The sequence below is a fragment of the Adiantum capillus-veneris genome, chromosome 17 (assembly GCF_014529385.1).
Source record: "Adiantum capillus-veneris isolate H3 chromosome 17, ASM1452938v2, whole genome shotgun sequence".
Taxonomy (NCBI): domain Eukaryota; kingdom Viridiplantae; phylum Streptophyta; class Polypodiopsida; order Polypodiales; family Pteridaceae; genus Adiantum; species Adiantum capillus-veneris.
This window is the reverse complement of record NC_140947.1, coordinates 156,317,163-156,461,341: the sequence shown is the minus strand read 5'-3', so window position 1 is coordinate 156,461,341 and position 144,179 is coordinate 156,317,163. Positions and strand designations below refer to the sequence as shown.

The window sequence follows — 144,179 nt, the reverse complement described above, 5'->3', positions numbered from 1 at the left end:
GCGAGAGCGTAGAAAGTCTTTCCTTCGACTCTGGCGCCCTAGGCCTTTCTTCACCATGGTCCAAGATGTGCTCAGATGGCACTATCATCCACCTGTGTGGCTTTTCCCTCCTCCCATCACTTGACCTAGCCTCATTGTACATATGCGGTTTTTTCATTCGGAGAGTCTCCCCTTATGATTTTTGTAGCCCTCTCGTTGTAGCCATATGGGCAGTTTCATTAACTAATAGAAGGATCTTTTTCTCGGAATTTTTTTTTGGAGCTAGTAATGTTATTTTGCTCAAAGAGTTAAAGTTTAATAAAAAACTACTTAGCAAAAGCATGAAATTTTTCATCAAGGACAAAAGGGACATATAGAATCAGATTAATTGCAGTAGGATTTGAAGGATAAGTAGAGATAGAAGTGTTTTTCAGTATCCAAGCATTAGAATCACAAAGACCAACGCCTATTCACTACAGGAATGCATCAAAGTGAGATCCAAAAAAACAAATGTGGTCTAAGTCGAGAAAACACCGCCATAAGCTAGGAAATTGGGTAAAGTTGGTGAAACTAAATCTGAACTTGAAAAGATTCCACTAATGTGCTAGGATAGGCTATAAGAACATACTCCTAGCCCAAAATGTGACCCAACATGGATTGCAATCCATGTACCTTTTCCACATTTTTGGACCAAAACCCAATTCTCATGACCCACATGCCATTTGAAGTCCAATCTTAAGTTTCAAGCCATTTGAACATCAAAAAGCTTGTGAGAATCCCAAAATTCTCTAAGTTTGCAAAAAAATCACAAAAATTGAATTGATGATCAAACCATAGATCTAGACCATAAAAGCTTGCACCCATAGCATCCCTTGATCATGTTGAATCAAATGGTGCAAACCTCACTCAAAAATGTGGTCCAACATGGATCGCAATCCATGTACCTCTAGCCCAAAAATTAACTTGAACCAATTTGCCCTAATGCCTATAATTGCCTTAGACACCCTGGTGAAGTTTTGTCAAATTTGGATCTCTTTTGCTTAAGTTATGCTCATTTTTCAATTTATGGTGAACTTTACGCTAAAGCGACTTTTTCAAAAACTTTTTGACCAATTTTTGGACACTAAACAACTAAAATTTGGGTAGCTCGATGCCTTGTTGATGTGCACAAAAGGAGTGAAAAGCAGCTTCCTACAAGATAGTTGACATCTCATCCAATGAGAAAGCACATGTCATTGATGAAGAACTGGAGCATATCCTTGCCGTTTTAACATGACTCAGAGGCTTAAAATAGCTGATGAAAAGACTGTCCAGTGAAAAAGTTCAAAAAAGTGTTATTTTGGGCCTAAAGTAAATAATCACGATTATTTACTTTCAGCTCAAAACTGACCAAGCTTGGTACCAAAGACTCTATGCATGTGTACAAACAACTTTTGTAAAGGCACATAGAATTTGGATCACCAAACTGACAAAAAACTGGGTAAAAACTTAAGTCTGTACTGACTTTCGGGAACTTGAGTGTAAATTGGGAAAATTTTTGTTCAAACTCAATGAAACTTGATTCATAGGCTTATATTGATATGATAGACATGTGTACATATTCAGTTGACCAAAAAGATGCAAAAATTTTCCAGAAGTAAATAATCACGATTATTTACATCTGCCTCATTTTTGAAATTCTTTGACCAAGTTAGCATACCACTAGCTTTACCATGTTGTAATAAGCCCACAAACCAAATTTGGTAATATTTGGATCATTGGGGCACATTTGAGTATACCACAAGGTCAAGCATATCAAGTAGACCACACAAATCAATTTTGTGAAATTTGGATCACAAAAGTGAGACTTAAGCTAGATTCTTGAAAACTGAGTCCGCGGACACGAAACAGTTGCTAAACTTAAACAGATTTTGTCCAAACTTAGTGAAACTTGTCCAAGGATCTTAACAATTGTATACTTGGCAAACCAAGCCAAAAAGTGCAAAAAACTGAGAAAAGTAAATAATCGTGATTATTTACTACTATTACATAGGGACACCAATTTTGACTTTTGAACTTATATAGTATTAGACCAACATAATACAAGGCCACCGGGTAATTCTGGGTTCAATCGGATCCAACTTGGTACATGTTCACTCAGTTTTCCAAGTTGCAGATTAATCCTTTGATTTTTGCAAAAGTAGAATCTGAAAGTCTCAACTGCTGACTTAATTAGCTCGCATTGAAGTGATACACATAGACCAGTCTCAATAATTAGCAAAAACTATACAGCGTTTGTGAAAGAATAGCTAACTTGATCAAAATTGATACAGGAACCAGGTTGCAGACAAGGAATTGGCAGCTTTGACAGAAGTTGCAATCAAGTCAAGTGGAAGAAATTGACAAGTCAATCTGATGTGGTAAGTACTCTATCTAGGGATTCACAAGTCTATATGAACCTTATATATGGTCGTATACTAGGGAACCAAGGCATATTTGGAGAAACCTCCAGTAGCGTATCCACCAAAGAAAGTGTGAATCAAGGCAATCCCTTGCACACTATCCTTGAAGAAGTCTCATACACTTTTTCAGATTCAACATCTGAAATGTCTTCCTACTCGACTCACTCAGAAACCGGAACGACAGTGCACTATAAGCATATACTCTCTTTTTATAAAACTAATCGCCATGGTGCTCAGGTTTACCTGGATCCTAATGAAGAGTATGCTATTTGGATCGATGACCAAGGTATTGAGTTCGAAGAGGAAATCAAGGCAAACAAACAAGGAAAAATATACATGGATAGAAACGGAAATCAATATTTACAAGTCAAAAACCCTGACGTGATAGACAAATGGGGATTAGAAGTAGCACCATAATTTGAGATATGGCAGCTAAAGAAGGACCATCAAATTTGGAATTCGAGGGATATGATCAAGTTGATTTGAAGCCTTTGAAACAGCTTAGCATAGATAATCCTAGAATCAGAGTCTATTGTTGGGAGGATAGCAATGTAAAAGATCTCCTATGGACTTCGCATGCCAAATCAAGACAACTAGTACCCATGAAGATCATCTATATCTTCAAGATCAAAGATAAGGGTTCAACAGATCTACCAACCTACCTATTTAGGGATTGTTATAACAACAACTTTGTTATGATGACTCATGAGGAGGTGGAACAAACCAAATACCAAGGGTACTCCATAAGGGATTGGATATTGGGCCAAGTACCAGAAACTATTCCAAGAGAAGAACACCGTGACAGATCTTCTGAGAGTAATGTTAAAAAACCAAAAACCACCTCATCACAAAGAAAACCGGGTGACACTAAAGCCAGTCCATGGCTACATGAGTCACTATATCCAACAAACTGGTTTGAAGGACTCGAAACGGGAACAACTACCTGGAGACCAAGAGTTGAACCAAATAGACCAGCTAATTTTCAAAAATGGGTCAGAAAATACAGTGGATTTGGGGATCGCATATTTGATTTCCATACTCAATTCGAGGGGTTTGGAATGACATTAATAGGAAAAGCATTGAAATGGTTCCAAAACATTCCACCAAGGTCAATCATGGACTTAAATACATTAGCTTAACGATTTGTAGCTGCTTATATTAAAACAAGGATCAAACACAATACGGTAGCTCAAATCTACAGCTTTAAACAAAAACAAGGTCAGTCTGTTAGGGATTGTGCAACTCGGATGAAACAATACATTGCAAGATGCCCAAAGCTAGAGATACCTGCAAAAGAAGACTAGTATCATTGTTCCTAGAGGGACTGTTAAACAAAGAACTTCATGCTATACTGTATAGCAAGAAGCATACAACCCTAGAAGAGTGTGTGTTAGATGCTATTGACTTAGAAGACAATTGTGATATTTTCAATGAAGAAGATGTCTCTAAGGATAACCAAAGCGAGAAAACAACATCCACCAAACCGGCACAAGTGGGAACAGCTGCTACAGCACCGCTTTCAGCCATAAAAGACATGCTCAAAAGGATGAATGACATGATGAATAATATGCAAAAAGCACCTACGAGAGGACCAGGACAAGGGATACCTCAACAGGGACAACCAATTCGGCCGCAAAAATGGTGTGCAATCGAGGTTAAATGGACCAACCATGAGACCAATGAGTGCTACTACCGACCAAAGTATGATGGGAATATTCAATACGTGCCTATGAGACCACAAGGACAACCCATGTACAAATATCAACCTAATATGGCCCCAGCTCAAAGACCACCGATGGGTATGGAAAGACCTCAACCCGTGTTGGATCAACAACCTCCATATCCGAGACATAATGTAGTGCCTGTAAAGTACATGCATTCAGAAGGAGTCATAGATGAACAAGCACTAGTGCCTGTTACACCCTATGTTGAGTCTAGTCCATCTACAGTAATGGTAGAAGGAGATTGGTATAATTCACATCCACCACCAATGGAAGAACCTATGACTTATACTACACCAGAGCTTGCACCAATGTATTATGTGGCTAATCAAGGTGTTAGATCTCCTTGGTAAGACCCATGATTAAGCCAAGAATTGGAAACTATCATAACTGTGGTGCAGATGATCATTGGAAAAATGAATGCCCAGAGCCTGACAAAAACCTCAAGCCAGTTGAAGCTTATTGCATACAATGTTGCAAAAAGGGAGTACACTTCTCAGAGGATTGTCCTAAACATCCTTTAAACAAGGGTAAAACAATAGTGAACGTAGTCCAAGTGATACCTAGTAGCTCATCTGAGCGTGAACCGATTGTTCCAATCAAGGTAATCACTAGAGCCCAGGCTAAGAAAAAAAAACATAACTCCTCTGATGAATTGGAGAATACAAAAATTTCCTCTCAAAAGACCAAAAGAAGTAAAAACAATAGGTATGAGATGAGAAAACAGAAACAAAGGGCTGAAATCGAGGAGAAAGCAAAGAAGCTATTCGAGGAAAAGGTGAAAGAAACTGGAAGTGAAATCAATGAAACCATTGTGAAATCTGGAGCATCAATTTTGGTTGACAAAATTTTTGAGCCTATTAATGCAGCCTTGGAAGCTCACCAAACAGAACTTAAAGCAGGCCAATACATGGAAAACAAATAGAAAAACTATCCTTCTCCAGACATGGAAGCAGCTTAGCTTGAAGCTTATCAAAATTTGGTAAGAATCACGCAAGAGATGCTGGAAAAACAAAAACCCAAGCTTGAAAGTATGGCAAAACCTGAAGAGCTTGTGGTAGGAACCAATAAAGAAAAATCTGAAGTGGTGGTAGAACCCCACCAAGAAACAAAAGAGCCAGAACTTATAGTGCCAGACAACGAAGATGCCTTAGACAGAATTCCATTCATAGAAGAAGACTGGCCAGGACACTTATGGAAAAAAGTTAGAGAGATTAATGAGGGGAGCCTAACTCTGAAGTCACCTCCTGTAGAGGAAGTTTGGTTAGACAATCTACCTACTGATATGGACATGGATGTACAATTCTTGTATGGGGATTGCGGATCTGAATCTTCGGGAATGTCTAAACCATTGACCTTGAAAACAATATCCTCTTACTTGGGAGATAACGAAGATGAATCCATAGTGTGTAAAACCACAACAACATCCATTCAATCATGTCTACACCCATTCAATGCACTCTTACTTTAGGGGAACTGTTAAAAATCAGACCATATTTATGGAATGATCTACACAAAACTCTAGAGAAGGTGGAAATAACATGGCTAATCTCAAAAAAATTGGAAAAATTGAAACACGAAATGGATATCAAAGAGATTAGATCTATTCCAACGAACAAAGTCGGAGAATACTACAAAGGGGAAGAAGGAAACACGACCCTTCCAGTGAGGTATAATGATATAGAAACCACGGCAATACGGGTTAGTGGGGCAGGCATAGCCATAGCCACGAAAATAGTATGGGAATCCTAAGGACAACCAGCCATTAGACAAACTAGAATGAAGTTGCAATTGGCTGATGGACACATCAAAAGACCCTTAGGACTGCTTGAAAAAGTGATAGTTAATTCTTGTGGGATTGAATATCAACACACTTTTGCCATAGTGGACTTTGGGAAGAAAATCAATTACAAAATCATATTGGGAAGACCTTTCATGCGACAAGTATAACTCATCCAAGATTGGGGAAACAATTATCTGTACTTGAAGCAAGTGGGATCAATAACAAGGGTTAATCTAAAAGATCACACTTATAGAGATGTCATGAAAACACCCATACAAGAGTTCGATTCTGTCTCTTCGGCTGAAACTAAGCTTCCATCTTGGTTGAACAAAGAAACTCCTATTTGGATGTGTGGAGCTTCAGAAATGGGAGCTTAAAACAAGAAGAATATATCTTAGAAAGGGATTGCACAAATGAAGCCTATGTACCTGAACCCTTTCCCGAGCATTTGTTTGAGCCATTTGAGTGGACTCAAATCTTAGCAACAATGGATGTATGTGTGAATACGTCTATAACTCATGAGCCCAAAGACTTGATGAAAGCTCAACAAGTCTTTTCAGACCTCTACTATGATGCAACAGATGAGTTAGAAGAACATTCAACAACCTAAGATAATTCGGAGTCAGAAAAAGAACATGTGAGAGCTAAATTGCTCATGAAAGTAAGGGAGGAAAAGTTTTTTGACTTTTCAAACCAAAAACCGAGAAGACAGAAATGGTACAGACAAAAAAGAGACACCAGAAGCGTGAAAGCTAGACCTATGCCATCAGTCTCTACTAGAACACAGTTCGTGATGCAATTAGATACACATGATTCTGTTAAGGACAAAATCACTGGTAGATATCCTTTAAACAAAAAAACATGAAATGAAAAAACATTGAGAAAAACAAGAAAGAAAACTCAAGAAAAACCTAAAAGCAGTACAAGGTTTCAATTATGACACGAGTTGAGCGGAAAAAGAAGTATCAAGAGTTGAAAAAAGCTCTAAAGGAGATATATATGATAGAAATAGATACCACAAAAGAGGATGGTACAGATGTAATGAGCATTCCATCTCATTACAAGAAATGTATTCTCCAAGATCGAAAAATTATAGTTGAACAACCTGTCAGGAACTACGAAAATAGGGTGAGTCTTATGAAGGACCTGAAAACACAAAATAGATAGATCTGGCCGAACCAGGAGAAGAGCCTAGATCTACCTACATTGCAAATGACCTGATAGAAGAAGAAGAAGAGCTTTTGTTAAGCTTACTAAAAGAATACCGAGATATCTTGCTTGGTCTTATAAGGATCTCAAGGATGTTGATCGAGAAATCTGTTAACATACCATACCCATGAGAGACGAGGCGAAACCAAGTAGACAGAGGCCATACACGTATAATGAAACATTTACCAGAAAGATCAAAGAAGAGATTGAAAAGCTAAAGGAGGCCTAATTCATTTATGAAATTGAACACACAGATTGGGTGTCTCCAATTGTGGTAGTACCCAAGAAAAATGGATAACCTCAAGAAAGTGAATGCAGCTACCATCAGAGACAAATTTCCTCTAACAATCACTGAGCATGTTTTAGAACGAGTTACAGGTAAAGCAGCTTAATGCTTTTTAGATGGCTTTTCAGGATACAATCATCTTTTGGTTGACACAAAAGATCAGCATAAAACTGCCTTTGTAACAAAATGGGGTATTTTTGCCTATCGGGTTATGCGTTTTGGGTTAACTAATTCTTTTGCCACCTTTCAAAGATTGATGAGCCATGCTTTTAAAGAAAATATTAGGAAATTCTTAGAAGTATATATGGGATGATCTATGTGTACATTCATCAATCCGGGCTTATCATTTTGAACACCTCAAAAAGGTATTCAAAAAATGTAGAATTTATAGGATTTGCTTAAATCCTGAAAAGTACACATTTATGGGTAGACAAGGAAAAATTCTTGGACATATAGTGTCTAAAAATGGTAGCTACTGATATGGACAAAATTCATGTTATTGTTGATTTGCCTAGACCAACATTAGTCAAAGGGATTCAGGCCTTCATGGGACATTGTGGACATTATAGACGGTTCATTTACATGTACGCTATAATTGCAAAATCCATGTATAGCTTGACTACACACTTTGAATGGACTGATGAGTATGAAGAATCCTTCATGAAGCTTAAGCAAGCTCTCACTTCAGCTCCAATATTAAAAGTACCACATAGGAATAAGATATTCCACATACATGTAGATGCTTCCAATTTTGCCATCAGGTGTATACTAGCTCAACCAGGAGACAAATTTTTTTTCCTATTTCTTATGCTAGCCGACATTTGAACATGGCGGAAAAGAATTATACCACCATCAAAAGGAAAGGATTAGGAATGATCTATGTCGTAAAAAAGTATAAACATTACCTTTTAGCAAACAAATCTATATTCTTTGTGGACCACCAAGCCTTATTGTACTTGGTCAACAAGCCATGTAACACAGGAAGAATAGTGAGATGGTTCATCATTCTTCTAGAATTTGATTTCACTGTAGTTGTGAAAAAGGGCACCACTCATCAAAGAGCAGATCATTTGTCTAGGATTGTTTCAGGGGAACCACCCAAAGGAGTGGACGATGATCTACCAGATGCATATCTGTTCTCCGTTGAAATGATACCTCGATGGTCGGAAAATATGGTATCATTGATGACCATAGCTCAAGTGGATTCGCAAATACCACTTCCTATTACAATCGGATTAATTGAGAAATAGGCTATGTATCAATTATTAGCTGGAAGGCTATACAAAAGAAATCGGGATGAAATATTGCTTTTATGCATTAATCCTGAGGAGAAAACCCAATACCTAAGTCAAGCACATATTACCATAGTAGGACTTCACTTTGCTGAAAACCAAACTATGCGACGGATCTTGAGACTTGGAGTATTTTGGCCAACTATGAAGAGTGATGTTCATTTTTTTGTGAAAGATTGTCCTCAATGTCAAAAACAAACACCCATACCTCATGTAACATTGTTCCAAATGTCACCTATTTCTAAGTGGAGTGACTAACTTATCGAGCCGAACATTTCCTGAGGATGTGAGTAAACGCCATCAAAGAGCAATTAAAACAGAAGCAAGAGATTATGCTCTTAATGGAAACCAATTGTATCGGAGAGGTAAGGATCAACATTTGCGTCTTTGTGCAACTGAAGACGAATATATTCCCATTATAGAACAAGCACATGCTGGATTTAGCCGGAGGTCACTTCTCTAGTGAGATCACCGCAAGAACAATCTTAATGGCAAGCATATGGTGGCCAACACTTTTTGCAGATGCCAAAGAATATGCTTGAAGGTGTGATGCTTGTCAACGAGCAAAAATGCCAACCCATGTAGATAGCATGCCCTTAAAACCAATGATGGGGGCTAGAGATTTCGCAAAATGGGATATATATTTTGTTGGTCCAATACAACCACCTGCTTATAGAACCCAAGCTCAATATATCATTGTAGATACGGACTATTTGACCAAGTGGGCAGAGGCTAAAGCAACTCAAAAGAATGATGCCAGAACCACTGCCGCATTCTTATATGAGTATGTGTTCACAAGATATGGACTGCCAATAGAAATAGTCAGTGATAGGGGAACTCATCTTCTCAATGAGGTAATCGAGTTCCCCTATCAGCTCCCTATCACCCACAAGAAAATGGACAAGCTGAGCATACAAATAAAATTCTTAGCTCGGTTTTGACTAAAGTGGTTAGTTCAAGAAGGACAGACTGGGAAATGAATCTCCATGCTACTCTGTGGGCTTATCGAGCTTCATTCAAAATAGCTTTAAATGCTACATCCTTTAACCTTGTTTATGGTCTTGTTGCCATATTGCCAATAGAATTTCTATTGCCGACACTAAGGGTAGCTAAGATCTTGAGTGGATTGGACATGAATTTTCAGAGAGACTTGAAGATTTGGAAAAGCTAGATGAGCAGAGACTAACTGTTGTAGCTCACATCTATGCACACAAGCGAAAACAAAAACAGCTTTTTGATCCCCATCTAATTACAAAAATATTCAAAAAAGGAGACTTAGTTTTAGTCTATTCCCTTAAGCAACACATTCCCAAGTTTAAGAAAAAGAGAAACGGACCATTTATCATTGAAGATTTATTTTCCACCCTAGATGGGGAACCAATGGCTAATTGGATTAGCGGATGTGGATTAAAGAAGTACAATTTGCCACTAATCAGTGAATTGCTAGAAAGGCTGCATGCAGCTAAGCCAAGAAAGATAAAACGACAGCAGGGTATTGATGAAGCCCAAGAAGAAGATCGACTTCGAGTACTCAAAAGAAAAGCTGCTCTCAAGAATCAACAAATACCTATTCCCATCAACACTCTGGAAATAGATGACCGACAATGGGAATTGTAGAAAGATGTCGTGTCAACAGATGATGAATGGTTAGATGGAATGGACCTTCGCATCAAAGTACACCTGAACAATCATAGCATGAATGCATTGGTCGACATAGGAGCTCGAGTAAATGCAGTCAGTTATCCCATGTATAAGAAAGCAACAAATCAGTCTTTGATAGCAGGAATAGCGACTATCAAAGGATGCAACAAGAACCCAACACCAACATTGGGAATAGTCAATTTAAATGTGATAGTACATGGATGTTCATGTCCTCATTAGTTTGTATGCTTACCAGATGAACAGATGAATGAGACAATGATACTTGGAATCTCATGGATGCGGACGTACAAGGCAGTACCAGATTGGGATACCAATCAGCTGAAGCTATCAACTAAAGGCGGACAACTCATTGTTCCAATTGCACCAAGCAAGGAGGAATGGAAAGGGAGTTACCAACAAAGCAAACCACAAAGCAATCAATATTCTCCATCCTATCAAGGACAAGCAAATGCTACAAGTAGCATGCAAGGAGTCATGAAAATTTGGGTACCAAAAGCACAGCTTAAGGACAAGCCGATTCAAATCTGGGTGCCCAAAACATCATCGACAATACTGAAGATGGCTCCAAGGTTCAAAACACAAAGAGGAGCATCTCTGAGCAAGGAACCTAACACGAAATGGATTTGGAAGAAAAAGGAGCACTTATTCTCCGCAAACTGTAAAACGGATCGAGCCATGGAGAGTTAAGCCTCAGAAAACTCAACCACACCATTTTGACCAAGACAAACCAAGATATCAATGGCGGCTAAAAGCTCGACAACAGCCACTAGTGATACCAACAGCTCAGAAAATCACCGTGCTAAAGCATCCTGATGGTACAATCAAGCAAACAGCACACAAGCTATAAGATTTGCTCTTTGGAAGACAGCATCAGAAAACCTCAACATTAGAAACCCTTGAGTTAATTACTCAAGGCCCAACTCTTGCACATCATAATAATTTTAATTGCATTGATCTTCAACACATGGTAGAGCCAACCAAGGTTATGCATAGACACGATTGTTCAACCCATGCACACAGTCGTCCCGAAGCACGCCATCTAGGAGGGGTGGAAGGGCACTAAGTAATTAAGGGCAATGTTTGAAGAGGGAGGAAAAAGTCTGATGTTAATGTGTGAGTTTTTGCAAAATGACCTAATAATGCCATTATAAATCATCAACAGGGAAAATTTAACTGATAACGCCCTGATGAGTGTAAATAGTGTATATAATATCACAAAATTATCAAAAAATAGTCCTTTTTGGTTATTATTTATCATTTTTCTTGATATTGAGAGTTAAAAAGGAGAAATCCAACAAAAAACAATAAAGATGTATGGATTTTCTTAATTATTGGATTTCCACTTTGCCTTTTTAGCGCATTTCATTATTTTCTTTGATTTTTTCAATAAACGGGTCAATAATTGATAATAAATAGCAAATGAGCTTAGATGAAAAAACTCAAGACATGCTAATGATCAGAAGGACAAGACAGATATACACAAAATATTTCAATCAAATCGGCAGATAGAAGTGGAAAGCCTAAATTAATCGGTTAGACCTACTTTTGCAAAATTCTTACAGAATGAGCTACAGGAATCTGATCGGGAAAATTTTTGACTCTAACATAGATTTCATGGCCTAGTAGGACCAACCGGGGAGTTTGGGGAAAAATGGTTCGAGAAGTCCGAGTATAGATACCCATGGTAGGCTAAAATCACCTCATTTCCACTTGTTGCCTTTGGAGAGAGAGCTTTTCGACCTTCTTCGCGCGCATTTTTTGGAGTCCACAGTTGCCTGTTTACAGTGCCTTCTCACATGATACATGAGGAGTAAGTTCTATACTTATCAATGATCCATTCTGTAATGCCGGTAGCTAGTCTAAATCCTTGGAAAAAACCCTAGAATCCGAGCAATGCACGAAGACCTACGACCAAAAATTGACCATAATGGTGTGTCAGCTCAACCAAATCAGACGAGACTTGAACTATAGCATGCCCTTAGATGATAGAGCACTTCTATATTAACAGTTGACCATTCGGCAAGGGTCGAGGGGGGTCCCAAGTAGAAAAGCTAGGTTTTTGGCAGATGCCAGAATTGTATTCTGACTCCACAGACAGCTTATAGACTGGGTCTATACACAATTTATATGGTTGCTTTCATAAAATCAATCAAGGCAAAAAGCCCTCGGAAAGCAGAAAATAGCTTGAAGCCTACAAAGCATCAAATTTGACATACGAGGTCAAACTGACTCCAAATGGGCCAAAATTGGATGAGTTGCTTCAGGACTATGTAGCGGACAAGTCCATAGCCTCAAAAGTGACTTACCAAGGCCATGTAGTCACAAAAATCAGTGATTTCAAAGTCGACAAAGCACGAAGTGACACCGACAGCACAAAACTTTAGTAAATTCAATTTAGGACTTGTTTTTAGGTGTATAGAATATGTTTAGGAGATTTTCAAGTTTTGCAAAAAAATATTGACTATTGTAAATAATCGCGATTATTTACTTTTGCAATTTTTTGACTTGAAAATGATACCATCACCTCACCTATCACTTGTGCACATCTATTACATGCCACATTTCAAGTATGAGCCAAAATGATCAATGATAACTTGGAAAACTGTCAAAAAACACAAAGAAGTCCTTTCAAACCAATTTCTGAGTTATGAGTCACATTTTTTGATCCAAATCACCTCATATTACATACACAGGGTCAACATCATGCCTAGAACCAAGTTGCACCAAAAAATGTGATGAAAAAGTTAATAATCGATTATTTAATTTTTTGCCAAGATGGGGGAAATTTGCAACGTTGCCCTCATGGGACCAAAGTACATGATGTCCTAAGTCCACTAACCAAGTTTGAACAAATATGGAGCTCAAAATCTCAAAATTCCTTTATATCTACTATTTCAGAGACCGAAAGTCTAAATCTGGCACCATTTTCCCTCTGTGCACTCAATTGAGTCCACACTTCACTCAGAGTATCTAATTGATGTCTATTTCAAGCCCATGATGCCAAAATTGCAAAAAGTTGAAAATTTTCATCAGATGTAAATAATCGTGATTATTTACTTTTGTTGCAAAATTTTGCTTGGACTTCATGATTTTGATCTTTACATGTTTTTATGCATTTATGCATGTTCAAAAATTGATTTGAAGCAAATTGGACTCAATTTGTCAGCAATTCAGACTACTAAAGGACATTTCAGAGTGGAATCTGCCAAATTTTTTAACTTTCGCACTCTATGCACTTAATAGGAGCAATGCAAGCTGCGGAGAAGGCCAAGAAGAGGGTATCCCAAAAAGAGAAGCTGCAAGAGCTGCCACCATACCAACTGGACCCTAGTTCAGTAAAGACAACCAAAGCAACCTATCTGTCGAAAGAACTACTTGAGGAGAACAACACAATGGTTTTTATAGGTAGATTTAAAAGTGAAGAAGGACATCAGGTATAACTACAGATTTTGCCAAAAGAGGTCTACTATGTCGTAGCAAAGCCCAAAACAAAAGAAGCTAACAGAAGGCTTCAACTCAGAGAGTTCTACAACTAAGAGCTATGTGGTGTAGATTTTTTAAAATCATATGAGCTCCTGTCCACAATCAAGGAAGATGGAACAACCTAGATTACTGACCAGCAAGGGCACAAGGTAGAAGTGGTAATTATGAGAGAAATAGTGGCCGAGGCTCTCATATTGCCAACAAAAGGGATGACCATGAGGTCTAGAGACATAAAAACAGCAGGCACTTTTGCCAAAGAGACTGTTGTGGAAACATTTGTTGATCTTATCTAGAAGCATGTGGAAGAACTAGCACGGTTATATCACCAACACTTCCACTTTCTAGCAAAGAGACCGCCAAGGTACACAACACCCAATCATGCAGTTGCAACTACATTTATACGTGTTAAAGTTGACAACCAGGCAACCCATTGACCACGCACGGTATGTGTTATCCACGTTGAAGGGTACCAAGAAAGAGGGCAAGATAACCTATCTAATAGCACCTGAGGTACTTACAAGAATAGCATACCATGATATTGGCATGGTAGACAATTTTCCACCTGCCCCAGATCAAAACACATTGATAGTGTCAGCACAGCCATCTCCAAGAACCACAAGGTCGACAAAACGAGTTTACAAATATGATGAGTAGTTTTAAGAAAGCTCTCATGAAGCACATAGCAGCGAAATCTCGGACAATGAAGAGAAAAGAGCTAGATGAGAGGAGATGAAGAAGAAGACAATGACTGCACATCAGGAAGAATCTCAGCAAAAGAAAGCCAGGGTTGAATGGGAAAAAGAGACCTATGAAAGAAGCCGTCAAGCTGCGGGTGAGGACCAAGCACGGTGGGTTCCAAGGGATATGAAAGACCCCCGCACCAAGAATCTTGCCAGGAAGGAACCAGAAGATCCCAAGTGCTCTCTTGAATGCATGTACCAGGAGGTAGAAGCCTTGAAGCAAAAATAAGCTCAAGAAGCAAAAAGAAAAGCAAGGGAAGATACGGCGGAGCGGTATAGACAAGCAGAAGAGGCAACAGCACAAGGAGAGACCCATCACGAACAAAGTGATATGTCTCCCAAACCATTGTCACCTCCTACAGAACAACATGACCACCCCATGCCAAGCCCTCCACCATCACCGATAGATAGACTCACAGAGGGCGAGCCAACCAAGGAAAAAGAGCCTGAACCACAAGAGGTAGAAGGATATTAAAAAGAGGCAGCAACTACTTCCGATCAAGGCAAAGCAAAAGAGCCATAACCAAACAAGCAGCGAGTCCTGAACTAAAGGAGGCAACAAGTTTTGAGCATCCAAAGGCACAAGAAACACAGGCCACACCGTCTACCACAACGTAGCAGGAAACGACCAAAGCAACCACACAACCGCAAAGAGAGGTAGAAGCCCCGCTGCAACCAGTAACTGCCACAATCCCACCCAAGGAGCCACACAAAGAGACTATTGAATCATCTAGGTAGCTCACAAAAACCGAAGACTGGCAGACAAATGATGAGGTAATTCTCCAAGTTAATGCATACGCAAAGCAAATGCAGGAGATGATAGAAAAAATGCGAACAACAGCACTTAGCTGCAGTGCTAAGGCTAGAGAGTTGGAAATGGTGATAGATGCTCTTCAAGGAGAGCTAGAGAATAGATTTAATGTCATCACCGATCTGCAGAAACAAGTCCAAGAGTTGAAAGCTGAAGCTGCACAACACCAACTAGCCATAGAAAAGCAGCAAAAGGAAATGGAGGAGCTAGGTGAACTTCTCACGAGGTTGTCAGACGCCTACAAGACCGAACAGCTGACAGAGGTTACCAATGAACTCTTAACTACAACTCTATCAGTTCAAAAGATCCGCGTACAGTTAGACGTGGCAAACACCTCACTACAATACTTAGAGCAGAGGATCAACGATCAGGCAACCTTCTTGCGACAGATAAGAGAAAATTCCGTAGTTGCCTCGATCAAAGGTACAGACGAAGTGTATAAATCACTGGAGATAAAGAATAAAGATCTCGAGCTAGAGCTAAAGCTAGAGCAGCCACAACACAGATACCTTGCATTAATGCGGGTACAAAGAGAAAAAGAGCTGCTCAAGGAGATAGCAGAGCTGAAGAGAGCTAATTAGCTACTGCAGGATGGACAGCAAGAGATGCACAAAGAAGCATGTACATCAGAACAACCCCACATTGATATTCCCTTAGTCTCTTTCATTGAGATGGAAACACTGACGGTAGAAGGGCTAAGTGGAGAAGAAGAATTTCAAGTACCAATAACAAACACCGATCAAATGCCAATGGTCTAGTTGTCAAAACCTGAAGAAGATGCACTTAAAAAAAAAGGTTTCTCAGGAGACAGATGAGCACTGAAAAGCAGCAATGGATTGAGAGTTGAGAACTCTTCATTCTGTCAATGTTACTCAACTCACTCCCAACCAAATCAATCCACAATGGCATCAGCAATCACTGCCATATCCGTTGATCAAGGTAGAGCTGCTACAGGTCAAGGAACGACTATATAAAGACATGCAAGCAGAAGGCACAGATGAAGTCCACCCCAAGTGGAGAAAGAGCTGGCTAAACAAGAATCCTAGATACTTGATTCTGTTCACAAGATAACATGCAACACTTCAAAAAGACCCAACTTTTTGTCCTGTACCAAGAGTAAGGACGTGGCAAGCACATGAGGCAATGACAAAGAAGCGGCCTACATGGTTGAATTATCCGAGATTTCCAGCTCAAGAGAAGGGAACGCCGACAGAGGAATACATGGTGAAAACCCTAACGGGCACCATGGCATTCTTCAAAAGCCTCCCTAATCTCTTATGTGCTATGCTCTACAAAATTTGCCGAATGCTGCTTACATGCATTGAAGCTTTTCATGAGCCAGAGCAAGTAAGAGCACCCTGGATGTCCTTCATCGAGGGCAATAAGGGTTTATGCTACGACCCTAGTGGCCAACCTTTTGAAGAAGTCCTTTATGGCTTCTACGCCCGCTGTATGTTCTTGCCATCTCATAATATGTTGGCGTTTGAGGAAGCGTTCTGCAAAGGGTTTTTCACTTGGCAAACGAAGATTTTTGGGCCACTGATCAACAACCTAACTTCCAGATTCGTAGGCTACTCCGCCATCGAGCTAAAGAACAAAGTCACTATGCAATTTTTGCAAGTTCCAAACAAAGAACGAAAGATCAGATATGAAAAAGCTTTACATGCATAAGGACCGCCTCGCCAGCCGTCAACTCGAAGATTATTTCAGCCCATAAAGCTGTGTCAAGGGACAATACAGGCGAGCAAGGGGTGAATGTTAGGAGTAAGCTAACTCGGATACCATTGTAACTCCTATTTTCCAGATAAACTTTGTTATTAATGAGCCGGGGCTACAAGCTTCCAGATTGTATCAACATATATCAACCTGTCTTTAGTTAGAGCTCCCAGGTTATTCGTTTTGACCACCAAAAGACCTTGGCTAAGGTATAAAAGCCAGTTTTGTAAGTTATTTTCAAGTTTTGGATAATGAAATACACATCGTGAGCTAATGGCGCTCACTTCTCTCCTTCTCGCACTTCCTACTCCCTCCCCGGTTGTCACATTGCAGTCGCGTCTATGGCATTGCAACCGCAGGTAAGAGCTCTACGCATTGACGTAAGCACTTCACAGTATTTTGTAGCTTTTGGCGTTGCCAACGTGCGGCCTAATTTCCTCGTAAGTAGGAATTTACACGTCAAAATAAAAAACTAAGCATAGGTGGGGTATTGGGGCATCATTGCTAAGCATTTAGATGCATTCTGTGTTGAAAACAACCAAGTCAAAAATTCATTGCTGTTAATAATTGCGATTTTTTCACTTGACCTAAAGTGGGATTTGAGACCATAAGCATGTGTGCTTTAGGTCTTATAATCATGTCCTAGAAGTTTCATTATGTTTGGATGCCATTTGATGCTGTAACGAATGTGATTTGTTTGTCGATGAACGATTGGCTTTTGGTGATTTCAGTCACTTGAGTGTAGCTTGACTTAGATGCTAGTTTTTTGTTGTTTTCCAAGATAATGACAACCTCTTGTAGCCTCTATGCACTAGTCAAGTCAGCTTCGTCCCATGGATTGACAATTTAATTGTGGTTCTCGTTACGTCTGCAATAAGATAGAAGTGAGCTTAGACACCCGTCCCACAAGGATTGAGTGGGAGAAAAGAGAGAAAGAACATCACCATGCAGCGTGTAGGTGCACATATCTCATGTTGCAGTGAGGTCGTGAGGTAGACATTGTAAGCGACAAGCATGAACTACTCGATATGCATAAAGTCATTTAACTCAGTATCCAGAAGTGCTCGCCCCTTACTATTATTTTGGGGTAGTGTCCCATACTTCAAGCGCCTTTAAGAGCCTAAAAAATTATCAAAGTGATGCTAAGGGGCTAGTCCCAAAAGGGGGGAAAGGGGGGGGGGGGGGGGGGGGGATTTTGTATTGTGGGGTTGTGGGGGTTTATTTAAAAGAAATTATCCTAAACCAAACCTGGTAAAGAGTCGGCTTTTGTACTAGGTTAAATACTAGTTGTATAAGTACTTAGGGGTGTGTGTGTGTGCGCGTGCGTGTTTGTTTGTTTGTTCAGTATAATTATATTACTTATCCACAAAAGAATGTTTTTACATGTTCAAAGGACATGTGACTCCCGACCTCAAGACAATGAGTACAAAACTTCTTTTGTATTTCAAAGTTTTTTACTTCAAAATAAGAATAGGACATGCATTTTAGTTCTCCTATATATCAAGAACCTAAATTTACAAAACAAAATTTTGTTCTCTTCATCTTCAATGTCAAACAACAGTTACTCTAAGTGCATTTAAGAAGGATAGAACACTTGCATCCATATAAACAAAACAATTAAGCAATTAGTTTTGATTACGTATAACAGGTGTCATTGAGCTATCACTTGTTATCCATATCAAGCTTAAAAACATCTAGACTAACTGCTATTCTAAGCAGTACAAATCTTTGTGATCTAAAGTGCTAGATATGAAACTTACTTTATTTACGATAAACCATCAAGAGGCAATGACTCCCTCCTTATGGATGTTGAGGTTCCAACATTTCTTAAGTGTTCTTTGCATTTGATTTTTTAAGTGTCCGTTGCATTTTATTTGTTTGGGTCAAATAAACCCCTAAAAATATATTGCAACAGTAAGAAAGCTGAACATATTCACTTACCAAGACCTAGAACACTCATTCTTGTCCTAGAAAGACATATTTCTTTTGTCCAAAAACTTAGAATGCTTCAAATGATACACATGTATGTATGACATTATGTTTGCGTGTGTGTTTGTGTGTGCATACCATTATTGCATAGATGTCACACAAACGTTAAATATTTGTATTTGTGTGTGTGTGCGCACGTGTGTGAGCACGCGTCCATCCTTCGCCAGGCACAATACTCAATGAGGTAGTAGACCCATTGAGTATGAGCCCATTAACTCATCAATATGATGAGATCTAAGTAAAGACTAATGTAAGGCTATTTGTTATCTCTAATAATAACCTTAGTGCTGCTTAGTTTCTCCCAAAGCCTGTATAAGAACAAACAATGTTTCTCTGAATATTTTACTCCTACAAAAGTTTTAAGGCTTTCTGAACCATTTACCTTGCAGGATGGTTATCTTATCCATGCAAATAGGCTATGCGTTACCCACTCTTTTCGTGAGAAAGTCATGTATGAATCCCATGCTCCTCCCTGTGCGGGACATAGAGGTATTCAACCTACTCTTCGAGGAATAGAGACGTCTTCTATTGGCCTACCATGAAAGTAGACATACAAGAGTATGTTCCAAAATGTGTGGTATGCCAAAAGACCAAATATGATAGAGGGAAGCAACCTGGATTACATCGTCCCTTTCTTCCCCATCATCTACTCCCCTTTGAGCTATGAAGAAATCCTGAGAGAGATAGAGAACAAGAAAGAACTTATTTTCCTCGAGCACCCTCCACGTTAGCTTTGCCCCTTCTTCGTCCAAGCTTCTCCCTTTGCTAATTGAATCGTACAGAGTGAGAGAAAGAGTCCATTCCCTTCACCCCCAAAGAGCACCTTTGATCTTCTTCCGCTTCTTCTTCGTAGAGAGAGAGAGAGAGAGAGAGAGAGAGAGAGATCTTCCCCTTTTCCCCAAGCTTCTCCCCTCTTCTTCTTCCCCCCAAATGCACACCCAAAAACCTTCCCGAGAATGGCCTTTAATAATTTCCCTTAACTCCTTTGCCGAGAGAAAGAAAGAGAGCTAGGGAGAGAAAAATAGAAGCGTGTCCATGTGTGTGCCGGCCCTCTTCTTCTTGCCTTCGTTTCTTGCTCCAACAGACATTATTGGACAATGTTTTTGTGAACGTTGTACTTCAGTAGGACTTTTAGGTGAGCCAGTAATATTCTAGTACATATCTTGTCAATTGTTTTCAAATAGTTCTTAAGTGAAAGTCAATTGGTAACTCCTACATCCTAAAAACATTCATGTCAACATTAGTAGGACTTTTAGGTGAGCCAGTAATATTCTAGTACATATCTTGTCAATTGTTTTCAATTAGAAGCAATCCTTCTTAAGTGAAAGTCAATCGGTAACTCCTACATCCTAAAGACATTCATGTCAAAAGAAAATAATGATTATGAAATCCCATTACAAAAAAAATCCACACCACCTTACACTTACCTACCTCAAAGGATTTACTGGGAGTGGGTATATTCATCTCCCTGTGATAAAGTGTACTCAGAAGTCATTGTCCCGGCTTAACTTAAGAAACTTAAAACTTAAGTTACACATGTGTGTGTGCGTGCGCGCGTGCGCGCGTGTGTGTGTGTGTTTGTTTTTTCTAGTAACAATATAACATAAACACTAAAGAATCCTTTCAAATTACAAAAAACACTAGAAAATATGTCATTGAAAATGTGGTATAATTCCCATTCATAGTACAGAACAGTCTTTATACACAAGTACAAGAGAGTCAAGAGCCTGAAGATATATAAATCCTCCATCTTCAAGCCAAGGAACTTTCAAAACCATAGTTGAGAAGGTAACCGTCACCTGCACCCATGGAAACAACACAACTTTCAGTTAGCATTGGCACCGTATGCAGGTGATGCATGGGTATCCCACATGTTATAGATGTCACCCAACTAGATTGCATTCAAAGATACTTAATAAGAAAGGAAGAGTAAAACATATATTCAGAGATGGTTTTATTTACAAGGGGAAAGACCATTTGGAGCCCTATTTTCTTTGCAAGCCCTCATGAGATAAGGCTGGAGAAGAGTTTTAAGAGGTAGTTTAGTCCCAAAGTGGGCCACATATACTTGTTTTTTGACTTTACAAAGTTTGGCATTAATTGCCGCTATTTTTTTAGGGTCAGTGGTGACAATGCTCATATGTGCAGTCAATCTATACTTTGGAGTCACCTGTAACATAAACAGATGTTAGTAAGTAAGTCCTACACTTCCTTATGGAGTCAAAAACCACATGTAAGTATGAGTGTTAATCCGCTAAATCATAATACATATAGATGGGATATTCCATTAGTTCAAAATGCCAAGGGAGAGTGCCTCCAAGGCCCCTAACATTGATGCAATAAGACACCATTTACAGGCTCATGAGCATCCCCTTTACAACCATATTTACCATATTCCACAACCCTTCATAACCATATTCGGCCACAATCAATCTTAACCATGTTCACAACCAACCATACATGGCCAATTTGAGCAATATTGCCAAAGCACTATATCCACAACACTAAAGCGGCATAGAAAATATCCGAGCACAACTGGTAAGCTCGATAACAAACTCAGAGGCACATCATCAGCCGCGGAAGCCTTAACAGAGTATACCAGCCCGAATGTCTTACACCCCACAAATAGGACAAGCCTATCATATAGGGTCATTTACCAAGAACTTCTATCATTACATTTTGGCTAAAAAAGAAATTCAAGGCAACCATTAACCACTGTTTAAAAGAGGACACCACCTTTTGATGTTTTTTTTTTCAAAACATGCCTATGAAAGGACCGTAGATATGTATTGCTAGGTATCCCTAAACTCAAAAGGGAATTCCAAAAACCAAAGCCGCAGACAAAAGGGTGCTCATATACATGCCAATGATTAGTTAATCACAAATTGAAAGCCTTTCCTAAACCCGTAAGGCAAAAAAAACCAGTGTCGTAAAAAGTTCAGTAGAAGTCGCCATTCATGTACATATTCTGGCCTATGCATGAGGAAAACAACCATAACAACAAGTGAATCTCAACACATCCAAACAGTTCGAACAATACCATATCAGTCCCATAAGTCACCTGAGATTGAGTCGAAACAGCCAACTCCACAATAGCTTGTTTATCCTTGCCTTTTTCTATATAGCCGACAACTTAACACCACACCCTTTGTGGGTAAAACCCTCACAATTCCAATGTACAGACAACTACTCACAAGTACACACACACACACACCATAGAAGCACATAGTACCAATGCTAAGTGAGCATGGAAGCTCACCATTTATAGAGTTTGGAGCCAGTGGATACATTCCTCCAGAGCCGTATGACGGGCCCAGCATCAAGGGGTAGAGGATTTAGCAGTGTCGTCTTGTACACACACACACACACACACACACACACAGAGGGAGGGAGGGAGCACGCGCGATGTAGTGCAGACCCGTCAGGGGGGGAGCCATTGTGATATTAAGCAGTAGCGGCCAGGGTTTACAGAACTAGAAACCCGCCGAATGCTCATAACCCCTTCTAACTACAAGGGTTAGGTACCACCCTATATCCATTTAGAATTTTTCAGTGAATTCAAGCCAATATTCACCCCAAGGTTCTCCAGTCCTAGCTACTTATACCAAAGAAATAGCAACACACCACTCCTATAAACTGGAGGAATTTGTAATTTGTATAACTAGCCGTGTGTGTGTGTGTGTGTGTGTGTGTGTGTGTGTGTGTGTGTGTGTGTGTGTGTGTGTGTGTGTGTGTGTGTGTGTGTGTGTGTGTGTGTGTGTGTGTGTGTGTAGTTATTTTACTTAAATAATACAACATAAATGAACATTTCAGCTCAATGGACAATTGGCTTTAGAAAAGTGACAATGATTAGTACAAAAATAACTCGGTCTTAGAAGTATTTTTGTACATTGCTATAAGTATGAGGTCTCATCCTAGTGTAAAAGTACACTCTATGTTCCATGAGATGACAAGAGCCTGGTATGTCAAGGGCAGACATTTGCTTTAAGCCAAAAAAAATCCAAGAAAGGATAGAGTCCTTACCTGCATCCATCCAAACAAGATAGCAAGCATGTTAGCTTTGAATGTGTTTTATAGGTTTCAATGGACTATATCAGTTGTTATGCATGTCCAACTTACAACCCAAAAAGGAATTATACACATCGGGTCCAGCTTAGTACTATAATTCAAGCTAGCTTCTAAAGCCGACGTCCTGGTTTTCCCAAATGGTTGGGTGAGCCTTATGTATAGGATATGCATGTAGCTGTTTCACTTATATGATAAAACATAAATGACCTTTTAAGCTCAAAAGACAACTGGCTTTAGACAAGTGACAATGATTAGTACAAAAACAACTCAGACTTAGAATTTATTTTTCTACATTTCTATAAGAATGAGGTCTCATTCTAATGTAAAAGTACAATAGCTGATCTTAAAAATATGTTCCGAGAAGTGGTAAGAGCCTGTGATGTCAAGGACATACATTTTCTTCAAGCCAAAAAAATTACAAGAAAGGATAGAGTCATTACCTGCATCCATTCAAACAAAACAACAGATATGTTAGTCTAAAGTGTGCTTTACAGGTGTCAATGGACTATATCAATTGTTATCCATGTCCAACTTACAACTTTTTTAACTTTAAAACAATTGTCCAAAGTGCTTCATGTAATCCAGATTTATTTTATAAGTGTTTTTTTCCTTTAAGGAGATAATTTAAAATACGGTTTCTATATAGTCCCAATTTTTAATAGACCTTAATAGATATTATTATACATATCATTTTGATTAGAAAGCCACTACTGCTTCTGATCAAAGTGTCCTAATCTCCATATCGGCACAGAAGAATCAGCCCTACAGTGTCCAATTTTTTACTCAGTCAAGGGATTTAAAAAACACCCTTTACAAGTGTCCTTATTCTTGGTATTGGATACCTATTTGATATATCTTTGCATAGATTAGTCATTAGACTTAGCCTGATTAAATCAAGTAAAAATTTGGACTGATAAACGTCCCTCAATTTGGGTCAGAGACATCCTCATCATACCTTGGCTTTCATCTATAAGTGTTATAAAAGAATGAGGAGATTTTACCCTTGCTATTCTACTCAGTCATAGGAAAAAAGGCTAACTTCAAGCGAGTCAAAGAGAAAAGTCGATATCTTTATCTCATAAGCATCCTGGCAATTAATGTTATCAATAGAACAAGGTCAATCCACGTGGCATAATCCAACAACCCTAAACCAAAGGTGTGTCAGAAAGGTGGCAACCTTATTTTACAAGCGGATGGATTGTTTTAGTCCAATAGAAGAGGGTCTCAACAGAACGTAGACAGTATAGCGTCATAAGCTATTAAACATAAACCTTATTTTACAAGCGGACGGATTGTTTTAGTCCAATAGAAGAGGGTCTCAACAGAACGTAGACAGTAGAGCGTCATAAGCTATAAAACATAAACCAAGGGCCAAAAATCCAGACAACCTTTGAGGCAAGTAACACCACCATATAATACTGCAATTGTCAAACAATAACAACCTCTGACCACACAACCTCCCCCCATTTTTTACATTAATCAATCAGCGCAGTAGATGACAAATAAAATTTACGCAGTATCATGTCAGAGGATTAAAAATGGTGCAGGAGTTCTTTGAACAAAAAAAAACACATCATAAATCCAAACCCTATGAACATATCTTCCAGTCACCAATCGCAATCAATGCCAAGGATTAACAACACCTTAACAACCTTGAAGCGGTGCAAAGTACTATAGAGAATGCAGTTAGATAAGGCAAATTTTTCAGCCTTAGTACCAACCTGTGATGCCTCTTTGTGTTCAACCATCTCCATAGCCACACAGTAAGCAAGTGTTTAGGCCTTCAAAAAATCTCTTTCACATACACAAACAGAAAATGCAAGAGACAAGGCTAAATGAGGGGCATAGAGCAACCCTCACCTAGTTTTAAATACCCACTTTGGTACACATTGTGAGGAGCCACAATAAGGGAAAATCGTCTTTGATGTATCATCATCACAAGGAGAATACTATCCAGCGGTAGCCACCATGGTAAATCAAAGGGGGGGGGGGGGGGGGGGGGGGGGGGGGGGCTAGGTGTGTCTGAAGTGAATGAAAACAAAGAGCGGAAACACGGAGGAGTGGGGAGTAATGTTAGTGTAAACGCAGCACAGAGTAGGAAATGATGCACGGCATACTTCCCAAGTTAGAGAAAGACTCATGCTCTACTAAGAAGGGGTTTGTATGAGGAATAAGCCCCAAGGGCAACCACCAACTAAGGGAGAGTATCCCACGAAGGGTGGAGAAGTTCTATGTCATTAATGTTTTTGGGAAAAAAATTTGAGCAATAACAGGCTGTGTGTGTGTGTGTGTGTGTGTGTGTGTGTGTGTGTGGTTGTTTTACTTAAATAATACAACATAAATGAACATTTTCAATTCATAGGACATCTCTCTTTAGACAAGTGACAATTATTAGTGCAAAAATAACTCAGTCTTAGGACTGTTTTTGTACATTGCTATAAGAATGAGGTCTCATCCTAGTGTAGAAGTACACGTATGTTCCATGAGATGACAAGAGCCTGGTATGCCAAGGGTAGAAGACATTTTCTTTAAACCAAAAAATTTCCAAGAAAGGATAGAGTCCTCACATGCATCCATAACAAGACAACAAGCATGTTAGCCTTGAATGCATTTTACAGGTGTCAACGGACTATATCAGTTGTTATCCATGTCCAACTTACGACTTTTTTAACTTAAAACAAATGTTCAAATTGGTATATGTAATCCAGTTTCTCAAAGTACAAGGTGTGTAAGTTCATTTCAATGTTTGTAAAAAAGTCATTATCCTTTTAAATTATGGCAGTAGTTATATGTAAGGTTTTTATATATCCCTATTTTTATTAGACCTTAAATAGATATTAATATACATATCATTCTGATCGAAAGGCCACCACCCCTTCCGATCCAAGTGTCCTAATACCATTTAAAAGCCCAAAGATATTTTGTACTTATGTCTCAGCCATATAACACCATAAACTTTTTTCAAGGTTGTCCTGCTCTTTCTTGATGTAGCAATTTAAACACCACTTCTAGCTCAACCAAGTGTACATGGTTTCAAAAGGCCATCGGGCAGACCATAGTAGCCTATACTTCATCATTAGATACAACTCTAAGACGAACCATACATGTCTTTTGTTTTGGTTTAGGTATCAACCTCAGCTAAGCCTGTCAAGCCAACATAACTCCATAGATTGAATTACAAAAAGAGATTGCACCAAAAAATATATACCCGCTAGTCTAATCATTAAAAAAAAACATAAGCACTTGTATTATGATCGAAACCCTAGTGAGCAGTACAATATCCTAAAGGCGGCAACATCATTACGTTAGCAGTGCATCCCGGTATCAGATGCAACAACCACCACCCATAGCAAGAAATGACACATATAGTGCGCCAATTCCCTACATTCACAAATCTAAAGTACATGTGATTGGCTTTTGCAAGAGCCTCGAAAGTCACACATGTTTTTTAACCATCTAAATATCCAGGCCCATTGTCTAGTGTATAGCTCACTACAACGAAGTCGTCTAATACAAAAAAAAAAGGTAGAGAGAACAAAAATAACGTGAATTGAACGGGCTGATCTACTATTCGTAGCCAATAAACCTCAAGCCAAACAATCCCAAGCATAATTGCATAGGTAAAAGGTTTTCTTGCAAACCAAGGTATACCATAAAAAACCAAACAGTGCATCGAAAAAAACAAAGCTCAACTTAATCATGTCACCACCCAAGTGAGAGTAGGTCCTATGTTTGAAATAAAAAATGAGAAGTTCATGGTAAGCTACCGACGTGAGAAGTACCCCCAAGTTCCACCAACTCCATAGCTATACAGCAAGCAATCGAGCAGAGGAAGCCCTCAAAAACAACTCCCTTTCACATACACACACAATACGCAAAGGACAAGTCTAAGTGAGGGGTATAGAGCCTCCCTCACCTTGTTTAAATAGTGGAGCACACCTTCAATGGATGTACTCATTGGCATTAGCAAGGAGAATCCCTTCCATATTCGTTCATCAACACGCTAGAATCCCGAGGTATTATGACACAGGCGGCAGTTGCCATGGCAACCTCAGTGGGAGAGAGGAGGAGTCCTTCACTCACTCGGTGCACATGTATAGCAGAGAGAGAGTTTCTCGAGAGAGAGGCATGGAGTGGAACGTGCAAAGTGCATACAAGCCATTATTGATGTGTCTCATAAAAATGAGCCAGGCTCCCTTATTTGGGAAAACATTTTTACTCTTAGAATTTACCATGGGAGGCCAAGTGCCTAGTGAAGGGCCCCATCATATGGGGATTTGGAGTTTAAACTCTTCTAGTGAAGGGGTTTATCCCACCAAGATTAAGCGGATTCCCTTTAAGGGGAGAATTTAAGTTCAATTCAGAAGGAGTCCTAGATTGCTTATGTGTACAGAGTAATTGCCCATCCCATGGGATTTTTTTGGTTGAAAAAAATCCCAATTCTGTTAGGTAGTGAGACTTAGTTTGTAAGCTAGTCTTGGTCTAGTGTAGAGCCACAATTGTATCAGTATTCGAGAGAGCGAGAGAGAGAGAGAGAGAGAGAGAGAGAGAGAGAGAGAGAGAGAGAGAGAGAGCATGCGCGCGTGCACGCACACACGCGTGCGTTGAATATAATCATATTACTTATCCACAAAAGAGAACTTTTACATGTTCAAATACATACGGCTCTTGACCGCAAAACAATGAGTAGGTTTTGTATTTCAAAATTTTGTGCTTCAAATTAAGAATGGTAGGTGCATTCTAGTTTTCCTATATATCGAAACCCTAAAATTACAATATTAGATGTCGTTGCTCTTTATCTTCAATGTCAAACAACAATTGCTGAAGTGTTAGGTATAAAACATTCATTATTTATGATAAGCCACCAAGGAGTGGCTCCTCCTGATGCATGTTGAGGTTCCAACAAAAATAAGTATTCTATGTATATTATCTACATTGGTCATATAGAACCCCAAAATTGTATTGCAATAGGAAGAAATCTATACATATCCTCCTATCTTGACCCACAACACTCATTCTTATCCAAGAGAAACATAGTTCTTTTGTCCAAAACCTTTGAGTTGAGAATGCTTCAAGTCAAATGATACACATGGATGAAATTATGTTTGTGTGTGCATGCCATTTTGTATGGGTGTTACACGATGGTTAAATGTGTGTGTGTGTGCGCGCGTGCGTGCGCGTGTACGTGCACGCACACATGCTCGTCCTTTCCCAGGCACCATACTCAATGAGGTAGTATGCCCATTAAGTATGGACCCACCACCTCATCATTATGATGAGTAAATAAGTAAAGCATGATGTAAAGGTAATGGTTACCTCTTAATAACAATTTTGTGAGAGTGTTTCTTAGTTTCTCCCAAAGCCTCTATGAGAAAAATTAAAAATTGACGAGACACGCTAGAAAAGGCTTGATAAAATCAGACTCCAAGGCATTTATGGGATGTATATAGAAAAAGCGGTGGTGAAAGGCTGGACAATAAGGATTCAAGAACCCCAAGAGTTCAAGGAAGGGGGTTGAGTTCTCCTATATACCCTAAAGAAAGCAAAACAAAAACTCAATGCAAGATTCCTACGAACCTTTGCAATCAATGACATCATTGGTGATGGCACAAGTAGATTGAAGCACCTTGATGGCCAACTGATGGTTGATGACATCAATGGCAATTGAATTTTCAAATATTATGAACAATAAAGGATGCTATGTTGACTGCATTCAACTAAAAATAGGAAAGAACAAGCTTGGATACAAATTGAAGGGGCCCAAGTAGAAATTAAAGAGTGAGCATACAAACCCAAGCAAAAGAGGATACAAATCACGTGGATCAACACCAAGATGCCCACCAACAAAAGCAGCAGCCATATACTGCAACAATCCAATAAAGATTGAGAAATGTCCAAGTAAGATTGCATGGTCCCAAAAGCCTAGCGAGCAACCAAGTCAATTTGCACTCCTAAAACTAGATTGCATAAGTTTTTAGTCATTGAATGTAAATAAAACGTGTTAATCTTGTAGATAATTAACTAGTACTCAATGCATATGTGTGTGGAAGACCTTCCTTGATTGGCTTCCTTTAGAATGCATATACATGAGTTAGGTACATTGCTTATGCTACAGGGGTACGCATAAGAGTCCAAGATTTTGGAAAATAAGATGCTAGGTTAGCAACTTTACAATCGAAAGACAAACACCCACTGCCAACTGTATTGTTGCACATCATTCCTCAAATAGTGCACTGCCTTAGGTTTGCACTAGGTGCCTTTGAGGTTCTTATCCCGTACACTTGCACTGCATGCTAGATTCAACGTTTACATTCAAGTTCATCACAAGGGAGATGAGCTATGGAAGATTAAGTGCAACGCAAATTAAGTAGAACTTGGTAAGTTCTTTATTTGGGTCAAGATGGGCCAAACCTTGCCAAAAAGTATTTCAAAGTGAGTATGAAAAATGGAAATCCACTTTAAGAGTAAATTTCCTCTCACAAAATGGATAGGTAGACCCAAAATTAATAGAGGCTTCAAACTGTCAATCATTAATTCAAGTGTCCAAAAAGCTCTAAAATTTGATTTGAACAATATAGCAATGATATGCAAGACTAGAGAAGCCAAATGCGAAGTCAAATTGCAAAAGTTAACCTATCAAGCAATTGTCCAAAATTTGAACGATTGATCCACGCTAACAAGACCTCAATTCATGCAACTGCAGCGGCTTTTAGAAGAGTTTTGGATCATCAAAGCTTCATTTTTAGTGGTCGAGTCTAAGAGAGGGGAGCTACCAGTTTTGTGTTGCAATAATTGGAGCACTTCAATGATACATTTCAATGAGCTGCATGGGGAGTTTGCATATCCCATTTGCATTGTGAATACAGTTGATTATTAATTTAGTCTTTCATAGAAAATGTTACTACCACCTGGGCTTATAGATGAGAGACAACTTTTAAAGGTGAATAGTGGCATAAAGGCTTGCCTCTCTTCATTGCAATCCCAAATCCAGGTTTTCAAAAAACTCTACCAAAAGCTTTCCAAAACTCTAACCGTAGCTTTTGCCTCTAAACTCTCAAAGATATCATGGGGAATTGGTGTGGAAGGATATGGAGAGGCAAGGAAGAGAGAGCTTAAGGCAAAGAATGTGATGCAACACCATCACAGACGTTGGTACCACCAAGAACACCATCATATGAGCTATATGTGGAACATGCAACGATGACATGCTTTAAATATCAAGACAAACTCAATCAGCACATTGCTGCGGTGATTATGAATTTTCCCTTAGAGCCATAACATCCTTACACACGTGCCAATGGAGCGGACTTGGGCTCTACATGATGTCAATCCTTGAGGTCCATATCTATGGGAACTGTACCTTGCCATTATGGGGCCTTAATTTCAAAAGAGCCTTTGACTTTCTATAAAACCTGGACAATAGCGTCATAACAGTAACCAACTTTGAATGAAGGCCCATAATGAAAATGAAAATAAAGGTTTGTCAAAGATTTCATGCTCAGAGCTAAAGAATACTTAAGCCCCTTAAGAGATGAAGCTACCTCTTTAGCTTCACACTCAGCCCTTCAAACACTTGATCGCAGCTCACCGAGGTGGATGAAGTGATACCATGATGTGTGTCAATGGGATTTGCTTAATTCGTATTAAGCAGTTATCAGCTTTCTGCACTTCCCAAAACCATCCGTCTTGCAATTCCCTCTCTCGAATCAAGTCACATTCAGAGGCTGTGTACGATTGTAAAGTCAATCATAATTCTACAGAGTAATTAAGCTTGAAACTTGAGGCATCGAACTAGTGCTAATTACATATTGCGCTTTGCTGTTTTTGATCGTTAGTGAGAAGAATAGCTTCAGCCTTACCGCCAGCTCATATCTACAAAGCAACGCAAAGGCACCAAACCGGAAGCCTGCTAACAACCACACACAATGTGTATGTACATTTTCATAATTTTGGATTCAAGTCCAATCAAGTCCTCATTACCTTTATGTTTCCTTTAGCTATTTACCTTTCCCTTTGTTTTATCCTTCATCACTAAAACTGTGCACTACTGAGGAAAACATGTAAGTGACTAGATGCTACTCAAAATAACTAGATTCTTAACCTACCAATTCATCACTTCACTCTCTAATTTCATGATAGTGCTAGGAGAAAGCATTCTATTGAAAGTGTGGCTTTTCACTCTGCAAAAAGACTTAGCACGCACATTCTCATTGATAGCATGTTGCATTCTCACTATAGAAATTTCAATGCATGATTTAACCCTCAAAACTATGGAAAGCCAAACAACCATGGCTATACAGGCCAATGAAAGAATTGCATCATCTTGATTTGAATTTTGCTCAGATGCATTATCACATGGAGTCAAAGTCATTTGCGTAGAAGCAACATTTGCATGATATTTTATGAATGCGTATATGCATATATACAAAAGGAACGGGAGAGAGAGAGAGAGAGAGTTGGATTTGAGACATTTATGCATAGCTTGTTGAAATGAGTTGTAGTACCTTCAATTGGGACAAGAAAACCAGTAAGGGACAAGCCCATGTACACACACTAAGCTTCAAATTGCTCACTAAATGAGCTAAGTCCTGACTAAGGCAGATCCAGTGATCAAGACAAGTAGAAGCCAACGGCACTTTAACTCCAGATTTGGAGACGCAGATACAATCCCATAGGACACCTTGTCAATCAAGCTACGATAACATAAGTTGTTAGCTCTATGATGAAAATTCCAGGAGAGTGGTGACAAAAGTCTGTTTTTGGGCACAACCTTACTGGGAAAATAAGTCAGGTTTTCCCGTGTTTCTCTCATCACAACAAAAGGCACGCTTCCCTCCACATCTTAACAATCAACCAATATTTCACAAGCCTTTTGCACGACCCACTGCTTATATTTACACATTTCAGATTGATTTACAGAATAAGTGTTTGAGCAGTCCGTGGTAAATGTATGACTACCTTTATCATTCAAGGGTCTGCATGGCCAGCCAATTCCTCTTCGCTTGACAGATAGTCTTCACTAACCTCCTCATCACTGCTGTCCTGTTCTGGTTCATTGGCCATATTTTCTGGCTTGGCGTATGTCTCACAGTACTCTGCAACTCAGATTAAAAAGTTAACTCTTCACAGATCCATCAGGTTATGCACCCTCACTCGACTTGCACTCGTGCATGTGCTTAGAGAGACACACAGAGAGAGAGAGAGAGAGAGAGAGAGAGAGAGAGAGAGAGAGAGAGAGAGAGCTGTTAATCATGCCAAAAAACTACCTATGCCTTCAAAGCTGGGCCATTCTCCACCGTAGACAGATCGAGGAGGTCAAGACTCGAGCACATCGAGCTGATAAGGAGAGACGAGCCCAAATGATAGCTCACCCAAAGGCGTTCATCAGGGCAGCCCCTGCTCCCAACCCCCCCATGTACTACATTTTACACCCCCCATTAGCATAGGATGAAGCTAGCTAGATTGATGCCTTTGCATGGTTGTACTACCCTCAGCATATAGACATGCACATATCCCTAGTACTAGAGCTCCACCAATCCCCATAGATCTCATCACCCACCAGATGTCCTTCTCTTTTTTATTTTGTAGGAGTCTGAACTTGTCTTTTCCGACAGACAGAGGACACACACACATGTATACTTGATTTGTCTCATCGGCCTCACGTAGATGTTAAAAAGTTTTCTCTCTCTCTCTCTCTCTCTCTCTCTCTCTCTCTCTCTCTCTCTCACTCAGAGAGAGAGAGGGTTAGTGCTTTGTAACTCTGGCTAGATTAACATACCTTTAACCTTTTTCTCATACAGATCATGGTCCCTCATCATGAGTGCTGCAGCTTCTCCATTCAAGGGATCTGTGGGATTTGGGTAGAGGAGGAGCTGAGGAAGAAAGACTTCAAAGACATTCAACAAGTCTGGCCAGACCCAAAATACAAACTTAAGCAGGTTATGAGGAATAAATGCCGACATCGACACAACAGAAAATGGTCAGCAACCTCATCAGGCCGTTGCTGCCAATGGAAACACAAAGTTGTAAAGAATTTTTTGTTCTAAAGGTAATTTCGGTTCCGCTCTCACTTGGCTATGTGCATCGCTTCTGATAAACACTAGAACTTCAAAGACACAGGAAATTGCACGTATATATGGTAAGACATCTAGTCTGTCCCCATAAACTACAACAGACGATGCATCAGAAGGCAAAATGCTGCCATACCAAACATGGGACTCCACGTCTGATTGATGACATCGAGGCAAACGGAACCTGACCTGCATGCATTCACCCAAAACTCCATATCAGTAAACACTACCTGCATGGGTGCACAATGGCACACAAATCTCTCCCTTACATCTCATCCACATTTGGGTGGTAGATCTTATTCACAAATCCAATAGACGGAGACTTGTAAGGGTAAGCATCAGGTAGCTCAACTCGTATTTTCCACAACCCAGATTGATATGGACCTATAAATCAACATTTTCCAATGAGAGGATCTTCAATACAAGGGAAGCAGCCAGAATCACTTCATATGCTAAAGACTTAAAAACAGACATGGTATGTAAGTTTCTGGTAAAAAGTCTCTCAAAATACTGTATCATCAGTGCGACGTTTGAAACAAGAGGCTTGATCGGAAGGATGCCCCAACTTGAATAAATCTTCACCCTAATCCTTGCAACTTAGACAAACACATGTGTCACTCGCAGGTGAACCACGATGCCCACTAGAGCCAAAGTTGATGAAGAAAGCAAGTAAATGGATCTTTGTGCACTGTGAAACACTTCATTTTGTCATGTTTGCCACAACAGCAGCCCATTCAAGGATGTGGCATTTCCAGGTGCTTTTTAAAGTAGTAATATTTTTATGCTACCATACAGCTTCAGACACTTCGTGCTAATCGTTGACTTCTCCACTTTCTCACAACCCAAGTCCACGCAAGCTTGGGTGAGTAATTCACATTAAGAGGAGAGGTAATTGAGTAAGTGAGAGCCTCTGTACTTGAGGCCACTTTCAAAGGGCAGCACTAGACTTGTACCAGTTTTGCGGCTTTGGAAGCACTTGAGAGAGTGTATACACACACAAAAAAATGGAGCTATTTGATACCCAGGTTTACACCAACTCTATAATGCGGATATTGGGGGCCAAGTCTCTACCATAAGAGGACAGAGCTGGAGAGACTCTTAGAGACCGTTGGCGGCAATTAATGAACAGCAGACGGATGGCAATGCACAAGCACAGCACATTGACAAGAGGGTGATGGAGCATTACGAAGCCGATTACATTTTGAGGTTGCTGTTTTAATTTTTCTAGTCTCTCCGCAGTGCTTTAGTGATGTAGTTGCTACTAATACCTGTCAGTATTGATGTATTGCATTGCTTTGTACTCCAGTACCAGTTCTTGTTCGAAGGATACATCGTTTATATTTTGCTTTACCTGGAAGGGCCCATAATATCGCATACTAAGCTTTGGAAAACGCCTCTACTTACCCTTCCGCTTTCATAGGCGTGCTTTCTCAAACTTGAGTAGCCCCCAATTATTTTCCTTTTACTGCAAGTCACATCGATGCTTATCCGCTGCCTTCTTATGTCGTGCTTAAGACTTCTCCAAAGCCTCCCTTACCTTGGCAAAAGCAGTGTCTAGATCCCGTGTATATTGATCTACCTCAAAAATCTTGTCCTTGGTGCTCAGAATCGGTGGAACCTTTCTGGCACCTTCAACGATCTCAAATGGCGCCTTCCCCGTAGATGTATGAACCGTGTTGTTGTAAGCAAACTCCACCAAAGGCAAGTACTTCTCCCACTAAGTCTTATGATTAGAGATATATGACTTCAACAAGTCCAAAACCACTGAGTTGGCTATCTCCGATTGCCCATCTGTTTGTGGATGAAACGAGGATGAGCATTTAAGCCAAGTGCCTATATTCTCCCATATTGCTTTCCAAAACAAGCTCGTAAATCGGGGATCTCTATCTGACACTATAGATACAGGCATGCCATGTAATCAAAAAATCTATGAGACAAACAACTTGTCAGGTGCTGCGGAAGAGAATAGGGATTTGCTCGGATCTAGTACTCCTCACACAAACACAAGGGACACTTTACTTCGCTTGAAAGAACTGAACTGAACTGAAAAAAGAGAGAGACGAAAGAGCGAAAAGAGACGACACAGGGATGTCGGGTCCCATCCCTCAAGGGCCCCTTGCTCTCTTGCCAGAGCAAGTACTTTCTTTATTCTTTATTCTTTATTCTTGACTGGACGTTGATGCTAAGGGGTACTGATGCTCTGAGAAATACCGAAAGGGGCGCAAGTCTTTGGGGCCAATGCTTCTAGGAGCAGGAGCAGAACTCCGCTGTGCAATGCCCCTCTCTCTCTCTCTCTCTCTCTCTCCACTCAGAATGCAAATGAGGATGGATCCTCACCATTTCTCCACCCCCCATTCTGTCATTGTTTCACAATCACATAGTTCCAGCTTGTAGCAGTAGTATTTTGTTCTAGTTTCTTTTGTACCCAGACATGGTATCAGATTCACTATTTTGTAACAAATTGGTCTCATAGGTCATTTTGGCCTTTTGAAGACGTTAATATAACATTTCATTTCATTTCATCATCTCTCTCTCTCTCTCTCTCTCTCTCTCTCTCTCTCTCTCTCTCTCTCTCTCTCTCTCTCTCTCTCTCTCTCTCTCTCTCTCTCGCTGCTGTGCTGCTGCTCGCCCTCGCGCCCTGCTCGTTGCCCTGCTCCTGCTTGCTGCCCTCCCCTGCGCTGCCACCTCCCCTTGCGTTGCCTCTGCAACCCCGCCCTCCCCTCGCTCCGCCTGCAGCCCCGCCACGCGCCGCTCGTAAGGTGTCCCCCCCCCCCCCCCCCCCCCCCCCCCCCCCCCCCCCCCTCCTGCTCGTAAGGTGCCCCCCCCTTCTTCTACGCGTAGGGTGTCCCCCCCCTTTTCTTTTACACGTAGGATGTCTTCCCCCCTTCTTCTATGCGTAGGAGGTCAATTTTTTTATTTTTTTATTTATTATTTATTTATTTTTAGGTCCACTGCCTTGTAACTTTCCGGTCTCATAGGTCACTATGGCCTTTTGAAGACGTTAATATGGCATTTCATCTCATTTCATTTCATTTCTCTCTCTCGTTGTCCCCCCCCCCCCCACCCCACCCCCAACAACGCTGCTCCACTGCAGCACCACCCGCCTGTAGCTACTGCTTCAGAGGTCGACCCGCACACCGTTACGCACACACCTAATCGAGCATTCGAAGAGCCCGGCAGGAAATTGAAGACAAACAGAGAGCGCAATATTCGGAATTTTACAGGGAATTCTACAGGGAATCACAGGAAACTCAAAAACTGCAGACCTCGTTTCTGGCAACGACCAAGCGTGAGGAAGCAGAATGATAAACCCGATCCTTTAGAGGATACAGTTCAAAAATGCAAAGAAGAAATGACAGAAACTATTAACAAGATCAACCGCAACCTGCTAGGCACAATAAAAATGCTCGAAGATCGTGTGTTTGAACAAGAAAGCAAGATCACTGCAATGGGAGATCGTGTGACAGCCCAAGACGAAGAGATTGCATCACTCAAGAAGGCGCTTGCAGAGGCACAATCACGAAACACACTTGAAGAGGGAGAACTACAACCCTCAGTAATAGAAGAACTAAACTCAATCAAAGAGCAAGTGCGAGCCATCAAAGAGGGGGAAGAGCAGCACAAAGAGATGACTACTTCCTGGGTGGACGTTATTACAAAGACTCGGCAGAAGGCAGATGAAGCCCAGAAATGGATTGAGGTGGCCAAGAAAGGGAAAAGCAAGGAAACCACGTCGACACCCACCATTATCAACTTGACCCTAGAAGAGGAGCAAAGACCACGTGTGCGCTCTCTACATGTGAGAATTTGCGGTCTTACAGACAAAGATAATGTAGACGAAGAGGTAAAAGAACTCATGGCTTTGATGGGGGTTCATGAGCCGATGCACTCAAGAGCTTGGAGAGTGGGCAACAAGAAGAAAAATGGGAGCAATGGGAAAACCTCGAAAGAAAGGGCACTCATCCTCCGTTTTCCCTCCATGGAAGCAAAGAAAGACTTTCTGAAGAAAAGGCCAACTCTTAAAAAAACGGGTATCTTTCTCGGGGATGACCTCACCCTCTCACAGATCGCTCATATGCAGGAGGTAATGCCAGAGATTAGCGCAGCAAGGGAAAAAGGCAAGATTGCCTTTTACCGAGATGGAAGAGTGGTGATATTGGAGCGACGCTCCACATGACGGTGTGAGGCCTATGGGACTGCACTCAAAATTGCTACCTGGAATTGTAATGGATCTATGCGTCTTGATGTAGGTGCTTTTGAGGAGAGTTTTTCCGGGAGAGACATCATCTTCTACTCTGAGACGCATCAGGCCCCTGGGCAGTCTATGCCTCACATTAGTGGATACAGATGGGAGACAGCCTGTAGACAGCAGACACGATCGGAGCACAAAGGGCGGGGCTCGGGAGGAGTGGCAGTGTTATTCAGGGAGGAGCTGCAGCCATTGATACATATAGCTCGCAGAGATGAGCAAGCTAGGTACATGTGGGTGAGATTGAGAGCAGAGACAGGTAGATATCTTTACATTGCTATTTGCTACTTTCCCCCGAGTACGTCAGTATATGCACCACCTGAAGGACAATCCCCCTTTTCTAACTTGGATGATGACATATGGGAGTTCTCTAGAGACGGTGACATTATCATTCTAGGGGACTTCAATGCTAGGACTGCCCATCATCAGACAGTGTTTTATGATACCTCAAAGGAGATGCTGAGAGAGTTGGATGTGGTGGAGACAGGCCTATCTAGACGATCGCAGGATGGGGAATATACTGAATATGGACGGCACTTGATAGACATGGGGACTGCACATGGATTGGCCATCTTGAATGGCATACAGAGATTTCCTGCTGCGGGAGGTTTCACATGCTTTCCACACAGACACGGAGCCAGCACACTGGATTATGTCATGGCACAGCCGAGCCTCATCTCTAGTATCCAGGATCTCACTGTTGGGCCCAGACCTATTGGGGTGGCAGTGGATCATGCTCTTATGTCGTTGACCATCTCTTTCCAGTTCAGTGTAGCACACAGGCCACGGGCAGCTGCCCCTACTCGCTACACCTTCACGCGGGAGACGGACTCTGTATACATAGACGGGATATACACACGCTTGTGCACTGAGGAGCCAGGACGACCTCTGGAGGAGCTTACTACTATACTGACACAGACTTTACATGATGCAGCAGCAGAGGCATACCCACACACTCAGCCTGAGCAGAGACGCCGTTCTGGGAGCATGCCCCAGAACAGCTGGTATGATGCGGAATGCCGCGAGACTAGAGCTAGACTTCAGAGGGAGGTGCTTTTGGGAGACATCACTCACAGGCAGTCACAGATTGACTTCCGACGCCTAGTGCGGCAGAAGAAAAGGGCATTTTTGGCTCGACTAGGGTCTCCTGACTTGAAGATGGGTACAATCGTAGAAAGGCTCCAAGTATCAGGTAAGCCCTCACACATGGCACGATTAAATATAACTACTAGACGCTCTGCTAGTAGATCTCTGGCATGCATGAAATGCTCAGCCACTAAGCCATCATGATCATATGCTCTCCCACTCCTCATCCTGTCAATGGCCTTCCTCACCATCTCAGCGGTGAAAAAAGCACGTGTGTGTGGGCATGGATTGGGGGGGTCGGGGAGGGGCGGCTGTCCAGAAACTGTGTACAAAGATGATGCGTACTGGCCCCAAGTCTCTGTAGAGGTAATGGCAGGTGGGGGGGATCGCTCATGAAAGAGCCGCCATGCCTCACGTGAGTCCTGACTCAAGAATAGCTGGTAAAGATCCTGCTCTCATGGGAGAAGGATCTATTGTAGCTTTGTGGACTTTCGCAAAGCATTTGACACAGTACCCAGAGCTAGATTGATGCACAGATTACAGGAGATGGGAGTACCCACAAAGCTCATTTGGGGGATCATGGCATTGTACAAGTCAGTAGTGGGGCATGTATGCACCCCAGAGGGCTTGTCCACACCGGTTCACTCCACTATTGGTGTGAAGCAAGGCTGCCCGCTCTCTCCTACTCTATTTGGTATGTATGTGGATGAGGTTGCTGACTACATTGAGAGAGATGGTGATAGAGGTGCACAGCTGGCAGGGACATGGATCCCACTATTGCTCTATGCTGATGATATTGTGTTGATCTCCGACTCTCCAGAGGGGATGCAACGTCACTTGGATGCTCTGCATAGATTTGCCCACGAAAGTGGTTTGTCTGTCAACCTTGGTAAAACCAAGGTCATGGTATTTAATACCACCCCACAGTGGATCAGGAGGTCAACGCCCGCATTCACATACGGTCAGAAGACGGTGGAGTACACATGCTTACACTTACCTTGGAGTGGTTTTTAGTGGACCAGCATTTTCACTGAGGAGAGCAGCAGAGACTAGATTGACCAGAGCCCATGCAACATTGGGCAGTTTGGAGAGGATGTGTTCACAGGTTCAGTTTCAGGAGCCTCGGACGAAGCTCTGGCTATTTGACACTTTAGTGGCGTCTGCATTGCTCTATGGAGCTGAGATATGGGGTCTTCTTTGGATCATCACGGGAGGACAGGTCGCACTGATGGCTAATTAGAGCCAAGGCTTCAGTACCACGTGCCATTATCCGAGCAGAGCTTGCTGCCCCCCCACTAGTAGTCGAGGCGCTTACTAGATCTCGTCTCCTTCATACACCGCATGTGGGAGCTTCCCAGAGACAGATATGCCCGTCTTGCACTTGAGTCCTCTCGACAGTTAGCCATGCAGGGAGATACAGCATGCTGGTATGGTGAAATGACATCATGGTTTCAGGCGCATGGGTTCAGCATAGACAGATTGCCCACCTTCCAGTACTCATTAGAGGCACCCTCTCTGACTCTTACACAGTCTCAGATCACCAAGCTCATCCGACAAGACCTGGCTCAGCTAGACATCAGGAAGACATGGATACAACCAGCGCAAGAGCTGGGCACGAAGATGGCTTTCTACAGAGAACATCTTCTCCAGCTTACAGAGGACGGTTTTGTGGAGAGGCCCAGATACATGGACACTCACTTGTCTCATGGGATACGATGTGCTATTGGCCAGATACGCACATCTTCACACCAGCTGCGGGTCGAGACTGGGAGATACAATGGAGTACCAGCAGAGGCCATGACATGCCCCCTGTGGGGCATGGAGCCAGAGACAGAGTTGCACTACACATGCCACTACCCTGTCTACTACGAGATACGAGGCCGCTTCCACTGCTTGTTCAAAGAGGGCTTTGGACCACTCTCCAGAGTCATGCAGTACCAGGATCAGACATGCTTGGGTTTGTTTCTACTCGATCTGCGCCGACACAGAGAGAGCTTGATGAGAGGAGAGGCTAGCGAGTCTCAAAGACACATCACAGACTTCTTTAGAGCAGACACTGGACACCCGGAGGAGCCACTACCACAGCAGAGCCCGTCGCCTCACACCAGAGGCACACTGATCGATCGGGCGACCGAGCTGGGGAGATCCAGACGCCCCGACTGCGGAGGACTACACAGTATCGAAGAAGGCTGCACCAGAGGCTTCGGATCACTTTGGCCCGACATGCACGACACCCGGTCAAACTACTGACCATGGAGGAGATTGATGAGATCCACAAGCGATCGATGCTGGATCTCTTGTGACTTACCTACCCCAGCTAGCTGCTCTGCCCCGTTCACACCTAGCAGTCCAGGATTCCATAGCATATTTGTTTAGTCATTTTGTCATTTTGTTACTCTGACGTTGTATCAGATCCACCACATTGTAACTTTTTTGGTCTCATAGGTCACTTTGGCCTTTTGAAGAAGTTAATATAACATTTCATTTCTCTCTCTCTCTCTCTCTCTCTCTCTCTCTCTCTCTCTCTCTCTCTCTCTCTCTCTCTCTCTCTCGCTCTCTCTCTCTCTCTCTCTCTCTCTCTCTCTCTCTCTCTCTCTCTCTCTCTCTCTCTCTCTCTCTCTCTCTCTCTCTCTCTCTCTCTCTCTCTCTCTCTCTCTCTCTCTCTCTCTCTCAGGCACCCCCAGTCAAGAATCTGACACGACACACGAGAGAATCACTTAAAATACTTCACAACTTTAAAACTTGAGTCGACACGGCTCGGCATAGTTCCGTGCCCAGAGAGATTGGCCCCAAAGACTTGCGCCCCTTTCGGTATTTCTTGATCAAAGTACAACTCTCGAGGGTGCTTGACTCTCATACTCTGCGTCCAGATGTTCTCAAGAGTGAGACCCTTGACAGGAGATGCCAAAAGCAGAGTCCCAAAGCAATTAAACTCAAAAGCAAACTGTCCCAAAAGCAATTGGTCTTCAAAAACTGCCAAAAACCATCAGCGCAGATCGCAAAAATCCGTACAGCCCTGCCACGCCAGCAACCAGCGTAAAAAACGATAATTCGTATAATCTGCTATGTCAGCCTGTCAACGCGTTTTGCGGGATTCCGTACTGCTGCCACGTGTCATGTTGTCCGTACAGCCTATCAACCATGTGTGTGTGTGTGTGTGTGTGTGTGTGTGTGTTTTCCGGACAGAAACAATTGTAATCGCCCTCGATTACGCCTGCAAAATCAGACATAAGCCATGATACTATTGTCACAGCCTTGGGCACCCCAGGTCGAGAATCCGACACGGCACACGATAGAATCACTTAAAATACTACACAACTTTAAAACTTGAGTCGACATGCCCGGTGTAGTTCCGTGCCCAAAGAGATTGGCCCCAAAGACTGGCGCCCCTTTCGGTATTTCTTTTATATTAATGCTTGATGATAGTACAACTCCCACGGATCCTCGACTCTCAGACTTTGCGTCCAGATGCTCTAAAGAGTGAGGCCCTTGGGCTCCTTTTATTCTTACAAGGGATGCCAAAAGCAGGTAAACTCAAAAGCACACTGTCCCAAAAGCAATTGGTCTTCAGAAACTGCCAAAAAGCATCAGCGCAAATTGCGGAAATTCGTACAATCGTGCCATGTCAACAGCCAGCGTGAAAAGAGAAAATCCATACAATCTACCACGTCATCCTGCTAGCGTGTGTTGCGGGAATCTGTAATGCTACCACGTGTCATGCTATCCGTACAACCTGTCAACCATGTGTGTATGTCCGAGCAATTTTGCCACGTCATCATTTTGTGACTCTCTCTCTCTCTCTCTCTCTCTCTCTCTCTCTCTCTCTCTCTCTCTCTCAAAGTTCAGTGGTTTTAAAGTTTTGTTCGTGTGTTTGCTATTGATTTCTCACTTGAAGTGTTCAAGCGCGTTACACTTGAACTGTTTCCCCAATTTGTAACCGATCAAAGATGTCTGCTAGATCTAGATCTATAGTGTATTGATCAATCATATCTTCGAGACAACACTTCAGCCACCACATTTTTCTTTCTAGTCACGTGATCAATCTGAAAATGGTACTACGACAAAATGTTTGCCTATCTCATTGGCTTATGATTTATCCAAAAGATGCTTCTAGGACAAGAAGTATTTCAAACTTTGATGATCCGTAAACACTCTAAAGTCTACTCCAAGCAGGAAGTGTCTCCACTGAGTCAAGAGCACGTATCACTACTAACAGCTCTCATAAATTTGTGCAACCCTCTCTAACTAGAGAACATTCGGCTCTCATATGCAATGTCCTGCATTACTAGATTGCTACCACAAGCATCATAGTAAACTTCAAATTGTTTCCACAAATCTGGTAAAATCAAAACAGGACCAATCGTCAATTTTTCCTTGAGAGTGTTGAGCGATGCAATTTCCAAAGGTCTCCAAGCAAATGGAGCCCCTTTCTGAGTCAGGAGATGCAATGGAGAAGCAATCTCTACAAATTTCCTAATGAACCGCCTGTAGTAAGAGCATAGACCCAAAAAGCTGCTAACTTCGTGAACATTCTTTAATTCTGGCCAATCTCGTATGGTTTTTCTTGGCCAGGTCCATCTTTACACCTTCTGTTGAGATGATATGTCCCAAAAAGTGTATCTCAAGTAGGATAAATTCGCGCTTTTTCCATTAACCACGAATTAATGTCGCCGTAGTGCCTCAAAAACCTATAAGGATGCACCGTCCGTGAGGCCCGAAACCCTAAAAGACCAAAAGCTTGAATTCTGAGGACTTCCGTAAAATGCGCTAACATGTTGATGTGGCACTCCGTACGAACAATGACGTGGCAGGGTTGTAAGGATTTTTCCGCCTTTTGCGCTGCTAGTACCGCGTGGCAGACTTTACCGATTTTCGCAAATTTCGCTAGCTGCTCTTGGAGAGCCCAGTGCTAGCTTTTGGGAGCAGATGCTTTTGGGGCTCTGCTTTTGGGCATCCCTTGTAAGTTTAAAAGAGCCCTTGGGCCTCTCACTCTGCAGAGCATCTGGACGCAGAGTCTGAGAGCAAAGGACCATTGGGAGTTGTACGTTACAGTGATCAATAATAAAGAAAACCTGAAAAGGGCGCCAATCTTTGAGGCTAGTGCTTCTAGGCGCGGAACTCCGCCCTGCCGTGTCGACTCTCTCTCTCTCTCTCTCTCTCTCTCTCTCTATATATATATATATATATATATATTTATTTTTATTTTTTATTTATTTATTTATTTATTTTTATTTTTTATTTTATTTTTTTTATTTTTTTATTTTTTTTTTTTAAATTTAAGCTCAGTGGTTTTGAAGTTTCTGTTTGTGTGTTGCTATTGATTTCTCGCTTGGAGTGTGCAAGCCTGCAGCAGTCTATGTTCTGATTCACTCTTGGAGAACACAATGATGTCGTCGAAGAAGGTGCCCACAACTGACCTATACTCTCTAAAAAGTCTGTCCATCATCTTGTTACGTTGCAGGAGCATTTATGAGACCAAAAGGCATCACCAAATACTTGTACAATCCAAAGGACGTCCCGAACGCGGTCTTGTATACATCTCCAAGAGCGATGGTCTTGTATACATCTCCAAGAGCAATCCTAATCAGATATAGCCACTTTTCATGTCGATTATGTTGAAACCAGAGTTACCCGGAACGCGGAACGGGAACGGCGACGGGCCTCCCTGCGGAACGGGGGAACGGGAATGGGCCCGGAACGGGAACGGCGCGGAACGGCAGGCTAAAAAAACACCCAAATATTATTTTTTTTAGCGTTACGTGTTTGAATACAAGTAGTATTAGAGTCCTTTGACTCTAATACCCACAAAATTGAAAAAACACGATTCGAAGACCATTTAACCTTATTATGACTTGATTGGGATGTGAGGCGCCCAGAGTACATAGCCAGATGAACAACAATGAGCAAACACAATGCCCATAGTACATACACAATGCTCTCAAATAATTGCAAGAGTAGTAGTCAGAGATAACACTTTGGAATTAATTATGGCTAACATAGTAACAAGCCTCAAGGGCCGCCAGCGGCCAAGGTGCTACAAAAAAACCAAAGGGGGGCAAAGTTCAAACCAGACTTCAGTGACCACAATACCAAAAGACTGAAGGTGACAAATACCATAAAGATGCTAGTAGCTACAAATGGCAAAGAGGGCAAGGCTCAAGCAGCCATACAAAAAGGTGGATAAATGGCAAAGACTCAAGACTCAAGAGCCACTAGCCTGAGAGGCCTCCCAATCCGTAGTAGCCGGCTGTAAATCATGCACATCCTCCCATTCCTCATCATCGAGGTCTAGGTCTGGCTCGATCTCACCCACAGATGAAGTACCTGGTGTTGGTGGATGTGCATCTCCACCCGCCTGAGAAGCCTCTTGCTCCATCTCCCACTGTGTAAAAGGATCTGTCTGTTTGTCTATACTCTTGCAAAGCATTTTCAAATTTGCGCTGACGAAGACAAGATCATTAGCCTTCTCCACTCCAAGCCGATTTCTCTTCTTGGAAGCAATGTAGCTAAAGGTACTCCACAATTGCTCCAAGCATGAGGTACTAACTGACTGGCTGAGAATACGGATCGCCAATCTCTGAAGCTCAGTGCCATCATAGCCATAGTCCTCCCACCAAAGCACTGAACCTATTTTCCTGCGATCAATCTGAGCATCTGGACTGCCAAATGACCCCCGCATCTGTCTGTACTGTCTCAGCTGATCTCTGACAATGCGTCGCCCATCTCTGTCTAGAACCATCTTGTTTAAGATCTCTGTAAATTGGTTCATGACTTCCCTATCTGTCTCTTGCCCTGCACCTTGGAACTCTGGATCCACCATGTACGCTGCCCCGTGTAAAGGAGAGGCATATGAATTCCACCTTGAGCTGCAAAGCGCATGGATCTCCTCATATCGCTCTGCGTTCGGCTCAAGCTGTGCAAGCTGCTCAATCATGCAATCCATTGCCTCATAAATCTTGCCAATGCAAGAATCCATGCCATCCAGAACTCGAAGCAAATGAACCACCGGTTTTACCTGTGCATCTAGACTCTTGAGCTCCTTCCAGAACTCAAGATCCTCTGCCTTATCCTTGCACAAAATCCCTGCAACTGTCTTTGCATAGGGGGAGGTGGTGAACTCATCACTGATGAAGACCTGTCGGACCGCATTTTGACATTCAGACAGCCTGCGTACAAGAAGAAAGTTGAATGCGAAGCGGGTATCTGAATACTTTAGAAGCACTTTGCCGCCCGACCTCTTGAGGTACTCACTCCGAACCAAGTTGTGATTGTTGATAAAAGTAACCATCTTCACTGCATCAGCAATGACTGGAGCAATCCAGTCTAGCTTGCCGATGTCTTTTAGAAGGTTGTTCAAGCAGTGTGCCATGCAAAAGCACACTGTCACATGCGGATAGTGGCCCTCTATGATAGCTGCTGCTGCCCTGTTTGATGCCTCCCCATCTGTGACAAAGGCCACCACGTGTTGCTCACCGATGGTTTCTATGGCCGCTGTCCACTCTGCAGAGAGGACATCGGCGGACTTGCCACTCTCAGTGGCATCATGAGAGTGCACAAAGTACATCTCTCCACTGGAGTATGCGACGAGACCATGGATAGATCTCTTCCTTGTATCGCTCCACCCGTCAACAATGAAGGAAACGCCATGTTTTGCCCAAAGACGCTGAATGTTGAGGGTTGCTTGCTCCACGATAGCCTTCTCTCGATCGAGCAAGGTGGTTCGGAGAGCCTCTGAAGATGGCGGCACATAGCCGGTGCCATACTCTCCTATCCGTTGCACCATGACTTTCCAATACTCCGACCTATTTCGATCAAACATAGAAGAGGTTAGTATCAAAAAAGTGGAAACGACGATAACGGAAGAGATGAGAGAGAAGATTGATGAATCATAAAACAATGAACATACCTCGCTGCGACAAATGGGATATGGTCGTGATAGAAGAATCGGGCCACGGCCGCATCCACCTCTTCCTTCTTCTTTGGGTCCCAAGAGGTGGCAAGGGTCTTTTGGCGACGAATTGGACCTTTTGAAGATGCACCAACACCTACACCGGGTAGAGAGGAAGAAGGGAAAATGAGGGTCTTTGGATCAATACCTTTGCGTGCCGGCTTGGCTTTATGGTTGAATTGCCGATCCTTTTCCTCGAGCTCCTTCTTCTTCTCGATGGTTACGTTGGCACAAAATTTCACCTCATGTCCCGGCACTCGAAGAAAGTGTGCCCTCACTTTGTCATGCCCCCCTTTCCGCGTGTAAGAGCATAGCTTGCATCCCCATGCACGAGAACCTCCCGCCGCCGACAAGGTGCCCTCCGAGGTCACTTCATCCCACCACGACCATTCCTTCGCCTTTTGAGTGTTGCCCGCATGAACGGAGGGGCTTGAACCAGAAGAAGAGGCCATGGATGATGGATTATCCGTGAAAGAGAGAGCTTGATCTTGAACTTTGAGAGAGAGAGAGAGAGGGATTGAGAGAGAGAGGCTTGCCGCTTGATTCCGTGAGAGCTTGAGCCTTGAGCCTTGAAAGTTGAGGGTTAGAACTTAGAAGTTAGCCCAAGAGAGAGAGAGGTTGAGAGCTTGAGCCTTGAGGCATGCCGCGGCTCCACACTATGGCTTGAGAGTTGAGAGCAAGGCTCGAGCAAGGGAGAATGGGCCTTGAGGCTTGATGAGTGTGTGAAGAATGGGGGAGGAGGGGGGCATTATATACTTTTTTCACTGCTGAAAATGGCCGTTGGCTGCCCAACAGTCATTTTTTTAAATTTCAAAAACTGCCGTTGGGGCCGTTCCGGCCCGTTCCGGTGACAGCTTTCAGCCGGAACGCCGTTCCGTTCCGACGCGCTCCAGAAACCTCTAGCCGGCCGGAACGTCGTTCCGGCGTTCCAAGGCCCTAAAATGCCGTTCCCCGGTAACTCTGGTTGAAACACGTAGAACCCTATAGCTTGTCAGGTATATCATCGATCTTGAGTATTGGAAACCTGTTATTAATAGTGATTTTGTTGAGAGCTCTCAAATCAATGCACATTCTCCAAGATCTATCTTTCTTCAACACTAGAAGCACTGTTGAACCAGGCTGAAATGAACACTTTTCTAGAAGTTCTTTCGCTCGGTTCATGATTTCCTCATTCTGGGCTCTGCTTACTCTGTAAGGTGGCCGATTCGGTGGCAAACTGCCAGGAATTAGATCAATCACATGATCTTCAGGTCTCTCGGGAGGTAGCTCTCCATGCAAACCCTCAAAGAAACAGTCGGCTTGAGCTTGGAAAAACTCTTGTCATTCTTTCTCCCAGTCAAGAAGATTCAAGTTCTTATTTTCATTAAGATCATTCAAGTAGATTCGAGTAAACAAAGAGACTAGATTTCATTAATTTTAAAACGGCCAAAGCCGATACAAGTGGGACAGACTCACCCTTTAATTTTACATCGAGAGTAATTTCTTTGCCTTTCTCATTCTTCATAGTGGCCTTTCTTGCCCGACAATCGACCACGACACCGTTCTTGTGATACCAAGGAATACCCAAGAGGACATCACACCCTCCAAAGGCATGATATAAAAGTCCTCATGGCCTAGATACCCCTCGCAATGCAACCAAAGTTTTCCTATGACACGTGTAATGGAAACATCTCGCCCTGGTGCCACTAGAACTGCCTCCATCAGTGATCCTGTCACAAGACGGGCACCACGTGCCAATAGAAAAGAACAGATTGAACAGTCTTTTAGCACTTCAATAACAATTGAATTGAAAGAGAGAGAGCACACGCAACACGGAGTGGCGGAATTCCACCCCAGAGAGTATTGGCCCCAAACCTTGGCGCCCCTTTCGGTATTTCTTTCTATTGCATCAACACAATACAAGCCAGTACTCCACGCTCTGCACCTTCTCCCAGAAGTGTGCTCGAGAATGAGCCCATTGTAACAGACTTGGATACTCCAAGTCAAGAATCATCACGACAGCACCAAATAACCACTTCAAAACAGTTCACAATTCACAATAGATTTGCATTGGCCCGACGAAGTTCCGTGCCTAGAGATATTGGCCCCAAAGACTGGCGTCCCTTTCGGTATTTATTAATCAGTGTTCAAAGTACAAGAGTGGATCGGGTCTCACTCTCAGACTCTGCGTCCAGATGCTCTGCAGAGTGGGAGCCCGATTCACGTATTTAATTTACAAGGGATGCCAAAAGCAGAGCCCCGAAAAACTTCAAATCAAAAGCCTAAAAATAAAGCAAAAGATCTTTTCTCTCACAAACTCTCTTTGAGTTTTTAAAAATAATCTCTCTCTCTCTCTCTCTCTCTCTCTCTCTCTCTCTCTCTCTCTCTCTCTCTCTCTCTCTCTCTCTCTACTGATAATTGCGTAGAGAAAAGCAAGGTCAAAAGCTGTTGTCAACAGCCCGTGATTTCCGCCGCAAATCCCACGTCCATACTGCTGCCACGTGGCATTTCTGCCGCCAAGGAATTAGGGGTTTCCAGCAGAAATTAGGGCTTCAAGCAGTTAGGGTTTTTGGCAAAAATTAGGGTTTCAGATTTTAGGGTTTCTGCAGCATGTCATCCAAACCCTACCAATCGGACAGCCACGTCATCACTTTGTGACATACCCCTCTCTTGAAAGCATTGTAATCGGTCTCGACTACGCCTGCAAAACAGACAGAGGCCATAAACCGTCTTAGCAGACACTGACTGTTAGTACCTACGTACTAGGAGCACACATCTAGCACATGTACCAATGGACAGTCACATCACACGACATCATAGGACATCACTATACATCACAGGACATCACATGACATTCAACATTCATTTGGATCTTAAGACCATGATTTATCGGCAATGTAGCTAGCAATCGCATCTAGATCCAATCGGGACCTCATCGATGTCCGATTGACTAACCCCTTTTGCAACCATGTCTATTCGAGATCAATCATACCAAAATGCTGCAGTCATTTCGTGTATCAGTTCCTGCACTTAAAAGAAGTTAAGAACAAATCAGTATCATAATAAGGAATTCCATTTCATAAAGTCATCCAGCAGAATACTGTCAGCTCTCAGTATCACTGAAGCTCAAAGAGATATCAATGACTTTAGTATCAAAATCAAGGCATCTGTTGACAAGGAGCGGAGTGACTCCCCTCTTGTGCATCCCACTGCACCAGATGTCCGGCCAAGCTGAATTCTGGGTTCCATTTGGAGTAGACTATACTAAACCAAAAGCATCGAGGTAAAGTTTCACAATCCGAGGAGTATCTGCTAGGTCCTCCTCCTCCATCCACTTCGCATCAAATGCAGGATAGTTCTTGAAGTTAACCAAGAACCGCCTTCGGACTTTACCTTTCTTCGTATCCTTATGTGCCAAAATCTGTTCAGGAACAAGGATCTCCTCGTTTTCTTCCACTTCAGGTTGCTCATCAGGCTCCCCGTCATCAGGCACGTCACCTTTAAAAGGTTTCAAGAGACTCACATGAAATGCATTGTCAATCCTCCAAGTATCATGCAGTTTCAGTCGGAAGGAGACATTATTTATCTTTTCAATGATCTGGAAAGGTCCGTAGTATCGCATACTAAGCTTTGGAAAAAGCCTCTCCTTCCCTTTTTTCTTTCTCAGGCGTGCCTTCTCAAGACGTAAGAGCACCCAATCATCCTCCTTCAATTTCAAGTCGCGACGATGGCGATCCGCTGCCTTTTTCTGTCGTTCTTGAAATTTCCGCAAAGTCTCGCGAACCTTGGCAAAAGCCGTATCTAAGTCTCGCGTATATTCATCCGCTTCAAAAAAATCTTATCTTTCGTGCTTAGGAAGGGTGGAACCTTTGCAGCACCTTCAACAATCTCGAATGGCGCCTTCCCCGTCGAAGAGTGTATCGTGTTGTTGTAGGCAAATTCCACCAAAGGTAAGTACTTTTCCCATTGAGTCTTCTGATCTGAGATATAAGACTTCAATAAATCTAGAACCACTGAATTGGCAATCTCAGATTGCCCGTCAGAGTCTGTGGGTGGAACAATGACGAGAACTGCAACTGCGTGCCAATGTTCTCCCAAATTGCCTTCCAAAACAAACTCGTGAATCTGGGGTCCCTGTCGGAGACAATCGTCTCAGGCATGCCATGTAATCTGAAAATCTGGGCCACAAACAGTCTTGCTAAGTGATCCGGCTTGACTGTTTTCTTCACTGGAATGAAATGAGCCTCTTTGCTAAATCTGTCAATAACAGTCCACATACCATCGTGACCACTCTGTGTTCTCGGGAGATAAAAAATGAAATCCATTGCAATACTTTCCCAGGGGCGGGTGGGTATGGGTAAAGGCTGTAACAATCTCTGTGCTTTATGCCTATTAAACTTGACCTTCTGGCATACTAAGCAACTGCGCACAAACTCTTCCACATCCTTTTTGAGTCTCGGCCAAAAGAAGTATCTTCTACCCCTTTCATAGTGGTAGCAATGCCGCGGTGACCCGTAAAAGGTGGACAGTGGCATTCAATCATAACCTTTTCCCTCCCTCAATGCCTGTGTAACGCACAACATGGTTTTTCTCATCAAGTAGCCATCCCAAATGGAATATCCCGCTATTGTCTCCCCATCCCGTATCCGTGTGAAGATGTCTGCAAAATCTGTATCTGTGGCATATTGGTCGACCATATCCTCGAAGCTCCTATGATGTATCGCGAAAATAGCCAGAACAAACGGCTTTCGAGACAAAGCATCTGCCACAACATTCTTCTATCCCTGAACATGGACAATCTGGAAGTGACACTGTGACAAGATGTTCGCTCACCGCATCTGCTTTTCCGAAAGCTGCTTCTGTGACAAGAAGTAGCGCAAACTCTAATGGTCTGTAAAGACAATAAAATCCGCTCCAAGTAGGTAATGCCGCCACTGAGTAAGAGCATGGATAACCGCCAAAAGCTCTTTCTCATAAATCTGTGTTGTCATCTCCGGCGGCCTTGAGAACAATCGGCTCTCGTAAGCAATGACATGGCCTTCTTGCATCAAGACCGCACCCAGACTACGACCACAAGCATCACAATATACTTCAAATGACTTCTGCAAGTCTAGCAAAGTCAAAACTCGTCCCGTAGTCAATTTCTCTTTCAATGTATGAAAGGCAATCACCTCTGTGGGTCCCCACGAGAAAGGGACTCCTTTCTGTGTCAAGATATGCAAAGGGGAAGCAACCTCTGCAAACTTTCGAATGAACCGCCTGTAGTACGAACAGAGACCCAAGAAGCTTGTAACTTCATGAACATTCTTCAAATCGGGCCAATCACGGAAAGTCTCTATCTTGGCCGGATCCATTAGCACTCCTGCTGTTGAGACAATGTGTCCCAAAAAGTGTATCTCTAGTAGGAAAAATTCACTTTTCTTTGTATTAATCACTAGCTTGTGATCTCGTAACGCCTGAAAGACCTGGAGCAGATGATCTCTGTGTTCTGCCTCATTCTTAGAGAAAACAATGATATCGTCAAAGAAAGTGCCAACAAATAGCCTGTACTCTCGAAAAAATCATGTCCATCGTCCGGTTAAATGTCGCAGGAGCATTGGGTAAGCCAAAAGGCATCACCAAAAACTCAAATAACCCAAAAGTCGTCCGAAAAGCTGTCTTGTAGACGTCTCCTGGCGCGATTCTCATTTGATGATATCCACTCTTCAAATCCATCCTGCTAAAGCACGAGGATCCCAGTAATGTGTTGAGTATATCATCGATCCTAAGAATCGGAAATCTGTTCTTGATGGTGATTTTGTTGAGAGCTCTATAATCAACACACATTCTCCAAGATCTGTCTTTCTTCAAAACCAACAACATTGGAGAGCAATACGGTGAAGTACTAGGCTGGACAAGACCCTTTTCCAAGAGGTCTTTCACTTGGTTCATAATATCTTCATTCTGTGCTCGGCTCACACGCTAAGGTGGCCGGTTCGGTTGTGTGCTTCCAAGTATCAAATCAATGGTATGATCTTCAGGCCCTCTAAAAAGCAATCGGCATGAGTGTGGAGAAAAATCTTGGCGTTCTTTTGTTCAGGTCAAAACATAATCGACCTTTATCCATCGTTCAGTTTTCTCCCAAAAGAATGAGTAAAGAAACTGAAGTTCATCAAGTACAATCTCTGAGCCCTTCATTTGTCCAAGTCGCTTTCTCGGCCCGATAGTCAACCACGGTGTAGTTCTTGTGGTACCAAGGGATTCCGAGTAGAACGTCATTCGCGTGTCCAAAACACCCCTGTCATTGTAAACGAAGTTTGGCAATGCTCAGTGTAATGGCAACATCCCGTCCGGGTGCCACTCGAACTACCTCCGCCTGTGGCCTTAGCCTGTCGGGTGTAGTTTCAAATCGAGCCGCGAGTTCCAAGTGAAAAGAAGTTGGCCTTGGCTCCTTCAAAAGAGCTTCCTGATCCTTCACTTTGCCCCAAAAACGGCAAAGTTTGTACTTTCATTCATTTGATTCGGTTCAGGTCCCACGCCATGTGGTACCAGTTCTGCTTTTTATCTGCCTTTTTTGACACGTCTCTCAGTTGCTTTAGAACTTTCTGGTGTTTCTTCATCTTGTTCATTCGGTGCCATGTTAGGGCACTTCGCGGAGATATGTCCATGTTCCCCGCATCCAAAGCACTTCCCCTCCCTAATGAAGCGAGCTCTCTCCTCAGGAGTAAAGCTTGGGTCGTGCATCCTTCTTTTCTGGGTTGCTCTTTCTCTTTCTACTTTCATTCGTTGAAGTCTGTTTGGCTCGTTGTGTCATGACCTCATCGGTGGGTTAGGTCAGACTGCCATAGTGAATGGCAAAACCCCGCTTCGCATGACTCATCAACTCCTGAATAGAAGCTGACTTCTGGACCAAGCAGTGATTTCGGATCTCTGTAGGTAGACCCAAGGTAAAACGCTCAATCTGTTCTCTGAACGAGATCTTCTTGAATGAAGATGCGGGTAGAAAAGAGCTCCAGAATCTCTCGCAATAAGCATCCACTGTATCTCTCTTGGTCATCCGAAGATGGTTCCAAGCAGCTCGTATATCGCATTCATACTCTTGCGTCAGCCAAGAAGAATAAAAAGCTTGTTAAATTTCAGCCATTTAACTGGCGCAGTCTTGTTTAAAAGAAGCGTGGACCACCAAGTTCGAGCATTCCCCTTAAAGTAAGAGGCAGCTCTCCGAATCTTGGAGTGCTCTGAGTAGCGTCCTCCTACAAAAGCGATGTCAGACTACTTCATAAAAGACAAAGCCTTCGAAGCATCTTTGTATCCTGAAGAAGTGTCAAATTTGATCGACTGTCCACCTTCCTTAAACTCTCGGACTTTCTTGCTTTTATCTTCCAGAAAGTCATACTAGTTGGCTTTATAAAAATTATTCTTGTTCACATAAAAGTTGTTGTCATTAGAGTCTGAACTATCTGTAGACGAGTCCTCTGTAGAACTGACACTCACTGGGTGAGATTTAGACTTCTTTGCCTTTTTCTTGCCCTTTCCGAAGCGTTGTTTCTTGCTTCGCTTTTTGCCTTTTCTGTCTTATTCGCTCGAATCTGAAGAGCTAGAGGAACTGTCAGAAGAAGAAGAAGAAGAAGAAGAATTGGGTACTCCTTCAAATCGAACACGCTTCTTCTGTTTCTTTGCTTTGTCAAATGTCGACTAACGCACCCAAATAACCCGGGAAGTCAGTGCCTTTCTTCTGCTTTTTGCCGTGCTTTTTAGCTTTGTTCTGCGCATCAAAAAGCTGAGCAATCCGTGCATCAACCACCTCTTCTAATTCCTTCTCTAAATATTGCTTGCAGAAGGTTTCTTGAGAGCGGGTTTCGTGGGTGGTGTTGTGGTTTTCTGCCACTGCTCGTGCACTTCCTGAAAAGAAGTCTCACTCATATATTTTGCCAATTTTGGGTCCTTCGCAAAACTGAGCATCATCTTTCTTGCATCGCCGATCAATTGACAACGCTTCACCTCTCGTTGCTCCGCCTGAGTAGGCCGAGGCGGGCCATACTCTCTGTCGGAATCTTCATTGTGATCCCTGCCCGCATCTCCGAATGCAGAGGGAGTCGACTAATCCTTGCGTAAAGCCATAGGTGCCGCGGAAAAAAAAATTGGGATCGGATTTCCCGTAGAAGAGAAATCGGCCGTGCTCTGATACCACTGTAACAGACTTGGACACTCCAAGTCAAGAATCAATCACGACAGCACCAAATAACCACTTCAAAACAGTTCACAGTTCACAAAAGATTTGCACTCGCCCGGCGGAGTTCTGTGCCTAGAGATATTGGCCCCAAAGACTGGCGCCCCTTTCGGTATTTCTTTATGTATTAATCAATGTTCAAAGTACAAGAAAGGATCGGGTCTCACTTTCAGACTCTACGTCCAGATGCTCTGCAGAGTGGGAGCCCGATTCATGTATTTAATTTACAAGGGATGCCAAAAGCAAAGCCCCGAAAAGCTTCAAACCAAAAGCCTAAAAATAAAGCAAAAGATCTTTTCTCTCACAAACTCTCTTTGAGCTTTTAAAATCTCACTCTCTCTCTCCTGATAATTGCGTAGAGGAAAGCAAGGTCAAAAGCTGTCGTCCACAGCCCGTGATTTCCGCCACAAATCCCGCGTCTGTACTGCTACCACGTGGCATTTCTGCCGCCAGGGAATTAGGTTTTCCAACAGAAATTAGGGTTTTCAACAGTTACGGTTTGTAGCAGAAATTAGGGTTTCAGATTTTAGGGTTTCTGCAACATGTCATCCAAACTCTAGCAATCGGGCAACCACGTCATCACTGTGTGACACCCATGGCCTCATATTAAAGGCCCTACGCCCAAAAACAGTTTACATGATGTTACCATATACATGTGGTAGTGATGTGTGTGAACACACTAGGACCACCGGGGCATTTTTTCCCTCTTTAGGAGGTTTTTTCCCCCCGTGCATTGTATATACGCCCATCACTCTAGGGCTATCTATTTTTCCATTGCACACTAAGTAATACACTCTGTTGTGTGCCTTGAGCTTCCTTCGTCTTCTCCAAGCTGTGTGCGTTTCTTTGCAACCCTAATTCCAACAATTGGTATCAGAGCAGGTTGAGTCCTCCCGGGCGTACTCGCCAGCAGCTCCAGCACACACTTGTTCACTTTCTTCGATTTCTGTGAGCTTTGGCGAGCGTTCGCAAGTCGACAAAAATTTCGAGAGAACTCATAGAGCTCAGTCTGCTCAGATTTCTGATTCGGGCTCATTTTGGCCTCCGTTTCCACTACAGGCGGGTCTACACAGGCAATTACTTCATTTTGTGCAGAATTTCTATCAGTGCCATTTTCTGTATAACAAGTCCTATACAGTCTATTGCGGGTTGTGCTATACAGCACGTGCTAGTCTCACTCAGTTTCTCCTCATTTCGAGCAATTTTCACATCAAGTGCACACATTTTCCATGGCTGACAACAACACAGGTGGTTCAAGATGTTTGCTGCCGAGGACAAGTTGCATGGGGACAATTACCCTATGTGGGCTTACATGATGCAACATGTTCTTGTGTCAAAGGGCGTCTGGAATATTGTGCAGGGCATTGATGTACATCCTGGTTCTGAGGATGTAGGCGATGTTGAGGATGTTGCAGGTCTTGCTGCAAGAATTGCTCCTATAAGAGTTGTTTTGCCTACGGCAAAACAAGCTGGTTGGGATGTAAAGGATGCGCAGGCTCATGCATTGATTGCATTGTCTGTGAAGCACACCATTACTCCTCACATTCGTTCAGCGAAATCTGCAAAATAGGCTTGGGATATTCTAGCAAGTCTTTATGCAAGCCGCAATGAGGCTAAAATTGCATTGCTACGTAAAGAGCTGGAATTGAAGATTATGCACGAGGAAGATGATATGGACACTTTCCTTGTTGGTGTCAAGGATATCAATGAGCAACTTATTTCTGCATGTGAAGTCATTTCCGACAATTCCCTTGTGCAAACTGTTCTTGATGCCTTACCAGATTCATACCAAACTTTTGCTAGTACTTGGAGACTGATGACCTAAGGAAATCCTGAAGTTATCACGTTTGATGCATTAGGCACATTGCTGTTGCAAGAGTCACTTTCCAGAAAAAACAAGACTATGCAGCGTGTAGTTGAACAGGCTTTTATTGCTTCTCAAAGAAAGGGTGGTAATAGCAATGCAGCCACTTCTTATGGTTCTACTGCGAGTGGCAAAACTTCTCTTCCTAATGCTTCTGCTGGCAGCAATTCGTCTGGAAATTCTGGTGATAAGGGCAAAAAGAATATGCGTTGCCATTATTGTAAAGCTAATGATCACCTGATCAAGCAGTGTCCTAAGTTGAAGACCAAAGAGGCTAAGAAGAAAGAGGGTGACAAATGCAACCATTGTTGAGTCTTCTGTGAAAGGAGACTGTGATGCTGATGCTGATGTAGAATGGGCTTTTAGTGCAGAGTGCACTTACAATCCTGTTGTCCATGATGCATGCATGTCAGTTGCTGTAGATTCACATGTGGTATTTCGATAGTGGTGCTACAAAGCACATTACCTCACATCGTGAATTGTTCACCTCTCGCGAGTCTGTCCCTCATTGGAATTCAGTCACGTGTGCCAACAATGCCTCTTATCCGGTTCAGGGAGTTGGAAAGATTGTGCTTACTGTTGCAAATGGCAATTCTTTCACACTTGTTGATGCACTTTATGTACCTGCCGGTTCTTGTTGGTTCCTACTGAAAAGATGCACTGCCAGTTGTTGGAACTCTGCTGCCTCTTCTGCCAAAAATCCCTAGCGCTAGTTTTCTTATATAGTGTTTGGGTAAATTGCCCTACCCAGTTTCCCGACAAAAGTCACTTAAAAATATTAAGTGAAAAAAGGCTAAAATAGGGAAAATAGGTTTTTTGCACTTTAAAATGCTCCTGATGGAATCTGATGGTAATGCTGATGATCATGCTGTGTGCAACCAGAGGATATGCATCTACTCTAAGTGTCTGGGCATGCACGGTCTGCGAACAAACTCACAAAGGTGCCAGAACACTTCCTAGGCTAGACTGACTGAACCCTTGTCATGAGGTAGCTTGTCCACATGCACATAGGGTTAGATGTGCATGTGACAGGGAGTAACAACAACAATATTGTTTTTCAAGCATTCAATACTCCCCCCGCAAATAACCACGAGGGTCTAGGCCATGAGTATGAACAAGCATTCTCAAACATCATTTCTCACTACTCCACCCGGCAACAAATCACCAAGCATTGAAACCAATATTCAAACCAGAGTCAAACAGTTCAAATCGGCACCAAGACAGGTTCAAAATGGATACCATCCATTTCAGACGAATCCCAAACAGGATCACCAGACAAGTTCTCAAACAGATTCTCAAACAAAATTCAAACTTAAAAAGCAATCTCAACATCAGTCGAGCTCGAAAAGTCGATTGACTTTCCATCCTGAAACCTGCACCAAAAATTAGGGTTAGGTTCCTTCCATGAGGTCGTAGCCGACCACAGCATGGTCCATAAGCGCTTGAATAGTCGAAACAAGCCTCGACACACACTTTCCTATGGCGGTGATGGTAGCCACGAGATATGTCAATCACACTGGACCTCCAAGGTTATCAGTTTGTGAAGAGACACCTGGTGAGAGATATCCAAAAATTTCAAGTCCTAATTTGCTAGGGTTTCCGTGGCAAGCATTTCAAGATACCCCACTCTGCCAAAAGTTGCACTCAGAAGGAAGATGTCAGAAACCATATAACTTCGGGTAAAATTTTTCTTGAAAGCTTGCCAAGTCCTTGGAGTGTGCGGCTTGGTAGCTATAGACATCAACATCTGCATGGCACTGCTTTTGAGAAAAACGGTGACTCGAAACAAACCTTGGATCCTTCTCTTCCAAGTGATCTTTTTGGCTTATGCCCTGTAAGACATGAGCAATGAAGACGGGAGCGGCCAAGTTTCACACGTTTTCATGCTATCGGGACACCCATCGAACCCTTGAATTTCATACAGAAGTTTGACATCACCTTCTTGGGAGGTCGTTTCTCGGAACACTTCAAGGTGCGAAGGGCGGCATATTACTCAAAAGGAAACCCACAAACATCGTGGTCTACTCTATTGTTGCACAAAGAGGCACCTAAGAAGTTGACAAAATTCAAGAGATTTTTCACTTCGGCATGGTTAACAGAAGAATGTCATCACGGATTGGCATCGTCTCAGAATGAAAAAAGAAGACACTTTGGATGACTATTGCCAGAGGTTTTGGGATACCTTTTTGTCAATGTCCTTGTTTCAGAGGATCACTTTGAAGAACAAGATTGAGCGGTTCTGCTGTGAATTGCCAAAAGAGATTCGACAATATTGTCTGCAAAAGAGGAAGGTTTTGGTATGCATGTCGGCTCATTAACATATCCTACAAACAAGCCAATATCCACCTCAACGGGCCATTTTCAGAGAGTACCGATCATTTGTGGACACTTTCTTTAACGACATCATCGTCTTCTCCAAGAATGAAGCAGAACACAAACACCACCTGTTGCAGGTCTTTCAACGACTGCAGAAGCATAAATTGGTTATAAATGCGAAAAAGAGTGAACTTTTCTTGGCCTGATTTAAAGAATGTTCATGAAGTTCGAAGCTTTTTGGGCTTGTGCTCTTATTATGAACGATTCATTTGAAAATTTAGAGAGATAGCTTCTCCTTTGCATTTACTCACTCAGAAAGGGGTTCCTTTCACTTGGGGACCAACACAGATTACCGCTTTTGAGACTCTCAAAGAAAAGTTGACTACGGGACCAGTGTTGGCCTTGCCAGACTTGCAAAAGCCATTCAAAGTTTATTGTGATGCTTGTGGTCGCAGTCTTGGAGCAGTTTTGATGCAAAAAGAATATGTTGCTTACGAGAGCAGGATGTTTTCACTTCCTGAGTTGGTGGCACAGATTTACGAGAAAGAGCTATTGGCACTTATCCATGCTCTTACGTAGTGACGACACTATCTACTAAGAGATGATTTTACCGTCTTCACAGATCATCAGAGTTTACGCTACTTCTTGTCACAGAAGCAGCTCTCAGAAAAGCGGATGCGGTGGGCTAACATCTTGTCGCAGTTCCACTTCTAGATAATCCATGTTCGGGGACAAAAGAACTTAGTGGCAGATGCATTGTCTCAAAAGCCCTCGAGTCTGGCTATTTCCGCAATACGTCATCAAAGCTTCGAGGATATGGTAGATCAATACACCACACATCCTGACTTCGCACACATCTTTCACCGGATACGGAGTGGGGAGACAGTTGTAGGCTATTCCATACGGGACCGCTATTTGATGCCGAAAATGATGTTGTGTTACACAGCCTTTGAGGGAGAAGGTTTTGACAGAATGCCATTGTCCACCTTTTTCTGGCCACCACGGCATAGATACCATCTTGAAGGGTGTTGAGCGTTACTTTTTTTTTCCGAGAGAAAGATCCTTCTATTAGTTAACGAAACTGTCCATGGGCTACAACCACCTCTACAAGAGAGGGCTACAACAATCATGATGGGGAGACTCTCCCAATGAAAAAACAGCATATGTACAATGAGGCTAAATCAAGAGCTGGGAGGAGGAAAAAGCCACACAGGTGGCCGGTAGTGCCATCTGAGTACACCCTGGACCATGGTGAAAAAAGGACCAGGACGCCAGAGTCGAAGGAAAGCCTCTCTGTGCTCCCTCATGCGGTCGGAGCTGCCTTGGAGTCTCTCGAGCTGTCCTCTGAGAGTATGGATCAGCTCTAGCCAAAGATCCCGAACAGTCTCTGCTGGTGGTACATGGCGAACCTCGAAGATGCGAAAGCAGCAGGCCCGCGAGATGAACCAGAGTGTCAGGCCACTGATGAGCTCCCAACACTCCTCTCTCTCACTGCACCACTCCTGTGGAGTAAGCTCTGTGGCAGGCTGGAGTGTAGGTCGACCCCCCTGCATCACTATCATTCTGCTGGTGGAAGATAGCTCAAACTGAAGTGCCGGGCCCATGAGAGTGGACCAAGCAACTGCCCCCCAAGTGTACTGCCGAGCTGTGGAAAGAGCTGGCATCAGTCGAAGAACACGAAGCCACACCTGCTGTGCCAAAGGACAGGGACGCTGACTCTCCACAAGATGGTCACAAGCTGCACATGCGACCGAGAGACCACTATGTACAAGCCAGCTCCCAACTGTTGTAGCTCTGTGTGCAACCAGCCACTGGAACAAAGTGACTCATCTCAGCTATCTGGAGTTCCACAACCTCTCCCAAAAAGCTGCCAAGAACTCAACTTTGAGACCCTCCTCCTGCCAATGAGGTGCTACAATAGGTCGAGCCTCTCTTTGGCAGCCACTACGTGACGTCCCATTCGAATAGTGTACTGAAAGAAAGGGACACATGGGTGGTCTACAGAGGAGAAAGGGTCCCTCCAAAGCCACTCTCCAAGATCCCACTGTACTCGTGCTAGTGGACAGCTCTCCCAAGCCCACAGTCTCCAGTGGCCAGTCTCAAGACCTACTGGGTCAAGATCTATGACACAAGTCCTCCCACAGATGCCCACCACTCGGATCATCTGAAAACAACACTCCCACTTGCGGGGCCTCTACTGCAACTCGGTGTAAGCGTCCCTCACCCTCTAGCTCGAAAAACAGGGAGGGTATAGTCTTTGAGCAAGCCTGAACTGAGATGAGAACCTCCAGTTGCGTGAAGGCTCCCATCCATCTGGGCGTGGGCGTTGGTGACTCGAGAGGTGTGAGCCACTCAGCTGGTACTGCCTCTGAGATGTCCTGTGTCACAAAGTGATGATGTGGCGGACAGCAAAAACCCTAATTTCTGCCAGAAACCCTAATTTCTGAAAATCGTCGAGGCTTTAAATTTTTATTTCTATTTTATTTATTTATTTTTAAATGATGAGCGACGCAAATCTTGCTTTTTCTCCATGCCATGAGAAAGAGAGAGAACTTGCTTTTTTTATTAAAAAAAGAGACTATCTAAGAGAGAGAGAACTGATGCTTTTTATTTTTAAAAGCTTTTGGGGCTCTGCTTTTGGGCATCCCTTGTACCTTTAAATACGTGCTGAGGGCTTCACTTCTCAGAGCATCTAGACGCAGAGTCTGAGAGTGAAACCCTAGCCAGTCTCTTGTACTTTGATCTGATTAATATAAAAAGAAATACCGAAAAGGGCGCAAGTCTTTGGGGCCAATATCTCTAGGCACGGAACTCCGCCGGGCCAGTGCAAATCTATTGTGATCTGTGAATTGTTTTGAAGTGGTTATTTGGTGTTGTCGCGATTGATTCTTGACTTGGAGTGTCCAAGTCTGTTACAGTGGTATCAGAGCACGGCCGATTTCTCTTCTACCGGAAATCCGATCCCATTTTTTTTTTTCCCGCGGCACCTATGACTTCACGCAAGGATCAGTGGACTCCCTCTGCATCTGGAGATGCGGGCTAGGATCACAACGAAGATTCAGACAGAGAGTATGGCCCGCCTGGGCCTACTCAGGCAGAGCAAAGAGAGATGAAGCGTCGTCAATTGATCGGCGATGCAACAAAGATGATGCTCAGTTTTGCGAAGGATCCGAAATGGGCAAAATATATGAGCGAGACTTCTTTTCAAGAAGTGCATGCACAGTGGCAGAAAACCACTACACCACCACTGAAACCCGCTCTCAAGAAACCTTCTGATCACAAACAGTATACAGAGAAGGAATTACAAGAGGTGGTTAATGCACGGATTGCTCAGCTTTTTTGACGCGCAAAAGAAAGCCAAAAAGCACGGCAAAAAGCAGAAGAAAAGCACCGACTTCCCGGGATATTTGGGTTGTCAGTCGACTTTTGACAAGGCAAAGAAACAGAAGAAGCGTGTTCGATTTGAAGGAGTACCCAGTTCTTCTTCTTCTTCTTCTTCTTCTTCTTCTTCTAACGATTCTTCTAGCTCTTCAGATTCGAGCCAAGAAGACAGAAAAGGTAAAAAGCGAAGCAAGAAGCAACGCTTCGGAAAGGGCAAGAGAAAGACAAAGAAGGCCAAATCTCGCTCAGAGACTGACAGTTCTACTGAGGACTCGTCTACAGACAGCTCAGCTTCCGATGACAGAAACTTTTATGCGAACAAGAAGAATTTTTACAAAGCCAACCAGTATGACTTTCTCGAAGATAAAAGCAAGAAAGTCCGAGAGTTTAAGGAAGGTGGCCACTCGATCAAGTTTGATACTTTTTCAGGATACTCAGATGCTTCTAAGGCTTTGTCTTTTATACAGCAGTTTGACATCGCTTTCGCGGGAGGACGCTATTCAGAGCACTCCAAGATTCGGAGAGCTGCCTCTTACTTTAAGGGGAATGCTCGTACTTGGTGGTCCACGCTTCTTTTAAACAAGACTGCGCCAGTTAAATGGCTGAAATTTAAGAAGCTTTTATTTCTTCTTGGTTGACGCAAGAATATGAATGAGATATACAAGCTGCTTGGAACCATCTTCGGATGACTAAGAAAGATACAATCAATGCTTACTTTGAAAGATTCTGGAGCTCTTTTCTACCCGCCTCTTCATTCAAGAAGATCTCGTTCAGAGAACAGATTGAGCGGTTTACCTTGGGTCTACCTACAGAGATCCGAGATCACTGCTTGGAATAGAAGTCAGCTTCTATTTAGGAGTTGATGAGTCATGCGAAGCGGGGCTTTGCCATTCACTCTGGCAGTTTGACCTACCCCACAGATAAGGCCATGACACAACGAGCCGAACAGACTTCTGGGAATGAAAGTAGAAAGAAAAAGAGCAACCCAGAGAAAAAGGATGCACGACCCAAGCTCACTCCTGAGGAGAGAGCTTGCTTCATCAGCGGGGAAGTGCTTTGGATGCGGGGAACATGGACATATCTCCGCGAAGTGCCCTAAAAAGGCACAGAAAGAACAGAATGATAAAGACGACGACAGGCCTGAGAGTTCGAGAGCAGCTGAGAAATGGCAGAAAAGGCAGATAGAAAAGTAGAACTGGTACCACATGGCGTGGGACCTGCACCGAATCTAACGAATGAAAGTACAAACTTTGCCGCTTTTGGGGCAAAGTGAAGGATCAGGAAGCTCTTTTGAAGGAGCCAAGGCCAACTTCTTTTCACTTGGAATTGGCGGCTCGATTTGGAATTACGCTCGACAAACTGACGCCACAGGCGGAGGTAGTTCGACTGGCACCCGGATGGCATGTTGCCATTACCCGAGCATTGGCAAACTTCGTTTGCAATGACAGGGGTGTTCAAGGCACGCGAGTGACGTTCTACTTAGGATCCCTTGGTACCACAAGAACTACGCCGTGGTTGACTACCGGGCCGAGAAAGCGACTTTGATAAATGAAGGACTTAGAGATTGTACTTGATGAACTTCAGTTTCTTAATCATTCTTTTGGGAGAGAATTGAACGATGGATAAAGGTTGAATATGTTTTGACCTGATCAAAAGAACGCTAAGATTTTTCTCCACACTCATGCCGATTGCTTTTCAGAGGGCTTGAAGATCAAACCATTGATCTGATACATGGAAGCACGCCACCGAATCGGCCACCTTATCGTGTGAGCCGAGTATAAAATGAAAAGATTATGAACCCAGTGAAAGACCTCTTGGAAAAGGGTCTTGTCCAGCCTAGTACTTCACCGTATTGCTCTCCAATGTTGTTGGTTTTGAAGAAAGACGGATCTTGGAGAATGTGCATAGATTATAGGACTCTCAACGAAATCACCATCAAGAACAGATTTCCGATTCCTAGGATCGATGATATACTCGATAGGTTATAGGGATCCTCGTGCTTTAGCAGGATTGACTTGAAGAGTGGATATCATCAGATCAGGATAGCGCCAGGAGATGTCTACAAGATAGCTTTTCGGACGACTTTTGGGTTATTTGAGTTTTTGGTGATGCCTTTTGGCTTAACCAATGCTCCTACGACATTTAACCGGATGATGGACAGGATTTTTCGAGAGTACAGGCTATTTGTTGGCACTTTCTTTGACGACATCATTGTTTTCTCCAAGAATGAGGCAGAACACAGAGATCATCTGCTTCAAGTCTTTCAGGCATTACGAGATCACACGTTAGTGATTAATGCAAAGAAAAGTGAATTTTTCCTACCAGAGATACACTTTTTGGGACACATTGTATCAGCAGCAGGAGTGCAAATGGACCCGGCCAAGATAGAGACTATACGTGATTGGCCCGATTTGAGGAATGTCCATGATGGGACTGTGTTCGTACTACAGGCGGTTCATACGAAAGTTTGCAGAGGTTGTTTCCCCTTTGCATACCTTGACACAAAAAGGAGTACCTTTTTCGTGGGGACCCACAAAGGTGACTTCCTTTCGGACATTGAAATAGAAATTGACTACGGGACCTATTTTGACTTTGCAGAAGTCATTTGAAGTATATTGTGATGCTTGTGGTCATAGTCTGGATACGGTCTTGATGCAAGAAGGCCATGTCATAGCTTACAAGAGCCGTTTGTTCTCTAGGCCGGGGATGATAGCACAGATTTATGAGAAAGAGCTTTTGGCGGTTATCCATGCTCTTACTCAGTGGCGGCATTACCTACTCGGAGCGGATTTTACTGTCTTTACAGACCATCAGAGTTTGCGCTACTTCTTGTCACAAAAGCAGCTTTCGAAAAAGCAGATGCGGTGGGCGAACATCTTGTCACAGTTCCACTTCCAAATTGTCCATGTGTAGGGACAGAAGAATGTGGTGGCAGATGCTTTGTCTCGGAAACCGTTGGTTTTGGCTATTTCCGCGATACATCATAGGAGCTTCGAGGATATGGTCAATCAGTATGCCACAGATAGAGATTTTGCAGATATTTTCACACGGATACGGGATGGGGAGACAGTAGCTGGATACTCCCTTCGGAAGGCTACTTGATGAAAAAGACTATGTTGTGCGTTACAGAGCCGTTGAGAGAAAAGGTTATGACTGAATGCCGCTGTCCACCTTTTACGGGTCACCGCGGCATTGCTACCACCATGAAAGGGGTAGAGAGATACTTCTTTTGGCCGTGACTCAAAAAGGACGTGAAAGAGTTGTGCGCAGTATGCCAGAAGGTCAAGTTTGACAGGCATAAGGCACAGGGATTGTTACACCCTTTACCCATACCCACCCACCCCTGGGAAAGTATTGAAATGGATTTCATCTTTGATCTCCCGATTGCACAGAATGATCACGATGATTTTCGGATTACATGGCACGTCTGAGACGATTGGCTCCGACATAGACCCCAGATTTATGAGTTTGTTTTGGAAGGCAATTTGGGAGAACATTAGCACGTAGTTGCAGTTCTCGTCATCGTTCCACTTGCAGACTGACAGGCAATCTGAGATTGCCAATTCAGTGGTTTTAGATTTATTGAAGTCTTGTATCTCGGATCAGAAGACTCAATGGGAAAAGAACTTACCTTTGGTGGAATTTGCCTACAATAACACGATACACTCTTCGACGGAGAAGACGCCATGTGAGATTGTTGAAAGTGCTGTGAAGGTTCCATCCTTCCTGAGCACGAAAGATTAGATATTTGAAGCGGATCAATATTCGCGAGATTTGGATACGGCTTTTGCCAAGGTTCGCGAGACTTTGCAAGAGTCTCAAGAACAACAGAAAAAGGCAGCGGATCGCCATCGTCGCGACTTGAAATTGAAGGAGGATGATTGGGTGCTCTTACGTTTTGAGAAGGCACGCCTACGAAAGAAAAAGGGAAAGGAGAGGCTTTTTCCAAAGCTTAGTATGCAATACTACGGACCTTTCCAGATCACTGACAAGATAAATGATGTCTCCTTCCGATTGAAACTACCAGATACTTGGAGGATTCACAATGCATTGCATGTGAGTCTCTTGAAACCTGTTAACGGTGATGTGCCTAATGATGGGGAGCCTGATGAGCAACCCGAAGTGGAAGAAAACGAGGAGATCCTTGTTCCTGAACAGATTTTGGCACATAACGATACGAAGAAAAGTTAAGTCCGAAGGCGGTTCTTGGTTAAATTCAAGAACTTTCCTGCATTTGATGCGAAGTGGATGGAGGAGGAGGACCTAGCAGATACTCCTCGGATTGTGAAACTTTACCTCGATGTTTTGGTTTAGCACAGTCTACTCCAAACGGAACCCGGAATTCAGCTTGGCCGGAGATCTGGTGCAGTGGGATGAACAAGAGGGGAGTCACTCCGCTCCCTTGTCAACAAATGCCTCGATTTTGATACTAAAGTCACTGATGTCTCTTTGAGCTTCAGGGATACTGATAGCTGACAGTATTCTGCTGGATGACTTTATGAAATGGAATTCCTGATAATGATACTGATTTGTTTCTTCACTTCTTTTGAGTGCAAGAACTGATAGACGAAATGATTGCAGCATTTTGGTCTACTTGATCTCGAATAGACATGGTTGCAATAGGGGTTAGTCAATCGGACATCGATGAGGTCCCGATTGGACCTAGATGTGATTGCTAGCTACATTGCCGATAAATCATGGTCTACGATCCGAATGAATGTTGAATATCATGTGATGTCTTGTGATGTCTGGTGATGTCCTCTGATGTCGTGTGACGTGACTGTCGATTTTGTACATGTGCTAGATGTGTGTTCCTAGTACGTAGGTACTAACAGTCAGTGTCTGCTAAGACGGTTTATGGCTTTTGTCGGTTTTGCAGGCGTAATCGCGATCGATTACAATGCTTTCAAGAGGGAGGTATGTCACAAAGTGATGATGTGGCGGACAGCAAAAACCCTAATTTTTGCCAGAAACCCTAATTTCCGGAAATCGCGGAGGCTTCAAATTTTTTTATTTTTTTATTTTTTTTTTAAATGATGAGCGACGTGAATCTTTTTTTTTTTTTTTTTTTTAGGGAGTACAAGAACTTTGAAACACACGGACACACCCTATGTACAACGGCCTCACAGGTAGGGAGAGAGACATCCCATCACACGCACACCCCCGCATATGGGAACAGTCGTGAATCTTGCTTTTTCTCCATGCCATAAGAAAGAGAGATAACTTGCTTTTTTTTTTTTTAAAGAGACTCTCTAAGAGAGAGAGAACTGATGCTTTTTATTTTTAAAAGCTTTTGGGGCTCTGCTTTTGGGCATCCCTTGTACCTTTAAATACGTGCTGAGGGCTTCACTTCTCAGAGCATCTGGACGGAGAGTCTGAGAGTGAAACCCTAGCCAGTCTCTTGTACTTTGATCTGATTAATATAAAAAAAAATACCGAAAAGGGCGCCAGTCTTTGGGGCCAATATCTCTAGGCACGGAACTCCGCCAGGCCAATGAAAATCTATTGTGATTTGTGAATTGTTTTGAAGTGGTTATTTGGTGCTGTCGCGATTGATTCTTGACTTGGAGTGTCCAAGTCTGTTACATCCTGACACATGCTCTACACTCCTCTCATGCCCTGTAGCTGAAAGCCCTGAAGCTCCTTTGACAAGCCTGAAAACTGTAACCAGTCACCTAAAGAGCGTGTTGGATGTCACAAGGCTGGCACCACGTGCCAATAGAAAAGAATAGACTGAATAGACTTTTAGCACTTCAATAACAACTAAGCTGAAAGAGAGAGATGACACGTGATACGAAGTGGCCAAATTCCACCCCAAAGAGTATTGGCCGCAAACCTTGGTGCCCCTTTCGGTATTTCTTTATATTGCATCATCAAAGTACAAGCCGGTACCCAGACTCTGCACCTTCTCTAGGAAGCATGCCAGAGAATGAGCCCTAATTTCATATTTAAAGGCCCTTGACCTAAAAAGCAATTACAGTGAAAAGCCTTCAAAACTCAAAAGCTCCTGGTCCAAAAAGCAATGCCAAAAGCTGCCAGCTTTTCGTAAATCACGCTGGTGTCCGTACAGCAGGCCACGTGTCAGTCCGCCACGTCAGCAAATCATGGTTAGGGTTAGGGTTTTTTATTTTAGGGTTAGAGTTTTGGGCAGAATTAGGGTTTCTGATTTTAGGGTTAGGGTTTCAATAGAATTAGGGTTTCGACACGTCAGCAGTTTGTTACACTGGACCCTCTGCTATGGACCCCAGGAAACATGAGGCCGACTACCAACCGAGTGGCCTCTCTGAGTGCTAACCATGGGGTTCCAAACAAGGAGCTGTCTCATGCGCTCCTCCGTGCAAGTAGGTTGACGCTGCTCCAGGTCTCGCCGCAATTGCTCCCAAGATCGGAGCAAACTCACAGCGAAGCGGTCCTCTAGTCTCCTGCTCGAGCCAACTCTGCGCATCTCTGTGAAAATCCATCTAGTCGAGGATCGCCAGGGGCCCCCAGCCAGAAGCACCCTAGCACTAAGCCGCTGAAGCAAGAACTCCTTCCACGGCTCCTCACTTGGAAGAAGCAGAGTTACCGGGGAACGCCCCCTAGCCCTCGTTCCGACGTTCCGGGGGGCAGTTCCCTTCCCGAACGTTCCGAAACGTCTCGGAACGTCTGACGTTCCGAGTGGCCAGTTCAAACCGGAACGGCCGTTCCAGAACGTTCCAGAATGCCCTCGGAACGTTCCGGAACGCCCCTGGAACGGCCAACGGCTACAAACAAATTTGGCAAAAATTGAAAAAATTGAAGTAAATGTTTGGGCTTCTTTTTGAAGTGTGCAAGGCCTCAAGGACTCATAAAATGCACCCCCCTCCCCCTTTCTCTCCACAAGCTAATCCTCAAGGCTCAAGCTCTCTCCCTCTCACACTCTCAAGATCTCTCCCTCACAAGACTCACTCTCTCAAGGCTCAAGGCTTCAAGCCTTCAAGCTCTCTTCCTCTCCCTCCCACTCTCTCAAATCTCTCCCTCTCCCTCTCACTCTCTCGAGCCTCTCCCTCTCTCTCTCTCTCTCTCTCTCTCTCTCTCTCTCTCTCTCTCATCATCTAGTCATAGCAAGGTTGAATGGTCTTCAAAACGAGTTTTTTGTGAGTATTAGAGTCAAAGCACTCTAATACTCCTTGTATTTAAACACAAGGAGCTAAAAAATGCACTATTTGGGTGTTTTTTATACCTCCCGTTCCGCGTCGTTCCCGTTCCGGACCCCTAGCCATTCCCCCGTTCCGCGGGGATCCCGTCGCCGTTCCCGTTCCGTGTTCCGGGTAACTATGGGAAGAAGTCCTCTGACGATGAACCTCCCAAGGAGGGCTCTGCTCTGCTGTGCTAGGTCTATGATCCCCAACCCTCCCTGAGAACAAGGAAGAGTGATGACCTGCCATGCCACTTTGGCCCGGGCTATCTGAGTGTCAGTGCCCTGACCAAAGGAAGTTCCTGATCAGCCTCTCAACCTGGCTGATACAAGAACTCGAGAAGATCCAACAAGAAGTGATGTACCACATAGTAGCCAACAACACTTGGTTGGCCACTACAACTCTGCCTGCCAGAGAAAGTCCTGCGAAGCTCCAATGTAACAACTTCCTCCTGATAGACAGGAGAAGAGAAGCAATCTGCTGCTCAGGAGACTAGTCCAAACCAACCTGACAGCCCAAGTACCATACTGCAGTCCTTTGGGGAATCCACCTGAACCCTCACCTTGAACCCTCACCTGGCATCCAATCAGGCATAGGAGCACTACCAACCAAGAAAGCCACTGCCTTTCTCCAGTTGACCAGTGCGCCAAATGCACAACAGAAAGTCTCAAGAGCCTGCTCACACCTGTGAAGGTTGGCCTCCTGGCCATCCAAGTACAAGGCTGAGTCGTCTGCAAACACAGCGTCCAATAGCTCATCTCCCTCAATAGGAAGTGCTAAGCCAACCTGCTGTGAAACCAAAAACCTGCTCATCGCCTCAGCATAGAACATAAAGAGGAAGGGGGCAAGAGGGCAGCCTTGTCTGACCAAACGTGTGAACATGAAACGATCACCTCTACCTTCTGACAAAAGTACCTGACTGTGTGTCCGTCTGTACAAAGCTGACACCCCTCTAATCCAAGCATCTGAGAAGCCCATCCTGCGTAGAGTGCCCTCCAAAAATGTCCCACTCAACTCTGTTGTAGGCCTTCTCAAAATCGAGAAGAAGAATCACCAAATCCTCATCGCGGAGCCGCGCGAGGGCAGTAGCCTCCCAAAAAGTAAAGATGTTGTCAAGGATACTACGCTCCTTGACAAAAGCTGTCTGGGTCCCATGTATAATGCTCTCTAGAAGTGGCTGAATCCTCAAACTCAGAGCCTTGGCAAGAATTTTGTAGACTGAGTTGAGGATGGTGATGGGCGCCACTGTCGAATCTCATCCAAGGAGCTACCCTCCTTGGGAATGAGGTAAATCAGGCCCTCACTCATGCTGTCAGGCATCTCTCCAATGCAGGATGTACTGAAAAGCACTACAGAGATCTGAGCCAAGCAAGTCCCAGTACTCCAAGAAAAAACTAGGAGTCAAGCCATCCTCACCTGGACAGCTACTACGGGGGAGTGTGCTAAGAGCCGTGTGTAGCTCCTCTAGCTGAAGAGGCAGTTCAAGCCTCTGGCGCATCTCCTCAGTCACAAGACAAGGCATCTGTGCCTACACCTGCTCTCTGCATGCATCCTGACGCTCTGACTGAGGCTCTGCAGACAGTCAATCACAATAGAAATCAGTGGCAGCTGCACGCATGTCCTCTGGCTCTGAAGCAACTGACCCGTCGGGCCTCCTCAACTAATTGACCTTGGCATGCGAATGACGAGGTCCCACTGCCTCAAAGAAAGCGCATGTCACTCTGTCACCCACCTGGGTCCACTCAGATGCCTGACTATGGAAAGCAAACTCATGGCGCCTCTCCTCTGTGCTGACGAGCTCCTGGCGAGCCTGCTGTAACTGCTCCTCCAACCAAGGACTGTCTGGATGCTGCTCCTACATCCTCTGCAAGGAAGCAATGCCCCGTCGGAGACGCTGCTCCTCCTCTCTCGCTGCAGCTAGGCAAGCCGAAGACTCCTGGAGAAAAAGTCGACTAAGCTAAGCAAGTCCTGAGGCCACTCTGTCAGCAGGAGAATCCTGCATGTCTAAGCTCTCTCTCCAAAGAGCCTCCACTCACTCTCTAAGCACTAAGTCAAGCAAGACCCTCTCTAAGATGCGAAGCATCGTGCTCCCCCTCCTCTCTCTATCAGTCATTGTAAGGATCACTGGAGCATGGTCCGAAAAGGAAGTCCCTACCAGAATGCCAACCGTCCCACCCAAGTCACAGAAGTGGTCACTAGTGTAGAAGCGATCTATCCGAGATAGATTCACGCCTCCCACTCTGCGGTCCGAATGAGAGAAGGCCAGGTTGTCTGGGGGCCGCACAAAGCTAGAATGCTGCCACACATCTGTAACCCGCAAAAGTCATACAAAACATCTCCCAAGCTGCCAGCTCAACTCCATGCACAGTAGTATGGCTACCAACAATCCTGTCAGAGGGTTCCTCCAACATGTTGAAGTCACCCCCTATGCACCATTGCTCTGCCTGCGGCAGATAATCAACAATCTAAGAAGAACAAGTAACGGAAGAAGAAGCCTTACCAACTTATGGGGACCCCGTCCGATAGGGGCCTAAGTGACATAAAGGATTAAAATAAAACAGGACCCACACACACAGTTTTGCGTGGCAGATCTGTACGGATTTCCGCTTTTCACGCTGGCGGTGCTGACGTGGCAAGACTATACGGATTTCCGTAAATTGCGCTGGCAGCTGTTTGGCATTGCTTTTGGACCAGAAGCTTTTGAGTTTTGAAGGCTTTTTACTGTAACTGCTTTTCACGCCAAGGGCCTTTAAATATGAGGTTAGGGCTCATTCTCTGGCATGCTTCCTAGAGAAGGTGCACAGTCTGGAGTACCAGCTTGTATTGTGTTGATGCAATATAAAGAAATACCGAAAGGGGCGCCAAGGTTTGGGCCCAATATTCTCTGGGATGGAAATCCCCCACTCCGTCTCGCGTGTCGTCTCTCTCTCTTTCAGTTCAGTTGTTATTGAAGTGCTAAAAGTCTGTTCAGTCTGTTCTTTTCTATTGGCACGTGGTGCCCGTCTTGTGACACGTGCACTCGCCACATTGGGTGCATAGATGTTCAAGAAGCCCACGAGACAACCCTGAACCTGCATAGTGATCCACTGAGCCCTGCCTGGACAATAATCTCTCTGCCCACAATGGCTTGCTGCAAAGAATCTGCAATAGTAATACATACCCAGCCCTGGATGCCTCCAGGTCCAAATGCAGCTGACCAAAAAGTCTCATACTGTCCACGCAAAAGCTGACCACAACGTCTAATGCGGCTCACACAGATGATGCTCTTGTAGCATAAGAAGGTCAATCTCTCCTCCCACGAGGCATCGCTGAAGCTCCTGACACAGTCGGCCCCTTTGACGCTTAAACTGGGCCCACCTAGTCCCTGTACGTTCCATGAGACCATCCTCATGGGGAGCGAGAGAGAACTAATGTTGCCGCAGTAGCTAGCCGTGCTATCTTCGAGGCAGGCTTGGATGGGGAGTAATCCCCATCCGAGAGTCCTCGAGATAGGCGTGACTCCAAAGAGTATCCAGCCCAAGCCCAAGTAGACCGAGCCATGCGTAAAGCAACCTCCTCTGTCCAAGAGTCCTCATGTATATGTACATAGCATGGCGGGCTCTGCATGTCATCAAAAAAGTGAACCACAATGTGTCTACATCTTGCTGCATCTGGAGGTGTCACAACAAACTTGGCCAATGGCCAAAGAGTCTGAAGCATATCTGTAACTCCTAGGTCTCCCATGTGATGAGAGAACTCTACGGCCTGTATCTACAGCCACTCCAACACTGAGTCTAAAGTCCACTCAGCTTGGTCCCTGCCGCAGAGGGGAAAAGAGAAGCCAACCACTAAGTCCAAGGCCTCTATCTCCCTAGCTGCAAGGAACAGTACATAAACTCTGAAGCAAGCTACCTCAAGGTCTGGTGAGGGATCGTCGAGAAACCGTGTAAAGTCGTAGGCAAAGAAATCCCAACGACGACGAATGTTGAAGCTCGTCAAACCACAAGGAACTACTGCAAAAGGAGACGTCTACACCTGAAGGGGAGGTCGCAAGAAAGGTTGTCCCTCTCTGGCTAAACGACTCGTGGCAAAGGCGCTGCCAAGAGATCTCCTAGCAGTTGAAGAAGGCCCTGCCCCCTGGGACGGCTATGTGACTGGAGTGAGAGGAGGTGAGGGAGAAGGTGGAGAGGGAGGTGAGGGGGGGCGAGGGGGATCGGCAGAGGAAGGAGGGCGAGGTGGAGAGGCAGAGGGAGGAGGGGGAGGGGGGGCGGAAGCAGGGGAGAACACGGGGGGAGGAGGGGGGGCTGTCGAGGGTGACGCTGAGGTGGAGACTGGAGCAAGGACCTCATCCTGCTGAAGAGGGTCGAATCGATTCCCCGTGGGAACCCACTGGTGCTGGGCAGGAGCCTGAGGACCACTCTGAGTGCCAAGCTAGCGCGGTGGCCCCTGCCGATGTCGACCACGAACCTGCTGCCAGCCCTCCTCTGCTTGAGCCCCAGGCTCGCAGGGTGGCTCTGCCTGTGTACTCTGTGGTTCTGCCTGCTGCTCCCTGCTGGCCAACCTTTGAGAGCTAGACTCGGCCTGTGTAGGTCGAGGTCTCCTCCGTCGACAGGCCTTCGCGAGATGGCCCATCTATTGACAAATGAAACACTGCCCGAATACTCCACGCTCTGTCGGAACCAACCCCCACTCACCCGAGGAAGTAAGATGACCTTCGGGAGAGTGTGGGTGTCCCTAACCAGAACACATACCGAGGGAATGCCGGCCGCCTTGGCAGCTACTGAGGCTGCCGTGCAAGGTGTCTCCGGGACACTCCCAATCGCTAAGCCTATCCTGGACAAAAGTGGTAGGTACTCCCTCCTCAAACCACGAAAGCAGACGGAGATGGGAAGGTCTACCTCCTCTACCATAACATCTGAAGCTGGGTCAAAACCATGTCTTCAGGGCTCGAACTGCTCGGATGGTCAAGGGGCTCATGGCGATAACCTTGGACGCCATCTCGGAGGTCTCAAACTCGATCTGATAGTAGCCTCGTCCGAGGAACTGGACGTCCAAGATCTTATCCACCTCTGCGAGAAGGCGGGCCTGGAGAAGATCACGCAGCTCTCCTCTGCTAGGTCTGGTGATGAGAATCTTGCAGATAACGGAAGTCGCCTGCAAGCGTTCTACCTCTACGGCTAGGCTTGCTTGCTCTGTCAGTGAGAGAGCAAGTGGAATGGTGGGCTTAGCGGGGTCGGGCGAGGGGGCTTCATTAGAGTCCCTCTGCGGTGGAGCTTGAGCCCCCATCTGTGTCTGCTGCTGTGAAGAAGAAGCGAAGGAGTGTCGATGAACAAGAAGACTCCTACTGGACCGAGCACGTCGAAGGTGCTGGCGAAGCCCGACAAGCAGGAAGGGAGAAGGAGCGGCCTAAAGGCAGATTGCAGGCGCGGGCGGGGGAAAGGGCAGGCGGGCGGTCCCTTGCTGGGCAGCGACAAGGGACGGACGGGCAGCCGGGAGGGCGACGGGCGGGGTTGGGCAGTGGGCAGCGTGAGGGGGAGCGGAAGGGGCAGCTGCGGACTGGGCAGCGTGAGTGGCAACGGACGAGGTTGAGCGCACAGGGGGGCAGGCAGGGTGGGTTGCGCGAGGAGGAGAGGGCGAGGGTGCTACGCGAGGGCAGGGGGGTTGGCAGCGATGGCAAAAGGGGGGAAGGGGAGGGGGTGCGGGCAGCAGCAGCAAGCACATGGTGTTGAGCGTTACTTTTACTGGCCAAGGCTCAGAAGGATGTGAACGAGTTTGTTCACACTTGTTTACTATACCAAAAGGTCAAGTTTGATAGACATAAGGCACCAGGACTTCTACAACCATTATCCATACCCTCCCGACCCTAGGAAAGCATTGCTATGGATTTCATTTTTTATCTTTCCAAGACTCAAAGTGGGCATAATGGGATTTGGACAGTCATTGACAGATTTAGCAAGCAGGCCCACTTCATTCCAGTAAAGAAGACAGTTAAGCATGACCATTTGACGAGACTGTTCATCTCACAGATTTTTCGGTTACATGGCATGCCCGAGTTCATAGTCTTGGACAGAGACCCCCGATTCACGAGTTTGTTTTGGAGGGCAATTTGGGAGAACATTGGCACACGGTCGCAATTCTCGTCCTCATTCCCCCTACACACAAGCAAGCAATCTGAGATAGCCAATTCAGTGGTTTTGGATTTATTCGATCGAAAAACTCATTGAGAAAAGTACTTACCCTTGGTGGAATTTGCCTACAACAACACGGTTCCCCCATTTGAAGTAATCTAGGGTGCTAAAAAGGTTTCCCCATTGCTAAGCACTAAAGATAAGATTTTTGAAGCGGATCAGTGTACAAGAGATTTGGACACTGCTAAGGTTCGCGAGGCTCTTGAGAAGTCTCAAGCACGGCATAAAAAGGAAGCTGATAAACATCGACGCGACTTGTAGTTGAAGGAAGATGATTGGGTGCTCTTACAATTTCAGAAGATGTGCATCAGGAAAAGAAAGGGAAAGGAACGAATTTTTCCAAAGCTAAGTATGAGATATTATGGCCCTTTCCAGATTCAAGAGAAGATAAATAATGTATCCTTCACAATGAAGTTGCCGGATATGTGGAGGATTCACAATGCTTTTCATGTGAGTCGTTTGAAACCTTTAAAGGGAGAGGTGCCAGTCGGCAAGGAGCCTGAGGAGCAACCTGAAGTAGAAGAGAGCGAGGAGATACCCGTTCCTACTAGCTCACAAGGAAAGAAAAGTGAAAGGTAAAGTGATACGGCGGTTCTTAGTGAATCTTCATGCATCACAAGCATAACATAAACTTTGTAGAAAGCATTAACTATCCCAAGCCTCAATCCAAAGGCCTCAATCACCTTCGAAGGTGGAGAGAGCTAGCGGGGAATGAGGATAGGGAAGAGGAAGAAGAAACATTTGATAGGAGAAAGAAATAGTTCCTCACTTATCATTACTCTTCTTGCTAGCATACATAATAGCATAGTAATGAAGATGGAGAAGATGGCAAGCTTAAGCATTGAAGCATGGCTCTTGGTTGGATTTTGCATTCCATAGCCAAGAGTGTTGATGTAGGCTCTCAGTTCTCAAGCTTGGAGAAGGAGGTGGTGTTCCTCAACTTTCACCAAGTGAGAATGGTTCACAAAATGAGTATGTGTGTGGTGTATATCCCCCTAGCACCCCCCCCCCCCCCCCCCCCCCCCCCCTCCCCCCTCCTTGCTTTGGGCGAGTGGTATATCCGGCATTGGATGTGAAGTGGATGGAGGAGGAGGACCTAGCAGATACTCCTCAAATATTGGAACTTTACCTTGAGGCTTTTGGTCTAGCTACATCTATTCCGAGAGATCCCGTAGATCAACAAGGTAGAATCTAGTGCAGACAGGACTGTACCAGAGGGGAGTTACTCCGCTCCTTTGTCACAAATTACCCAGATGGAATAAAGTCGTTGATTTCCCTTTGACTTCAGAACTACTGATGTGGTGACAGTATTCTGCTATATGACTTTATGAATGAAGAACTTTGAAATGAGAATTCTCGAAATGAATCTGATTTATGTGTGCTCTCTCATGTGATTGTGTTTAAGTGCAAGTTTAAAAGACGAAATGACTACAGCATTTCGGTCTTGAGATTCTAAGGACATGATCACAATAAGAATTAGTTAACCCGACATCAGTGAGGTCCGGTGTGGATCTAGATGCGATTGCTAAGCACGCTGCCAGGAATCATGGTCATAGATCTTGATGGATTCTATGTGATTTGATTTGAATGAGATTTGATGTTTAGTGATTGTCGTCTTTGTGCAAGTACTGGATTTGTGTCGTCTAGTGCGTCGGTACTTAGAGTCAGTGTCTACTGAACTGGTTTATGGCTTATGTCTGTTTTTACAAGCGTAATCGAGGGGGTATGTCACAAAATAATGACGTGGCATGTCCGCTCGGAAATTGACTAGAGTTAAAGTTTTGTTCCAACTTATAGGGTCCCGTCCCATGGGGCTGTCACAAACCAGTGACGTGGCTTAACCCTAGACACCCAAATGGGTTGCAGACCGGACACACACACTCTCTCTCTGGCAAGCACCAGTCCCGGATTTTACGTTGCTGTGCTGACGTGGCACTGCCATATGGACCCGGAATTTGCAGCGCGTTCTGTGGAGGCTACACAGACTGGCTCACGTGGCAAAAAGCGTACGGGCAGCATCTTTTGGCTACGCAAAAATCCTATGCAAAAGAGAGAGAGATTTATTTTGAGTTGTTTTATTTTATCAAGCAAGGCTTGTGAGAGGAATTGCTTTTAATTGGCAGCTTTTGGGGCTTTGCTTTTAGCATCCTTTGTAAACCTTTATAAGTGTGGGCAAGGCTCCCACTCTGCACAGCATCTGGACGCAGAGTCTGAGAGTGAGACCCTCCCACTCCCTTGTACTTTGAGCACAGATTAAATACAAAAAGAAATACCGAAAGGGGCGCCAGTCTTTGGGGCCAATATCTCTAGGCACGGAACTCCGTCGAGCCGCGTCGAATCAATTGTAAACTGTGAACTGTTTTGAAGTGCATCTCTGTTGTGTCGCGGTCTTGACTTGGAGTGTCCAAGTTTGTTACAGTGGTATCAGAGCGCAGCCGATTTCTCTTTTACCGGGAAATCCGATCCTTTTCCTTGCGACACTTATGGATTCAAAAAGAGATCAGTCGACTTCCTCTGCATCTGAGGATGCGGGAAGAGATCACAAAGAAGATTCTCACAAGGAGTATGGCCCGCCTCGGCCTACTCAGGCGGAGATTGAAGAGATGAAGCGTCGACAATTGGTTGACGATGCGACAAAGATGATGATCAACATTGCGAAGGATCCCAAATTTGCAAAATTTTTGACGCAGACATCCTTCGATGAAGTGCACTCTCAATGGGAAAGGCCACAGAACCACCCCTCAAACCGGCACTCAAGAAACCTCCTACTCCGAGGATGTGTACAGAGCAAGAATTAGAAGAGGTGGTTGATACACGGATTACACAGCTTTTTGACGCAACCAACAAAGCCAAAAAGCACGACAAAAAGCAGAAGAAAGGAACTGACTTCCCGGGTTATTTGGGTCGTCAATCTGCTTTTGCCTCGACAAGAAAACAAAAGGAGCGTGTCAGATTTGAAGGAGTATCCAATTCTTCTTCTTCTTCTTCTGACAGTTCTTCTAGCTCTTCTGACTCGAGCGAAGAAGACAAGAAAGGGAAAAAGCGAAGCAAAAAGCAAAGCTTCGAAAAGGGCAAGAAAAAGGCAAAGAAGCCTAAGTTTTGCCCTTTTTCCGACAGTTCTACAGAGGACTCGTCTTCAAATAGTTCGCACTCCGATGATCACAGATTTTATGCAAAGAAGAAGAATTTCTATAAAGCCAACCAGTATGACTTTCTGGAGGATAAAAGCAAGAAAGTTCGAGAATTTAAAGAAGGTGGACAGTCAATTAAATTTGACACTTTCTCTGGATTCCGAGACGCTTCGAGGGTTTTGGCCTTCATACAGCAGTTTGACATAGCTTTCTCTGGAGGGCATTACTCAGAGCACTCCAAGATTCGGAGGGCTACCTCTTACTTCAAGGGAAATGCTCGAACATGGTGGTCCACTCTTCTATTGAACAAGAAAGCGCCAGTTAAAGGCTGAAATTTAAAAGGCTTTTTATTTCTTCTTGGTTGACTCGGGAGTACGGAGCCCAACGGAAGCATCTCCTAAAAATTAGGGAACTGCTATTTTGGGCCGTAAAATGTGTTCGCGTCATTACCTTCAGTATGACCAGGAGAACACTTTACAACTCTGCCGCGAAGTCAACTAGGCAACCAGTCGGGAGATTTTTAGGCGGCAACCCCGAAACGGGCAAATGCTTGTAAATGTGCCAAGTGGCACTTTCTTGTGTACTTGCCTCATTCAGAAAAAGGGCGTAGAATTTTAAGCTGGGAGAGGCCTCATTTGCTTCCCGTCACAGGTTGAGAGCCATGGAGTGCTTTCTTTCCACTCAATGTACAGTGTGGTGCTAGGAGTGATGCCCTGCACATTACATGCAGCTCTCTCTCTCCCCTACGTGCACTTATGTGATGCCCCACAAGAGGGCTCTTCATTTGACTGATGTACAACTGTGTGTGTAAGGTGGAGCGGAAGTGAATGTTGAACTTTGCTCAAGATAAGTGCTCCGAACTGTGCTCAAGGATTCCTTTTACTTACGAAAGGGAGAGCCTTCCGTTCCTTTAGTGACAGAGTGCAATGGACACAAACAAAGCGGTGAACACTGTGAATGAAGGTGCTGAGACTGAGAGATAGAGAGAGAGAGAAGAGAATACGACACCAGAGACGTAAAACCCTCCTCCAAGGGCCCCACTCTCTATGGCGAAAGTGGTCTACTATTGATTGCACAAATCTCTACAATGCTTAGACTTGCCGACGATGTCGACGACGATGAGGAGGACGACGAGACGGGCTGAAATCTGAGAATGCTAAGGGCTGAAATCTGCTGAATTCTGACTCTATGTCAATGACGATGTCGATGGCAACGATGCAACGACGACGCGCTGAAAACGCAGATGCTGAAATCTGCGTTTTCCGGGCTGAATCTGTAAACCTTGCGGAATTTGACCGTGCGGCGAGGAACTGCTGCAGGAAGGTGAGATCTGAGAGGTTCGGGGACTCCACTGCGGTATTTGACTGCTGAAAACTGAAAACGCTGATGCTTGTGGGGATTCCGTCGCGAAGATCTGCAAAAACGCTAGGAATGATCTTTGTCCTTGCGGTGGAAATCTGCTAACGCTGGAAAGTCTGCTGCTTCTTGCTGTGGCCAGGCTGTTGCCAAAGCAAAAACGCTGGCTGATCTGCTCCAAAAACGCTAGCCTTTTGTTGGGATGCAAAAACGCTAGGGCATCTGGGGGTTCTGCTGAGAAGTTGTCTGTTGAACAAATGCTCTTGCTGCCTCTTCTGCCAAAAAGTGCTAACTCTGGGTTGCTTATATATTATAGTCACTTAATAAATAAGTGAAAAATGTCAAAAATAGGGAAAATAGGTTTAATGCACTGGAAAAATCCCCCGATGGATTCTAATGGATTCTGATGGGAGTGTTGATGATCATGTTGTGTGCAACCGGAGGATATGCATCTAATCTAAGTGACTGGTCATGCACGGTCTGCGAAGAGACTCACAAGAGTGCCAGATCAATTCCTATTCTAGACTGACTTGACGGAACTGAACCCTGGTCATGCTGTAGCTTGTCCACACACACATAGGGTTGGATGCGTCACGTGACAGTGTGGTTTCATGCTTTTGTGCTGAGGCAAGAGCCTCCTTGAACAGGAACAGGGATAGCTAATTGCTACTCCAAAGCAGGCACCGGTGAGGGTCATAACCTCACCAAACAGGTGCGTTTTCAACGTTGTGTATGCGCTGACGCCAGAACCATTGGGAACAATGCCCCACTGGCAGAGGACAGTTCGGGGAATGTTTAGGGCTGAAAACGGGGCAAAAACCAGTAAATACAGCGTACTGAATTTACTATTTTTGGGCAGGAATCGAAGGGTTTATGCCAGTGGAAGTGAGTTCCAGCGGGAGAATTGGTTTTGCGCAAGTTTTGGGGCTGTAATGCTGCCGAAATTTGGCCAAAGCAGTTGGTATCTAGCTGGATACAGGTAAAGGATTCCTAGGACTCTACTTTGTACTTTACCCTCTCAAATATAAAGAAATACCGAAAGGAGCGCCACTTCTGGGGCCTACAGGTTGTCGGCGTCTGCTCGGAGCATTCTTCCGAGCCATGTGTGTGCTTAAGTGTTAATTCTCGTCGCAAGTTTCCTTTGCACGCTCTCTCTGTATGTGTCTAAAGTAAAGAATTTCGGGTGAAAGCCAAAAGCCTACCGCCCCACGGGCCGGTTTCAAGGTCCCGTTGTCGGGACCTCAATCACTTTTTCCTCAAAGAGTGAGCCTCTGTTGTTTTGGGTAAAGACACAAAGTACAGGAACGCAGGATACACTATGGCTGACAAAGGGAAGGACATTATGGAAGAGGGTTCCTCTTCGAAGGACAAACGAGAAACTGCTATGGTGTTCGAGATTGGCGAGAGCTCACGGCCACGTCAGTCTGTACCTCCTGTTGATGTGAATGTCCCTCCAGTAGTACAGGGCTTTATGACTAGGCAACTTGAGGATGATGCGTTCAAGACTCGGTTAGTTGCCGCGGTGATGCCTTTTTGCAATTCGTGCAAAATCCAAGGTTTATGGAGTTCTTGCAAGCACCACCAGTGCAACAGCAAAAGAGGCAACCTACACCGCATACAGAGCTTGTTGAGGCTCCAATTTTTCCACCACCCACGGTACATCCTGGGTATTTCGGGGTGGATCAATGTTCCAAAGTATGGCTGGTTATACGCCTGGAAGTCAGCCGTACATGCCAGGAACAGTGTTTGGGGGTATGCAAGGCATGATGCCAAACCCCATGTATGGTAGCATCGACATGCAGCAAGGTTTTCATTGCAACCAGGGCCAGTTTGGGGTGCCACAGGGTCATTTTGGCATGGCTGGTTTTTCTGGACAGCAACCAGATATCGCACCTCTAACGCAAAATGTTAATGGCCAAGATGTGACGATCATGCCTGCTACAGCGCCCATGTTGCAAACCATTCCTTATGACAACTTGGGGGCACTAGAGAAGCCGGAAGCTTACAAAGAAGATGGTGCAGCTGTAGAGTTCGGCACCTTTAGTGGCTTCGAGGATAAAGCAAAGGCTCTCACTTTCCTCCAACAGTTTGATACAGCTTATGAAGGAGGGAATTTTACAGAGGCCTCTAAGGTCAAGAAAGCTACCACTTTCTTAAAGGACAATGCGCTTACATGGTGGACAACATTGTTAATGCAAGGACAGGCACTCGCCACTTGGGTTTACTTCAAGCAAATGTTTGTATCTGCTGGCTGTCAAATGAATTTGAAGCCGACATCATGACAGATTGGCACCAGCTTACTTTGGCGACATGCAAGAGCGAGTATAATCGGAGGTTTTGTAAAGTGTTACTCTCAGTGACCTCCTACAGATTTGTGCCATTGACAGAGCAGATAGAGAAGTACTGTTGTGGGCTGCCTAAAGGGCTTCGTGATTACTGTACCAAGACATAGTGGCCACCCTCACTCAGCTTATGGAAGTTGCTAACACTCGTCTTGCCTTGTTGAAAGGAGAGGACAGAGGGTTTCCGAGCAACGAGAAAGGAAGGCAACAAAAGAAAAATTCAGCGAAGAAGCCCTTCGTGAAAATGGCTCCTGAAGTGTCACAGGGGTCAGAAAAGGCCACCAAAGACAAGGATTCAGCAGGGACTTCTGGAGCGCAGGCAAAGAAACAGAAAAGGAAGCCTTTTGTGCACAAGTCGCTCGAGGAAAAGGTCCTAATGGCGGAAAATAAATGCTTTATATGCGAGCAGCCTAGTCACTTTGCTACCAATTGTCCACAAAGGGAAAGACCAGCTGACTCAGATGATAAAGAGGACCAAAAAGGCAAGAAGCCTAAACCCACGGAAGGTTTGGTGCCAGACATGGTGGGTGACACGCCTAGTACAGATGCCAGTGAGTTATGCACGGCATGGGGTAAAGTTAGGGATCAGACGGCACTCATCTTCTTTGATCCAGGTGCCAAAGCAAACTTTATCTCACCTGAGTTAGCTATGAAGCTAGGCATCATAGCTGAAGAGATGGGATACACAGCACAGGCAGGGTTGGCATGTCCTGGCCACTCAGAGTGTGTTACTCCCATTATTGGAAAGTTGCGTCTGCATATTCAATCATATGTAGACACAGAAGAATTTTATATCATGCCACTGGAAGGGTGCGATGCGCTACTTGGAATTCCATGGATGTTCAGAGTGCATGGCATTCTGGATGTCTTCGCCAAGACGATCACCCTTCAGTATAGGGGCAAAACTCATGTTTTGGATGTAAAGCTCAAAGGGGAATCTGTCCCTATTGTATCTGCTTCTACTATCACTTCTGTAATAAAGAATCATCTTTCTATGTACTTGATTTTTACACGTGATGTCTCACATAATGATCAGTCAAATTTATCTGTGTTAGATAAAGAAAGGTCAGCATTTTTGCAAAAGTTTAGTGACTATTTTTTTGATTCATTACCGTCGCAACTATCGCCAGAGAGACCTGAGGACCATCGGATAGATTTGGTGCCAGGGTGTAGCCCACCAAATAGACCTCCCACAGGGTTAGAGTGGCGCAGCAAAAAGAGATTATGGGCCAGGTTGAGGAGTTATTAGAGAAGGGGCTGATTCAGCTTAGTTCTTCACCCTTTTGCTCCCCAGTGCTCCTAGTGCAAAAGAAGGATGGCTCATGGCGGATGTGTATTGATTACCGTGCGTTGAATAAGAATACCATCAAGAATAGGTTTCCTATTCCTAGAATTGATGATATTCTCGATCGTTTAGAGGGTGCTGCAATTTTCAGCAGGATAGACCTTAAGAGTGGCTACCATCAGATTCGTATAAGGCCAGAGGATGTGCACAAGACTGCGTTTCGAACGACATTTGGTCTTTATGAGTTTCTAGTGATGCCGTTTGGTCTAACAAATGCTCCTGCCACATTCAACAGAATGGACCGGATTTTCTGCTCGCATCGACAATTTGTTGGGACGTTCTTCGATGACATGATAGTCTATTCGAAGAATGAAGAGGAGCATAGGCGTCACTTGACCATTGTGTTCGAAGAGTTTCGCAGTCACAGGTTACTTGTCAGTCCTAAGAAAAGTGAATTCTTCTCGGAAGAGATCCACTTTCTTGGCCACATAGTCTCAAAGGATGGTGTCAGAATGGATCCCGAAAAGGTCGAAGCTATTAAGACATGGCAAGACTTGAAAACTGCGCACGATGTCAAAAGCTTCTTGGGATTGTGTTCCTACTATAAAAGGTTCATCAGGAAATTTGCAGAGATAGCATCACCTCTTCACGCTTTGCAAAAAAAAGAGGTCACTTTCAGATGGACCCAAAAAGAGATTTCAGCTTTTAGTCTCTTAAAGGAAAAGTTGACTTCAGATCCAGTAATGTTTTGCCAAATCTCAGGAAGTCATTTGTGGTCCAGTGTGACGCGTGTGGCAGTAGCATCGGAGCAGTGCTAATGCAAAATGGACGGGTAGTAGCCTATGAAAGCCGAATTTTGCAAGGGCAAGTCTATGAGAAAGAGCTCTTGGCCGTCATCCATGCGCTTTCTAACTGGAAGCACTACCTCTTAGGTGTTGATTTTGTTGTCCAAACAGACCATCAGACCTTGCGATACTTCTTGACATAGTCAAAGTTATCCGAAAAGCATATGCGATGGGCAAACATTCTTTCTATGTTCCACTTCCAGATTATGCATGTGGAAGGCAAGCGTTATCAAGGAAGCCACAGATTTCAGCTGTCAATTCCTTATCATCATGAGTTAGATGACATGAAGAGACAGTATGCTACTGATGAAGATTTTGAACAGTTGCAAAAGGGGCAACATCATGAGCACTACCTCCTCAGAGATGGTTTTATGATGATGCATGGCAGACTTTGTGTCACTAGGCCATTGCGACATAAGGTCATGGAAGAGTGTCATGTCCCATCGTATGCAGGGCATCGTGGTATTGATGCGACAGTTAAAGCAGTAGAGACATTCTTCTATTGGCCTACCTTGAGGAGAGATGTGAATGCCTTTGTGCGAGCATGCGTGATTTGCCAAAAGGTCAAGTTTGACAGGCAAAAGGCGCCAAGGCTGTTACAACCACTGTCGATTCCAGATAAGCCATGGGAAAGCATTGCTATGGACTTTATCTTTGATCTTTTCAGAACGCCAACAGGGAATGATGGTATATAGACCATTATCTATAGGTTCAGCAAGCAGGCCCATTTTATCCCTGTTAGGAAGAAGATAAAATCTGATCAGATGGCACGCTTGTTCATGTACAATGTGTTTAAGTACCATGGTATGCCACAATCGATTGTCAGTGATCGTGATCCTCGCATGACCAGTTTGTTCTGGAGAGGATTGTTTGAGAACATGGACACTACGCTCAAGTTCTCGTCTTCATTTCATCCACAAACTGATGGACAGTCAGAAGAGGCTAATTCTACTGTCTTAAATCTGCTGAAATGACGTGTGTCAGATAATAAGGGCAAGTGGGAACAGTATTTGCCTATGCTTGAATATGCGTACAATAATACGGTTCATTCGTCTACTGGCAAAGCACCTTTTGAGATTGTTGGAGGCGGCAAAAAGATTCCTCCCATTTTGCATACAAAGGACAAGATTGTTGAGGCAGATCGATATGTTGAGAACATGGATGAAATGTATAGGAAAATTAAAGTTGCCTTGGAGAAGACTTAGGCAAAACAGAAAAAGGCTGCTGATCATCACCGTCGTGAATTGTTGTTATCACTTGGTGATTGGGTACTGTTACGGTTCGAAAAGGCAAGGTTAAAGAAGATGAAGGGCAAGGAACGGCTCTTTCCTAAGCTCAGTATGCGTTACTATGGGCCTTTTCAAGTGCTTGACAAGATCAGCGATGTGGCTTATAGGCTGAAATTGCCTGATGCGTGGAAGATTCATAATGCGTTTTACGTGAGTCTTCTAAGACCCTTCGTGGGTGATGTGCCAGAAGATATGCCAGATGAGGATCAGCCAGAAGTTGAGGAGCTTGATGAGATACTGGTACCTGAGCAAATTTTGGCACATAAGGATAGAAAAGTTAAAGGACAGATTGCAAGACGCTATTTGGTGAAGTTCAAGAACTATCCGCCTATGGATACAAAGTGGATGGAAGAGCATGAACTGTCACAGTCACCAAATGTATTGCAGCTTTACCTTGAAGCCTTTGGGTTACAACCTACTTATGCCCCAACCCAACGTGTGCAAAAGGGGGGTAATGATAGAGCTACCACATCAAATGTACATATGAATTCAGTGTAATAGATGGAAATGACAAAAGTATGAAGGTCTCATTAAGTCATTTGTATCTATGTGTTATGACCTTTCTTGCGGATACATGCGATGATAAAAGAGTGCTAACAACACAAGATCATCAGTGGCGTGTATTTATGGTATGCAATCGAGGACGTTGCGATTCAAGAGGGGGGTATGTCACGAGGACGTGGCAATTCCTAACCTTAGTTGTTGGTTTCTTTCCAATGATTTTTGTTTTATTTTTGAGACCCTCTTTTTGAAGTTGCAAACGGTCAGACATTGTATGGCCAATGTGAACGGTAGTTTCACCCGCACACGGGAAGTTGGTCGGCACTACAATTTGTATAGTAAGAGGATATCTAGCCTCAGTGCAAGATCATGTAGGTCCCCCCGTCGCACTTAGCAAGTTGGTGGATACTAGAAAGTAAACTCAATAAAGGCATAAAGTCAGGGTGGGATCACCAACAGAAAGTATCTGACGGTTGGGCCACATTGCACTTTTGGATGCGGTCCCAGTGAGGATAGATGGTCAAATGACCAGTGGGAGCCCAACGGAAGCATCTCCTAAAAATTAGGGAACTACTATTCTGGGCCGTGAAATGTGTTCACGTCATTACCTTCAGTATGACCAGGGGAACACTTTACAACTGTGCCGCGAAGTCAACTGGGCAACCAATCGGGAGATTTTTAAGCGACAACCCCGAAACGGGCAAATGCTTGTGTGTGCGCCAAGTGGCACTTTCCTGTGTACTTGCCTCATTCAGAAAAAAGGGCGCTGAATTTTAAGCTGGGAGAGGCCTCATTTACTTCCTATCACAGGTTCAAAGCTATGGAGTGCTTTCTTTCCACTCAATGTAGTGTGGTGCTTGGAGTCATGCCCTGCACACTACACACTGCTCTCTCTCCCCCCTACGTGCAGTTATGTGATGCCCCACAAGAGGGCTCTTCATTTGACTGATGTACAGCTGTGTGGTTTCATGCTTTTGTGTTGAGGCAAGAGCCTCCTTGCGCAGGAGCAAGGGTAGCTAATTGCTACTCCAAAGCAGGCAATGGTGAGGGTCATAACCTCACCAAACAGATGTGTTTTCAGCGTTGTGTATGCGCTGTAAATTGACTGTTTTTCAGCCATATGGACGCCAAAACCATTGGGAACAATGCCCCACTGGTACGACAATTCGGGGATTGTTTAGGGCTGAAACAGGGCAAAAACCAGTAAATACAACGTGCTGAATTTATTGTTTTTGGGCAAGAATCAGAGGGTTTATGCCAGTGGAAGTGAGTTCCAACAGGGGAATTGGTTTCGCGCAAGTTTTGGGGCTGTTATGCTGCCGAAATTTGGGCAAAACACTTGGTATCTAGCTGGATACAGGTAAAGGATTCCCAAGACTCGACTTTGTAATTTACCCTCTCAAATAAAAAGAAATACCGAAAGGGGCGCCAATTTTGGGGCCTACAGGTTGTCGGCATCTGCTCGGAGCATTCTCCCGCCGAAGGTTTCTTTTGCACGCTCTCTCTGTGTGTATCTAAATTAAAGAAATCAAGTGAAAGCCAAAGCCTACCGCCCCACGGGCCGGTTTCAAGGTGGTAGGCTTTGGCTTTCACCCCGTCACAGAGAAGTTGTGTTGCTAATTGGACTATTTTCTTATTTTTAATGATTGATCTCTTTTTTAGGATATTTTATTATGTGCACTAAGAACTGTTAAAAGATTGTAGCTACAGGAACTGCCATCAAGAACGGACAAACTCTGATGTGTCATTTGATGGGTGATGGTAAACATCGCGAAGGAGTTTCCGTAAGTTCGGTGGAAAGGGCCGGGTTACGAGTGCCCCTGATGCGTCACATGATGGGTGACGGGTGCATCAATAAGGGGGTATCCCGTAGGCTAAGGAGGAAATCCAAACTGAGTAAGAAAATACGCGTAAGAACGCAAGCACAAGAATAAAGATGGGTTCAATGAATCTTTTTACGAAAAGCAGGAACAATCGCAGGAAGGCAAACGCTTTCCCGCGAGGAATCTATGTTTGCATTGCATTCGTGCATGTGGTTGCATCCAGGGACGCCTGGGAAGTGTTGTGAAATGCATTGGTTTTAACTTATTAGGTTTTATTGAGTTTTTGGGCAGGTTCAGACCAATTTTAAAATATGCCGGCCGCCCACTTAATAAGTGGGCAGCCACTTAGAAGATAAAGCAACAAAACCAGCCAGCGAATTCTCTCTCCCTATTTCGGGTAAAACAGCGCGAAAAAAAAAAAAAAATTACGGCCGCAATCTCTATGCGAGCAGCTATTCGTGCCGTGGCCAGGGAGCTATAAAAGCACCACATGCCCTCACTCAAAGGGGGTACCAACGTCAGCAAGAGAAGACTTTGCCGCAAGAGATCGCGAGACTACGAAGCACGGAAGTCGCTTTTCCCACGCAAGAGCGACAAGTATCTATTGTGGATTCGCCATACGAATTGTTGTCGCGTGTTTGTGTGGTTTGTTTTGCAGGAATCTCCCGTCTTACGGGAAGGCCCTTCACGGGAAGTACGGCTTCACGCCTAAGTCACTTACGGGAAAGTACGGCTTCGCGCCTAAGTCCCTTACGGGAAGGAACGGCCTTGCGCCCAAGCCCTTTACGAGAAAGCACGACCTTCGGGTCTAAGATTACAGAACGGAGGGGTTTCAACTTTCCTCGGGTTCTCGTGCTTGTATACGAATTCTCCCTGAATAAAAGAATACTCTTAACGGGGGGGGACCAGCCCATCTTCTGGTCCCCAATACTGTGTCAATCTTCTCCCTTCTCTCACATTTGCAAAGTATTTTAATTTTCAGATTTTCAAGTGCTTGTGTACGCTCCCGTTTTGTGACAAGTTGACTTTCATTAAGTATGATTGTCACGAGGACGTGGCAATTGCTAACTTAAGTTGTTGGTTTCTTTCCGATGATTTTTGTTTAATTTTTGGGACCCTCTTTTTGAAGTTGCCGGACATTGTGTGGCCAGTGTGAAACGGTCGACGGCCAAGAGTTTCATCCACACTCGGGAAAGGGCAGGTCACATGAGTTGGTCGGGCTAATCGGCACTGGAATCCGAGCAGTAAAAGGGTGTCTCGGCTCAGTTCAACGTCATTTAGGCCCCTGGCGACACTTATAAGTTTGTGGGTACTAGGGAATTACTCAAAAAAGGCAAACTGGACACATGGTGGCTCCAGATGCATTTGCCAAATCTGCATGAAGAGGGGGCGCCCACTTCAAGAGAGGGGGCTGATTTCAGCCCATTAAGTGCTACTGTGTGTGTGAGTAGTGGGTGCAGGTGCTCACAGCTTTAATGGAAAGCTTGCTTCTCCCTTGCTCTCGCGCATCTCTCTCCCCTCTGCACATCTCTCTCCCCTCTGTCAAATTACAGCGCATACACAGCGCTGATTTTGCACCTGTACGGTGAGGTTATGACCCTCACCAGTGCCTGCTTTGGAGCAGCAGTTAGCTACCCCTGTTCCTGCTCAAGGAGGCTCTTGCCTCAGCACAAAAGCATAAACCCACACAACTGTACATCAGTCAAATGAGTAGCCCTCTTGTGGGGCATCACATAACTGCACGTAGGGGAGAAAGAGAGCAGTATGTAGCGTGCGGGGCATCACTCCCGTCACCATACTGTGCATAGAGGGCAAGGTAAGCATTCCATAGCTTCTGTACCTGTTGCAATCCGCCTGTGGCTGAAAATGGCGCCCCCTTTGATGATATGCAGCTCGTTTTTGCCTCCCAGAGTGGCAGAATCGCTCACAAGCTGACACGTCGCCCAGTTTCCGAGTTTGGGCTTTCCCTGCTAAAAATATCTCAACTGGTGCGTCAGTTGACTTCGCGGCAGAGTTGTAAAGTGTTCCCCTAGTCATACCGAAGGTAATGACGCGAACACATTTCGTGGCCCAAAATAGCAGTTCCCTAAATTTTAGGAGATGCTTCCGTTGGGCTCCCACTGGTCTTCTGACCATCTATCCTCATTGGGACCGCATCCAAAAATGCAATGTGGCCCAACTGTCGGATACTTTTGGTTGGTAGTCCCACCTTGACTTTACGCCTTAATTGAGTTCACTTCCTAGTATCCACCAACTTGCTAAGTGCGACGGGGGGACATATATGATCTTGCTCTGAGCCTAGACATCCTCTTACCATACGAATTCCAGTGCCGACCCCTTCCCGTCTGCGGGTGAATCTACCGTTCACATTGGCCATACAATGTCCGACCGTTTGCTACTTCAAAAAGAGGGTCTTAAACAAATAAAATAAACCCCATTGGAAAGAAACCAACAACCAAGGTTAGCAATTGCCACATCTCTGTGACATGGTTAATAACTGCCACGTCCTCGTGACATACCCCCCTCTTGAAATCGCAAACGTCCTCGATTGCATACCATAAATACACGCCACTGATGATCTTGTGCTATTAACACTCTTTTATCATCGCATGTATCCGCAAGAAAGGTCGTAACATACATAGATACAAATGACTTAATGAGGCCTTCATACTTTTGCCATTTCCATCTATGGCACTGAATTCATATGTACATTTGATGTACTAGCTCTATCATTACCCCTCCTTTGCACACGTTGGGTTGGGGCATAAGTAGGCTGTAACCCAAAGGCTTCAAGGTAAAGCTGCAATACATTTGGTGACTCTGACAGTTCATGCTCTTCCATCCACTTTGCATCCATAGGCGGATAGTTCTTGAACTTCACCAAATAGCGTCTTGCAACTTGTCCTTTAACTTTTCTGTCCTTATGTGCCAAAACTTGCTCAGGTACCAGGATCTCATCAAGTTCCTCAACTTCTGGCTGATCCTCAACTGGCATATCTTCTAGCACATCACCCACGAAGGGTCTTAGAAGACTCACGTGAAACGCATTATGAATCTTCCATGCATCAGGCAATTTCAGCCTGTAAGCCACATCGTTGATCTTGTCAAGCACTTGAAAAGGCCCATAGTAACGCATGCTGAGCTTAGGAAACAGCCGTTCCTTGCCCTTCATCTTCTTTAACCTTGCCTTTTCGAACCTTAAGAAAACCCAATCACCAGGTGATAGTAGTAATTCACGACGGTGACGATCAGCAGCCTTTTTCTGTTTTGCCTGAGTCTTCTCCAAGGCAACTTTAATCTTCTTATACATCTCATCCATGTTCTCAACATATCGATCTGCCTCAAAGATCTTGTCCTTTGTGTGCAAAATGGGAGGAACCTTTTTGCCGCCTTCAACAATTTCAAAAGGTGCTTTGCCAGTAGACGAATGCACCGTATTATTGTACGCATACTCAAGCATAGGCAAATACTGTTCCCACTTGCCCTTATTATCTGACACATAGCATTTCAGCAGATCTAAGACAGTAGAATTGGCCTCTTCTGACTGTCCATCAGTTTGTGGATGAAACGAAGACGAGAACTTGAGCGTAGTACCTATGTTCTCAAACAATCCTCTCCAGAACAAACTGGTCATGCGAGGATCACGATCACTGATAATCGATTGTGGCATACCATGGTACTTAAACACATTGTACATGAACAAGCGTGCCATCTGATCCGATTTTATCTTCTTCCTGACAGGGATAAAATGGGCCTGCTTGCTGAACCTGCAGATAATGGTCCATATACCATCATTCCCTGTTGGCGTCCTTGGAAGATCAAAGATAAAGTCCATAGCAATGCTTTCCCATGGCTTATCCGGAATCGGCAGTGGTTGTAACAACCCTGGTGCCTTTTGCCTGTCAAACTTGACCTTTTGGCAAACTATGCATGCTCGCACAAAGGCATCCACATCTCTCCTCAAGGTAGGCCAATAGAAGAACGTCTCTACCGCTTTAACTGTTGCATCAATGCCACGATGCCCTGCATACGGTGGGACATGACTCTCTTCCATGACCTTATGTCGCAGTGGCCTAGTGACACAAAGTCTGCCATGCATCATCATAAAACCGTCTCTGAGGAGATAGTGCTCGTGATGTTGCCCCTCTTGTAACTGTTCAAAGATCCTTGCAAAATCTTCATCAGCAGTATACTGTTCCTTCAGGTCATCTAACTCATGATGATAAGGAATTGACACAGCTGAAATTTGTGGCTTTCTTGATAACGCATCAGCCACAACATTCTTCTTGCCTTCCACATGCATAATCTGGAAGTGGAACATGGAAAGAATGTTTGCCCATCGCATATGCTTTTCGGATAACTTTGACTGTGTCAAGAAGTATCGCAAGGTCTGATGATCTGTTTGGACAACAAAATCAGCACCTAAGAGGTAGTGCTTCCAGCTAGAAAGCGCATGAATAACGGCCAAGAGTTCTTTCTCATAGACTTGCATAGTCCTCTCTGGCCCTTGCAAAATTCGGCTTTCATATGCTACTACCCGTCCATCTTGCATTAGCACTGCTCCGATGCTACTGCCACACGCGTCACACTAGACCACAAATGACTTCCTGAGATCTGGCAAAACAATAACTGGATCTGAAGTCAACTTTTCCTTTAAGAGACTAAAAGCTGAAATCTCTTTTTGGGTCCATCTGAAAGTGATCTCTTTCTTTTGCAATGCGTGAAGAGGCGATGCTATCTCTGCAAAATTTCTGATAAACCTTCTATAGTAGGAACACAATCCCAAGAAGCTTCTGACATCGTGCACAGTCTTCAAGTCTGGCCATGTCTTGATAGCTTCGACCTTTGCGGGATCCATTCTAACACCATCCTTTGAGACTATGTGGCCCAGAAAGTGGATCTCTTCAAGGAAGAATTCACTTTTCTTAGGATTGACAAGTAACCTGTGACTGCGCAGCTCTTCGAACACAATGGTCAAGTGACGCCTATGCTCCTCTTCATTCTTCGAATACACAATCATGTCATCGAAGAATGTTCCAACAAACTGTTGATGCGAGCGGAAAATCCGGTCCATCATTCTGTTGAACGTGGCAGGAGCATTTGTTAGCCCAAACGGCATCACTAGAAACTCATAAAGACCAAATGTCGTTCTAAACGCAGTCTTGTGCACATCCTCTGGGCTTATACGAATCTGATGGTACCCACTCTTCAGGTCTATCCTGCTGAAAATTGCAGCACCCTCTAAACGATCGAGAATATCATCAATGCGAGGAATAGGAAACCTATTCTTGATGGTATTCTTATTCAACGCACGGTAATCAATACACATGCGCCATGAGCCATCCTTCTTCTGCACTAGGAGCACTGGGGAGCAAAAGGGTGAAGAACTAGGCTGAATCAGCCCCTTCTCTAATAACTCCTCAACCTGGCCCATAATCTCTTTCTGCTGCGCCGCACTAACCCTGTAGGGAGGTCTATTTGGTGGGCTACACCCTAGCACCAAATCTATCCGATGGTCCTCAGGTCTCTCTGGCGGCAATTGCGACGGTAATGAATCAGAAAAACAGTCACTAAACTTTTGCAAAAATGCTGACCTTTCTTTATCTAACACAGATAAATTTGACTGATCACTATCTGAGACATCACGTGCAAAAATCAAGTACACAGAAAGATGATTCTTTATTACAGAAGTGATAGCAGAAGCAGATACAATAGGGACTGACTCTCCTTTAAGCTTTACATCCAAGATGTGAGTTTTGCCCCTATGCTGTACAGTGATCTTTTTGTTGTAGGCATCCAAGACTCCATGCACTCGGAACATCCACGGGATCCCCAACAAGGCGTCACAACCTTCCAGCGGCATGATGTAGAACTCTTCAGTGTCCACATACGACTGAATATGCAGACGCAGTTTTCCAATGATGGGAGTAACACACTCTGAGTGGCCAGGACATGCCAACCCTGCCTCTGCTGTGTACCCCATCTCTTCAGCTTTGATGCCGAGCTTCATAGCTAACTCTAGTGAGATAAAGTTGGCTTTGGCACCTGGATCAAAGAAGATGAGTGCCGTCTGATCTCTAACTTTACCCCATGCCCTGCATAACTCACTGGCATCTGTGCTGGGCCTGTCACCCACCATGTCTGGCACTAAACCTGCCGTGGGTTTTGGCTTCTTGCCTTTCTGGTCTTCTTTATCCTCTGAGTCAGCTGGCCTTTTCGTTTGTGGACAATTGATAGAAAAGTGACCAGGCTGCTCGCATATAAAGCATTTGTTCTCAGCCATTAGGACCTTCTTTTCCTCGAGCGACTTGCGCACAAAAGGCTTCCTTTTCTGTTTCTTTGCCTGCGCTCCAAAAGTCCCGGCTGAATCCTTGTCTTTGGTGGCCTGTTCTGACCCCTGTGACGCATCAGGAGCCGTCTTCACAAAGGGCTTCTTCGCTGAATTTTTCTTTTGCTGCCCTCCTTTATCACTGCTCGGAAATCCACTGTCCTCTCCTTTCAACAGGGCAAGACCAGTGTTCGCAACTTCCATAAGCTGAGTAAGGGTAGCCACTCTATTCTTTGTACAGTAATCGCGAAGCCCTTTAGGCAACCCACAACAATACTTCTCTATCTGCTCTGTCAGTGGCACAAATCTGTAGGAGGTCACTGAGAGTAATGCTTTACAAAACCTCCTATTGTACTCCAGCAAGCTCTTGCACGAAGCTGCCGTAAGCTGGTGCCAATCTGTCAAGACATCGGCTTCAAATTCATTTGATAGCCAAGCAGATGCAAACATTTGCTTGAAGTAAACCCAAGTGGCGGGTGCCTGTCCTTGCATTAACAATGTCGTCCACCATGTCAGCGCATTGTCCTTTAAGAAAGTGGCAGCTTTCCTAACCTTCGAGGCCTCTGTAAAATTCCCTCCCGCATAAGCTGTATCAAACTGCTGGAGGAAAGTGAGTGCCTTTGTCTTGTCCTCGAAACCACTGAAGGTACTGAACTTTACTGCTGCACCACCTTCTTTGTAAGCCTTCGGCTTCTCTAGTGCCCCCAAGTTGTCATACGGGATGGTCTGCAACATGGGCACTATAGTAGGCATGATCGGCACGTGTTGGCCATTCACATTTTGCGTCAGAGGTGCGATATCTGGCTGCTGTCCAGAAAAACCAGCCATGCCAAAATGACCCTGTGGCACCCCAAACTGGCCCTGGTTGCCGTGGAAACCTTGCTGCATGCCGATAGTACCATACATGGGGTTTGGCATGATGCCTTGCATACCCCCGAACACTGTTCCTGGCATGTACGGCTGACTTCCAGACGCATAACCAGCCATACTTTGGAACACTGATCCACCCCCGAAATACCCAGGATGTACCGTGGGTGGTGGAAAAACTGAGTGCATAGCCTGGTATCCAGCTCCCTGTCCATTCAAGACAGCATGCTGGCTCTGAAAGGTGGCGGGCTGAACTGGCATAACCTGTGGAATAGGCGTTCTAGCCACCTGTTCAAGCACGGGAGGAACCTGCTTTGGAGCCCCCGACTCCGCAACATGCGAGTGTTCCCTTTCCTCCTGCGCCTCATGAAGTACCTGGGCTTGAGCTTCAACAAGCTCCGTACGCGGCGTAGGTTGCCTGTTTTGCTGTTGCACTGGTGGCGCTTGCAAGAATTCCATAAACCTCGGATTCTGCACCAGCTGCGAAAAGACATTCACCGCGGCAACTAACTGAGTCTTAAACGCATCATCCTCGAGTTGCCCTGTCATAAAGCCCTGTACTACTGGAGGGACATTCACGTTGACAGGAGGTACAGACTGACGTGGCCGTGAGCTCTCGCCAATCTCAAAAACCATAGGAATCTCCTGCCTGTCCTTTGGAGAGGAACCCTCTTCCATAATTCCCTTCCCCTTGTCGGCCATAGTGTAATCCCCGCGTTCTTGCACTGTGTGTCTTTACCCTGAACAATCCAGGCTCACTCTTTGAGGAAAAAGTGATTGAAGTCCCAGCAATGGAACCATGAAACCGGCCCGTAGGGCGGTAGGCGTTGGCTTTCACCCGAAATTCTTTACTTTATACACACACACAGAGCACTTTGCAAAAAGAACCTGTAATGGGAATTAACACTTCAACTCACACACGGCTCGGAAGCTAGAATGCTCCGAGCAGACGCCGACAACCTGTAGGCCCCAAAATTGGCGCCCCTTTCGGTATTTCTTTATTCTTTAGGAGGGTAAATTACAAGGTAAGGTCCTGGGAATCCTTCACGTGTATCCACCTAGATACCATTTGATTTGGCCAAATTTCGGCAGCATAACAACCCCAAAACTTGCGCGAAACCAATTCCCCTGCTGGAACTCGCTTGCACTGTCGTATACCCTCTGATTCCTGTCCAAAAACAGTAAATTCAGCACGCTGTATTTACTGGTTTTTGCCCTGTTTTCAGCCCCAAACAGTCCCCTAACTGTCCTTTGCCAGTGGGGCACGATTCCCAATGATCCTGGCGTCCGTATGGCTGAAAAACAGTCAAATTACAGCGCATACACAGCGCTGATTTTGCACCTGTACGGTGAGGTTATGACCCTCACCAGTGCCTGCTTTGGAGCAGCAGTTAGCTACCCCTGTTCCTGCTCAAGGAGGCTCTTGCCTCAGCACAAAAGCATAAACCCACACAACTGTACATCAGTCAAATGAGTAGCCCTCTTGTGGGGCATCACATAACTGCACGTAGGGGAGAAAGAGAGCAGTATGTAGCGTGCGGGGCATCACTCCCGTCACCATACTGTGCATAGAGGGCAAGGTAAGCATTCCATAGCTTCTGTACCTGTTGCAATCCGCCTGTGGCTGAAAATGGCGCCCCCTTTGATGATATGCAGCTCGTTTTTGCCTCCCAGAGTGGCAGAATCGCTCACAAGCTGACACGTCGCCCAGTTTCCGAGTTTGGGCTTTCCCTGCTAAAAATATCTCAACTGGTGCGTCAGTTGACTTCGCGGCAGAGTTGTAAAGTGTTCCCCTAGTCATACCGAAGGTAATGACGCGAACACATTTCGTGGCCCAAAATAGCAGTTCCCTAAATTTTAGGAGATGCTTCCGTTGGGCTCCCACTGGTCTTCTGACCATCTATCCTCATTGGGACCGCATCCAAAAATGCAATGTGGCCCAACTGTCGGATACTTTTGGTTGGTAGTCCCACCTTGACTTTACGCCTTAATTGAGTTCACTTCCTAGTATCCACCAACTTGCTAAGTGCGACGGGGGGACCTATATGATCTTGCTCTGAGCCTAGACATCCTCTTACCATACGAATTCCAGTGCCGACCCCTTCCCGTCTGCGGGTGAATCTACCGTTCACATTGGCCATACAATGTCCGACCGTTTGCTACTTCAAAAAGAGGGTCTTAAACAAATAAAATAAACCCCATTGGAAAGAAACCAACAACCAAGGTTAGCAATTGCCACATCTCTGTGACATGGTTAATAACTGCCACGTCCTCGTGACACAGTGTTTTTCAGCCCTCGACATCCACACAAAAACGCAGCCTGTCCCTTGCCAGAACCTCAGCGTTTTGTCATCAGTAGGAGCCTCTTCAAATCAGCGAATTTCAGCCATAGCCACAGCAGTAAAACAAAGATTTTTGGCCATAAGAATCAGCCCCAAGACCACCTAGAACCTCAGCATCTTCCCCACAGCAGATAGAAGAAGACCAATTTCAGCCCTAAAGTCATCATCGTCGTCACTGACATAGCCCCCATTTGCATCAGTCCATTGCATTCGCATTGTACACCTTCGTGCAATCAAAGGTAGACCACTCTCACCGACGAGAGTGGGGCCTTCGGAGGAGGGTTTTTCAACCTCTCGGGTGTCGTATCTCTTTTCTCTCCTTCTCTCAGTCTCATTCACTTGCACGCACAATATCCACTCACTTTGTTCGTGATCATAGCACTCTCCATAAAGACGAAAGGCTCTCTCCTTCCCTAAGAACTAAAAGGAACCTTGAGCAAATAAAGATCACTAATCTTAAGAAAATACAACATTCATTCCGCTGCACCTAACATTGGTATCAAAGCTTTGGAAGTGTTCTGCATTACTCAAGGAAAGAACCACAAGAATTTTTTTTGCTTGTTGCGGTCGCACGAACCCAAGTTCGCTTGGGCGTGTCGATTCCTAATCGAGTTTTGTTGAAGAGTGACAGGAATCCCAAGAAAGAAGGGCTTGTCCAGCCTCCCCTTGTGTCTCTTTTCACTCATTGAGAGCGGACCGTGCACTTAGCAGCCGGCCAATCGACGTGAGGTGGAAAAAGCAACCTTGGTCTGAGCGCAAGGCCGCCGAGGGGTGCGCCCGCGGAAAGGAGTAGAACTAGGGTGAAGAGAGATCCTTCTCAAACGCGGTTTGCAAGCGAAAGAAAACATCAAGAACCCCAAGAACTCAAGACCTGCAAGAACCCAAGTTCCTCGTGAACTTAAGAACCAAAGATTCTAGTGCATGGTCATCACCCGAAGCGGAATGGATACTTCGCATACAGGTGATGAGCATGAGAGAGGCGACGAAGGATTCTCCCCACCAGGAGATTTTTCCAACTGTTGCTAATTGGACTATTTTCTTATTTTTAATGATTAATCTCTTTTTTTAGGATATTTTATTATGTGCACTAAGAACTGTTAAAAGATTGTAGCTACAGGAACTGCCATCAAGAACGGACAAACTCTGATGTGTCATTTGATGGGTGACAGTAAACATCGCGAAGGAGTTTCCGTAAGTTCGGTGGAAAGGGCCGGGTTACGAGTGCCCCTGATGCGTCACATGATGGGTGACGGGTGCATCAATAAGGGGGTATCCCGTAGGCTAAGGAGGAAATCCGAACTGAGTAAGAAAATACGCGTAAGAACGCAAGCACAAGAATAAAGATGGGTTCAATGAAGCTTTTTACGAAAAGCAGGAACAATCGCGGAAAGGCAAACGCTTTCCCGCGAGGAATCTATGTTTGCATTGCATTTGTGCATGTGGTTGCATCCAGGGACGCCTGGGCAGTGTTGTGAAATGCATTGGTTTTAACTTGTAAGGTTTTATTGAGTTTTTGGGCAGGTTCAGACCAATTTTAAAATATGCCGGCTGCCCACTGTTTACTTAGAAGATAAAGCAACAAAACCAGCCAGCGAATTCTCTCTCCCTATTTCGGGTAGAACAGCGCGAAAAAAAAAAAAAAAACGGCCGCGATCTCTACGCGAGCAGCTTTTCGTGCCGTGGCCAGGGAGCTATAAAAGCACCACATGCCCTCACTCAAAGGGGGTACCAACGTCAGCAAGAGAAGACTCTGCCGCAAGAGATCGCGAGACTACGAAGCACGGAAGTCGCTTTTCCCGTGCAAGAGCGACAGATTTTCAAGTACTCGTGTACGCTACCGTTTTGTGACAGTGGTATCAGAGCTCGGACTCCTCTCTTTCTCTGCAAAGAAGGACGATTCTGGGAAGAACGGGAAGAACCATGTCGAGCCAAGGGAGAAGCGTTGAAGAGGACCTTCAACAAGTGCAAGCTCAGCTTGCGGAGTTGCAACAAATCTTATTGTTGCCAGACGTCCAAAAGCTTTTGGACGGAATGAAGAAAACGAATGGAACTGATGCAGCCAAGCATCCAGACAACACTGTTGGCGTGAGACCACAGGAGGCAAGAGAAGAAGAACGTGCCGAGGTGCACAAAGGATCTTCGGATCGGAATGAACGGCCTACTTCAAGGAAAGGCCAGGACAAAGCGCTCTCTCTGCTAGACAAGAGCAAGGACATCTCTATCTCATCTCCATCTTACTCTCCTGATTATACTTCTACTTCTCGATCATCTCGTCAGAAGGAGGAAGCCGCTACTACTACTACTCTTCATCAACCTAAAGATAAGCCTCGATTCAAGAAGCATGGTCGCAAGTCTCAACATCGCATGAGAGTCTTCAAATCGGGCGACAAGGACATCAAGTTCGAAACCTACAATGGACGGAGAGACATCTCCAAAGCACTGTCCTTCATCAGACAGTTTGAAGTCGCCTTTACCAATGGACACTTCACAGAAAGATCCAAATTACGCCATGTGGGGATGCACCTCAAGGAAACGGCAAGTAATTGGTGGCTAGCCAAGATTCTGGAAGGTTCTCAGGCTAGAACTTGGGAGAGCTTCAAATCTGAATTTTATGAACAATTTCTATATATACCTTCATAAGTTCAGAATAGTCTGAACTCACGAATTATAAGAGGGAATAAAGCACTCATAAAACTATAAAAGCAAGGGACACAAGAAAAGAAAAGAAAACAAAAACAAACAAACTAAATCACTTTGTTTGCTACGAAACAAAACTAGATATAACAAAAACATTATTAACTTAAAAATGTTTTTAAAAAAGCATGTGTAAAATAAGTTGACGCAACGTATTTGGCTTAAAACAAGTACTCAACTTTAAGCAAAAAAAAAAAAAAAGGATAAGACATCTTAAAAACTTAATCCTAGAAATCAAACTTCACACAACAACTTCTAACGAAACACATTCTTAAGTCCTCAAGTAAGCTAAATACGAAATCGAAAAATCAATACTACTACAAACCTACGAAGAGCAAAGAACCAAACTTGACAATATGTGATCTCAACTTCGCTACTTGTCCAAACAAGAAGAATAAGATTATCACCTTTATCATGCATAGCTTGGACAACAGCTATGACATCCCTACTCACGTCGTCAGTGCCCAAGAGTAGGTGCAGGTTTATATAGAGGTCATTCATGCTTTGAACGTACTCTACAAAACCAACGAGCTGAGTTTCTATCACCCTCCGGGGGTGATGGGCATACTCAGCCATGATAAAGGCTAGCATTTGTCAAGCTATATTAAAAATACTAGAAGCGCTAAAGATCAAAACAACAACATAAGGTGTTATTAAGTGAAACAATAAGTGGACTTTTTAGCTCCCCACTTCTATTGAATTTACTACTGATTATCTTGAACATTCCAAAGGAAGAAACGTTAAAAATAAACTTACAACGATGCAAAAATGAACGAACGTTTTTCATGATTCTTTTGAATGAGTATCCTTTTTCAACTAGTAAAGAAATAAGATGGCAAGATTGAGCAACAAAAGTAGATTTACTAGAACAAAGACGAGAAAATCTAAATAGTTGAGAGCAAATGACACCGTACTTAGCTAAAAGAGAAATGTTCGAAGAAATGTGAGGCATACGGATGATTTTTAGATTGGCATATTCTGGTTCAAGGCGCTTATCATAGATATCTACTTCTAATCCCAAGGAAGTCTGGAAAATCTTAAGGTCTAAAAAGGCACAACAATCACTATTTGTGGTACAGTTAAGTTCACAAAACTCCTTGAGATAAATTCCTCCACCTAAAGAATTCAAATTCAAGTACATAAAATCTTGAAAAGAAGGAACGTCAGGGACAAAAAGATCATCTACAAAGCGTCTTACATTGCATAACTTGTGCAAAAATATTGGGCACAATTGGTACCCATAGGGATACCAATTGTTTGCTTGAAAAGAGAGTCGCCGATGGTTATATATAAATTGTCCAAAAGAAAATCTAACCAAGATATGATGTCAATGTCAACTACAATTCTGGTGAATCTCTTTCTTCCTTTGTCTACATCTACATTCTTAGTTTTCAACCATAAGAAGTCAAAGTTCAAGGCTGACTTTTCTACTAGCAATGCCTTGTACCTATCCTTCTCAAGCTTGTACGCAAAAACTTTTGAAATAAGAGACTTGACTCTAAATCTAAGGTCCTCCAAATTTAGCTTCGTGTATAGTGTTGTAAAGTCAAAAGTTTGGAGACATAAAGGAGAAGATTTCTCCTTGAGGCTTCTTGAAGAGTTCAAAAACTTTAAAATAGGAATCACACCTACTGAATCATTTAAAATCCAACTTGAATCGGTAGGTACGTCTGCTTCCTTTAGCATGTTTATCCACTTACGCTAGGTAAAATGGCTTTGAAACAATAACTAAGCCATTTGGAAACCTCGGTCAAAGAGGTGTTACAAGAAGCAGCTATAAATCTAGGCTTTATAGGGTTCTTGTGGAACTTCCAAACGGTATATAAAAAAGGTAATTTAGGCTGGCACTTGAAACCAAAAGACTTACAAAAGTCTTGATGTTTTAAGATAACCTCGTGCATAGAAAGATCACAATCATTGTAAGTCTGAGAGTTTACCTCACCTAACAAGCATTCTAAATAGAACTTTTTGCACGTAACAACAAAGTTATTAGAGCACTTATCGCGATGAAATTTCCTAAGAGCATCAAGATCAGAAGAAGATAAGCTATTCCTTCCTGAAGAAACGTTCCGAGAGCAAGATGCTAATTTCAAAGAAGCTTTCTTGAGGATTACAGACTTCCAATGGGTAAAAATACCTTGAACTCCTAAAGACTCCTCAAACTTTACTACGAAACTAGAAATTCCTTTTTCTATGGCTTTGAGAAGGCAAGAGTCGTTTGAGGAAGGGAGCCTATATTTAGTACCTCTTGAGAAAAGGTCTTTCAAGGAATCCGAAGGAAGGATAGAACAATCGACAGTAACTACATGACCCAAAGCTCCATTTACGTAAAAAGAAAAGGCAGTTTTACTACAAGGGCAATCAATACTTGAGATTGCTAGCCTCTCTTGCTTTTTAAGGTTACGTCCTATGTCACTATAGTTGAAAGCTTTTTGTCCTAAAGTTTTCACATATTTGAAAGCTACGACAGATTGGTTCCATACCTTTCTCACACAAGGAGGGAGAGCATCCAAAGCTTCTTGAGATCTCAAAATAGAGCTTAATCCAATCTTGTCTAAGTAAGGGGAGGTAAAGATAGTTATCAACAAATCTTTCTTTCCACCCAAGGGATTTTTCAGACTAGGACATTTGGACTTCAAATTTGCCTAACAGTACTCAAAGTTGAGTACTATGAGACTCTCTTAACTCCAAATCTTCATAAGAGTAGTTCTCAAGGGTATACAAGAGCTTAAATAGGATCCTTATATTATACCTTTCAAATAATTTATGAGAAAAAGAACCCAATTCCATGGCTCTAGATAGGTAAATCAATCTCCGTTTGAAATCTCTATAAGCAAAAATTCTATGGTTAGAAGGGTCATCACTCTCAATTCTAGAGATTGAAGCCCTAGGGAGACCTTGTACTCTACTAGAAATAGTGTTGTGCAAGACAACTAGATTGATTTCAGGGATAGAAGGCGGATCGAAACGAGAACCTTTACGAATCCAAGTTCTTTTAAACTGACTTGAAGGGAGAACTAACTCGGGTTTGCGATGCCTTCGCCAAAGCATAGGTTTCTTATGGTGAATTGTCTTATTTTTACGTAAAGAATACTTTCCTTCCAAGTTGAAACCTTTAGGAAAAAAAGTAAGCAAAGTTCTCATCCAAAACAACTCTCGAGGCCACACTGATTTATAGAACTCTTTAGAGTTTCTAAAATTACCTTCTATGTGCTCAATGGGAAAACAACGGAAAGACTCAAACCCATGTTTTGCTATTGCCGCATACAAGGGTTTTACACTTTCACGTACGGTGCTCTTACTTTGAACTTTTCTCGCTTCTCTTACATGTTCCTGAAAACGTACAAAAGCTATTCGAAAGGTTTGGCCAACATACATCATAGAACTATCGTGAATATTATAAATAACATAAATAACTTGAGAGGTATGAACCGGACTTAGAGGACGATCTACCGCAAGATGTTTTTTTCTTAAACGCCTCAAACGATTGAGGGCTTTTATAGAAGAACTTGTGTAATGAGTCCTAACTAAGACATTCTTAAAAGAAGCCCAACGAATAGGACCATCACCAAAAACATGCAAATTCTTCAAATTAGACTTAGCTAAAAACTTAAATCTTTCTTGATACAAATTATGACTACTTCTAGCTACTGAAAAGAAATAAGGGTCGAAAAGACGTACCTGAGAGTCATCAACATTGCTGGTTGAAGCTGAAGAAGAAGTAAAAGTGTTATTCATTTTTGTAGTAAGGTCAGTGTTTCAGATCAACGCACGCCTCAAGGCTAAAGATCCTAAGGCTAGATTGGTGCTAGCCAACCCCTCATTTGTATAGCAAGGCTGCTGCCAAGCAGTGAGGTCCTTAAATAAGGCTGCTTGCTACACTCAAAAGATCATCGACAATAGCGTGCAATCGAGTGCCCGTGATCCCTTGCTAGAATCACTACTCAACCTCTCCTCTCACAAGAGATATTTCATGAAACCACACAAGAACCCCTTGATCCAAGGGACCCAAATGAAGATGTTATTTTTATTTTTTAAGAGTTTTAAGAGAAAAACATTATTTATTAAAAACATACAAACTACAAAGTTAGAATTATAACTTTCTCACTACAACAACCAAAAACACACACACACACAATCAAAAGCAAAAAACAACAAATAGATAAATCAAAACAAATTAAAAAATAAAAGACATAACACTTAAACAAACCAAAATCAAGACAAAAAGGAGCTCTACACAATAAATCACGAAACAACCAAAATTACAAAAAGACCCATTACTTATAAAAAAAGGTTTATTTAAACCAAGAAATAAAAGTAATACACACATAAAATCACATCGACACACACATGAGTATAAGATTGGTAGCTGTTGGGGTATGCACACCCTCCCAATATATCTTCATGAAGCTCAACAGCTGGTCACCACTCGGACGAAAATCAAAAAGATTTGCATGTCCGCTAGATGACTAAAAAATATACCTTCATAAGTTCAGAATAGTCTGAACTCACGAATTATAAGAGGGAATAAAGCACTCATAAAACTATAAAAGCAAGGAACACAAGAAAAGAAAAGAAAAACAAAAACAAACAAACTAAATCACTTTGTTTGCTACGAAACAAAACTAGATATAACAAAAACATTATTAACTTAAAAATGTTTTTAAAAAAGCATGTGTAAAATAAGTTGACGGCTTAAAACAAGTCCTCAACTTTAAGCAAAAAAAAAAAAAAAAGGATAAGACATCTTAAAAACTTAATCCTAGAAATCAAACTTCTCACAACTTCTAACGAAACACATTCTTAAGTCCTCAAGTAAGCTAAATACGAAATCGAAAAATCAATACTACTACAAACCTACGAAGAGCAAAGAACCAAACTTGACAATATGTGATCTCAACTTCGCTGCTTGTCCAAACAGGAAGAATAAGATTATCACCTTTATCATGCATAGCTTGGACAACAGCTATGACATCCCTACTCACGTCGTCAGTGCCCAAGAGTAGGTGCAGGTTTATATAGAGGTCATTCATGCTTTGAACGTACTCTACAAAACCAACGAGCTGAGTTTCTATCACCCTCCGGAGGTGATGGGCATACTCAGCCATGATAAAGGCTAGCATTTGTCAAGCTATATTAAAAATACTAGAAGCGCTAAAGATCAAAACAACAACATAAGGTGTTATTAAGTGAAACAACAAGTGGACTTTTTAGCTCCCCACTTCTATTGAATTTACTACTGATTATCTTGAACATTCCAAAGGAAGAAACATTAAAAATAAACTTACTACGATACAAAAACGAACGAACTTTTTTCTTCCGCCTGACTTCGAGCAGGACATACGGAAGGAATGGGACTGGCTTGCACAGAAGGAACATGAAAGAGTAACGACCTATGTGGACAAGTATTGGTCGGTTCTTCTGAAGGTCACTCCCTTCATGAAGATTGCCGACGAGGAAAAGAAAAGAAAGTTCGAAGCGGGTCTCCAACCGCAGCTTCGAAAGAGTATGAAGGTGTATCCGCATGATACTCTTCAAAGGATGATGGAGTCAGCAATCATTGCTGAGGATTTGCACTCAACTGGGACACCCAGAAAGATGGAGCATAGCACTTACCGTGCAAGACAAAGAGGGGTCTACGATGACCAAGGGGGCCAAGGAAGAAAACGTCCTCCATCTAGAGACGATGATCATTCTAAGAAGCCAGAGGGCACTGGCAAGCGAACTAAGTATCTTTCTCCTACTCAACTCCAAACTTTCAGAGAGGAAGGAAGATGCTTCTACTGTGGCGAGAAAGGACATATGAAACCGGACTGCCCTCTAAAGCAGCAACGGCAAGAACAAGCTTCTGCGAGGCAAGAAAAAGCAAGGAAGGAACCCGCACCGCCAAGCTCGAACTCAATTCCAGATGTTCAAGGAAACACAGAAACGGAGAAAGGAAAGCGTCAACTTCTGAAGGGCTGGGGGTCTTTGAACAACCAGCGAGTACTGATTCTTTATGATCCAGGATCCACGGATAACTTCATCTCCCTAGATACTGCAAAACGTTTGTGCCTTACACCGGCTCAGCTTGGCACACCGTTTACATCCGGATCGGCATTCGAGGGGTTGACAACCAATGCAACTCCCGTGCAAGGACAGCTCAATCTTCGGATTGACGAGTACAAGGACCGCGAATCATTTTTTATGGCACCCATCGAGGGATGTGATATCATCTTGGGTATGCCATGGCACTTTCACATGACACCTATTCCCGATTATGTGGAAAAGACCCTCACTTTTGATCATGGGGGTAAGAAAATAAAGATTCAAGCTGATGCAGGAGATTGGCAGTTCCCAATTGTAAGCCATATCTCCATTAAGAAAGAAATGAAGAAGTGTGTTTCTGCTTACTTGATTTTTGCAAAGGATAAAACTAGTAGGGACTCTCTCTCTAGTCTGGAAATTAAGCGTCTTCAATTTATTGAAAAGTACAAGGATTGTTTCACAGAAACACTTCCTGATGAACTCCCTCCGGTACGCCCGGAAGATCACCGCATAGATCTCATACCGGGTAGCTCACCTCCCAATCAACCCTCTTATCGGGTAAGTCTTGCTCAGCAAGAGGAAATTCTAAAGCAAGTCAACGAGCTTCTAGAGAAAGGGTTAGTACGGCCCAGTGCTTCACCCTACTGCTCTCCAGTTCTACTAGTGCAGAAGAAAGATGGCACGTTTCGAATGTGCATAGACTATCGGTCTTTAAACAAGATCACGATCAAGAATCGCTTTCCGATTCCCCGGATTGATGATATACTTGATAAGTTGCAGGTGCAAGTGTCTTTAGTCGCATAGACTTAAAGAGTGGGTATCATCAGGTACGGATCGCCCCTGAGGATGTCCATAAGACTGCTTTCCGCACAACCTTTGGATTATATGAATTTTTGGTAATGCCTTTCGGCTTGACCAATGCTCCTGCGACGTTCAATGGCATGATGGACCGCATTTTCAGCTCGTATCGAGCTTTTACGGAAGTATTCTTTGACGACATACTCATCTTCTCTAAATCAGAAGAGGAACATCGGAAGCACTTGGACTTAGTGTTTCAAGAATTGCGAAAGCATGAGTTGCATGTGAATGCAAAGAAGAGCGAGTTCTTTCTCTCAGAGATACACTATCTCGGCCATATAGTCTCTCACAATCAAGTGAGTATGGATCCTGCCAAGATCCGAGTGGTAGAAGATTGGCCTATTCCCACTACGGTACATGATGTACGTAGTTTCCTGGGATTATGTTCATATTATCGAAGGTTTGTCCGAGGATTTGCTCATGTAGCAGGACCACTTCATGACTTGACAAAGAAGAAGATTCCTTTCAGATGGGGATCGAGACAACAAGGAGCTTTTGATCGGCTCAAGTACTTGCTAAGCCATGGGCCTATTTTGATAGTGCCTGACTTAAGAAAACCATTTGAGGTTCACTGCGATGCTTCAGGCGATTGCATCGGAGCAGTGTTAAACCAAGAAGGCCATGCAATGGCCTACGAAAGCAGACGGCTTAAGGATGCAGAGTTGCATGTACCAATCTACGAAAAGGAACTCACGGCTGTGATTCACGCCTTATCCAACCGGAAGCACTATCTTCTAGGAGCGGATTTTGTGATCAAGACTGATCACCAGAGTTTGCGGTATTTTCTTACGCAAAGGAAACTATCTAAGAAGCAGATGAGATGGGCAAACTTTTTGTCTATGTTTCACTTCCAGATCCTTCACACGGCTGGGAGTAAGAATGTGGTCGCAGACGCATTGTCTAGGCGGCCAAGGGTGAACGCTATCACTTCGGTGTATCACCAAGAATTAGAAGCACTACCGGATTTGTATCCGAATGATCCAGACTTCTCCACCATTTGGGAAAAGCTACATCGTGGAGAGAATGAGTTTCTCTATTGCATTCGGGACGGTTATCTCTACCACCATCAGGCCATATGTGTGGCGGAACCATTAAGAAAGAAGATCATGGATGAAGCACACGCTTCGCCTTATGCGGGTCATCTGGGTATTCTCCCTACGACCTTAGCAATGGAAAGATATTTCTTTTGGCCTAGCCTTAAAGCAGACATTGATAAGTATGTCAGGGAATGCTTGGTTTGCCAAAAAGTGAAGTATGATCGGCATAAGACGCCTGGGTTGCTACAACCATTGCCTGTGCCTAATGAACCCTGGGAAAGTATTGCCATGGACTTCATCATGGACCTCCCTAGAACTCAGACTGGAAATGACGCGATCTGGACCATTGTGGACCGGTTTAGCAAGCAAGCACACTTTATACCAGTCAAGAAAACGATAAAAGCAGATCATATGGCTAGGGTCTTTCTAGCACAGATCTTTAAGCATCATGGAATGCCTAAGTCTATTGTGAGCGATCGAGATCCTCGCATGACAGGAAATTTTTGGCGTGCCTTGATGGATAATCTTGGTACAAAGCTGAATTTCTCATCTGCCTACCATCCTCAAACGGACGGGCAAAGTGAGATAGCCAATTCCACAGTATTGGATATGTTAAAAGCTTATGTGTCAGACCGGCAATCTGACTGGGAGAAATATTTGCCTCTTGTCGAGTATGCGTATAACAATACCATACACTCATCGACGGGGAAAGCACCTTTTGAGATTCTCTATGGTGAGCCTTTGCTTCCACCCATCCTTTTAACTAAGGATAAGATCTTTGCAGCAGATGAATTCGTCCGAGATTTGGACACAGCCTACGGGCAAGTTAGGAGAGCTATTCTACGCTCTCAAGAAAAGCATAAGAAAGCTGCAGACAAGCACAGAAGGAATCTAGACTTAACAGTCGGACAGTTAGTCTTACTCAAATTTGAGAAGGCAAGACTTAAGAAACAAGAGTCTCATAAGGGGAAAGTGGTAAAACTTTCTACCCGTTATTATGGGCCGTTTAAGATCACTGAGCGAGTGAATGATGTCGTTTTCTTATTAGAGCTACCGCCTAATTGGAAGATCCATAATGCTTTCCATGTCAGTTTACTCCGGCCGTATGTGGGACCGCCTCCAAGCTAGCCTAGTGCTGAGGAACCTCCTGAGGTTGAGGAAACAGAAGAAATACTCCAACCGGAGCAGATAGTAAGTCATCAGGAGCGGCCTCTCAAATCCGAAAAGATAACACGGAAGTATTTGGTTAAGTTTAAGAACTACTCGAATCTAGATGCTCAGTGGATGACGCAGGAGGAATTAGCAGCTTATCCCGAGATACTGGAGGTATATGTCCAAGCACTACAGTTGAGGTCAACTGTTTAGAAGCCAGAGGGATGTTGCTAATTGGACTATTTTCTTATTTTTAATGATTAATCTCTTTTTTTAGGATATTTTATTATGTGCACTAAGAACTGTTAAAAGATTGTAGCTACAAGAACTGCCATCAAGAACGGACAAACTATGATGTGTCATTTGATGGGTGACGGTAAACATCGCGAAGGAGTTTCCGTAAGTTCGGTGGAAAGGGCCGGGTTACGAGTGCCCCTGATGCGTCACATGATGGGTGACGGGTGCATCAGTAAGGGGGTATCCCGTAGGCTAAGGAGGAAATCCAAACTAAGTAAGAAAATACGCGTAAGAACGCAAGCACAAGAATAAAGATGGGTTCAATGAAGCTTTTTACGAAAAGCAGGAACAATCGCGGGAAGGCAGACGCTTTCCCGCGAGGGATCTATGTTTGCATTGCATTTGTGCATGTGGTTGCATCCAGGGATGCCTGGGCAGTGTTGTGAAATGCATTGGTTTTAACTTATAAGGTTTTATTGAGTTTTTGGGCAGGTTCAAACCAATTTTAAAATATGCCGGCCGCCCACTTAATAAGTGGGCAGCCACTTAGAAGATAAAGCAACAAAACCAGCCAGCGAATTCTCTCTCCCTATTTCGGGTAGAACAGCGCGGAAAAAAAAAAAAAAAAAAACCGCCGCGATCTCTATGGGAGCAGCTATTCGTGCCGTGGACAGGGAGCTATAAAAGCACCACATGCCCTCACTCAAAGGGGGTACCAACGTCAGCAAGAGAAGACTCTGCCGCAAGAGATCGCGAGACTACAAAGCACGGAAGTCGCTTTTCCTGCGCAAGAGCGACAGATTTTCAAGTGCTCGTGTACGCTCCCATTTTGTGCCACCAACCCTCCCCCTTCGCCATCTACACCACGAGTTGTTCGAACTCCTATGGAGATGATGGTCAAGTCAATGATGGACATGATGCTGGCACAACAAGAAGCAACTCGCGTCACTTTAAGGGCGAATCGCGTTGCGTTGGCACAACAAGAAACCAATCGCCTTGCTTTCAAACGGGAGCGCGATGAACGAAATGAACGAAAACCAGAAAGGGACGCCGAGCGTGAAGCTCAAAGGGAGCTATGCACTCAAGAATTTATTTCCCACGTGCTAGTCTCGAAGATCAAACCACCCAAAGATCGTGGAAGTTCCTCAAGTGGCGCAAGCCACGATGCGGATTCCAACCATCCAGTCACAGAGAAGTTGACTTTTAGTAAGTATGACGGTAAGATGGATGCTACGGTTATTGATTCTTGGTTGCATCAATTTAATGCTTATTTTGCGACAACTAAGAAGACAGGAAATAGCAAAGTTTTGACGACAGCTATGTACCTTGCCGGTGATGCCATCAATTGGTACCACGCATGGCAAGAGGCACAGCTAGCCGCGCACCTAGAGGAAGCCGACGGATTCACACCCCTTTCCTTTGATTGGGCTGATTTCCAAGACAAGCTCAAGGCGCGGTTTATGCCACCTCAGTACCTCGCACGATTGAAAGAGAATTGGCACAATCTCAAGCAAAATGGTATGCCAGTCATGTCTTTTTCTAATCGTGTTTTGCAGTTAGGCACTCAATTACGAAAATGGGATGATGAGCGCAAAGAGGTTTTTCTCTTTGGATTGGACGAGTATATCAAGTACGATGTCGAGGTACTCGATCCAATCGATCTCAACAAGGCGGTAGCGATTGCTCTCGCACAGGACATGAAGCACAACAAGGGAAAGCCTAAGGAGAACAAGACTTCCACAAGTACCTCGCAGACTTCTCAGAACCCTCCGAACGGTAAGAATGGTAAGAATGATAACTCTTCTAACCAATCTTCCAACAGTCTCTCAACAAAGAATTCTTCCAATGAATCTAAGGGTAAGGCTAACACAATTGCTAAACCTAAGCTTACTCCAGATGAAAAGGTAGCACAAGGAATTGTAGGAGGATACATCACGTCGGAAGAACAAAGCACGTATTCTAAGGAAGGTCATTGTTTTCATTGTCACATTAAGGGTCACATAAAAAGAATATGTCCTAAGCTTGAATCAAATGAATCTAAAGAACCCACAGCACCCACTACATCTGTCAATGCAATGAATGATAACACGGGTGCGCCCCAAGTTTCTCAGGACACTATGGCGATCAATAGAGCTGAAAACACCAAGGGGGAAGACTGTATGGCGATGAAGGGAAAACTGCAATCGCCAGGGGTTCTGCGGGGGTTCTTGCTGAGAAGCTGCCTGTTGAGCGGGAAGCTCCTGCTGCCTCTTCTGCCAGAAAGTGCTAACTTGGGTTTGCTTATATATTAACTTAGCAAAATTGCCCTACCTACTTTTGTTGGAAAGTCACTTAAAAATAATAAGTGAAAATACCAAAAATAGGAAAAATAGGCTAAATGCACTGGAAAATTCCCCTGATTGAATCTGATGGATTCTGAAGGGAACACTAATGATCATGCTATGTGCAACCAGAGGATATGCATCTATGCTAAGTGACTGGGCATGCATGGTCTACGAATAGACTCACAAAAGTGCCAGATCACTTCTAATCTAAACTGACTGGACTGACTGAACCCTGATCATGCTGTAGCTTGTCCACGGACACATAGGGTTGGATGTGTCACGTGACATCCCCTCCTTTTCAAAGTGAGGTACTGGTATCAAACTGTATGGCGTCGAGGGAGATCGCCAATAGCATTCGGAATCCTGGAAGGGACTCTTCGCCGGCCCACTCTGATGTGTGGGTCATGCGGTACTTGAACTTCATAAAGGTCTGCAAAGTCGTCTTCTTTGGGCCGCGCCGAAAGCAACACAATCTTTTGTGGCTCCTTCGATGCTTCAACTTCGTCTAGAGTCGTGCTTCTTTCTTCTTCAAGAATGTCCATGGCTGAAAATTCCTGAAACCATTTCCAACACAAAACCATGAACATACTCGTTCCATGTAAAGTGAGTGGAAAAAATCGTGTCTTCCTCAAAGACTGTGCATGCAATGTAGACTGTGCATGCAATGTAGGTGAACAAAAAGACGGAGTGCCAAACCGTTCACCACATACACGCAAACAATGAGAGCAAATCTTGTCTTTCTGATCTAATGCAATCAACTGTGGCAATTCACAACGGAAATGCCCATGCTTGGTGCTCATACTTTCATGTGCTCGTTCGAAAACTGTGTCATGCCAAGGAAGAGACATGGAATGTGACTTCCTTACATACATACTTTTCAGCTTTTCATGAAAAATCCGCATACATTCGTGCTCATCCATGAGAGAAACGTGCTCAACATACAATCTGTCATGCCTAGGAAAAGGGATCACATAACGATGTTGACTAAAATACAGGAAACGATCACGAATGAAACACTCGAACAATGCGTGCGTATCAATCATGCGAACACATAATACTTCCGGTGAGGGTTCTTTGGACCTAGGCTCGAGAGCCAAGATCGCTACTTCCTGAATGATCGAATCGTCATGTGGGGGTTCTTTGGACCTCCACTCGAGAGCCAAGATCGATTCTTCGTGACTGATCGAATCTACAACAAGGTTAGCTTCGCTAGAAAAAGCATCAACTAACACATCATCCTTCATGCAAATCATCATGCTTGTGAGAAATCACATCTTGATCATGCAAATCATCATGCTTGTCATTGTCATCCAAATCATTAGGCAAATCATTGTCAATCAAATCATCATGCTTATCATTGTCAATCAAATCATCATGCTTCTCATAATCATGCAAATCCTGTGTGTCATGCTTGGGAGAAGAAGAGACTGAGAGAGTCTCCTTTTCCCGATCCTGTTGAATCTGTGCCTGCATTCGAGAAAAGAGTCGCAACATCTCTTGCCTTATTGCTTTGTTCTCGCGATGTATGGCTGCTACTCTTTCTGTGTATTGACGCTCTATGGTTGCCATCTTTTCTTTGTGTTCACGCTCTATTTCTGTTTTTCTTTCCTGGTCCAACTCCTCTATAGGAGTTAGCGTAATCCTTGTCGTAGATGGGGAAGGGTCGAAAAAACCTCCTGGTGGGGAAAATTCTTCTTCGCCTCTCTCATGCCCATCAACTCCAAGCGAAGTATCCATTCCGCTTCGAGTGATGATCATTCTGAAGTCATGGGTTCTTGTGGGTTCTTGTGGTCTTGGGTTCTTAAGTTCACGAGGAACTTGGGTTCTTGAGGGTCTTGGGTTCTTAAGTTCACAAGGAACTTGGGTTCTTGGGTGTCTTGGTTCTTGAGGTTTTCTTTCGCTTGCAAACCGTGTTCAAGAAGGATCTTCTCTTCACCCGAGTTCTACTCCTTTCTGCGGGCGCACCCCTTGGCGGCCTTGCGCTCACAACAAGGTTGCTTTTTCCCACCTCACGTCGATTGGCCGGCCGCTAAGTGCACGGTCCGCTCTCAATGAGTGAAAAGAGACACAAGGGGAGGCTAGACAAGCCCTTGTTTCTTGGGATTCCTGTCACTCTTCAACAAAACACGAATAGGAATCGACACGCCCAAGCAAACTTGGGTTCGTGCGACGTCAACAAGCCAAAAAAAAAAAAAAAAAATTTGTGGTTCTTGTGGTTCTTTCCTTGAGTGATACAGAACACTGCCAAAGCTCTGATACCAATGTTAGGTGCAGCGGAATGAATGTTTGCGCTTTGCTCAAGATGAGTGCTCCGAACTGTGCTCAAGGTTCCTTTTGTTCTTATGGAAGGTAGAGCCTTCCGTTCTTAATGAGAGAATGTTATGATCACAAACAAAGTGAATGGACACTGTGCGTGCAAGTGTATGAGACTTAGAGAGAGAGAGAAGAGAAATACGACACCAGAGACATTGTAAACCCTCCTCCGAAGGCCCCACTCTCGTCGGCGAGAGTGGTCTACTTTTTGATTGCACAAAGTGGTACAATGACGATGCAATGGATTGATGCAACTCATCATGCACAAAGGGTTGGATGTGTCACGTGACAAATATAAAGAAATACCGAAAGGGTGCCAAGGTTTGGGCCAGTGCTCTCTCGAGGTGGAACTCCGCCACTCCCCGTCTTGTGTGTCGTGCATCTCTTTCAGTTCAATGTCATTTGAAGTGCTAGAAGTTGTTCAGTTTGTTCTTTTCCGTTGGCACCTAGTGCCTGTCCCCATGACATAACATCATTTTGCTAAGGCTTGGTTAGATAGGTTGGTGATAGAGAGAGTCCACCATGGAACACCTCCATTTGGCTAGCACATGAAGCCTTTTTGCCGGACCCATAGCAAAATGAGCAAGTCTCCTTTCCATGTCTGCGCATTTCCTTTCAAGTAAGATGCCGCCCTTCGCACCTTGGAGCGTTCCTTGAACCAACCTCCACAGAAGGCGGCGTCAAACTGCTGTATAAACTCAAGGGCTCGAGGGGTGTCTTGGTAGCCTGAAAACGTCTCAAACCTCACAACCTAACCCCCTTCCTTAAACTCCTTGGTCTTCTTGCTCATCACTTCACTGTCAAAAGAGGACAAGCTCTCCCCCTCTAAACTGCTAGATGGCCTTCCACGCCTCCTAGACTTTTCACAAATCTACTTTTCTTGCTTTTTCTCAGCTTCTTCCATCTTTTCTCATCCTCTCTGGAAGCAGAAGATGACAAACTGTAGGAACTCTCTGAAAACGAATAAAAATATGAGTCATCCTCGAAACGAGCACGCTACTTTGATCTGCTTGCCACCTTGAAACTCGACTTTCGACCCAGATAAACAAGGAAATCCACTGATTTCCTCTTCTTCTGAGAGTGCTTCAACCCTTTCATTATCAGGTTCATCTTCTTGTCAAGAGCTCCGTCGAGCTCTTTCTGCAAGTACAATTTCCACTTTTCTGTACTCGTTTGTCCTTTCAGCTTTCTTCCCTACCTGAGAGGAGAATCAATGGCCTCACACCATCTCGAGTGAATCTCATCAATCCGGTAACTCTTCGACTGTTTCGGAAATCTCGGATCTCTGGAGTACTTCATCAATCTTTTCGCACACGTGTCAACTTGCAGTTGACGTTTGTACTCCGCTTTGGCAAACTTCCCCGCCCAAAAATTTGCCCAATTCTTCATTCTTTTCTTCAGTTCCCGCGTCAGATTTCAACTTTTCTTCGCCTTCCCATTGAGAGGTGTCATCTCTGATAGATTCTCCACGAGAACCCATGTGTGCTCTTGGGTGCTTTATGGCTTATGCCCCTTAAGACAGAGCGATGAAGACGGGAGCGCGCCCAATGCGCGATGGACTAAGGGTGGGAGTGGCTACTAAGTCCAAGGTCGAGACACAAAGATTCTTTTGCAAACAAAATTTTGACCGCTCTGTCAGATTTTGCTCTGCGTGTGCTGCAGAAGGGATCGGATCCTCCTTAGAAGAAGAATCTTTTTGAGCTTTGATACCATTGTTACAAGCTTCGACACTCCAAGCGAGAAATCAATAGCAACACAAACCGAAACTTTAAAATCACTGACTTTACTTAGAGAGAGAGAGAGAGAGAGTCGACACGGCACGACGGAGTTCCGCGCCCAGAAGCACTGGCCCCAAAGACAGGCGCACATCAAGGTACAACTCCCGACTCTACTCTCAGACTCTACGTCCAGATGCTCTACAAAGTGAGGCCCAAGGGCTCTTATAAAAGAGTACAAGGGATGCCTAAAAGCAGAGCCCCAAAAGAATAAGTTCGCTTTAAAACAAAGCATATATGTTCTCAAAAACCAGGACTCTCCAATGGAAGCCAGCGTAAATTATGAAAATCCATACAGCCTACCACGTGGCACCAGCAACGCCGAACGCGGAAATCCGTATGGCCTACCACGTCAGCATGATTTCCAAAATCTCTCCCAGAGTCCAAACTTTTGTCCTTTCGGGTTTTGGGCCCCACGGCCACTGCTTCATGAGTTCTTTCACCTTGGTCGGTTCAATCTCTCTTGCCCACTCGGCCATTTCTCTTCCAGTCATGCCACGTCATCAATTTGTGACAGTTCCCCCTCGAAAATTCATTGAAATGCGGTTTGAGCGGAGACGATTGGATCATAAATCAAGCGCCTCACCACTAGGCTATCACTCGGTTGTAAACTTCCTAGAAAATTAAGCTAAAGGAATTGCCTCTAGAACCTCTAAACAAAGGGAGAGGAGGTATGTTTAAAAGCAGAGATCTTGCTGGCGGGCTGATTTGAATCCACCATAAGTTCAAGAAAATGTTGCCCAATCACACGTTCTGTAACTATGCTATGATTTTTTGTCATCTAGTTCCTCCCTTGCTCATGTCTTCGTGTTAATTATTTTCCCAATCCCTTCCTTTTCTCCTGATAATTGGCATACAAGTAAGAAGCTTATTCTGTTCTAGGGGAATGGAGGTTCAAGAGACACAAAAAATCCTCCTTCAAAATTAGCTAAGTGCAAAACAAAATCACCGCGTTCTATCAATCTGCTTCCGATGGTTTGAAGGGTTACCAAGTTTGCATACAAGTCAATCGGAAACCTTGTTCCTGACACTTCGTAATGCCTCAATAATGTATTGCCATAACAGCACGTGAGGAAAACACTAAAAACTACTGCCGAGATAATTGCAAATCAGCCGTTACAATTTTAATCAAGAAGAAACAAATCCAGCAGAAATTATAGCAAAAGTAAATTTTCTCGTGATAATGCAGAAACAAGTTAATCCGCACATGCAAAATGCATTCGGCTATCCTAACCTTTTGTTCATGAAAATGCCAACCTTTTACTACAAAAATTTTAAAATCAAGGTGAAACATACTGTCTTTTGGGCCTCGAAACTCCACGAAAAACTCAGTGATTGCATCGCTTGCCATTTCCACCTTGTAATCACTCATCATGCTAAAAAAGAAGAGCAAGGAAACGTGAGGACAGGGCAAAGCATGTGCAAGAGAAGAAATGTTTCATGAAAAACCATACAGCTTCATAACATCCATCTCACGACGCTTGCTTGGTGAAGACATTGTAGGGATGTATGCGCGCGCGCGCGTGTATCTTCAAAGGGATATGTCTGCAAAGATGGTGCTCGCGTCGCTCGCGCACTTTTCAGACTGGTATTTTTTGCATAAAAAACCGCGATGAGTACTCCATATGAGCTCCTGATGTCGATCATCTCCTTTTGTTGTCACGAATTGGAGAGAGAGTCCCAATGACTCTTTGACACCTCACGTCTGGATCCACTAGAGTGCCTCGTTAGCCTAGCTGCATTTGTGTTGAATTGAAGTCAAGCCAAATGAATTAGCACGTCTAAATTTGCGCTATTCCTCAAAAAAGTAATATTTTTTGTGACTCCATCTCACTCTATTGTGTGCGTTCTTGTTATTTGTACAAGAATGTCCTTACTAATTTGTAGTTGTGCCATTTAAACCACTAGCTCGCGCACCCCGCCTATCAGCGGGCCTTGCTCGCTTTTACCACCTCACTCTATATGTGTTTGTGTGTGTGTGCATCTTTTTACATTTCTCCATGACACACACACGATTTCTGTCTTTGGCCCCTTTAAACTACTCCTGGTAAATTTAACCCCTTTTGCACACATGCCCATTGCCATCCCCGTTCAGCAGGTAACAAATTTTCTTCAAAGACATCAACAATAAATTTTTTTACACTTGAAAAAATATTCACAATTTTGTGGGCCATTTAATTGGCTGCAAGAAAAGAAGACAACATTAGTACTCAAAGCTTAAAATGAGGAGAGAGAGAGAGAGAGAGAGAGATGATCAACATGGCCACTTAAACACTTTAAAAAAGTATAAGCGCGATACGAACACTTCAATTACTAATTGTCATGCCAAAAAGTGTCAAGAGGTTCTTTAGGTCAAAGTCTTTACAACAACCTCAAATTTTTTGTTTATAACGACTCATATTCTACCCTATAATTGGACGGATGAGGATCACTCCAATATACCGCATTGATAAAATTCACAATTAGTTTCAAAATTTTAAACTCTTCATCCAAAATGTAAGATGTGATTGTGATATATCTTTCGCAACTGAATATCACAACCACAAACATTGACATAATAAATATCAACCATATGTAGTTCTTGTAGGACTCTCATCAATTTTATTTCGCTCAATATTTGTGACACTTTGCATAGTGTAATGCTTAACCGTCCACAATTTCCATACCACCCATCAGCATATGAATACACCCAATGATGCCACCAAGACCATGTACCATATCCTTGACAAATGTACTCTTGCTTAACTTTCAAATATATAATCATCCTTATATGTATTGGGAGAATAGCCAATACATCATGACCAATGTTAACCTACATTAGCAATTCGCAAATCTCTCTCTCTCTCTCTCTCTCTCTCTCTCTCTCTCTCTCTCTCACACACACACACACACACACACACACATTAACCTATGTAGTAGATAAAAATCCACTTGATTAAGCCAATAGTAACTAAAAAAATATGGTACTTAGAATGCATAAACAATGGATCAAAGTGTTCGATCATCTAGAGAAGTTGAGCCTACGACACACTCTACTTGAAACTCTCAAGATCCAAGGTCCGACACGTCGAACACTGCGACCGAGGCGTCGAGGTGATTCACCCAAAGAATAGATTCTAAACATCCATTCATTCACTCCATAGGGACCATATGAAAAGTTGTAATTGAGAGGGCATTGCATACCTAACTCTCGTATAGTGATTTGCATATCATTTATATCAAACTCTATGTGATAATAACCTACAACACTTCTAAAATATCGTGCTTCATATAATGCCAAGACAGAATGTCTGCAATAATATTGAAGCCTGCAACGAAAATAACAACCAACCATTCAGAAATAAAAAGTAACAACACGTTTAACGTCATATGGATTCAAGTTCAAGCTATACGCACCGAAGGATCTCAAAATCCTCGACAATACGAACAATATCCTCAGCATGTGATGGACCCCTCCACAGTGGAGGATCTAGAAAAAAAATGTTACACCTGTAAACATACCAAATAAAGGCCAAAAAGTTCTCATTCATGGTAAAAGTAAGTAACAAAGATAAGATTTTACATGTACATACCTCTAATATAAGTAGGTACATCATTGAGGGTGTACGAAAGCATAATGTGTCGTGCCATTCTTTATCTGCTCTAACAGCACAGATTTGGAAGTTTAAGAGGAACAAATATGAAATAGAATAAAGAAGACTTTGACGATCATGCCGTAGAGAATCATGTCCTTCTTTCTTTTGTTTTAGTGAAGGATTTGTGAGAGAGAGAGAGAGAGAGAGAGAGAGGAATGAAAGCAATTCAAAAGACTTTGAAATTTCACAACTTCACAAAGAGACAATACAAAATAGTTATTCAAAGTGTAGCCTTCGAGAGACCACATTAGGGATTCTATAAGTCCAAGGACCTATGTTGTATACATTTTGCAAGATACGGGGTGGTGTTTCAACTTGAGTAAATATCCTCAATCGATATGGTGTAGTGCGGTCTCCAGCAACCCCCACCTGTTGTGCATTGACTGGCCTCTCGTCACTCACAAACCAAATATTAACTTGAATTTGGCGATGCTCGTGGTTCGAAGAAAAAGCAACATCCAAGAACTTCCATGGACATATCTCTACCTAAGTATAGCATTTCATAAACACCTACGATGATAAAACCTCGATGGGAGTGATATCTGCAAAGGCATCCATGAATTATGTAGAGCAATAAAAGGTTAAAACTACAAATATACCATATATAAAAACTCTTACAATATAATACGAGTTTGATCAAATAAGATCACCAAAAACACAGCAGGAACTCTTCCCCTCCATTGCGGTGGATCTTCAACAGATTAAGTCAATGTATAAGCCAATCTTCTCAAGAAAATAATAGGTCAAGTTAACAAACTAATTTAAAAAAGAAGATAAATACCTCGAATGAATTCAGTGATGTGACCCACTACATAAGAAGCACTGCGTCGAGGGTCCATCTATGGGAAATACTTTGATCTAAGAGATATGGATAAAATTTAACATCAAGTGTGTCTGACTTTGAGTGAGAGCCACAATGTCAATTTGAACTTATTGTTATGAGCTCGCTAGTTGTAATACTTCTTTGAATACAATGTTTGGAGTGTCGTAACACTCCGCTTGAGTTTTTTCAGTATTGACAACAATCCTTATAGAAGCTACACTTCGTACACGTGACATTGCAACATACAATTGTCCATGAGAGAAGATCGATGACTCAAGATATAGACCAACAATTCCAAGTGTTTGCCCTTGTGCTTTGTTGATAGTCATCCCAAAAGCAAGCCTGATTGGAAATTGACGACGCTTCATTTGAAATGGAAGCCCCTGATGGCTTCCAATAATAAAGTCAATCCTTGGAAGAAAAACTCTCTCTCCAATATTTGATCCTATAACTATCTCTGCCTCAATTACCTTATGATGAAATTGCTTGCATATCAATCTAGTTCCGTTGCATAATCCACGTCTCGGATCCAAATTGCGCAGCAACATGATAGGAGCATTTTCTTTCAAGACTAAAGCATGAGGTGGAGAACCACCACCAAGAGTAAGGCTATTCAGATATTCAATTGTGTACAAATGTGTGTTTTCCTCTGACATACAAATTGAATCTGCACTCAGATACTCTTTGCAATCTCCATGCATTCTTTGCAATGCATAGTCATTAATTAAATCCACCTCTTTATTCCGTGGAGCAAGTATTACTCGATCTCTGAAAAAAGTTGCATGATCTTGCAAATGACACAAATCTCCATATATAAAGCTTAGAAGATCTGCCAAACTATTTCCTGGAAGCATCATGTGAGAAGGTATTTTGACTCTGTCTAAGTCTCCTCCATCATCCATAACCCCATTGTCAATATCAAGCACCCAACGGGAAAAACTTTGTTGAAGTGAATTTGAACCGCAATCAACTATACGCATATTTTTGGTAAGCCTCAGTATCTTCGTGTATTTCCATATCTGAGAATGACACAACGAAGCATTTACAATGTCTGTACGACTACCTTTTGGTACAACAGGTAGTATTTGTCGAAAGTCACCTCCAAGCAAAATGACTTTTCCACCAAACAAAGTATCTCGCTGCATAATATCTCTTAAAGTTCTGTCCACTGCTTCAAACACATAGCGATGTGTCATGGGAGCTTCATCCCATATAAGTAAAACTGCATTCCTTAGAAGTTCTGCAAGTTGACTATTTACCTTTATATTGCAAGTTGATTGAGAGTGAAGCTCCAAAGGTATCTTAAACGTAGAATGAGCAGTTCTTCCATTACTCAAAAGCAAAGCTGCAATACCTGAGGATGCACATGCAAGAGCAACTCTACAAATTCCTCGCACTCGTGAAAGAAGTGCATTATATAAGTAAGTTTTTCATGAGCCACCAGGACCATATAGGAAAAATACCTTCCCTGAATGTGTGTCAACAGCTTGTAGCACTTGGTGATACGCATCTCGCTGATCCTCATTTAAGGAAGTTTCCATACAATCTGCTATACTACACTGTTCATCAACATTGAACATTGTTTCTTCAGCCATAGCACCATTTTCACTTAAGGATACCAATGTTGAGTCTATTGCAGGCAACATATAATCGCAAAGCCTCTTGCCATGTTGTTGCAAAAAGCATTCTATATGAAGCTTGATTTTTTGCCACATCAAATCGCACACTTGCATCTGAAATACGCATCCTTAGGGCATAAACATAGTCCTCACAAAATTCAGTACAAAACCTATCCCAAAGAGCAACCGGATGAAGTGGCTCACAAAAGACTAATATGATTGCAAACAGTTGTCTCAACTGCATTCCATTTTGAAAAAAAGATGCCTCTTGGAGGCAAATTGACCATTCTTCATCATCTTGCAATAATCCTCTAGTTATACATGCCTCCTTGTATGTATCATAGATGTGACCATCATACATACGCAAGTCTTCAAAACACTTACATCCCTTGCAAATATTGAGAAGCATTCATAGGTAATAAACCTCACCAGCAATAGGGACAATATTATACATTCTTCCAATAGAAACACCCTGTTGTCGTAGAGACCATGCCTTTCGACTTTTATTCCATACCCATTATTCCATACCCAACCATTTGGAAAGTCAGTATATATGAATCTATTTTCTTCAGATAATTTTGACTTGCAATAAACCATTCTGTCAAGGTAGTTTTTCTATTTTGCTCATTATCTAGCAAATGTGATACATCATCACCATCTTGAAATGTAACCATATTCTGCAATGGAAGGTGTACTTGCAATCGTTGAATAGCTGGCCTTTCACTATGCATGTCGAAGCCAAATATTCTCCACATAGCCTCAGATGCAGAAACATAATGTGCATTGAGATAACTCTTGATCTCATCAGTAGCTCCTTCACCATCTTGAAGGACAACAGTGACTCGATCATGTCCCTTGTAACCATACTTATAAAGATACTTCACGGCAGTGACAGTTGTTAGGAAATAAGACGTAGCTAAATAGATATTTGAGTAGATTACTTAATAGAAACAGATAGATTTCACACACAAGAGATTATAGAGTAGAGAGAGAGAGAGTACACACGATATACGTGGTTCACCCAATGTGGGCTATGTCCACGGGAAAGCAGCCACTCAATGGCTTTAGTACTTCAAAACAAGAAGTAGTTTACAAAGGGATTATACCCTTAATGGACCGCCTTGCTTCACTCTCACCACCTCACACTCACCTTGTTGCATCAACTTCACACTATAAAATGTGTGTAGAAATGGCCTCCTTTTATAGGCCAAAAGGGCTGCCCTCTCTCATGAGAGGCAGCCATGTGTAGCCGCCCTTGTGTAGATAAGTCCAAATCGGACCCTTCAATTCGCCCATGTGTGGCCGCCCTTGAGAAGACAAGTCCGCTTTTGAATTCGGCCACCGGCCATCGGCCATTGACTACCGGCCACCGGCCAACCGACGGTTGTTTTTCGATCACTTTTCGGCCGTCGTCCGGCCATAATATTCTGGCGAAAAGGAATATTCCGACGAGGGAAAAAAAGTCTCGGGCGCCCCCGAGGCCCCTAAAGTTGCCCCTGATTCTTGGCTGTGAAAATTTTGGTTTTCAACGAGTGATTTTCCTTCACACACGATGGCTTCTCCTCATAATGGGGGCCTTACAAATGTGTGCTTTTACCACAGAAGATTACAAGGTAAATCAAGCTCCATACTTAACAATTTCCCACTTGGAGACTGATCTCAAAACCAAACCTGTGACTGCTTTCCATCCTGGCTTCTTATCCTTGAATGACGATTGAGGATGAGCAAAAGCTCAACTTCTCCTTGTTGACCACCTTTGTAAACATGTTTGCAGGATTTTCACTTGTATGCACCTTTCCTAGCTTTAGCTGTCGGTCTTCCAAAAGAGTCCATATAAAGTGATATCTCACCTCAATGTGCTTTGTCCTTGAATGAAAGGCTGAGTTCTTCGCAAGATGGATAGCACTTTGGCTATCACTGTACAAGACACAATTGTCTTGTTTGAATGCAAGTTCTTCTAAGAATCTGTGAAGCCACATAGTTTCTTTGCTTGCCTCCGTCATTGCTACATACTCTGCTTCCGTGGTAGAAAGTGAGACCTCTCTAAGTATCCACTTCACAGCTTGCCAATGCTCTTTACCTGGGTTGTCCATGAACCTACTCACAACTCCCACTGCATGTGCAATGTCTGGCCTTGTCCAGACCATAGCATACATTAGAGAACCTACCGCTGCAGCATATGGAACTTTAGACATATAGGCTATCTCCTCTTGTGTCTTTGGACACATATCCTTCGTTAGTTTAAAGTGACCAGCCAAAGGTGTAGAAACTGGTTTTGCATTTTGCATTGCAAACCTTTCTAATACCTTCTTGATGTAATCTTCTTGAGATAGCTTTATTGTCTTCTTCGTCATGTCCCTTGATATTTTCATACCAAGTATCCTCTTTGCAGCACCTAAATCTTTCATTCAAAAAGATTTAGACAGCTCCTCTTTTAGGTCTTTGATGTCCTGCATGTTAGCACTTGCAATCAACATGTCATCAACATACAACATTAGGATGATGAATTTCCCATCTCCCAAATTCTTCGTGTAGATGCAGTGTCCGAGTTGCATCTTGTGAATCCATGATCCAACATCCATCGATCAAACTTCAAGTACCATTGTCTTGATGCTTGCTTTAAACCATAAAAGCTCTTCTTTAATCTGCAACCATTTTCTCCTTACCTTTTACTTCATACCCCTTTGGTTGAAGCATGTAGATTTCCTCCTCTAAGTCACCGTGAGGGAATGCCGTATTTACATCCATTTGCTCGAGATTTAGATCATGAGCAGCCCCAAGGCTTAAGACAAGCCTAATTGAGTTCATTTTTACAACAGGAGAAAATATTTCATTGAAGTCAATACCTTTCTTTTGAGAAAACCCTTTTACCACAAGCCTAAACTTATACCTTTTCTTCCCACCTTCTTCTTCCTTCAGCTTGTACACCCATTTGTTTTGAAGTGCCCGCTTACCTTTAGGCAACTCAACCAACTCCCATGTTTGGTTGCGAAGTAGTGAGTCCATCTCCACTTGCATGCTCTTCGTCCATTCTTCTTTGGATTCATGTTGCATAGCTTCTTCATATGATTATGGCTCTCCAGAATCTGAGATCAAGAGATGGTTGAAGGAAGGAACAAACCTTTCTGGAGGTCTACTTGCTCTTGTAGATCTTCGGGGAATAGGTTGAGGCTCCTCATTTGGTTGACGTTGTTGCACACTGTCACCGTTTGCAGTCCTTAAGTCTTCACCGTCCTCAAGCTCCATGTACTCATCACCTGTTTCTTTTGTTTGTTTTCTTTCCAAGTAATCTTTGTACATATTTTGTTCGTTAAAAATTACATCCCTACTCCTTAAGATTTTACCATCTTCAGGATTCCATAGGCGATACCCAAAGTCACCTTCTCCATAGCCAATGAAGAAACACTTTTGGACTTTGCATCTAGCTTTGATCTTAGGCTTCTATCTATGTGCATGAAAGCCTCACACCCAAACACTTTGAGAAATGCATAATTCACCGGTTTACTTGTCCAATATGCCTCTTCTGGAACTCCCCCATCCAATGCCGTTGAGGGTGACCGATTGATTAAGTACACAGACGTACTTATAGCTTCCGCCCAAAGCTTAAGCGGTAGGCCTGCATGTAGCCGCATGCTTTGTAGCCGCATGCTTTGTGCTCGCTCCACGATTGATTAAGTACATAGATGTACTTATAGCTTCCGCCCAAAGCTCAAGCGGTAGGCCTGCATGTAGCCGCATGCTTTGTGCTCGCTCCATGATTGTCCTGTTCATCCTTTCCGAAATACCATTTTTTGAGGTGTCCTTGGGGTTGTCCTTTGCCTCTGAATGCCATTGCTAGCACAAAATCTTTCAAAAGCTTGGCTGCAATATTTGCCTCCATTGTCAGATCTGAGGCATTTAACCTTGGTACCTGTTTCATTCTCCACAAAGGCTTTCCACCTTTGAAATATGGAAAATACATCGGATTTATTCTTCATGACATAAACCCATGTTTTTTCTAGTCGCATCGTCTATGAATGTTACATAGTACAATGAGCCACCAAGTGATGGTGTACTTGCAGGACCCCAAACATCAGAATGAACCAACTCAAGTTTTTTATTTTTTCTTTCATTTCCTGATTTTTGAAATTTTACCCTCTTTTGTTTACCATAAAAACAATCTTCACAGAACTCTAAGTCCACTTCTTTCAAACCTGGTAGAAGCTTCTTTGTTTGAAGGATTTGCATTCCTTTGGCACTCATATACACAAGTCGGTAGTGCCACACCGCACTGTCAACTTCTGTAGTTGTTGCACAAGCTGAAGGTTGTGTGCTAATAGTACACAAGTAAAGTGTACAGACCTTGGCAACCACCAAAGATCGCTTTGAGATCTTCCACCGTTTGTTTTCGAATGCAATATTGTGACCTTCATCGTCCAATTGTCCTGTAGAGATCAAATTTTTGCGAAGAGAAGGAACATGCCTAACATCTTTAGGCTTCCATTCATTTCCGTTAGCAGTTTTGACAAAAACTGTACCTTTGCCGACAATCTCACAAGCTTCATCATCTCCCAAGTATACATACCCAAAATTGCCTTTGGTGTAGTCTTGGAAATGTTGCTTGTGTGGTGTCGCATGGAATGAAGCCCGGAATCTACTATCCAGGAATTAAACACATTGTCTAATGAGAGAATTAGAGCATCTTGCTCTACTTTACCTGCCACATTGGCCTCCGATGTTGGCTTGTTGTCTTGAGACTGTGTCTCCTTCTTCTCCTTGGACCAGCAATCCTTCTTGACGTGGCCCTTCTTGCCGCAATTCCAACATTCAAGAACTGACTTTGTGTGTGACTTGCTTCATCTTGAGCGATCACGACCCTTTTGGTTTTTGAACCTCTCCTTAGGCCTTCCTCTTGTTTCCACTGACAATGCAGCACTTGATGATTCTCCTGTGCTTCTCCTTCGTATTTACTCACTTAGGAGAACACCCACAACATCATCAAACTTAAGAGTATTTGTGCCAGAAATAGAATTACTTACAGCCATCACAAGGCTGTCCCAACTATCCGGTAGAGATGATAGTATAAGGAGAGCTCGCACTTCATCATGGAAATTGATTTTCACTGATCGAGGTTGACTTATGTTTGTGTTAAAGTCATTTAGGTGTTCTGCAACTAAACCATTCTCTGCCATCTTTAGATTGAACAAGCGCTTCATAAGAAATACCTTATTGGATGTCGATGGTTTCTCGTAAAAGTCGTCAAGTGACTTCATCAAGTCCTCCGTGGCCTTCATCTCCGAAACATTGAAGGCCACCGTTGACGCCAAGCTTAACCGGATTGTTCCCAGTGCCTTTCGATCAAGGACAATCCATGCTTCATCTGCCATTGTTGCGGGCTTCTTCACAAGACCGCCTAGTGGCAAATAGAGGTCCTTCTGGTAGAGATAGTTTTCAATTTGCATCTTCCAATGTTGGTAGTTTTTGCTGTTTAACTTCTCAATCTTAAGCTTCCCTTCCTCCGCCATAACTCCCACTCAATTCAAGGAATCCTTTCCTTGAGATAATTTAGCTACGAGCAAACCTTGCTCTGATACCAGTTGTTAGGAAATAAGACGTAGCTAAATAGATATTTGAGTAGATTACTTAATGGAGACAGATAGATTTCACACACAAGAGATTATAGAGTAGAGAGAGAGAGTACACACGATATACGTGGTTCACCCAATGTGGGCTACGTCTACGGGAAAGCAACCACTCAATGGATTTAGTACTTCAAAACAAGAAGTAGTTTACAAAGAGATTATACCCTTAATGGAGCTACCGCCTTGTTTCACTCTCACCACCTCACACTCACCTTGTTGCATCAACTTCACACTATGAAATGTGTGTAGAAATGGCCTCATTTTATAGGCCAAAAGGGCTGCCCTCTCTCATGAGTGGCAGCCATGTGTAGCCGCCCTTGTGTAGATAAGTCCAAATCGGACCCTTCTATCCGCCCATGTGTGGCCGCCCTTGAGAAGACAAGTCCGCTTTTGAATTCGGCCACCGGCCATTGACTTCTGACCACCGGCCACCGGCCATTGACTACTGGCCACCGGCCAACCGACGGTTGTTTTTCGACCACTTTCCGGCCGCTGTCTAGCCATTATATTCTGGCAAAAAAGGAATATTCCGGCGAGGGGGGAAAAAAAGTATCGGGGGCTTCCACCCCCGAGGCCCCTAAACTTGCCCCTGATTCTTGGTCGTGAAAATTTTGGTTTTCGACGAGTGATTTTCCTTCATGCACGATGGCTTCTCCTCATAATGGGGGCCTTACAAATGTGCGCTTTTACCACAGAAGATTACAAGGTAAATCAGGCTCCATACTTAACAATAGTAGAGCAAATCTTCACATTTATATGGGCTTGGTATCTTAGTGATAAGAGAGGGTTGTAAGGAACAACCCAACAATTATCTAAATTGTAATTTTTAGACGTAACAAACCTTCCATCATCTCTTCTCATATACACAGGATATCCACTTTCGTTTACATTTGTAGACGTAGAAAATGTTTGTGGAAACTTGAATCTACACTTACCATCAACCATACATGGAGAACGTGGGTTCAAAGGACCACATGGTTTATGAACATTACAACGACTCACTACATCAAATAATTCATGAAACACATTCTTGTCAGGGAGCTCTGCACAAACCAACTTGTCATAGTGTAATGTATCTGTGGGTTTATATTCGGATGCAAGTATCAACAATATATGTGCATGAGGAAGACCTCTTTTTTGAAACTCAATCACTGAAACATGTCCAATCACCTCCCCAAATACGGCTTGCTTGATAAGTAAATGCATCATATCTTGTGTTGACCGCTGGGTCAACAACACAACATAACTCAAGTTTCGTACCAAAGTCTTATCTTTTGCGAGTTATGAAATGCTGCGGATTATGGCTATAAACGTCATTTGTAATGAGTAGTTATTCTAGTTTCAGAAGCCGGGGTGCAATGGCACTTCCAAATTGTAAATACAAAGCCATTTGACCCTTTCAACCCCATTTTTGGTTAAACCTAAGGTAGCCTTAGTATATAAGGTACCTAGGTCATTTTGTAAAGAAGACTTTTGATCATAATCAAACTTTAGCGCTGCCGTCTACTGTGTGTGAGAGAGAAAGAGAGTGAGCGTGAGCTTCATCCTCTCGCTACGCCCGGCTCGCTCAACACATTGGAGATCCGACTGCACCATTGTTGTAGGCTCGAGGAGAGCTACACGACAATGCCAAGCATTCCACGCGAGACGAAGCGCACACACCGACGCATCTACGAGCTATTTGTGGCCGTAAGTGTATCAAACGATGTATGTTTTCTGCGTGCTAGTAGTCTATAGAATCGTGACGACATAAGCTATGCATAGGTACTCATAAATTTCAGTTTCGGACACTTTCAAAATTCGGCTCTGTCATCCTACGCGTTTTTCGCAGATGGGTTTAGAGTGAGGGTTTTGAGTGTAGAGGCTTAGGGACAGGTGTATCCTAGTGAGGGGATGGTGTTCCTTAAGTTTCGTAGGAATCTGGCATGATTAGGTGAGTTACCTTCCGTATGTGTGTATGTGGCTAGGTGGTGTAGTTGAGGGTAATGAGGTTCTTGATTGTGGTATAGTTGGCCTTCCTGAGTGTTGTATGTGTAGAATGGTCTCAGCCTGACAAGCTTAAGAGATTTCCTCTGTGTGCCTATCATGTCATCTGTGTCCTCGATTGACATTATGTTGATCTAGGTAGTGTTTGCATGCACTTCATGGGTGTGTGAGTCTCTCCCGTCCAACATTGGCGTCGCTGCCGGGGACACAAGGACTAAGTAGGTTTCCTACTAACACTCGTGTGATGGTTGCTTGATCTAGTTTTGGCTAAAGAAAGCATTTTTCTTAAGTGGATCCGGAAGAGGATATTCCGCGATCAAGTGGATAGTCAGGAAGCGTGTGTCTTGCCGAGGGTCTGCGACTAGATACGTTTAGTTAGGATCTGAGGATTAGAGTAGTTGTTGGTGGTCGAGTGATTTGTGAGGTGATAAAAGCGTTTACTAGTCTGTGTGTGACAGTGAAGCGTTTTTCTACTCATAGATGCAAAACCACATATGATTTGTAGGAGTAGCTTTAGGTAAGTGATCAGATTCTGATCTAGAGCTATTCAACATTGAATTATTTGCTAAAGTTCTTGATTGCATTTGAAACCACGGAAAAGTGTGCTTTTGAGGGTAAAAATGCATTAAACAAGCTTTTGTGGATATGTTTGTATGACTGGCTGATGATGTGCATATAAAAGAGCATTTGCAAGGGTTCTGTGAAGAAAACCTGTAATTCTATAAACATAGACATCCTACGCGTAGGATGTCTCAAGGGGTTCTGGAGACCAAATTTGAAAATTTTGACTGCACCAGTGGGTTCAGAGGGTAGGTTTTACCCTAGTAACATATATGACTTGGGTGTTTTTCCCTAATTTTGTTGACCAAAAGCCAAAAGGTGGAGTCAAAAAACGTAAAATTTCAGCAAAGGCTTAATTGAGTGATTTTTGCATGTTTTTGCAATTGTGAAGCATACTTGCACTTGCTGAGAGCATAAGGAAGCATCAGGGACACTTCAGTCTCAAAAAATTAGCAGTAGACATCCTACGCGTAGGATGTCTATAGGGTGATATGGGCATTTTTTTGAAAATCTGAGGTTACGAGTGTGTTCAGAAGGTAGGTTTTACCCTATTTTCACTTGAAAAGTGAAAATTTGACCAAAGTTTGACAAATCAAAGCCAAAAGACGAGAATTGCCAGACATCCTACCCAAATTGTGTCCAAGGCCTAATTTTTGAGACCAAACCATAGGGTGACTTCAAAGGCATGTTCTAAATGTTGTATTGAGTGCATGTGATAAATTTCATCTCATTTGGGTCGGTGAAAGGGAAGATTGAGCGGACTTTAGCACTTTTGATTGAAAAAAGGCAAGAACAGCTAAAATTTGGGACTTTTGAAATCCAAACCAAAATCTGAGCATACCACTGGGTTGCTGACATCAAGGGGAAGCTTTGGGTCAAGTCTGGGGTCAAACAGGCCAAAAAGACATCCTACGCGTAGGATGTCATATGTGTGATTTTGCACTCTAAACAAAATTCTGAGCATACCACAGTGATCAGAACCTTAAGGAGAGTATGTGGTTCAAGTTTGGACAAATTCTGAGCAGTTAGACATCCTACGCGTAGGATGTCTAAGGCATGATTTAGAGGCCAAATTCAAACTGTGGACATAGCAGGGTGTTGTATAGCCTTAGGCAAGCCTCCTAGGCAAATTTGGTCCAATTTGGAGTTGATTAGACTAGTGAGTTCATCAGAACAGATCAGGCTTCTAGAGCAGATTCTTGATCATTTGACCAGCCTATAGGTGTCAGAATCAAAAAGTAAAAATAGTTGTGAGTTTAGCACATCAAGGGGAAGCTACAATGCAAGTTTGGACAAAATCTGAGCAAAAAGACATCCTACGCGTAGGATGTCTCCAGCTTGATTTAGGACTCCAAAACAACTTATGAGCACACCACTGTGATCAGAACATCAAGGAGAAGCTGGGGTGAAAATTTCAAGTCATTCTGAGCAAAAAGATATCCTACGCGTAGGATGTCTCAAGGCCATTTTTAGGACCAAATGAAATTCTGAGCATACCATTGTGTTGCTGGACTCAAGGGGAGTCTTTGGACCAAATTTTGTTAAATTCTGAGCATATAGACATACTACGCGCAGGATGTCTCTAGTCCAGTTTTAGGGTCTAACTGTACTTTTGACCATACAAGAGTGTTCACAGTGTCACAGAGATCCCAAATCTTCTTTCAAAATTGAATTTGGACTCATTTTGACCAGTCTAAACCGCATTTCACTGTTTTGACCATTACTTTCACAAACGGTATCGGATCGGAAAAGTTTTTATATCAAAACGTAGCCTGAGAGCGGCTCTACAGATCTTAGAGCAAAACATAAACTAAATGTATGCCTACGGCAACCATTTAGTTCCATTTTGAAAAAAACCTCATTTAAGGCCTCAAAATTCATCCGGAAGTCAGGGGTGTCTAAAAGCGACAATTTGCGAGAATTGTGACGAAATGGTTGCAGTTTTGGACATAGTTTCGACTTTTTCCTAACCAAAGCACTTGAACATAGTGGACTAAGTCTACTTGAACCAAGCAAAAGCTCTTAAGGCCAAAAATCATGTCTACCCTAGATTCAAACGCAGCTTACACAAGCTTGGAGATCCCGACGATAGAGGAATATCCTCCCTCAATGGATCTTCCAAACTTGCAATTGATAAAGATCCATAATGTTGAGAGAGTTTGGATGATTGGTCATGAGAGTGAAGGACTATATAGATACATTGACGACAATGAGGTCAATCTTTATAGGTGCTCAGATCCATACCTAGAAGAGATAACGGATTACAAGCTCTTATATGTCTACACATACGGAGTCGACTGTCAATGGAGATCTATAGTTGTCGACAAGTATGGACGAGAATACAGAGTTGTAGAAAGCACAAATCCACAGACTGTACTAGAAAGAGGTGGATATTTGGTCAATGAAGGACCACAAATGCCTCCACCAAACACGAGAATTCCTATAGGAATTCCAAGAAGAGAGCCACCAGGATTCCCTTCAAGAGCGATAACGAGAGAAGGATTGGGAGAGTCTCTGGTTAGACTTGTAGACAATCGACGAGTTAGACCATCTCAAGTCCAGAAATGGGTAAACAGAAAATACTCCGGAGATAAAGATCCGAGAGATCACGTAACGGCTTTTAAAAGAGTGATTAGAGCAGAGGAAGTTTCAGATTTTGCGACACAGTTTGCGGGATTTGGATTGACTCTAGAAGATGATGCAGCTACATGGTTCGACTCGGTGGAAAAATGGGATTTTGAGACCCTAGATGAGCGGTTTGAGGAGTTTATTGAAGAATTCTCGCCAAAAGGCATTGCTCACAACACGGTCTCGCAAATCCATAGATTCAAACAGAAAGAGGATGAATTAGTACGCAAAGCATCATTACGGCTCAAGAGATATGTTAAGCTCTGTCCGAGAGCGGAATTACCTATGCAAGCACGATTGATGCTGATCTTTATCCAGGGAATGAGACATGCGGGCCTTTAGAAGGATTTGCATATGATAAGGAGGACGACGCTAAACGAGTTGATCAAAGAAGCTCTTTATCTAGTGGATAACTGTGAGGCATACAAAGAAAAGGACTTAAAGAGTCAAGGAGATGACACATCCTCTCAGCACAGTGTTTCACAGATAAGTGAGTCCATTGCCAAGCCAACGACACCTATTGATCAAGAAAAGCTTATCGACGACTTGGTCAAGAGGTTGATTCCTCTTGTAAGGTCTGATTCGGGAGAGCCGAAGTGGTGTGAAATTGAGAGAAAATGGACGAACCATACGAGGGAAGAGTGCTATTATAGCATGGAAAATGCTAGGGAGAGGTATGTACACAACCTGTTCCAGAAGCACCTACTCCACCTAGATACATTACGGGGAATGCGCCAGGACCAGTAGGAGTTTTAAGGCCACAACTTGTCTTAAAACAACAACCTCCGCTGCCAGGTGCTAGAATGCCGGTAGACATGAGATACATGCCAATGATGGAAGCATCAAATAAACCAATGCCAGTACCAGCTACAATGTGGTATAGCAACCAAAGTGAGTACTACCCTTCAGAGCAACAAAATGTGAGAGAAACACATGGAGTGGTGAGGCCGGTACAACCTCCACCTCCTGGGTTTCAGTCGAAAGAAAGAAGGTATGAAATGGACGAAAGGACATTGCGATTCATTGAAAATAACGGCGTATCTAGGTCAAAGCTTGCTTATAGCCAAGAGGAAATGCTAAAAGAATCTCCTCAAGTAGAGACAGATTGTCACAAAAGTCGTGACAACCACTTGGTCAAACAATGTCCTCATACGGAGATCACTGAAGTAAATGCCTATTGTCTTGAGTGTGGCATCACTCACTTGATCCCCGATTGCCCGAAAAAACCAAACCAAATCAGGAAAATCACGAAAAATGTATTAGGGATTGTTCAGCTACCTAGTAGCTCAGAAAATGAAAATGTCGTACCAGTTCAAGTGGTTACGAGAGCACAAGCTCAAAAGAAAGCTGATGAGAATCTAGAGACAAAGAACACAGAAAGTGACATGAGTCCAAAGACAGATGATGGACCAAAGACAGACGCACCAAGTCAGAAAACCAAGAGCAAACGAAATAGTTGGAAAGCTAGAAAGACTAGGATGAAAGCATGCAGGGAACGAGAGCAAAAATCCCTAGCTGAGAAGCTTACCGAAGCTGAGGAGAAGATAAAACAACATGAGGAAAAGGAGGCACCTTCTCTTACACAGATGGTTAAACCTCTAGAAGAACCATCCACGGATGAGAAACCGAGAAGTGCTAGTTCAGAAGGATCTGTGTTGGTAGAGAAGGTTAATGAGACATTAGATGCCCTCTTGAAAGCCTATGATGCGAGGCTCAAAAACAACCAAACCCAAGAACACAGGTGGATGACATATCCCTATGCGGAACTAGAAAAGAAAAGGTTTGAAATGTGCCATAAAATGATTCAAACAGCCCAAGCTTTACTAGAACCACCAGTTGCAAAACCTGAGGATGTGATATGTGTCATGCCTACACATGTAATCCCACCAAACCAGGAACTAAAAGAGCCAGATTCTAGTCATAAGCACAGACCGAACCTCAAAGACCTAGCATTAGAACCAAGGATAGTACTGAATACCACGGATAACTCTTCTGAGGGATTTCACCAAGCTATATCTGAGGATTGTAAAGAGATAGATGGTTTTGACGAATTGTGGAAACAAGTCAGAGAGGCCAATGAAGCCGATGACATAAGAAGACTAGTAGACAAGACTGGTGATGAACGAGGAGTGTTTCCACCACCAATAGAGGAATTTGAGACTGGATCTCAAATGAATCTAGACGTGCAATCGTGTTGGGGTGACAAAGGATCTGTACAATCTATGGATAGTCAACCCCATTCGCTAAGAACACTATCGTCCTACATGGGAGAGTACGAGACCAAGTCAGATGTGGTTGCAGTCCCATCAAAGAGACTGTCTCCCAACAAGGCCATCGATTCAAAGGAGCTAGTAGATATTCTATCTACCCCAGTCACCTGTACAATAATGTTAGCCGAGTTGCTCAGAATAAGACCAAACATGTGGGCTAATGTGGGTAAATATTTGTCTAGAGAAATTTGGTGTAAAAACCCCAATGACTCGAATCGAGGAAGGCATCAAAGAGCTTGAAATGCCTCAACTAAATACTAGGCCAGTGCCATTAAACAAGGTAGGTGAGTATTACGAGGGAGAAGATGGAAACACCACCCTTCCTGTGGAATTCAATGGTGTAGAAACCATGGGAATCCTTGACAATGGAGCTGGTGTGGCCATTGCAACCCTGCAGCTTGCAGACGGACACAAGGAAAAGCCCCTAGGACTGCTAGAAAAAGTAATTGTTACTTCTTGTGGCATTGAATATGAACACACTTTTGCTGTTGTTGACTTTGGCAGGAAGCACAACTATGAAATCATTCTGGGAAGACCATTCATGCGACAATTGAAAATGGTCCAAGATTGGGGTTATGACCATATATACCTGAGACATATGGAAACCATAACAAAGATAAACTTGAGGGACCATAGCTATAGGGATGTGACGAGAACACCGGTAGAGGAGTTTGATTCCGCCACAGTAGCAGGATCAGAACTTCCAGCTTGGTTAGGTAAGCCTAAAGAACTGTGGATGTGTGGAGCTTCACAATGTGGTAGCTTGAAACGTGAGGAATGTATCCTAGAACGGGTTATAGAGGATATGGACTGTATCCTAGAACCATTTCTTGAAGAAGAGTTAGAGCCTTTTGGATGGGAACACATCTTGGCTACTCTGGACGTGTGCGCCGTGGAGGATGCTCCCACAACAAAGTTTTGTGATGAAAATGGCTATGATGTCGTTCCTTATTTTGCAGTAAGTGTAATCCAGGAAAATGAAGAGATCCAGACATCAACAAGCTCTCGAAATAAGGAGCAAACAAAGAAATGTGGAGAATCAAAAGATGAAGAAGACGACGAGTTCTATGACTCTGTAGAACACTTCGAGCTTCAAGAAGATCAACGACCCAGGAATCAATGTCATCGCTACACGAATAAAGTGCATCAAAAGTGGATTCCAAAGTCCTCGGTGAAGACACAGCCACCACAAGCATCCTCATACATGGCTCCTAATAAGGATGCAAAGACTCAGCTAGGAGGAATACGACCAGAGCAACGAGCTAACAATGCTCTAATTAATGGGCTAGAAAAGTCCTCCAAGAAACTACCACCCACGAGCAAACAGACAGTAACTTTCCACTACCAGCCAAAAAATCAAGGGAAAGTACAAGAAGTCAACCTTGCTGAGGATAGTAGCGATAGTGATGAATCTTACGACATCCCCTATCATCAACTCAGGCCATCACTATCACCAACCCCTTCAACAACAACCATGATAGGTCAAAAGAACAGGACAACAAGTCAAAGCCAAAAAGCTCGACAAATATGGATACCAAAAAGCCAGATCGGCCAAAAACAGATATGGATCAAGAAGACAAAGATCTCTAATGACAAATCACAAGATCCAACACCAAAACAAAAACAAGGAAAGCGTGCACGAACAAGTAAGAATATCACAAAGTCGCTAGCTTTCAAAACTCAGGTTTGGGCTCCAAAGAAGTTGATTCAAGCACAAAAAAGTCAGGAATTCATTTGGATTCCAAAACAACCACAGTATCAACATTCAAAGCCTAAATCCCGTCCCCAACCAAGCGTACAAGGGCCGGAGCAAAGACCACTGTCGACTCACACAACAAAAAGCTGGATCCCAAAAAAGTCTCTTCAAACACAAACGAAGCACGGGTAAGTATGGGTTTCCAAATGAGAGCCAGCAACAAAACAGCCAATAATCGCAAAGAAATGGGTCCCAAAGAAGAACAACAAAACTGCTGTCAGTGCATCGCCGCTTGAATTCTTACAATTCTTCCTACGATTACAGTACAGTTAGAAGAGAGCAAGTCGCTTCAATCAAGCAACGATACATGAGCTTCAAAGACCATTACATTGCTTAGAATAAGAAGCCTCGCCAACGAATGCCAATAAGCAAATTGCTTATACCCACATCTTGCACAACATAAATCTTTTTCATGCATTGACTGTGTATGCATAATAGGGCTACATTACAAGGCCTGCATAGGCACAACTTTTAATTGCCCAAGCACAACACATACCCTTTGCGATACCCTGTCGTAAAGGATGACTCCAAATAGGAAGGGGGGAGGCATTTTGAATGCAGACCTAACATTATGACTATTAGAGGGCAATGTTTTGTGAGATGCATTGAATTTTTGCGTTTTATTGTGATAATTTTTTGACGAAATTTAGAGTATATACCCTCATAATAGTGTTACAGAGGAGTATGGGGACAAAATCCATATATGAGCCCCTAGGGACATGTATATAGTGTACATAGCATTTAGATTTCTATTTGAATGATTTTGCTTTTGTTAATTTTTAAGATTTTCTGTGTTTATTATTAAGAAAAAAATAAAAAATCCATAATCCACATGAAGAAAAGACTGACGAGAGGCATGAGCACTACAAGGAGAAGAAGGTACAGGAAAACGATGAAACTTCATGAAGTATGTCTCAGCAGCCACTACAACAGCCGAAGAACTTGTCACAAAGCAGTGTCAATATGCAACCGACACGTCATACAAGTCAGAGTCAAGTATCTCAGCCACAAAATGAGTAAGGTGTTAGTCCCAAAGCTTCAAGTAATATTCTCTGTGGTCTAAGCGTCTTAGCTATTCTAGGTACTGCTCAAGCTGGAAGAGTTGAGCATATTTACGTTGTGTCGCTCATGCTGGTATAGGTGAGCAAAAGAGTCGAAGTCTAGGTACTTAAGTCTGGTGAAGTGAAGGAGAAGGTCCAAAAGACACTCACGTACTGAGCACATTGAGATACGAGTGGAGAAACTTCTACATCGAAAACCCTTCTTGGAAAGGTGGAAGCTATTGAAACATCTTTTGATGTCACATGTGCTACATTTGTTCCTCGAACGCCCATCATCTCCTTCTTTCACATTGCATGCTTTTGTTGACAAATTTCTCATATGCATATAGAGTGTCCCATAATTGGCACTTGCATCAGGCACTCTTCCCGTGTTTCACCAAAGCACTCACCTTTCATGAACATGTACTTCACTTTCAACTGCTCAACTCCAATAAGAGCGTATACCAAAGGCAGTTTTTTCCCACCGGGTTTTTTCCCTTTGGTCATCCAGGTTTTAGACCCTAATCTAAAGACACCTCTCACCATCCTCTTGTACATATTCCTTCTACATCAACAATAAGGAAATGCTACTCAAATCAATTGACAAATGAATTGGAGCACCAATTTCAGATCATAGCATATTTCTCCTCAAGGGCGAGTCGAAGAATGGCCTACAATGACAAAGCTTCAAACAACACTCACAACATGATTGCACAGGAACAAAGAAGTCCCCGATGAAGAAGAGCAGATATAAAAGTAATAAGAGGATCTCAAAAGATGAATGGTTACGATGATAGATGTCCGCTCTAATGGATCATAGTTCTTGTTGTGGTTCGACAAAGTTACAAGCAGTGCAACAGATGAAGCCAAAACAACAGCAAAATGTTGACCGCTGGGTCAACAACACAACATAACTCAAGAACCAAGATGTCCTCAATGACAAAGCTGCTAACAACATGATTGCACAGGAACAAAGAAGTCCCCAATGAAGAGGCGCATACATACAAGTAATCAGAGGATCTCAAAAGATGAATGGTTACGATGATAGATGTCCGCTCTAATGGATCATAGTTCTTGTTGTGGCTCGACAAAGATACAAGCAATGCAACCGATGAAGCCAAAACGACAACAAAGTGTTGACTGCTGGGTCAACAACACAACATACCTCAAGAACAAAGAAGTACTCAATGACAAAGAGCAGACATAAGGGTAATTAGAGGATCTCAAAAGCTTGTCCTTGATAATCCGCATCGAATGCTCGGTAGGGTTTTGAACCTCAAATTAGAATAATTAAGTCCTGGATTCGGCCTGACAGACAGACTTTGCATTGGAATGCAACTTGGCCTAAAGAAGTTAAGGGTTTAGCCATACAATTTCTACAAATCCTTACAAAGTTGTCATTGGCTCACAAGATCAGAAAGCCAATCACTCAATTCTACAGATTATAGAAGTTGCTTCTGAGAATCACAAATACTCCGAATTGACAGATTTGCTGGAGCAAGTGATGGATGGAGCTTTCTCTATCCATGATGATAAGAGTCAAGTTAAACGACATTGGGTTCTTTTTGAATTTAGATTTGGCAGTAGACCTATAATGACAGAAACAGATGCTGCAGCTCGGAGCGTGGATGTGAAAGACATAAAGTTCGTCATCAATTATGATTTTCCTGAATCATGTGAAGACTATGTACATCGGATTGGACGAACAAGACAAGCTACTGCAAAGGCTATAGTCTATACTTTCTTTCCAACAACAAAACGACAGCAAAGACCACATCGCCATCAACAATCAGGTCATGTCGGGGACGACATGAATGCGGAAGGGGGGAATGTTGACCGCTGGGTCAACAACACAACATAACTCAAGTTTCGTACCAAAGTCTTATCTTTTGCGAGTTATGAAATGCTGCGGATTATGGCTATAAACGTCATTTGTAATGAGTAGTTATTCTAGTTTCAGAAGCCGGGGTGCAATGGCACTTCCAAATTGTAAATACAAAGCCATTTGACCCTTTCAACCCCATTTTTGGTTAAACCTAAGGTAGCCTTAGTATATAAGGTACCTAGGTCATTTTGTAAAGAAGACTTTTGACCATAATCAAACTTTAGCGCTGCCGTCTACTGTGTGTGAGAGAGAAAGAGAGTGAGCGTGAGCTTCATCCTCTCGCTACGCTCGGCTCACTCAACACATTGGAGATCCGACTGCACCATTGTTGTAGGCTTGAGGAGAGCTATGCGACAACGCCAAGCATTCCACGCGAGACGAAGCGCACACGCCGACGCATCTACGAGCTATTTGTGGCCGTAAGTGTATCAAACGATCTCTGTTTTCTGCCTGCTAGTAGTCTATAGAATCGTGGCAACATAAGCTACGCATAGGTACTCATAAATTTCAGTTTCGGACACTTTCAAAATTCGGCTCTGTCATCCTACGCGTTTTCCGCAGATGGGTTTAGAGTGAGGGTTTTGAGTGTAGAGGCTTAGGGACAGGTGTATCCTAGTGAGGGGATGGTGTTCCTTAAGTTTCGTATGAATCTGGCATGATTAGGTGAGTTACCTTCCGTATGTGTGTATGTGGCTAGGTGGTGTAGTTGAGGGTAGTGAGGTTCTTGATTGTGGTATAGTTGGCCTTCCTGAGTGTTGTATGTGTAGGATGGTCTCAGCCTGACAAGCTTAAGAGATTTCCTCCGTGTGCCTATCGTGTCATCTGTGTCCTCGATTGACATTATGTTGATCTAGGTAGTGTTTGCATGCACTTCATGGGTGTGTGAGTCTCTCCTGTCCAACATCTTGGAACTTCTGATAAAACACTCGTATAGTCAGATCAGGATGATCAATGACACTTTGTCCAGGTAGTAATGCATCATCTATTTCCTTCCATCGTGGATTACATGTGAATGTGATGAAGAGATCCGGTTTTCCTCTACTACGAACAATTACCATTGCATCTTGAAATAGTTGGCACATATATCTTGGACCTCCAACAAAGATGAAGGCAAAACAATTCTACGGCCAACATTTTGACCTTCAGCCCTCTCTAAGGCATCTCTAGCCTCAACCATGTCAACCAATCCTTGGTACACTTCACCACGAAGTGTTTTTTGGTTATTTCGAATCCACAAAAGCCGTGACTCCTCTAGAGTACTATAAGCATCCACGACATACTGTTGTAATAGCCTACCTCCTCACAGTATCATCTCTTACTTGTAAGCGAAAGACATAATATTGCTTTTGACTCAATTTTTTTCCATCGGTAGTCTGTAAATAAAGATGCCACCCATCCTCTCCACTTGGAAATAATAAAACATACAATAAGGACATATAAGCTCGATGCATGCTGGAGATTCTTTTCAAATCCCCGTGTTGAAAATTTAGTGCAATGTCGCGATAGCCAATATATCTATCATCCCCTTGTCTTGGCATAATTGCAGCAACTTCAGAACCCCTTGGAGCAAGATATTGCCAACCATCACAACGATGCTCCGCAATAACCATCCTCATATTGGATACCATAGCATCTCCAGACAAAGAAGCAGCAGATCGTAGAGCATTTGCATAAGGATTTACTCTATGCATCATCTCTTGTAAACACTCTAGAATACTATGATCTAAATTTGAAACATGATGCAATCTGTTGCTCAACTCATGTTCGGTATCAAAAAAATATAATTGTGCAAAGCGTAGGACTTCATTTTGTCCTTCGGCTGGCGCTAAAGAACCAATGCTATGATAGACAGAGCCGTGAACCTTAAAAGTGTATACACCTCTCCCACCATAATTAATAGTCTCATCGATATGGGCACCAAGAGACACAAATGCCAATGCATTATTATATCCTCGAATGTTTTGTAAGAACTGTCTACTTCTTGTTGTGGTTGAGCTCATCAAATCTTTCAATTCATTTGGTGGCTCATTCAAAGGAAGTAATTGGACCTTCCATCAGAGCAGCAATATTTACCCACAAATGTTTGGATAGTCTTTCCTTCGTCCTTCTAGGCCTTTGCTCCGCACTTGGAGCAAACATAATCTAAGCTTCCTAAATTGTGCAACAAACACTTTTTGGATAGAACTGGTGCTATAGACTTGTGATGTAAAAGGAGAGACGTTGGATATTCAAAGCGGATGGACAAACAATGCTTTTCTACTTTAGAATAGTTTCCCTCTACTAAGTTCATTGTTGTCCTAACATTCATGGCTTCAGAGTTTCCTTCATGTACAGCATGCATGCTTTGCCTTTCATTGCACTCCAATAAAGTTCCAATAGTACTTTGTAGTGAATGCCTTGTTCTCTCTCGCGCTATTTGGCGCCTCGCCTTTCGCGAATCATCACATAGTCGACTACGTCGTGCATGACTAGGTGATAATATACGTGTCCAGATACCATCTATGAAATCAGGTGCAAATAGATCTCATATAAATACAATATACCTGATATAATTTGGATCTGTCTCACTAAAAGAACATTCTTATGCATAATAAAAATCAATATAAACTAGGACATCTAACTATATCCTCTAACCTAAATACATTTGACACGTTGATACTGACTCAATTAAAAAGTACAGTTTGATGAAGATACAGCATAACATTACATATTTCTACCATAAGTAGGACTAAATACATTCGACACAACGACTTGACTCAATTAAAAAGAACAGTTTGATGAAGATACAGCAAAAACATTACATATTTCTACCATTTGTAGGATTAGTAGGAATAGGTCATTGAGAAACTTGACGCTGCTTTGGTCGAACTAATCTAGCCAAAGAACTTAATTCATTTGAGGTAGCTCGGATATTTGAAATTCTTGAACCTTGAACCTTTGTCAAAGCACTGAGCTTGTTAACGATACTTCTCAATCTTGGCACGATTTGTCATAGATTATTGTCTTGCATTTGTTCTTTTGATTCACGTTGACTCCGCGAAGCCTCTTTTTGAAGATTCTCAATAGATGCCAATATCATCTTTTGAAAATCCTCAACTTTCGAAAGTTTCTCTCTCATGTATGCCTCACTCTCTAATCTCTGCAAGTTTGATGCTTTTGTCTCTTCTCGCAATTTCCATAGTATCCCACTTTCAATCTCCAATGCAGAGCTTAAAGTTTCAACCACATCAGAGACATTGGTCTGCATTGTCTCCATCCTATTGTTTGTAGGAGGCTTTGATCTCTAGCAAGGTTTCAATAATTTGCTTCTTCCAATTCCACTCGACATTTTGAGCTGCTCTCTTTGCCGCACGCACATTTCGAATACGAAGAGATGAAAGTATCTCACGTTCATTAGCAGGTGCACTATTCCTCCCGACATTTCGAGCTGCTCTCTTTGCTGCACGCACATTGCGAATAGTAGGAAGAGATGACAATATATCCTCTTCACCGGCTGATGCACTTACAACTATCCCAGACGATATCAAGCCGTTGGTTGCAATAGCCAATGGAATGGCACAACTAATCTCCATTTTACTGTACACAAAAAACTACAGTGGTTGCAAAGAGAAATGTGACGACCGAAGAGAAGGTTTGAATGCTTGTAAATTAAAAAGTAACCCTCGTAGAATATTCACTTTTTAAGTGCTTGCTATTTTAGAATTAAAAAATACATCATCTTTATCTAGATGTGAAAAACAACAAAGGATTGCATGAGAAGTGGAAAACAAACCAAAATGCTCATGAATCACTTTTGTTCAGTATAGATAAAATTTTTGCTCAATACATGCTCAACCCCATCTACATTTGAAAATGGGAAAAGAGCGTTTAGCACTGGGACGCTTGAAAATAGGCTCCTTATGATTCTCTATCTTATCAGGTCCTACAATGCTCTTTAGCGCATTAATTTTGCTATAAACTTCAGATATAGAACAACAACCTAACTCAGAATCAAGGTAGAGGGCATCTGAATATCCCATCTTTACTCGAATCTGCAAAAGGCGTAGGTTGCGAAACCATTGACTGGGATCATTCTGGATTCTGACGAACACTTGGTGAAAGGGTGTCCCATCTCGAGTCATGGAAGTGCGGTCGTAGGTTCTCCAAGCTTCTTCTATAGTAACACCCGGAAAGAAACCTCGAACAATGCTTTGAAAGAAGTCAGCTTTGTTTTTCGGAGGGTA

At 43.4% G+C, this 144,179-nt stretch overlaps 2 protein-coding genes across 3 annotated transcripts; both read right to left on the bottom strand.

Moving 5' to 3' along the window:
• Positions 1-31,798: 31,798 nt before the first annotated feature.
• Positions 31,799-117,781, bottom strand: LOC147438379 (ubiquitin-conjugating enzyme E2-23 kDa-like). 2 transcript variants are annotated; one of them, XM_086487681.1, is made up of 6 exons: positions 117,587-117,781; positions 117,429-117,508; positions 33,520-33,634; positions 33,387-33,439; positions 32,959-33,027; positions 31,799-32,275 (listed from the first exon to the last, which is right to left on the bottom strand). In XM_086487681.1, the coding sequence occupies exons 1-6, from the start codon at positions 117,628-117,630 to the stop codon at positions 32,148-32,150; spliced, it is 489 nt and encodes a 162-aa protein (XP_086343807.1). In that variant the 5' UTR covers positions 117,631-117,781; the 3' UTR covers positions 31,799-32,147. The 2 variants fall into 2 exon arrangements, with proteins under 2 accessions (XP_086343807.1, XP_086343806.1); XM_086487680.1 differs by having other exon boundaries at positions 32,959-33,087; positions 117,587-117,772.
• A 23,467-nt stretch (positions 117,782-141,248) lies between these two features.
• On the bottom strand, positions 141,249-141,956 carry LOC147438378 (uncharacterized). The gene has a single exon (XM_086486742.1). The coding sequence runs from the start codon at positions 141,954-141,956 to the stop codon at positions 141,249-141,251; it is 708 nt and encodes a 235-aa protein (XP_086342868.1).
• Between the last annotated feature and the right edge of the window lie 2,223 nt (positions 141,957-144,179).

Bases quoted from the DNA above. Each gene is read 5' to 3' on its own strand.
- LOC147438379 (XM_086487680.1), bottom strand. From the start codon at position 117,630: ATGTCTTCACCAAGCAAGCGTCGTGAGATGGATGTTATGAAGCT. The intron at 33,088-33,386 runs GTATGGCAGCAT...GGGTCTGGCCAG, and splicing joins GACGTGGAGTCCCATGTTTG to ACTTGTTGAATGTCTTTGAA. The intron at 32,276-32,958 runs GTATGTTAATCT...TCTGAGTTGCAG, and splicing joins GTATGAGAAAAAGGTTAAAG to AGTACTGTGAGACATACGCC.
- LOC147438378 (XM_086486742.1), bottom strand. From the start codon at position 141,956: ATGAGCTCAACCACAACAAGAAGTAGACAGTTCTTACAAAACATTCGA.